At 42.4% G+C, this 144,179-nt stretch overlaps 1 protein-coding gene across 1 annotated transcript; it reads right to left on the bottom strand.

The window, feature by feature from the left end:
- Positions 1 to 5,328: 5,328 nt before the first annotated feature.
- Positions 5,329 to 105,364, bottom strand: LOC115357388 (spermatogenesis-associated protein 16-like). Its single transcript, XM_030048785.1, has 9 exons — positions 105,298 to 105,364; positions 104,263 to 104,306; positions 59,027 to 59,174; positions 53,080 to 53,229; positions 50,200 to 50,339; positions 37,115 to 37,282; positions 27,759 to 27,842; positions 7,689 to 7,766; positions 5,329 to 5,536 (listed from the first exon to the last, which is right to left on the bottom strand). The coding sequence occupies exons 1-9, from the start codon at positions 105,362 to 105,364 to the stop codon at positions 5,369 to 5,371; spliced, it is 1,047 nt and encodes a 348-aa protein (XP_029904645.1). The 3' UTR covers positions 5,329 to 5,368.
- Between the last annotated feature and the right edge of the window lie 38,815 nt (positions 105,365 to 144,179).

Genomic DNA, 144,179 nt, shown 5'->3' on the forward strand with positions numbered 1-144,179 from the left:
GCCAAATAACAATAATAATAATAATAATAAAACTTTATTTGTATAGCACCAACAAAAGATGCAAATAAAACAATAAAAGACAACACAGTGTGGAATAAAATAGGAGCTAGTTAAAGGCTAGAGTGGAAAGGTGGGTCTTTAACCCTGCCATTCATATCATATATGATACACGTTTTCAATTCCATTTTTTGTTTTCAGTTTAATCAATACTTGACCAAAATACTGTTGTATACCTTTGAACACTTCCACTGTTCATCCTGGACCATACCATTGGCACTTCAAGTACATATCATATATCATACACCAGAAAGGTCGTGTAATAACATATTTTTTGAATTTTTATATATATATATATTTTGTTATAGGACTAAATAAAGGGTTCAATTTCAAAAAAATGGAATTTTCTGCCAAATCTTTCATAGTTCAGGCTTTATAGGGTTAATCTTCTTTTAAAGATGTCTAGTGAGCTGGCTTCTCTGATGTCTAAAGGTAGTGTGTTCCAAAGTTTAGGGGCGTAAGTAACAAAGGCGGCATCACCGATTTTCTTTCGACTGTTGTTGGGAACCAATAAACCAGCAGCAGACGATCGCAGTGCTCTTTGGGGTGCAGAGCCAATAAGGGAGTTGGCAATGTAGCTCGGTCCCAGCCCATGAAGTGCTTTGTATACAAGTAGGAGAACCTTAAAGTCAACTCGAAATGTTACAGGGAGCCAGTGTAGGGCAGCTAAGACCGGACTAATATGCGCATTTAAATGGTCAAACGGTCATTTAAATGAGGTGAAGGGGCACGAGGGAGAGAGGCGGCTGCCGAGGAAGGAGGCAAACAGAGAACGCCGGCAGAACAGGTCAATAGTGCCGGCGTGTGATTGGCTCTCCCGGGGGAAACGCCGCTTGCTGGGAAGCCAATGGCCGTCTGCTCGGTCGATCGCTCTGCAGCAGGCATGCAGTGACTGACAGACTGTGTGTTTATGTGTGTGTGTGTGTGTGTGCGTGTTTGAATGACAGCGGAGGCTTTCTTCCCACTGTTTACTCACACACTCTCACCCCAGAGATGCATCGATCCCGCGAAATGCTAAAGCACGCCGACACGCGTGCACACGGACGCAAGTGGGGCGGCTGTCGCACATCCAAGAATCGCTTTCGGCTGACTCAGGGAGAAGGAGGCTGCTGGATGTTTGCTTTATCTGCGTCCCGTGTCCCCTGAGGCTTTTTTTTTTTTTTTCTTCGTCCGTGGGAAACAGGCGGCGTTTGAGTCTTCGGTTCGGGGAGACTAATTCTCTTTCTTGTGGCGCTCTTGAACACCTCAGATAACCCTCGGCGTCCTCCACCTGGCAGAGGACACCCCGTCTTCTTTGTCCGGTATCGATGAACAATGTTTGGAAGCCGAGGTTACATTACATAAGACACACACACAAAAAAAAAAAGGCTTTGCACTGCATATTCATTGATTTGTAGATTTATTCAGCACGGGTCGACTAAGCAGGGGATGGCGAGTCCTGTGCTTTGCCGAGTGTGTGCGCAAAGGAGAGTGTTAACACAGAGGACAGATGGAGTGAGAGGCAGGAGAGGAGAGGTGACGATGAAAATGTGTCTGATCTCACATCAGCTCGGTTTGGACTTCGAAGAATCACCTCCTCTGTCGGCCTAGATATAAACCGACTGAGCAGAAACGAGCTTAGCGGTGTAGCTCCGTGCTCGAGCAAGCTTTAGTGCATGTAAGACCAAATAAATTAAAATAAATAAATGAATAAAATACATACTTTCATGAGACGAGTGAGAGATGAGATGAGGTTTTACAGATGCTTTGACAGGTTGCCAACTGCCTATGAAGACTGTATGTACAGTGTTTGAAAAACGTTTTCAGACACCCCATGCATTTGTGAAATATTGCATTAAGAATCACTCTTAGGTCTTCAAGTGCAATTTCTTTTAGTGCAGTCACAGCCCAAATACTAAACAAATCCTAAAAAAGCCATTAAAAACTTCAAATTGATTGGTTCCATAAAAATACATAAGAAATTTGGAGTATTGGGTCATTTTGGTACCAGTGATGAAGGTTGTTCTTTTTATTAAAAGACACAATTTTTGTTGCCGAGCTTTGTGTCTATATAAAGCCAGCACATTTTAAAGTTCTTCAGACACAAAAACGGCTAAAACAAGGAACCTAACGCAGGAAACACGCCTGAAGATAAAGATTAAACTGTCAAGAGTTTAGTTTTGTTAGTTTTTCTTGTAAAAAATAAACAAACAAAAAAAAAATAATTTGTATTTGTTTGTATCTGTCTAATGCAGCCACACCTTTTGAAACACAAAAAAAGATTTTTCCACAAATATTTCATGATAATATTTGAGATGGTGAGACTGTGTAAAATTTTAAGGGTGTCCGAAAAGTCTAATGCACATCTACAAGCTGATCATCCCTTACTTAGCCTAATGCTGGCTAACATGTAATTAAGAGGGCTTACTATGCTACATTTGATCCCCCAGGTAAAGCCTCAATCAAACAACATAAAGTTGTAAAAACACATTTTCCTCATCAGGAAACCAGGAAACTTGAATCTTCTACCACTTGGCCGATTTTTAATTGTGGAGAAATGTGCCATGTGAAGTCGTCTCCCATTGAGTCTTCCAACAGACGCAGTGACGTCCGATCGATTCGCTGGTTTATACGGTGTCATGTCTCACCCAGCACCTTAAATGATGTTTTCTTGGTTTCATTTTGATTTTTCTGCACGTCCTGTTTTATTGTCTAACTCTCCTCTCATTTCAGATCACTTCCTGTCACGTTTCCCTCCTGTGTGATTGCCTGCCCCGCCCTCATGTGTTACACCTGTGCCTTGTTGTCTTCCCTCTCCTTGTGTATTTAGTCGGTGTGTTCCCTGCTCTCTGTGCCAGTTCGTTGTAGCCCTTTGTGTCTTCCTTCCTTTGTATTTGCCCTGTTTTTTTTTTCTGATTCTTCTTCTGGTTTTCTGGGCGCCGATTTTTGCCCAGCCCTTCTGGATATTCAGCTTGGATTCCGACTGCTTTTGTGTTTTTTTGACCCTGTTTTCGGAATAAAGGACTTGTGAATTGACTTCTGGCTCAAGATTGTGCTTTTGGGTCCTATTCTGACTCCCAGCCTTGACATACGGGACGCTATCGCAGGCATTTCAGACGTGGCGGTTCATCAGAGACCCGATGAAAACCGTCCGGTCGCGGACATGGAGATGCTGGCTCTCGTGGGCCGGTATAAAACGCCAAGAACACATTTAGTGGAAGACAGGGGGCTTTATGAAGACAGTGATGCTGTTTTCGGAGCGGCAGGCCCTCTAAATCAAGGAATAGCTCCACACCCCCCAGTGCGCTCGTATTTGGACCACACAGACCGTCAGTATGATAAGACTTTGCCCCTCTGGGATCCACATGGGAATATTTTTTGGTAATGGATTCTTACAGCTGTCTGAAGTGTCTAAGGGTAGATAACAGTGGTGAAAGAGAAACCTGTGATAAGAATAGTGCCTCATATACATCGCCTAATTGGGATGATTTCTTGTGAATTAAATTACAGTAAAAAAAAAAAAAAAAAATTAAAGTGTTCCTTAATTTTCTTGGGGAAAATCCCTGGACCTCCCTCGAGGAGGAGCCACCGCTCCTACACTCCTATTGTGGCTCTTTCATTATAACGGCTACTGGAGCGACACAGCAGCATATAAGCATGGTGCGTGTGTGTGTGTGTGTGTGTGTGTTGACTGAGCAAGTTCAAACAATTCCCTATGCATCCACCGAAGGCAAAAACAAACATCCACACACGTTGCATGCATACACACTATAACTGAATCCGAGTTTTTCCTCAAGAGATGGCAGCACCGAGAAAGAGGCAAACAAGTAAACAAGTAGCAGAGGGGTGAGACAGGGAGAGAGAGAGACAGAGAGAGAGAGAGAGAGAGAGGGGCGCTTAAATCAGAGAGAGAAAACCAAGGCTGTGGCAAGTCCATTTGTATGTGCCAGACAAGAGTAATGGTGCCGAGGAGAGAGAGATGAGGAAGGGGGAGCGAGGGAGGAGTGTGAGTGGACAAAAGGCGAGGGTGGCGAGGAAAAGGCTGAGCTGAAAGGAGAGGTGTTTTAAGAGCAGCGGAGGACTGACAGAGTTTTGACTTAAGAGCACTAGAGGAGCACGAGTCACAGTAAAATGAGAGGACTGGCGGAAAAGAAACGCGAGGACAAAGTACGTTTCTTTGTAAAGACCGCGAGGCCGGCGGCGACGGCGGCGGCGGCGGCGAAGCCAAGTGCTGCTTTTTACCGCCTTTGGAGACATTTTTCAAGCCTCAGGTTTACTTTGCGGTTTCACAAGAATGTCACAGTACACTTTGAAGAGCAATTTAAAAAGAGTTCAAACTACTGTACAGTTGTCCCTCGCTATAACGCGGTTCACCTTTTGCAGCCTCGCAGTTTCGCAGATTTTTTTTTAGTGCAATTTTGCATGCTTCTTTTTTTTTTTTTTTTTTTTTTTTTTTTACAGCGCATTGTGTTCTGTGTCCCGATTGGCTAAGGGACTGTAGACCATTGTCAATCAATCTCCTCCGTGCCGTGTCTCCTGTACAGTACAGAATGCGTTCAATCTATAATACTGGACTTATTTTTCTACGAAGGTTTGAACTTTGAGAGTTTAAACAAGAGAGAAAAGTGAGAAAATGTTAACGCCTGTCTGAGAAAAGTGTATAAAGTGTGTAGTGAGGGGTTTTACAGCCTTAAAACATCTATAATAATTGTAATAAATAAAGCTGACTACTTCGCGGATTGCGGGTTATTTTTAGAACGTAACTCCCGCGATAAACAAGGGACCACTGTACAAAATAAATAAATAAATAAATAAATAAATAAAAAACAGCCTCTCTGACAGCAGGTGCCTCTTTGCACACAGTGGGGCGGCACCAAAAGAAGATCTGATATGCATCGTCAGCGTGTGTTTTAGTAAAGACACTGTAACAGATTTGCCAAAAGTCTTATTAGTTACTATCAAAAATCTGATATAAAATTAACTTATCATGGAAATCTGCTTGCATTGAATTAATTGGCGGTTGCTGTTGATCAGTTTCTGTTTCTTAGCTGCGTCTTCTTAAAAGTTGGAAAATGCATGAGCTTGGGTTACAGGAAATGAAAGATAACTTTCCTCTGTCCCAGTCTGCAAAATATCAAGAGCACCTGATGCCTCCCCATCTGCTGTATTATCTATCTGGACAATCTGTCGTTACACGGTTATGTAATCACAACAGCAATCACACACAATGCTAAAGACATTTAATGGTTCAGCATCATTTCAAGTCAAAGCTGATCGTCTCTTCTTTCATAAAACATTCATGTTCTGAATATCTGGCGCTCCTCCTCTTCACTCACTCTGCGAGCGAACGTGATGCTGGCGGGGTTCGCGATGAGGCTGCTCTCCGATTGGCTGATAAAATGAGGCTCTCACTGGCCTTGCCTGGAAGTATCTGCATGGGCGAGGAAGCGTTCTCGTCAGCTGGCGGGGAGGCAAACACCAACGCCTTCTTGATTTTGTCCTACAGGCAGAAAAATGGGTCGACACCATGTAGCAAAAAACACAAAACGTAAATAATGTACGTTAATGACTGATAATGCAGTGACTTATTCAAAATGTAATAAAATGTCCCTTCAAATGGGTCAAAAATGAAAACAACCTGTTCGTGCAATAGATAGATAGATACTTTATTCATCCCGAAGGAAATTCACAGTTTTCAACAGTATCCACAGATTACAAGATTAAATAAATAAAAAATAAAGAGTAAAAGATGACACCAGAGATCTAAGTACCCAATGTGCAAAAAACCTTGTGCATAGATGTATACAATGTGCATAGATGTGAGCAATGTGCAAATTTACAGTATAAACAGATGATAAATAGCAGCAAGCTATATATACACTATAAACAAGGAATATGTAAAAAATAGAAAGAAATATGAAATATGAACAATTTAAACAGCAGAGGAAAAATAACCTAAACTAAAAAATAATGTCTCTCCAGATAATGCCTGCAGATGCTACATGATGTGGGGTGTAACTTTTTTCTTTTTAACATTATAGCATCATTCCGAAGATCTTACTGCACTGTCTGACAGTTTATTACTGGCAGATGTAGGAATACCAAGCATGTTTCATGTGCTAGAGCTTTTATGGTTTGTGTGGCCCGGTTAGAACAATACGCCATTTGACCTCAGGCGGAACCAAACAGCCGCAAAGACTGAAAGTGAAGATATGACTCCTGTTCCAACAGAGCGGGTGTGTGGTTTGTTAAGGGTGTGAATACCATCTGAACCAAAATCTTACCAAGATTATTTGTCTTATTTCAAGTCAAAAATGTCTTATTCCTAGTCAAAATATCTCATTACACTTAAAATAAGACCTTATCACCTCAGAAGTAACTTGTTTTTAGGCAATTGTCTCTTGTTTCAAGTGAAAATTTGCTTGAAACAAGTGCAAATTTGCTTGTTTCATTGGCAAAATTTGTTTCTTGTTTCTAGCTAATTGTCTATGAACAATTTACTTCTGAGGTGATCATGTCTTATTTTAAGTGTAATGAGATATTTTGACTAGAAATAAGACATTTTTGACTTGAAATAAGACAAATAATCTTGGTAAGATTTTGCGTTTTTGCAGTGTACAAAAAAAAAAAAAAAAAAAAAGGTTCATGGGTAAAAGGAGATGAATGTCAAAACTGATCGCCAGCGGCTGCTCGGAAAAACCAAACGTAAAATGAACTGAGCACAATCCTGAGCCTCATATCCTTTTTCTTCAAGTGTTGTTAGATAAAACCCAGAGAGGGCGAGTCACAGCAGAGAGAGCGGACGAGTCGTGCGTGGCTCGGGTTACAAGGGGGCCAGAATCTGATTTGTTTGAATCAGATCTCCGACTTGGCAGGACGACCGCTCGCTACAACTGTTCACTAAATCCGAGCCCGTGCGGCTCCAGTTTACAAGCCCTGCTCCTCTTGTAACCGGGGCGGCGTGAGCGGCCCAATTACTGCCGTTTTTTTATTGCGAGGCGCTCCGTTATTTAGCGGCGGTCAGCTGCTCCGCGGCATCAGACAAGGCAGTGAGGGACAAAACATCCGACATGACGACACGAGCTAAAACGGAGTCTGCACAATGGCATAAAACATCTCCTTGGTCTGCTGCATCCTCATACATATTCATGGCAGGGTGGGGGGGGAGGCGTTTGGGTCGACACGGACCTCTCAGTTTTTCTGTCAAGTCAATCGTCAGACCAAAAAAAAAAAAAAACGCTGATCATAAATATGCATCGAGTGGATGGGGGGAAATGATAAATATTCATCGGTGTCTTTAAATATCATGCACTTAAGACGCACACAGCCGTGCACCTCCATCCAGCTCCAAACACAACCACAAAGGTTTCCGAAGCCCCACTCGCTGCCTTCTGAGCTGCATTTGTGTTACTGAGTGCTTACTGCAGCATCAATGTTTAGCGCATTAAAATTAATAGTGAAATAGTAACGTCGCTTGTCTGTAAATACACAAGATGAGCATCATCGAGTGTATCTGATGTTACTCGGCGCCTCGTATTCATTTCTGTCTTTGACCATATGCAGCAGAGGATGTTCACACCATAAAACACACACACACACACACACACACACACAAAAAAATCCTTGTGCCAACCCGTTCTTCATTTAATTACCTTGTTTTTGTTTCTCAAAGTTTTCCTTCCCAAGTACTTCTTCTCTGTGGTGTAGATCAGATCCTCCCACCAGCCCACCTGGACACACACACACACACACACATACACACACACAGACTTAGTGGCCTTTTTTTTTTACACAAATCATGGTAGAAGCTCACATGACCAACAGATTTTTGGTCATTTTGTGACCAGAGGTGCTGACACTGTGCTGGCATAGCTGGAAAGGAGGTTGGATTAGGAGGATTACATCATCAGCAGATGTAGGAGGGGCTTGTGTCAGTCACGGCCAATCAAATCAGCTCTTAACGCGGCGGCTGTGGCAGACTGGCTTTAGGACCAGACGTCTCCTCCCGAGAGGACGCGGACGTCCCAGTGGAATGCAGCGCTGTGATGTGTGAACGCACAAATTCCCAAAACACGAGGGCAGACGATGTCCCCTTTTAGCTGGAACTCAGGCCCCTGGAGGTCCCGAAAGGCCCGTCGCCACGATGTCTGTGCACAACGTACATCAGGGCGAGGCGGTTTTATTGACAACAACGCACGCTTCATACACAGAGGCAGATTCAAGGCGCTGTGCAGACGAGTTAAGACAACACTAGAGATTTAAAAGACTCAAAACGACACAATCGAAAAGAGCAAAATAAAGGAGATAAAACTCTATATAGAGGAAAAAATCAGTAAAATGAAAATAAACAAACAAACAAAAAAAATAATAATAATACAATAATAAGAAGTTTAAAGAGTTTGAGTTTTAAAGCCATTTAGTTGAAAGACTATATAAAACAAGGTCTTGGTTAAAATACCTCCACCAAGGGCACTCGGGTGGATTCCATCATTTCTGTGAAAAAAATGCACGATTGCAAAAGAGATTAAAATTGTGGATAAAAAGTGCATTGTGCATCAGGCACTTCTGCTGAAATGCTCGATCCTTCGATTAAAAGGAGGAATGTCGTTTCAAGATTTCAGACCTCTGCTCGGAGACGTCGCTGCGGCCAACGTGGATTATAATAAAGCGCGCGGAGCTGGAGCTTTTTCCCCATAAGATCAGCCGCCGTAGCTCCAGGAAAACGACACATGGCTGGACTTTTCTCATGCCTGGGTCCCCTGTGGCAGGTGTGGTCAGACTGGGAGCTGATGATGAGATCTGAGGTGATGGCGGGCGGAGGCGAGGGCACTTTGAACAGGTTTATGCTGAAAGACAACGACTCACATCATAACCATATATGCAGTTAAAACCTATATTTAGTACAAGAAAATGCAGTTTTAATCACTTATTTTATCACTTATTATCACTTATTATTAAGAATGTCATATATTCTTTCTATTTTATCTTTATTTTTATTTTATTTTATTTTATTCTTTATTATTATTATCGTTATTATTATTATTATTATTATTTTTTTTATTTTTTACTTGCACAGTGCTGGAGTTGTTGCAATTACATTTCACTGCTGCTGTACCTGTACATTCATGCATGTGACGAATAAATCTTGAATCTTGAATCTTATTTTGATTATTCAGAGTTTAGTGGAAATCAGAGTTCACGCTGAACAGTAACTCCTTTCCTGTCCCACCGCAGTTTCTGTACTGCAGTTTCAAATGGGCGTTACTTTTGGGAAACCTGTTCGATGCAAGGACACAGGAGACGATGCATTCAGTTGCTGCAGTTGTCGGTCGGCGAGTGGAGATTTGTGGGCACGTCTGGACCCGAGGCGGCTCAGCAAAGTAAAGTGCAGAGAGAACTTTTGGGTGTCCTGGAGATGTTTCATGGAGCCGTGTGACCTACTTCACCGGCGTGTCCCCGGGACGCCACCATCTGCGCTCGTGTCCTCCTGATGATTTGTCCCTGCATCCACTCGGAGTTTGTGTGGCCTGAGAAGTTACAGCCGAGCCGTTTGGTGAGCGCAAAAATCACACCGAGCAGAAGCAGCTTGTGCACCTCTTTAGCGAGACAGTTTCTTCTGCACTAAAGTCCAGCTCAACGACGACATTTTGCAGCATTTCAGGAGTCAAATTAAAATAAAAGCCATGTCTGATGATGTTTACCAGCTCGGTTTTATTCTATGGATGTGGAGAAAAACGACTTCCGCCAGTTGAAACGGCTGGAGAAGAGTGTAAATAATGAACAAACATGCTGCTGTGGATCCTTCAGAGGGTTTTTTTTCCAGCTGTGGTTTGCTGCACGGACCCGGTGAAACGCTCGTTCTCGCCGCGGGGAAGGAGTCGACGGGGCAAACCTGCAGGATTTTTCACGCTTGTAGTGAATACCAATATGTGCGTGCTCACATTTTGTAAGTGTATCTACTGATAGCAGAATGTGTATCACAGAGAAAGACTGTTTGTAGTGCACTCACTGCAAAAACTCAAAATCTTACCAAGTTTATTTGTCTTATTTCAAGTCAAAAATGTCTTATTACTAGTCAAAATATCTCATTACACTTAAAATAAGACATGATCACCTCAGAAGTAACTTGTTTTTAGACAGTTGTCTCTTGTTTCAAGTGAAAATTTGCTTGTTTCATTGGCAAAATTTGTTTCTTGTTTCTAGCTAATTTTCACTTGTTTCAAGTGAATTTTCGTCTAAAAACAATTTAGTTCTGAGGCGATCATGTCTTATTTTAAGTGTAATGAGATATTTTGACTAGAAATAAGACGTTTTTGACTTGAAATAAGACAAATAATCTTGGTAAGATTTTGCGTTTTTGCAGTGCTGCCCAATGTGAATACGCTCCACGCCGGTGTGTAAATGCGTAAATTGAATCTGCTCTTCCCTTCCTCAGGACCAACCTTTCTACAAAGTTCCATGTAAATCCGGCCTGAAGTTTCTGAGGCACTTTGCTTAGACAGACAGACAGACAGACAGACAGACAGACGCGGCCTCCACATAACCTCCATCACCTCCTAGGCAGAGGTAACAAAAGCCCTGCAAGCTCCTGCCCTTCATTTTTACAAAGAACCACTTTACTATCAAAGCCAAGGGTTATTCTGAGACACGGGGTCAATCGTTCACCTTTTATTCAAAATTGCACATCGGCCGGGCGCTCCGTCGCTTCCTGTTCTTGCAGCGGCGCTTGTGTAATTGTAATTGTAATTGCCTCTGCGGTTAAAGACTCCGATTAAGCTCCATACTGCATAACTCAACCTGGTTGCTTTCGAGATAAATGCACCCCATCTGGCTTTGCCCCCCGTTTACGGCTCCACCGCCTTACCGGGTCGGCTTCCACCGCGAGTTAAATATGGCTTCGTGCGGCGGGCTAATGGACGCCAAAGCCGGTGTCACCGCCGGGGCAGGAAATACCTCCCGGGCTGCAAAATTTATGGGCTAAATGGGCTGAACCCCTTTACTTTGCAGGGTTATATTTTCATTCCAAAGTTGTCTAGAAGCAACCAGATTGACTGTTTTTTTTTCTTTTTTCTTTTTTTTTACGCTTCCAAATTTACCCGTACATTTTGCAGTGTGCACTTACAGTAACAGCACAAAGCAGGTCTGAGAGCAGAGCACATCTCCCACTGCTGGTTGTAAACTAGCAGGGGGAGTAATACAGTTTGGACAGGAGGCACCGGGTTATGGATTGGCTGTTTGTGAGCCAAAAAAACACCCCATTTCTCTCGCTCATTCTCCTTTTTTTTTTTTTTTTTCTCACCTCCACCTCTGTCTCTCTCTCTCTCTCTCTCTCTCTCTCTTTCTCACTTCACTCTTAACAGCTGCATTTTAAGCCCTACTTTTTTACCTTCCCTCCATTCCCATTTCCCTTTTTTCTTCCTTTTTAAGCGTCCACAGGGGGTGTTATTGCCGTTACCTTTGGCTGCAGCGCCTCCTTCATTCATTTCAGTTGAAGAAAGAGAAAGAGAGAGAGTGAGAGAGAGAAAGAGAGAGAGAGAAAGAGAGAGAAGAGGCAGTTCTAGAAAGGGCACGAAATGGGAACCAAATCTGAACATGAACGAGGGATGAAAGAATGAATTTAGAGCAGGCCTATGTGGAACAAAGAGAGACGGAAGTGCAGACGCACACTCGCTCATGCACGCACACACACACACACGCACACACACACACACACACACACACACACAGCACACACAGTACAATGAGTGGCACCTGTCAAGCTGCCAGTCATATCTGTAGGCTGTAATCGCCGTGGGCACAGAGACAAATGCTGAGAGTTATGGGATTTCGAGGGGGGGGTGAGGCGGCGTGGGTTGGGGGGTTCAAGCCCGGCATCATTTTTTCCCCGTCTTGTGTGCCCAGCGAAACTCACGTGCATTTGAAGTCTGTCTGCGCAAGACGAGACAACAAAAACGGCTGAGCGGCCTCCGTTCACCGCACGAAATCCCACTTTTGAACGTGATTCCCCCAAATGCCGCCTCACAGTTACAGCGAGCAGCGAAGCTACGCGGCAAAATCCTGCAGCGCTCGTCCTGAATATAGATCCAGAGCGGAGGACTTTTCGTCATGGGGGCCGCTGTGTGCAGTATTGATGCAGGAACGGCGCAGCATCCGGGGGACATACACACACCCCACAGCGTCTTGCAGCCTCGGGGTCCTACTCATAATCACCAAAAGAGGTGAATAAAATGGGTCACAACTGAGAGTGCAAGCTTTTTCAAGGATGCAGGACTGGATGTTTTCAGCTGTGGAGCCTTCATCAGTCGGTTCAGTCTGTCCGAAATGGTAGGTTTGGTAGGTTTAGCATAAGTGACCAATGAAAAAAAGTCCCCTTGAACATACTAGGGCACATGGGAGTACTAGTGCCTGTACAGGTGAATGAAGAACACATCATCATCATCATCACCTTGTTACAACAGGAGCTGGTTTAGCAGTAGTTACAGCAAAGATAGGAGAAATATATAGTTTGAAAGCATCTTAGACTAATTCCTGAGCTGAATGTGACGCTGTGCCAAAGAGAATTCAACCACTTGACATCACACGCGTGACACGTGATATTATATCTCATAGCTCTCAATGCACAGATAATAGGCTTGCGGGGTGTTCAGGAATGCGTTTGACTTGAAGTACAAACAAAACAACACGTCAGCGAAGAGCAGCAGGACTGAAGGAAGGCCTTTCACAATCCAACATTAGTCACTTCACCGACTCGTGGTTGAACCTCCACTTCCCTATGAATACACACAGCCCACGTAGGCCCACTCAGGACACGGTGTTACCAAACACTGTAGACAAACATTACAACCCCGGCTGGAGCTCTGAGAGGAATACACCAAGTTTCCCAGAAGCCCCTGCCACACGCCCTGCACGGTGGAGTTCTCAAATTCTGCCCGAACCCGACCCTACCCGAAAATGTCGGGTAGAGTCGGGCCTAAAATGTATGTGAATTGGTCGGGTAGGGTCGGACTTCGGGTTCTGGTTCTGTGTTTTCCTGTCGCCGTTGAAGGACGAAATATAAATGACGCAGGCATGAAGCAGAAGGAGAGAGAGAGAGAGAGAGAAACGGGGATAACAGTTTAGTGCTAAATTAAACCGTTTTGTGCAGAACTACAGTCACTTTACTAACTTAGCATGTTTTATGAACAACTGAACATGTGAAGCTGCCTTTCGCCAACTATTAGGCGACTATCAACAAACATTTTGATGTCGCCGAGAGGTTAAGACGAGGGAATTTTACCTGCTTGACTCGCTGGCGGGCTGTCAATAAAGCGATGATCCGATGCTGCATTTCATACCTTTATTGTTAAAAACTGTGAACCAAACAGCATTTAAAATCATTGGCAATGCAGTCAGCAAAATGTGAGCCTCCCCCGCTCACTCCCTCTCTCCAGCTCATTCAAAAAAAAACGCTCTCAAACCAGCTGATTTCACTACTGAGGTGAGTCGGTGACGCCCACACCACGTGACATGGGCCCCCCATTCATGAAGTGACTATCAATAATAAACCTGGCACCAACACCAACTATTATGTCCGTTCTCTCACTGCTACTCGAATTTGTGCCACCGGCGCTGCTAAATAATGGCGAATTTGGCGATCTTTTTTTTTTTTTTTCTTCCTCTCCTTTGTTTTTTTTTCGGGCTTTATCGGGCTGTCGGGCCTAAAGTTCGGCTAATTAGTAGGGTAGGGTAGGGCCTCGGGCTGGCCCAGTAGGGCCCGGTTAGGGTAGGGTCTTAATTTTCAGGCCCGATGAGAACTCTACTGCACGAGGGTCGCCTTTGAATGAGAGCAGGGGTCGATATTCCTGAAAAAAGGACCGCCAGTTTCCCATCTCAAGGCCTGCTGGAGTAACGTTTCAGGGAAAATGCTGGTGAGGTTTTGTTGTGAATGAAAGCAGCAGGGCGTGTGAAGCGTGCCTCTGGTCCTCCACGCTGCAACCTTAACGCCGACTTTCAGCGCCTATTTTTGAAGAAACTTCTAATGCGCAAGAAAACATCCCTCCACCCTCCATCACTTTGCTTCAGCTCCTCATGTGTCTTTTAACTCGTTTTACCAGCTGGTTCATCCGTCTTCCAAATTCTTCAGCTCAGACGCTGATTTGACCCGGTGCTTCTCAAGTCACTTTCAACTTCATTCATTCTCCTAATTATGGTGCATTTTCATCTTCCGCTCATATTTCATATTGCATATTTTCAGCTATTCTCCAATCCAACATCCCTTTCCTTACTGTAAATAATCAAACTGTATTTTGTAGGCTTTAGGCTTCAGGTGCATCTCTTGCTGTTGCGTAACCTTACAGTGGTTTAGAAATAAAGCGAGCGCAATCCACGTCACTTGTCCCAGCGGCTCATGATCCTTGTAAATTCGTCACTTAACCAGAAAGATCCGCCTCCCTCGCTTCTGTAAAATTAATGAGCACAATAATAATTACAGTAATATCCCCAATTCCCAACAACTTTTCTTGCCTGGCCAGCAAGAAAAGTAGTATCTCATGGTTAGGCTAAATAAAAACTAAATAATTTAGTCTAAGAGGGAATAATAATACTTAACCATTATTCTCCCTCTTTAGTAAAGCAAAAATGTGAGTCTAATTTCCCTCATATTCCACATAACGAAGAGTAAAATTGTGATTTAAAAGTGAAATTAAAATTTTAAAAGACATTTTTGAATGCCGAATAATTCGAGATGCAAACTTGATATGTGATCAGTTTATAGGATGCATTTTAAGTAGCCGACAGACTTGTTGCGATGCGTTTAAATGCGATGCAGTGCAGGTCCACAGTAGAGATGGGATTTATGGCTCTTTAAAGGGAGCCGGATCTTGAGGATCCATTCTTTTCAAAGAGCCGTTCAAAAGACTGGCTCATTTTTATAATTATTTATTTTTAACCCATTAAGACCTAAACATTAAACATGAGACTAACAGGGTGGTATCAGACTGTACTGGATGCTAAGAAGGTGTGGGTTAATATTTCGATCAGAATCATTCAAACTTTGACATCCCATATATATTCTATTGGTGGGATATCTGAGTTTGAATTATCCTGAAATTATCCTGAATTATCCTGAAATGATGATAATTTCATTAGGCAATGGTCTGTGTGGCGTCCTCAAAAAAAAAAAAAAAAAAAAAAAAAAAAAAAATTGCCAGTTTTCTAGACTACCATATTGACCCGCATAAAAGACGACCCTGATTTTAAGATGACCTCTCTTTTTCAAGACCCTTTTTTGGAAAAAAGGGTCTACTTTTTATAGGGACAAAATCTTGTTTGAATAAAAAAGCCACTGGCTGGCATCAGGAGAGCCGGCCACGGCACCGGCCGGCTCGTGGGAGGGCAGTAGGAGTAGTAACATGGAAGGGCACAAGCCAGTAATTTCGCCTAGGGTGGCAACATAGGCAGAACCTCCACTGCTGGCCAAACAAGTCACACACATGACTCCTTCTTCTTTCTTTTTGTTCACAACATTCAAAAATGACCAAATACATTGAAATTAATAGATACAGAGTGAATTAAAGCAAAAAACAAAGAAATTAGGAACTGGCTCGTTCACTTCAAAGAGCCGTTCAAAAGAATCGACTCGTTCGCGAACGACCCATCACTAGTCCACAGCGAGAAGGTTTGACTTTTGCTTCTATGAATGCTACGGTTCTGCTATTAGTTGCAAGAAGAAATCCTGAAAGATTTCCTACATCCAGTAACGAGAGCGAGAGAGAGAAAACGTCATTAACATCTCGTTTGTTTTCTTTTGGAGTAACAAGAGATGAGCGACACCTGCGGCCGCCAGCGAGCTGGAAGGTCAAGTCTTCGGTCTGAGGCCTTCGCAAACCGCGCGCTCGGAGGGCGGCGGCCCCTGGACCGCAGATCCGTCGAGTGTGATGGAGATCCACCGGGGACACCTGGGGGATTTCGGCGTCTGTATTTGTCTCACTCAGGTAAGCTGACCTGCGGGAAAAACTAGTATAATCTTGGTGTGCTACTCTAACATCTACACACACACACCCACACACACACACACACACCTCCACGTTAAATACCTGACTCTGCAATTCTGCTCCAGCTTAAGCTTCAGCCAGAATCCTAAAAGTGTGTCTCTCATTTTAAAAGCCTTAAGTCCTTAGATGAACTAACACTTTTTTTTAGGCTTTTTTTTTCTCCTTGTGAGGACATCTGGTTAGTGAGTTTGACACACACACACACACACACACACACACACACACACCCTGAGCCGTACTCTAAATAGCCTGGTGACCTTTCCCACATTGTCTGTGTTGTTAAAACAGGCCCCGGCAATCAATAAACACTACGGGGCTCATTTATCAAGCAAGATATGAACAAATTTGGTCTGATAATGCCGGGAAAGGGGTTTACACAAGTGGTGTGGCATTATCGAACGTTCTGGATACGAGATTTGCATGAACAATGCATCTGAGGGCTCCATTAGCTTTGTTTCCATCCAAATGTCAAGCAAATTACCAGCAAACGTTTTGGAATTGAAAACAAAAAAAAAAAACTAACAAACACACACAAAGAGGTGCTGTTTCCATCGCCTTAAATCAATGAGCCCGCTCCATCGCCGCGTTTACATGCACGTTCATTATCGGGTTATGTGCTTTCTCAAATTGCATTAAAATGAGAAAGTCGGTTCCCATAACCTGGGTAAGGGCTGAGGAGAAATCTGGTCAACACGAGATTTGATTTCTGCTGAAGTTATTCGACGAGTGTGCCATGTAAACCCTTACCTGTACATCTGAAAAATGCCTAATAACTTTATGTCAGTGACCACGTTTACATGCATACCATATTCCTGTATTATTCGGAATATCCTCAATATTCCTGTTGCGCCGGAGTCATGTAAATACCCACCGAACTAAACTGATTAAGGTCATATTCGGGTTGGAGAATATTCCGAATAAGTCCCCTGGCATATGCCTGTTTTAACCAGAATATTGTGCCATGTAAACACCTTCATCGGAAAATGCCCCGTACTGGAATATTCAGTTACGTCTGCGCATGCTCGATTCGCAAGGAATCCTGGGGCGTCTTTGTTGCTATGGTTACTGCAAGCGGGGAGAACGACCTGGCGAACGGCAGCAAGAGCCAGGAGACTGCAGTCTGCCTTCAGCTAATGCTGCCCCCTGCAGGTTGAGTGTTGCATTACATAAGAGTGTGGAATAAGCCGAAACACGGGAATATGCCAAGTAACATGTAAGTGGAATATTCCAGTTGCTGCAGCACATATAAACACCTTATTGGGAATATTGCCTTAACCAGAATATTGAGCCTAATCGGAAAACCTCTGATGAAAATACAAGGAAATTAATTGGTTCTTGATTTTTTGCATCAGCCGGTAATATTTCATGCTGTCTATCTCACCTTTTAAAAGCAAAAAAAAACAAACTTGTTTTAAGGCTGTAAAACCCCTCACTACACACTTTATACACTTTTCTCAGACAGGCATTAACATTTTCTCTCTTGTTTAAACACTCTCAAAGTTCAACCATCGTAGAAGTCCAGTAAAAAAAAAAGCAAAATTGCACAAAAAAAAAATCTGCGAAACTGCGAGGCCGTGAAAGGTGAACTACGTTATAGCGAGGGACCACTGTATTTCACATTTGCTCTCACTTTAACTGTTCGCCTGCTGCCTGAGATGTACGAGCGCTGAGTTACAACACGCCGATCCGATTCTCCTCAGATCTCAAAAGCTCCCTGTAAACGGAGTGACTTTTTTTTCTTTCTTTCGCCCGATGTCGCTGCTTTTCGCGCATAAATATACAAATGACCTGCAAACCAATCAATACAGCGAGAGGCCTGTCGACTCGCACAATTTAATTTGTGCCGCTTTCACCGTGTTTTTTTTTATTTTTTTTTATAAATTTTAATAAATGTCACCTTAACTTGTATTAACATTTTTTTTTTTTTTTTTTAAGGCAGGACAAGGCCAAACTGCTAAGTGACTAGTTTGTTGCGAAACAGACAGCGGAGGGCATGAGCAAAAGAAAAAGAGAGAGAGGAAGAGGAAGAGGGAAAGAGAGAGAGGGAGAGAGAGAGAGAGAGGAAGGAGAACCAGGACAAATCAGAGGAAGGCAAAAGGAGGAAAGTGAGATGCGAGGGAGCAGAGAGAGGGAGAAAAAGAAAAAGAGAGACAGGAAGGGGAAAGATAATGGCGAATGGGGGAAGGAAAAAGAGGGCGAGGGAGAGAGAGAGAGGGAGATGGGCGGAGAGGAGAGATGATGTCTGGAAATAGACCCGGCAGAGACAAAATAAAAAAGCACCGCCATCAGTACTGCAGCAGAGCGGCACAGTCCGAAAATTCCCTTATAGATATTTTATGGAGCGGAAAAAATTCGATGCCGCCTCACTGTTTTGGCTGGAACTGAGATGGAAAAAGGGCAAAAGGGAGAGAGAGAGAGAGAGAGAGAGAGAGAGAGAGAGAGCAGCGCAGAAAGGTGAAGTGGAGTGCAGTTATTTTTATGTAATGGAGTTTTAACGAGGGGGCAGCAGAAATCAGGTAATGGCTCAGTCAACTCGGAAAATAAAATATAAAACCTGATATACAACCGCTGCTGTGTCAAAACATAACAGCTTCAGCTTTTAGACTTTTGAGAACTTGTTTTTTTTCTCCTCAGCTGAATTTTTTTTTTTTTGCTTGTTTTTTTTACATGGCCCCTTCTGCGCCGAGTAAATGTGACGACCCTGGAGCCGATAAAGCCCGTTCAAAAATCGGTGAAAAGTTGACTTGTTGAGCTCCTGAATGTGCAGACAAACCCTCAAGGCAACACCATTATTCCTATTCTATTTCTAATTCTGGCAGAATCTAGGAAAATTAAGTTAAATGGCAAATTATGAATCGTCACGTGTTGCACTCATGAGCTGGTGCTCATGGCGATACGGCCGACCGGCAGCAACAGAAAAATCTACGTTGAGTTAAAAAAAAAAAAAATTCCACTGAGATCCAAGACGGCTCCAAAAGTGTGATAAGACATTTAAAAAGAGTATATGAGCTCGGGGGCTGAAAACACACTGGACACACACTTTTTTTTTTTCTTTTTTTTCTTTTTTTAACTGAGAATCACAATTACAAACACAGTCACATCAGCGACACCTCCACCAGCCTGTACAGAGCCTAAACCAACAAATAAATGAATAAATATGCAAATAAATGAATTAATAAATGCACAAATGAAGTAACACCTAAATAAATAAATGAACAAAATAACATAAAATAAATTAAAAATGAATAAATAATGAGTAACTAACCAAACAAATAAATAAATGAAACAATAAAAATGACTGGCCAAATTGAATAAAGGTCTTTTGGACATACACTGGCAGAGTCCTGGATGTCTCTTTTTCTCTCTTTATGGAAGTTTAAAGATGGTTGTTTTTTTTCACTCGTCTTTTCTTGCAGATGTGTGTGTGTTTGTGGTCGAATATGAATCTGGCCCGGCGGCGTCGCCCTCGTCTGCGACGTGGAAACGGGCTCGAGAGCGGCCGGCTAATCAAGCCGTTAAGACGAGGCGCTACAACATAAACAGACAGACAGACAGGCGGGAAGACAATGCAGAGGGATGCTGCCAGACTGTCTCTGTGTGTGTGTGTGTGTGTGTGTGTGTGTGTGTGTGAGTGTGTGTGTGTGCCAGGCCAGCAGCTGATGGTGTGATTAATACAGGCCATCAGTAACAGCAGCAGTCTCGCTCCGTTGAGCAGCAGAGAGACTTGCCCGGCGATGCACTGTTCGCCCAACACACACACACACACACACACGCTCACACACACACCTGTCCCATTCATCATCTGAGTTGCAGGAGACCTGGGAGCTGTAAGTATTCTCCCTTTCTTTCTACCTCCTTTCTCACAACACTCCTCTCTCTCTCTCTCACTTCTTTCCTCTCCACTACGTCGCCGCCGCCGCAAAATCCATCAACTCAACTCCACCTCCATTTAACTCTCTCCCTGCTCTCTCCCTAAATCACTTAACTGTACGGGGGGGAGGAGGGAAAAAAAAAAAGCCTCTCAATCTTTTCCTCTCGCTTTATCTGCCCTTCGCCTTCACACCCCGGACCGACCCGTCTCGACTCCAAAACACGGGGCGAGTTCCTTGAAAGAAATCTGAGCGAACATCCCAGTGAATGGATTAAGAGTGCGCACCATTACAATGAGCTGAGGGAATATGACGATGGCAGAGTCACCGAAACCCTCCAGACCTCCTGATGGACATATCGAGGCTGATGCATGGTTCTCGAAACGCTGACATGTCGAGTTTAATTGCAAAGTGCTGGCGGTGACCTGAGGTTCGGGGATGTTTCTCGCTCTGAGCGTATTTGTAAAGCTCCTCCTGCAGCCCCGTGTTGTCTTCAGTCAGCTGGACATCAATCGGAGACGGGATGGGGAAAGCAGAAAGCGGCCGAGCGGACCAATCACCGACCTCGTGGTCTTGTGTGTCCTTACGTTTTTTTTAGTAGCTTCTTTAGTAGATTATTTTTTGGGAATTTCTGTTAGAGAGACAGGAAAAGACGGAGCAGAGAGCGGGGGCGACGTGCAGCAAAGGGTCGGGGCCGCATTCGAATCCAGGCTGCATGCAGCTTAGCGTCGCTATTACATGGCACACATTCTGCATGGTGAGCCCCCCCCGCTGAGGCATTTAAACACAGAAATATACATGACCTGAGAGGAGGCCTAACACCACCTTCACCTTTTCTGTCAGTAAAACTGCTGGGGGAAGAATTCACGGCATGAAACTGTGTTGACTTGTCTTCAGAGTCTTTCTTCGGATATACCGTATTTCACCAATTAATCGCCCGGCCACAAATAAAGTTGATTTTGCGTATTAAACGCCTGGGCGATTAATTGGGGAAATACGGTAGTCCCCTGGAGATATTCAGCAGAACTGATACATGAGTTAAATATCAACAAGAAGTCAAGAAAACATCCATAAGCCATAAATTACATTAAGGTGTCCAGCAGCAATGTCAACCAGGCCGACATGTTTGTTAAAATTCAGCAAACACATACCGCAGGATGTCAACAGATATCGCAATATGTTGAAGTACAGATTATGTTTGTTCATATTTACAGGACAAACAATTCAGACGAGTTTGAATTTGCAGCTGACTGCCAAGGAACGTGATCTAGACGAGATGGTGCATGGTGCCTTCACGGAAACGGGACGTCAGAGTATGATCTGTAAAATTTCGCCGGCGCTGCGTTCAGGAAATTATGAATTTTGAAAGCATCGATTTCACCCAAGTTTACGCCATGAGCGCCATGTTATCGCTGTGGTCAGAAACTTACATGAGGAAATATTCCGCAGTCAGACTTCACGTGAAAGCAGCTGACCGTCTTGCATCCACAAACACACACGTACACACACACTGTTTCTGTTGCCACTGGTGGGGGAAAAAACAAAGGTGCATCATAATTAACGCTAAGGAAAATAAAATACTTTTTTAACCGCGTGCCTCATGGGGAATAAAGGCTCCAGAAATTGTACCCTCTTTTGTCGTCAAGGAGCTGCTAAGCAACTTTCAAAAACTACGCCAGACACGATTTGACAACCTCCGGCTCAAATTCTCATCCTCTTCACGCAGCGTAATTCGAATCTCTGTTTGCATGTTCAAATACCTCATGTATGATGTTCTGTAAATACGTTTCTGGGTATAAACTAGAGACAAATTTGGTCGTCTTTGCTGTGATGTTTCTTCTCTTCTTTGTCTTTCCAGCCTTGGTGTTTATCGCAGCTGATAAACCACTTCCTTCTCTGTTTATTCGAAATAAACTGAAAAAGAAACCACAAAATGCACACCAGAGGATTCAGTTCAGTGCTGATTCAGCCACGCCAACACCACGAGCGCCTGTCGATCACGATGATAATGGTGTTAGAAACAGCAACGTAGAGGCTTTCATCTACTGCTAATAAGACGATCATTACTGTGTCAGATACATGGCAAAATAGGCATTTACATGAAAATGTTATTGGTTAACTGCTTCAGGATGAACAAATTATTACCGAGGAGCGGGCTTTGGATCACGTTATGTGCATTCATCTGTCAAATGTGATGACAAACGAGGAATCAGACACATTTGGGCTGATTTGAACACAACAAACTATATCCTGGTGTTTAAATTATGACACAACTTTGGCTGACAAGTGTCATTATTTTATTCTCAAATGCACATTATCAGAGAGCACCGCCCCAGCTGGACGAATCTCGAGGGAAGGACGGGTTTTGGCGCCGTGCTCTGGTGTTTAAAATATGGCATTGATTGTCTTGATGGAGGCGCTGCGACTAAAGGTCAAAATTTCAAACTGCGAAAGGTCACGACTGCGACGAGCGCCGGTCCCGTCCTGATGAAACTTTGAAAAACGATGCATCGTGTTAAAGACTGTTGGCTGGCCCCGGGGGGAAGCCCAGGTCACTTCTGGGACATGTTTACCCGTTCAGGTTAAAGACGATCCCTTGTGGTCTTGAGTTCTGGTGACGCAAATCGCAATGTCACTGAAGTTTTTCCAGTTTTTCAACAGTTGTCAGCAGCTTTTGGCAATTTTTCAAGGCAAGCAAAACCTCATCGCTGTCTCTCATCTCATAAAAGTTGATTCTTTCGCTATAGATGCACTAAAGCTCATCCATAAGTGAATAATGTAATGACAAACATGCAGTGTTGGAATGTAATAGGTTACAGGTTAGTAGTTACCCTGTTAAAAATGTGATAACTAATGAGACTATTTTAATTACTTCATCAAAGTAATGTAACTTAGTACATTTGATTGGACAGTGAAGCTGAAGTGTGAAAAAAGATCTCATGACCTCACATGACCTCTCATGACCCTTATGGAAAGAAAATATATTTACCAATATATTACATGAAATATATTACAATATATTACATTTAATATATGGAATTACAATAAATTTATATGTTATGTATTTGAAAATGTCTTAGCAATGCATGGAATAATATATTGGTGAAACATATATAATGCAATATATTTATATATATTGCATAATTATATTTTAATATATGGAATAATACATAAGTAATTGTGCATTTCAGATATTGCAATATATTGGAAAATATAAAGACTCGTTCCCATATATGGAAATGTATTATCTAATATATCACATGATTTTTTCCAATATACTGCAATATATTTTTGCTTCACACTGAAATGAAAGTGCATTCCACTAATCCTCAGTTTATGGACATCACATCTGGTCATTACGCCGCACTTTATATAAATTGGCTGTTACTTATACTGTTTACTTCATAAGTTACACTGTTACACCGTTAATTCCATGTTACCTCAACTGGTGGCGAGTAAATGTTGTCTGTGTTACGTCCCGCATTGTCTTTTGGTTTTTGCACCATATGTTGTATATTGTTACTTTGTTGTTGTATACTGCCATTTCGTCTGCACCTTGGACCGCATGAAACACAATATCAGTCACCTTTAAGCTTATGTTTATAGGAGATTACAATAAAGTTGGATTGAGTTTGTAATTTAAGTACATGTGACTGGTCACTCCAACACTGAAGCATGTTGGAAATTAGCAAAAAAGCAACTTTTACTTGCTTTCAGTGTTTTGTGCTGTTTTGTTTTTCAGGGAGCTAAAGCGTCTCCTCCACTGACTTCCACTCAAACAGCGTCACGTTGGGTCTGCTTGTAACCGGCGGCTTCAGGCGCTGTGTGTTTCACTCCAAAGTGCACAGGCTTCCCTCATAGAGCGACTCTGGTTGTGGCACTCAAACACATTTCTGGCGCTTTCCACCTGAGACTTTCTTTCCACAACAGCAATAAAAACGACAAAATGAGCTGTGGCCTCTCGCCGGCTCAGGTAAGGCGAGTAACCCGCGCCCGCTCGGCTAAGACCCCTGTTCAGTTAGGAGATGATGGAAAGTGTCCAATTATGGTCAGTTACACATTTAAAGCGAGAAAAGCGCCTCTCGGCCCTCTTGACCGGGAGATGTTTCACCTTGCAGGGCTGATTTGACACCCTTCACTGCCGCTGGGAACATTGGGATGCTTTGCTGCGCTTCCCGCTTTGGCTCCCGCAGCAAAGCTCTGTGGACGCCGCGGACAGGGCGATGCTCGGAATAAATGAACACGAATTCGGACGGCGCTCTGAATTAAATCGAGAGCCCGGGTCGGCGCCGGCGTGTGCTCTGACAGTCAAGAAGGGGGCCAATTTGCAAAGGCGCCCTCAGTCATACAGACGCTCGAGCGCGTGCTCAGAACTTCTCTTCGGGATCGGTGCGAGTTTCTGCCAAGTTTCTGCCGTCGGCCGACACACCTCGCCTGGCTGGGGTGTCGGACAGGCGGGACATCTGGTTAGTGGGTTTAAAACACACGCACACACATGCACAGTTATGTCAATACCCCTAATCCCAACCATAACGACTACACACCTAACCCTAATCCCTAACCTAAACCACGGACGCCAAAAAGCTGCTTTTTCCAAATGGAGACACGCCTTTTGTCCCCCAGTCAGACAAGCCATCCCCAATTACCGGGTCTTAAGTCTGGTGTCCCTGAGGGTTGTCCACACACACACACACACACACACACTCACACACACACTCTCTACACTAAGGAGTGGTATGATAGAAAATGCCAAAACCGCTGTCAGATAATAAAATTAGCAATTAAATTAGTCTCTCTCATTGTTTCCTTCTGTATTGTCTCATTTGACAGACTGTTAATCTGTGTGCGTGTGTGTGTGTGTGTGTGTGTGTGTGTGTTGGCATTTCCTTTATCTCACACCTACCCCGTTACCACAGACTCATTGTCCTTTTCTGACCGCTCCTTGCCTTCTTTCTCAATATCGCCAACTATCCATCTCCCTCCTGCACCATCAGCACCCCCCCGCCTCCAACCCCCCCACCCGTCTTTCACTCTGCGTTTCCCATGATGCCACTGGTAACAAATCTCTTCATTTTCAAAGGAAGGGGGGAAAAAATGGAAAAGTTTCAATATTAAAAACTGATGTGCTGCAGTTGCCTCTGTCAGGTTTGCATGCAGAGTCAACAATAAACAGCCGACACGGCCACCTCCGGGCCCACGGACCAATCAAATGCCAGCGTTTAAAAAAAAAAAAAAAAAAAAAATCACCTTGTGAAGGAGACACCATAGCCAACTCCTTCAGGACATGAAGTCCCATCTAACAAACTAGAAAATTATAGCACATTAAAAAATATAGTGGAAATCTTCTGGAATTAAATTCCTCATTTATTCCAAATAAAAGCTCCCAAAGGCCCTTTCTTTGTTTTCTGAGGGAATTTAAATCACCCTCCCCCCGGGCCGATGACCTTCCTGATGCCAGCGACATAAAAGGCAGACAGGATTAGACGTTTTTTTTTTTTTTATTATTTTTGACAATAAATGTAATCCTGTAACCTTTTTCTGACAATTGTTTTTTTAATGAACTTTTTTTTTTTTTTTAAATGAAAACTTGAGCTGCAGGTTTGCGAGAGATTTCTTTCCTCCTGTACATTATCATCCTAAAACAGAAAAAAAAAAAAACAGGAAAAATAAACAGGTGATTCTGTTGCTGCCATTAAAGTGAAGAAGGTGCCGTTCACCTGCTCAGGCTGAATTTTCAAGATTAAAGTGGTAAATTTACAAGAAAAAACTTGGATATTCTCTGAGATTAAAGCCATAAAAAAATCTCACAAATTTTTAAGAAAAAAAAAAAGAAAAATTCTGAGATTTTTAAGTCATACGTTTGTGAGAAAAGAAAACACATTTTCTAATACTTAACTTTCTTATGCTCTTATAAGAACCACACATGGCGTCATTTTGCAAGATTATCCAGTCTACAGCAAATAAATCCGTCCTAATTTGGATGATTTAGTCATTCTTCAAGTTTACATTTACTCATTGCAGCTTCACTAACATGACAAGATCGTCTTGATTTTCTCCGTTCATATCATAAAGCTAAATTTCCATGAAAGCTTTTCGGCATATTGTAACCCAAACTGCTCGTCCTCCGGGCTTCAGCCAATCACAGGGCGTTTCAGAGAGAGGGCGTTCCAATTGGCTTCCTCTCTTCTCTACCAGCATCCCATATGAGTGTTTTATTTTCAAAAAATCATAGATTAGGATTAACTAACAGACACACATGCGCACACACACACACACACACACACACACACACTTGTTCATAGCACTTGTGGTAAAAACCTTCAGCATCTGCATTCATTTCCAAGTTTAGATAGATAGATAGATAGATAGATAGATAGATAGATTTTTATTGTCATTGCACAATCATATACATATAATAATGCAACGAAATTAGGGCTCAGTCCTTTCGGTGCAGGGGAGAATAGAAAGCATCGTGCATCTTCCTAGTTGAATAGCCAACCATAGCCATAGTTTATCCTAACGTCATGGCCTGGTGAGCTCCACAGGTTTATGACTGTCGCTGTCCTGGTTGTAACACGACACCTCTGGCTTCTGTTCTGTTTGTCGGTGGGGTCTGGGGTCAAGGGCGTCCCGGATGTGGACGTCCCGGATGTAGATAATCTCAATCTCTGTGTAATTTGGATGAGTGGGTGGGGCATTTGCCTGAATCCAGACGCAGGGACCCGGTCAACCTGGTGGACAAGTTCCCCTCGTCCGCCTTGCAACACTGACACCGCTGACTCCTCTGCCCTCTCCACATCCTGCAGCCTTTCCTTTATTATTCTCTCTCATCAATTTAAGTCGTCCTGCCTGCGTTTGTCGTGCGCCTCCCGTCTTTTGTCACGCCTCGTCGGGCCGGGGCGCTGACAGACAGAGCGGATTTCAACGCCTCGGCTGCTCGTTCCTCTCTAACCTCCAGCAGTGGAGTGTGGAGTGTATGTGTGTGTGTGTGTGTGTGTGTGTGTTCTGTGATGAGACAAGGACTTGACCCCGGCGGCGTAGACGGCATCAGCCGTGGTGACGCACCGCTCGCTCACTGCTCGTGCAGTCGGGTCGGGGTGTGACACACAGCTGTGCATATGCTCGTCAGGTGGGCGGGGCTTAAAACAGAGAGGGGGAGGGAGGGCTGCAGGGGGGAATATATAAATTCTACCAATTTTTTTCCCCCTGTTCCCGAAAAGTGCCTACCCCAGCTTTAATACTTTGGTTTTTTTTTGGCCGCTGCTCAGACTAAGGAAGACGTTTGAAGGCATCACGTTGGCTTGTGCTCACTTCCCATGAGACTTTGTAATTATTTGTGACACTCTACAGGCTATATGGTGAATTAATTAATTTTTAAAAAAAAAAAATGGAAATGAAAAATGATCATTAGCGTGAGTTTTTCAGAAAGTATTTCTTATTCTCAGTTTTTTTTTGTTGTTTTTTGTTTGTATTATTTAGTCAGAGGGGATGTTATTAAACGCACGCTGGTAGTACTTACCACACAAGAGTTTGCCGCAGTCTAATTAAACCATAACTATGCAAATGAGGATAATGTGAAGTGTTTGACTTCATCATCTTCTTAATCATCTTCTTCATCAGGAGCTGAGACAATCAATTTTCGGAGGGTGAGAACCGGTCCGGAATGCAATAAAGCCCCGGAGTGCGTTTAAGGCAGGCGGCGGGGTGACGGCGTTTCAGCAGCGCATCTCAGGCTGGACCCTGAAACACACCTCATCACACACTTTCAATCTTCATCTCTCTCTCTCTTTCTTTCTCTCTCTCTCTCTCTCTCTCTCTCTACCTTTAGCACTTTATTCCAGACACGTTCAGCGTCGCTCCTCCTTCCTCCCAGTTCATCCATGATGTCTGTCAGTAGAGCCTGCAGCTGTAGGAGGGGGGTCACACACACACACACACACACACACACAGACACACGCACGCACACGTTCAATCACAAAAACACCCGTGCAAAGACGGATAGACAGTTGTGCTTTCATGCATGCCGCTGTTTTTCATTTAGACACACCAGACAGACACACACATTTCCCCTTTTGCACACTGCAATTTGCCTGTCTGTAACTCCCCGAAAATTCACACACGCACACACACATACACGCACGCACGCACGCGCACAAACACACACACACTTCACACGCTTTTATAGCTAATTAAAAATCCATTTGTTGGACGTTAATTTTCATAGCCTGGTGAGCTGCACACAATGTGTGGTGGGCGGTCGCCAAGCAGAACGCTCTGCCACTCAGACGGCAACAGAGCTGACTCACTGAGAGCCGTGTGTGTGTGTGTGTGTGTGTGTGACACAGAGAGAGAGAGAGAGGGACAGAGAGAGATATCACTTTGAAATCCATAGGCCTATCCTGTAAGCATACTTTTTTTTTTTTTTTTGAAAATGTATTACTCCCTGTGGGGAAATTCTCTCTTCCTTCTCCTCTTTCTGAGAGGGCAGAGGTCAGAGGTCAGGGCTGGTCAGGGTTCAGCGTCTTGTGTGAGGACAGTCGCCAGAATAAAATGTTGTGATTTTCTGCAAACCAACAAAATACGTTGAAAAAGTCAAAACCAAACCCGAGACAATGTGCTGGAGCCTGCGACTGTTCACACAAACGCTCGCTGCTGTCAGCTGCTTGGCCTCTAAAACTACTTGGTTTAGGTCAGGAAAAGGTCCTGGCTAACATTACGAAATGTTAACAAATATCTACCTAACATTAGCTAGCTAACGCACTTACAAAAACGAACAAAAAACTGAAAACTAAGAGCTAAAAACAAATCCCGCTGTTGCTCGGCAGGGGACTCGAACCCCGGCCTGCAGAAACAACATCCTGTGGATCGGCCTGTCACTGAGTGGTTTTGGCATTTTTACCCAATAAAAGACGTTTCCAACAATGTTTCGAGTCCATTCCCTCATGAAAAGTGACCGTTTTGGCTCCAGATGTGCACATCAGTTTCTCGACTGTCAAGTTCAAGTTCAAGTTCAAGATTTATTCGTCACATGCATAAATGTACAGGTACAGCAGCAGTAAAATGTAATTGCAACAACTCCGGCACTGTGCAAGTAAAAATAGATAGAATAAAATAGTTTAAAAAAATAAAAAATATAATAAAATAAAAATAAAATAAAGATAAAATAGAAAATATATATAACATTCCTATATTCAGCAGCCTTGATAGACCAGGATGCAATGCAGCTAGACGCTGTGTTTTGAGGACGGTGTGTAGCTGAAACTACAGAGCAGGCCTGTTCAACTGGCGGCCCACGGACCGGATCGGGGCCCTTTTTATTCTTTCTGTGGCCCGCCAGACGCTGCCTGCAAATCAGGTTCAGATGTCAGAACAGAGAACAGGAAGCAGAGACTGTGTCCTGCCGTTATCGATGAAACGGTCATTACATGCACGTGACTGGTTTATTCCATGTAGTAATATAGTTATTAACACTATCCTCAGTCATTTATAGCCATTAATTAACAGAATATTGTGTGTGACCCCAGTTACCCCTGTGATTTTCATTTTTCATTTCATTTTTTTTTTTAATATTTTGCTGTTGAGGTTGAGTAGTCCTGCGGTAGAGGACGGCCTTAAATAACCTGCCTCACCTCAGGTTGACAGCAAAATAAATCATTTTCTTGATCCTGCCTTGTTTCAACAGATTTACACTTGTTCCTAGAAAAAGTCTGGAAACTGATTATTAAATTATTTAATCCCACTGGCAGACTTTCTTTCACTTGATTTCAGAAAAAAACAACCAAAATTTTAGGACTGAATGAGACCAAATTAGTTGTAACGGAGGCTTGTGATGTCTTCCTTCAAGGTTATCACAAGATAGGTTTAGGGAAAATGAATACACACAAACCAAAGAAATTTCAACATTGAAATTACTGACATATAACAAGATTCCATGTTATTTGACAGTATCATTTCCTTTTGACCTTAACCCTAATCCTAACCTAAGCCCAGTCCTCAATTTAACCTTAACTATAAATCCTAAATTGGTTCCTTATAGCAGTGAGAGCCTGCCGGAGGGTTTTCCTCATCTTTAAATCTTTGTGAGATTTTTTCCCTCATGACCACAGAAATTCAAGAAACACACACACACACACACACACACACACACACACACACACAATACTCAGGGGAGTATACCTGCTGTCTCGTACTGTATCTTTCCGCGGTGGAAACGATGCTTTTCATTTCTGCCGGCGATAGTTTGGCTTTACAGTCGAGCTGGACGCTGCGAGCCCTGAATTATTAAACCTCCTGAGAGAGAAGAGAAATTGGACGTGTTTATGGGATATTTCGACTGGTGTTTGGGGCACGCGTGGATGCTACATTAGCTATGAACCGGGCGAGTCAATGTGCAGTATTTATTTATGGCGTTCCCCAAGACACACCGTGCATGTAAAGCTCTGGACCTTTTTCAAGAAGCTCCGGCGCAGAGCCGTCTTTCCTGGTTTAGGATTATTTTTCTGGGAGGAGATGTGATTAATTAAGGAATAATGCAATATTTACGAGGATGAAGGATAAAAAAAATGAGCTCCAATTGCTTTTCTGAGACTGTGTCTGCATACCTGAGGACGCTTCTACCAAAAAACTAATTTGTCCTGGTCAAGAAGAGACAGTTAGCCTCAGATATCGTATGCAAGCACTTGAACAGACATGAAAACAAAGCAGCACAAAACAGAATCTGATGCAGCTGCTACTGGAGAAATGAATGATTTAGGTGATGTGATCATTTTTAACTGAATTGCACCGTGCTCGTCACCCTCCGCCCACTGAAAGGACAAATATAAGTTTCATACAACGTGCCTCAAACTACAGAAGTCAACATCGTTATTATTACTGATTATTGTTATTTTTAAATTTGGGATTATGAATTAGCGTGTGCACAGGCTGGTGTCAGCTCAGCGGGTCACAGTTTAAAACATGCAGATGAGCACCACTCTCCGATGTACCTGCACATGATATTGCACGTAATATTTTCCAGATATGAAGCAGGATCAGCCAAATATTGTTGACGTACAACAAGCCACTAATTTAAAAAAAAAAAAAGAAAAGGATGAATTCAGAATCCAAAGCAACAAAACTGTCGGGAACAAAAAGGAAAAATGAGAGAGCGCCACAACAAACGTACAAGGAGGTTTCTCTTTCATTTGTCCAAGGTACTCTTCATTGAAATAAATAAATAAATAAATAAAACTTTTATGGGCTTGTCTAAAGACATGTGCATCACTCAAAAGAAAGATAACAAATAATACAATAATAATAATAAAATAATAATAACAATATAAGTTTTCCGCTGTCCTTGAAGAGTCAGTATCACACAAAAACACAAAAACAAGATTTAAGAGTGATATATATATATATTTTTTTTGCAATGTTGGCAAAAATGCCCCAAAATATTCTTTAAAAAAAAAAAAAAAAAACTATCCACACTTCAACATTGTTCATAGAAAGAAAAAAAAAAGTCTTTCTTATATGCTGTTGTTGTTTATTCTTTCTGGGTGGGATGGGTTGGGTTGGGTTCGGCAGTAGATATATATCACTGTTTTGTCATAAATTTCAACTTTGTAAAATATAACTACCGTAAGGAACTGCAATGAATTTGCAATGAAAAAGTATTTAAAAAAAACAAGAACAACATTGTTCATAAAGTTTCGATGAACACCATCTCCTTCCAAAACTGTACACCGCATCACTCAACACTTAAAAACAACAACAACAACAACAACAACCGTTACAAGATGTGGGGATGCCCCGTGGTCAGGCATGTTTGGCAACAGAGGCGTAAATTAACTTCTAAACGGCCGGGCTCGCCGTCGCCGTGCCCTCCGCGGCTAATGCCATTAAATGATAACTCCTCGGAGAGCCTCATCGTGACTCGGGGAAAACTTTGGCTGGCGGGAAACAAGATGCTGGCTATTAGATGGAAACCTCGGCGCACTCCCTCTCCTTGCACCAGTGGAGTGTGTCATTAATAGACATCCTATCCATGGAGCCACCCGCTGCCGGGATGAATGAGGCCGGCCGGGACGCGCCCGAGGCCTGGAAGGCACCACTCGAAGCGGCGAGGAGTCCACTTACATGAAAATTAACTTCCTGCACTATCTCGGGAGCCGTGGAGAAAAGAGTGGGATGGGAAGTGGCCGCCGCAGGCTGGGAGGAGGGGTGGAGGGGGGGAGGTGGTGAGGGGGGTCTGGATGTGTGGAGAGGGAGAGGGAGAGGATGTAGGCAGAGGGCTGGGATGGAAACTGAATGGAGGAGGAGTGTGGGAGGAAAACAAGACGGGGAGGGAGCTTTAACCTTTAGGTGGGTGGGGGGAGTACGAGGTGAGCAATGTGCGGTAACAGCAGCAGGGTTTCCATCCAAATATATCGAAATTTTTGAGCGAATTTTGTCAAAATGCGCAAAAGAAAATGCGAATTTAGGCCTGATTCCATTAATTTTGTTTTGCGATTATTGAGAGGAGAGTGCGCCGTGAGATGATGTCATAAGATAGCGTCTGTGTGTCGACTGAACAACAACAAACACTCAGCTGACACTCAACAGCTGATCAGGGACAGATTCCTGCTGAACTTGTCGGCTCTTGGGAGTAGTCTGCTTACTATTTTGGCAGCGCTAACCTTGTACTGAACCATCCTAAATAAGGAATAAGAGACTAATAATAAAAATATTAATAATAACTAATAATAAGACTGTAGCGTAGAAGTGTGACGTGGTATCCGGTCCAGTCATCGTTTATTCGCAAAACCTGTTTCCACAGCAAAAAGTCGCATTTCCTTTTATCGATACGCTGAGAAATCCACCCCCTCCAAGCGTAAAAACTTTTTTACGAATTTTCGTCTGTTTTTCGAATTTCTGGTGTTTCCATCCAAGTTTTTTTTTTTTTTTTTTTTTCCGCAATTTCTGAAAATGCGAATAAAAATAGGTGGATGGAAACCCTGATTCAACTGAATGGACGTTATCAGTTGTAATCCCCCTCAGAGGTTTGGGTTAGTAGGTCCCTACTGCGCCCTCTAGTGGTTCAGAAACATTTATCGTCTGTTCCTATTGTTAATCTGTCTTAACCAATCAGATGGGACCCTGGAGCCGGACAGGTGGTTGGACGGGTGGATGGGTAAATCACACGGACCTTTGCTCCAGAGACGCTGGATCGACCCCGACTCGAGCAAGAACCCTGTTCATTTTAGGCTGAATTTCCTAACCTGAGCCATCACCGTTTCTTAACCGTAACCACGACGACAAACTCGTTTCCGAACCTCAACAGAGACCCTTTCCGAAGCTTCACCAAGCAGCTAACGAAAGCTAAACTAATGAGAGCTAACGGGAGCGACTGATCATAGGAATAGATGATAAGAGCTTCTGACCCACTAGAGGGCGCAGTAGGGACCTTCTAACCCAAACCGGTGTGATAACATTCGAATGCACCAGGTCTCCACCAACTATTAGATCCAGTGAAATGTTAAAACTGCAACAATCCAAAAAAAAAAAAAAAAAAAAAAAAAAAAAAAAAAAAAAAGCACATCAAAATGCATTCATTTCAAACCCCATGTGTGAGCAGCAGGATGCAGCAGTGCAGAGTTGTGCGGTTTGCGGTTCCACCATGTTGAATTAGTTATTCTTGGGAATAAAGAAAAAAAAAAGGTATTCAGCAAAAGAAAAAGAGATAATGCAATTCATGGGAAATACTGCGATATTAAAACAGACTGTTTCAAGTTTGAATGTTAAGTTTCAATATTTTTTTTCCATGTCAGTCAGGGTGATTGAGAGGACATTGTTTCAGCGAGGGACAAAAGAGTTCAGCTTTCATTTAAACATCAGAACATGCCAGAAAATCAAATAATCAGACACATTTCTAAATCCAAATATTACAGAGGCTGTTAGTGGTACAGTTTTCTGGTTACACGCGCATAAATGGGATAAAACGCAGTAAAAAGAGACAGACCTTTTTGGCCTTTAAAGGGTTTCTATTATGGGCAATACATTTTTCATTTATTTATCCGTTTACGTGATTAAAGAGGTTGACTGAATAGAAGGACTTCATTAAAATGTTATTATTTTAAATGCTTTTAAGTCATTTCATTTTCAGAAATTTTTTCAATTTATGCAGCGAGGTGCTCCAAAGTCCGTTCAGATCGTCCGCTCCACAGCGAGAGAACGGAGCTGCACGTATGAAATAATAATGAACACGAGGTCCCGCAGATCGCTCGGCGTCGGCCCTTCAGATGCCACGCTGACTGAACCCGAGAGCTTAGTGTGTGAGTGTGTCGGGGTCCAGAACACTTAAATATCACTTACATTAAATTATTACTCATCAGGTGTTGGTGACAACTTTAAATTAGCGTTTTTTTAACATAATCTTGAGTCATTTGCGCGCATAAATGATGTTTTATTAATTGCTTGTTTCATCAGCGGCAGCGCTCATTACTTTATCTGCTACATCCAGATACTGGGGAAAATTAATAACTAAAGTATGGCAAGGGATGAATATGCTAAACTTACTTATTACAGCGGGCGGCAGGTTTTTGCAGTGCAGTGCCGTTTACCTTGGAGTTTTGTGGGGAACTATTTCCTGCCGAAGAACACCGGCAATCTGTGCCTGTCTGTCGCCGAAAAGTACGGATTTCCCCACGAGAGGTGAGTGGAAAAACTTGTATTTTGGGTGAACTGCTCCTTTACAAGGCCATTTAATTGAGCTTATCTTGGTTTTGGAGTCCAGGGGCCGGATTCTCCAAAGGTTCTTAAGATTAAATTTCCTCTTAAGTTCCACTTTTCTTCTTAAGTTTGGGTTTAAGAAGAATCTTAAGATATTTTCGAATTCACAAACAAAATATCTTAAGAATCCAAACAAAAGATCTTAAGAATGTTCTCAACTTTATTCTTAAGATTTTTCTTAAGAATAAATGGGATTCTTGAAATAAATTATCTTACTATTTTTCTTAAATAGTATCGTAACTTTAAGACAGGTAAAGGTCGTCTTACGTAACCACATGCTGTGTGAAGGTAAGCTATTTTTCAAACATCTTTGATTAATTTAGAGCCAAATTTGATTATATAACATAGATTAATGTAGTAATACCTTAATAATTTTACATTGTATATGTTAACATAGTGATAATCGTTATCTAAACTGTAATTCAGCCTAATATCTAAGCCAGTATTTAGACACATAGGCCATTGTTTCTGAGTCTATATGAGGACATTTTGTTTAGCCACCAGTCACCATTCATGTGTCAATTATATTTAGATTCCATTAACTAATAGGTTAGTAATATCGTCGCTGTCCAATACAAAGTATGTATCTCAATTTTTGAGAAAATACTTTTATAACATCAAATCAAAGTTGAGACTATAATGGATATTGTTTTGTTGTATTTTAGATGGAACTGCTGTGGGTTGCAGCTAGAGGCTGTTTGTTTACATAAAGGTAGATAGTTGAGAAGTTCGTAAGTGGAAAAAATTAAGGAGTTCTTAAGATAATGTGCAGTTCTTAAGAAAATAATGGGGAATAGCACTTGAGAACATTCTTATGAACTTCTCATTTTTTCCTCTTACGAAACGTCTTAAGATTATTAGTAAGAACTTTTTGGAGAATCTGGCCCCAGGATCAGCTCAGATCAAGTAAGCAGAGTGAGAAATGGGAATTTAAGGGAATTTAAGGCGGTCAAAGTAAAGGCGTGTAAACCGGGGCTTCTAGCTGGCGGTCATCATCAGGAGCTGAACCAGAAATACGAGCAAAAATCAAATTATAAGTAAACAGTGAAACATGCAATTATTTATGTCCGTCCCTCCCTTTAAATTAGCCTGCCGCCGCATAGATTACAGTTATGTAGCAGAATATGTGGCTATAGTATAGGCTCCACTAGAGTCCTGCTGACCACACTACTACAATCACACACCTACCCACACACACACACACACACACACACACACACATTCCTCTTGTTTCTCCCTCTCTCTTTCTCCTCTTACACATGCACACTCCTACTCATCCCTCACTTTCGTCTTACTCTCTCCTCGCTTCACACACACACACACAAACACAAACACACCGTCCTACTCATTACTCCCTCTTTCTCACAAACACACAAACAGAAAGAGGGCCAGCCTCTGCTGCTCTCTCTCTCTCTCTCCCTCTCTCTCTCTCTCTCTTTTCTCTCTCTCTCTCGGCTCATAAATATTCAGGTCCAGGCTCTGCTTATTGCTGTGCATAATTCAAGACTTTATTAAAACAAGCTAGCCTAGTTCTTTTTACTGTGTAGCTACTGTGCTGCCAAAAGTGTTCCTTGATAACACTACACCCCTGGTGCCGCGGGGCATCCTGACACACACACACACACACACACACACACACACACACACACACACAGTCGTGTTTCCGTCACTTCAGAGGACATTACATTGACTTACATTCATTTCCTGAAGACTTGCCCTAACCTTAACCCGAACCACTACCTGCCTAACACTAACCTTAACCTTAACCTTAACCTTAACCGAACTCTAAAGTCACCTTACCTTTAAATCAAATCTTCACCGTAAAATTAACGATTTTCTCTAATGGGACTTGTTTTTTGTCCCCACAACAGGACATTAGTAAAATTTGGCACACACACACTTTTTTCTATCTATGTGTGAGCCTTTTTCCATTGACTACACTCATTCCCTAATCCTTAACTTCACACTACGTTACATAATCAGATGCAGAGGTAACTAAAAGGTCAAATTAAATAAAGTAAAAAGAAGCCTGACCTTCAGTCGCTGATTAAAATAAGGAAAACAATGACAAATGTGAGCAAAAAAAAAAAAAAACACCTCTCTTTTCTGGAAAGCATTGATTTATACTTTATACTTTCCCCCTCATAACTCCCTGTCCTCATAATTTATAGTTCTCAGTTTGACGGCACTAACTGTAATGTATGAATTTACCTCAGAGTTTCACTTTGTCAGCCTAAAATGTTTTTTTTTTTTTCTCTTTAACAGCTCACCAATGCGTCCAGCACAAACACAGGAATCGGCTACATGCTAACCAGGTCAGCACATAGCCCATTTTGTCTATTTACAACCAGGACATGGAATACAAAGTACAAATATGAAGTGATTAAAAAACACACAGCAGCTTCCCACATGAAACGCGGTCTATGTGCTCACCGGTACGCCTGCTCGCTGTGCGCCGCCCTCCTGCAGGTAGGGGGCGGTGGCGAGCCGGGCCTGGCAGCGCTGCAGGACGGCGCCGTACTCTCTGTGGAGGCCGGCTTTCGCCAGCAGGCTGCTGTACTGGAGCCGCTCGATCAGCCCTGAGCCCACACACACACCTGCCTGGGGACACACACACAGCACAACACACACAGGTTAGAGTTTGTGTGTGCAAAGGGAATGATGACAGTGTGTGCTGGCGTATGAGCACACACACACACACACACACACAAACACCAATGGCCAATGTGATTGCTTGCAAAACATTTCCCATTTCTAGTATCTCATAAGTTGCAGTAAGTGATTTGAATCAGAAATAAAGTAAGAAATAAATATAAAATGCAAGAAATATTTATGCACATCACATCTGTTTACATTGTACATTTTGTGGTGCAAAGTAAAGCAAAGACGTTTTTAAATTCTCAAAAAGCAGCGACAAAAAAGATGCCTGTTTTGTTTTTTTTTTTGTTTTGTTTTGTTTTGTTTTTTCAGCTGAAACCACAAAAACATCTTGCACAGAAAGTGTCTCTGAGATGAAAACAATCATCTGTAAATTAGTGTGCGGCGTCGTCTGCAAACTGTCTGGCAACACTCGGTCAGAGTTCATGACAAACATCGCTGGATTCGGTGGATGTGCATCGTAAGTCTCGAGACACCACCTGTACACCAATACGCTCCCTGTGTACTCTTTATATAAGATGATTTTTTGGCATTTTTCCTTTTTTTTTGACAGTCACAGTAGAGAGAGAGAAAGAAAAGGCAGTGGAGAGAGAGAGGGGATGGGCGCCTCCACATGTATATTCCTTCATCAGGATCTACGAGAACAACGCCTCGATCACATCCCGGGATCCTCATCAGGCTGACAAAGATCTCAAGCCAGGATCGAAAAGTCCTTCTCACGGATCCTGATAAAAGAGTGCGTGTCGAACATATCGGCGTGCAGACTCTCTCAGGGCTTGATTTCCGCCTCAGTCCAACACCCACTGAGGCGGGGGCGGTCTCACCTCCGGAGGCGAGACCGTTTGATCCAGCCTGCCAGGCGATTCATAAACACAAAAAGAGCAACTCAAAAACGCTCTAGACCTCAATCACTTTTTCTCAGAGATAAAAGAAAACAACATAAAATAGTAGAGTAACACGTCTTTGGAGGGAGGTGGGCAGCGACTCGCGGCACATCCGACAGTTTTCTTATCATTAATGATGAACTATTAATAAAATTACAGAGGTGATTTTTAACCCTATAAAACCTGAACTATGAAAGAATTGGCAGAAAATTCCAATTTTTTTGAAAAAAAATTGAACCCTTTACTTAGTCCTATAACAAAATATATATACAGTGGTCCCTCGTTAATCGTGGGAGTTATGTTCTAAAAATAACCCACAATAGGCGAAATCCGCGGAGAAATCAGCTTTATTTTTTACAATTATTATAGATGTTTTAAGGCTGTAAAACCCCTCACTACACACTTTATACACTTTTCTCAGACAGGCATTAACATTTTCTCACTTTTCTCTCTTGTTTAAACTCTTTGTCTTAAAGTTCAAACCTTCGTAGAAAAATAAGTCCAGTAAAAAAAAAAAAAAAGCATGTAAAATTGCACTAAAAAAACTGCGAGGCCGCGAAAGGTGAACCGCGTTATAGCGAGGGACAACTGTATATATATAAAAATAATTTTAAAAATATGTTATTACATGACCTTTCTGGTGTATGATATATGATATGTACTTGAAGTGCCAATGGTATGGTCCAGGGTGAACAGTGGAAGTGTTCAAAGGTATACAACAGTATTTTGGTATTGATTAAACTGAAAACGAAAAACAGAGTTGAAAATGTGCATCATATATGATACAAATGGCTTTATAGGGTTAATCCAATAACTTTGTGTGCACCCCTGCGCTGAGGCTCTTTCGGTGCGTGTATCTCAGATCCCAAAGCACAAAGTGAGGAAAGTGTGTGTCTTCCTCCGAGGAAGCAACAGTTTCCCCGGGCGGGAGCTGATGATGAATCGCACCCGCTCGCGCACCGTCTGTCGTCAGCCTGACAGCGAGGCGCGTCGAGCTGGCTCGTTTTTTAACGACACCGATAATTACTGCAAACACACACACTTGATGCCCGCGACGCCAGCCGGCAGCAGCTAGCCAGTGTGTTTGGCAAAGCGGCTAGCTGACAGCCCCTCATCAGGTCTGATTAATGTATTGGCAAGATGGATGAACTGAGGGATTTATCAGCCTCATCAGTTTCCACTCAGGGTTTTTGTTGCCTTTTCATGGCACAAAAAAAAAAAAAAAAATATATATGTCGGTCACTTCTATCATTTAGTCATGAGGCTCTGTCATGGATTCAATAAAAACAAAGTCTGAAGTGTAACAGGATTTGGAGAGTTAAAAATCATCATGACAACTTGATTCAGAATCAGATACAGTGGTGGAAAAAAGTTTTCGGACATCCTTAAAATTTTACACAATCTCAAATATTATCATGAAATATTTGTGGAAAAATATTTTTTGTGTTTCAAAAGGTGTGGCTGCATTAGACAGATACAAACAAATACAAATTATATATATTTTTTGTTTATTGTTTACAAGAAAAAGTAACAAAACTAAATTCTTGACAGTTTAATCTTTATCTTCAGGCGTGTTTCCTGCGTTAGGTTCCTTGTTTTAGCCATTTTTGTGTCTGAAGAACTTTCAAATGTACTGGCTTTATGTAGACACCAAGCTTGGCAACAAAAATTGTGTCTTTTAATTTGAAAAGAACGACCTTCATCACTGGTACCAAAATGACCCAATACTCAAAATTTCTTCTGTATTTTTATGGAACCAATCAATTTGAAGTGTTTAATGGCTTTTTTAGGATTTGTTTAGTATTTCGGCTGTGACTGTACTAAAAGAAATTGCACCTGAAGACCTAAGAGTGATTCTTAATGCAATATTTCACAAATGCATGGGGTGTCCGAAAACTTTTTTCCACCACTGTATATACAATTTTGGTTGTTATTTTCAGTGCTTTCGCCGCCGCCCATTAACACCATTCATTTTGCACAGTAATCAGTGAATTACTGCTGTAATGATGTTTGGCCTCATGCCTACGGCCGAATCACCGATATGCTGATATTCAGTATAACAGCACTTTTTTTTTTTTTTTTTTTTTTAACTTAGAAGTTACTTTAGGGGAAGTTTAAGACAAAAAAACTCAGTAGAAGGTGTTAATCAATGTTTTTAAGTTGCGTAGCAGTTCAGCTAAATTAAAATGATTCGTTTATTGCTTTGTTGTCAGTTTTTTTTGGTTTTTTTTTTCCCCTCATCACAGCCTCGCTGTTTATCGCAGGCCGCTTTCAGAGTGCGGCCATTAGGAACAAAAGGCGCCACGCTCTCACTGAGACTAATTTCTTCCACGGCAGAATTGGACTGATATCCAGCTCCGGTTCTCACACGCGTCCGCCCCCCCGCGGCGCCATTCACGGGGCGCTAATGGTGTCAGTGCTGTTTGTTTTGCTACCAAAGCTGTGAGGCATTTTGTTCGGCTTAGCGGGCCGGCGATCAGGAGCGCGGCGCAAAACGGCCTAAAAGACATATAATCAGCAAACTTAACAGTGGGAGATGACAGACGTATCAAAGAGGTGGAAAAGCGTCGCGCAGCAGGGCCCTGGCAGATGGGGATGTGTGTGTGTGTGTGTGTGTGTGTGTGTGTCGGGGGGTGGCGGGACGACGACACAGCAAACAAGTGAGACAAAACACAGATGAGAGAGAGGCACCGTGTGCATCATCAGCGCTCTGATCACTGGGCTTTCATCTGGCGGAAGTGTGTGTGTGTGTGTGTGTGCGTGTGTGTGTGTGTGTGTTGTGTCATTAGTTTACCATGCACGTACACCAAAACATTTTTTTTTTTCATCGTGTGTGAGTGTGTGCTGAATTTGTAGCGAGCGTGCCAGTGGGTGTTTTTTGTACATACATGCAAGTGTGTGTGTGAATGTGTTAATTAATTAAAATAGTTACCAAAGTTTATGTGTCAGGTACTTTATGTTTCTTTGTTGACGACCTAAACCCCACTTATACATCCAGTATTCCTATTACGCCACTATGGAAAAATATGCAAATCACCATAAAATCTCACTGCTGGACCTAAAATTGGAAAGAAATATTAATTTTTGGTGTTTTAATGGCTTCATACACTCCTGATCAAAATCTTAAGACCAGTTGAGAAATTGCAAGAATTCACATTTTGCACTGTTGGATCTTAAGAAGGTTCTCAGTAGAGCTTCAAAATGCAAAAAGAAGAAATGGGAGTGATACAAAAAAAAATTTTGAGTAAGCAATTTATTGCAAACAACCATTAAACTGAAACAGGCTGTTCATCAGCTGATCAAAAGTTTAAGACCACTGCCTTTAAAAGCCCAAATCTTGGCAAAAATGTGGATTCAGTGTCATTTTCTGTCAGGTATACTCAATTTTTTTTTTTTTTTTTTTGTCTCACTCCCATTTCTTCTTTTTGCATTTTGAAGCTCTACTTAGAACCTTCTTAAGATCCAACAGTGCAAAATGTAAATTCTTGCAATTTCTCAACTGGTCTTAAGATTTTGAGTATATTATTTCTAAGTACAGATTTTTGTTATTTAGAACCAATGCGTTACAAAGTGTGTCCAGGACATTGAAAACATATCATCATGTGAATTTCATGTTTACCCGGTAGTGCCCATTACATTGGGAAAACTCATTAAATATGAAGCAAAAAAAAAAAAAAAAAAAGATGTTAATCATTAATTTAGACACGTTAAACATTTGCTGGGGTCAAATTGACCCCAAACATAATAGGAGGGTTAAGATAAGAATTTTCCTCCTACCTGGTTGGACTGTTTTCATGGCAGCAGTCACTTAGTCAGTGCAAATGTCACTTGCTTTTTGTTTTTCTTTGTTCACTGTGCTACACGGCCCCCCCTCGTATGGGAGTGTCCTCTCACTGAACCCTGCTTGTCCATTATTGTTTCATGTAAGCTCTGAAGACGGTCTCAGACTAAAAGCTTGGTACAGTGAACTTTGCACCGACTAAGTGTGCAGATTTCTACTTCAGTCTTCTCATCTTCCAGCACCTCAAACAATTATTTGAGCCGGGTGGAGCGGTAGCACCCCTGCACTAGTAGTCAAAGTCGTAAAATGAACCGATCAAACATGCATTTTTTCCTTAAAGTTCGCCTAATCCACTTCAGAGTTACTGAAAACATTACTCTCCGTATTGTGCGACAGTGTCAGGCCCGCACCAAACTTATACGGAGTGAAATATTCCAGCCCGAGCCGCCGTGGTTTTTACGGCTGCAGGATTACATCAATCATAAAACATCTCAGTGTCTCGCGCGTCATTTTACACACGTGTCCCTGTGGTTCAGCAGCACGTGTTTGGCATCACCGGAAACCTTGGGACCTCCGCTGGAATTTAAAATAAAGCTCCGTGGGGTTTGAACAAAGCTCGGCAGCGGGCCAAGGACAAAGCCACCCAGGGGTGCGGCGGAGCTGAAGAGGTTAAGAAAGTGCTGCCAACAGCAGTTTGAGGGCTGATGGGAAAACGACAAACCGAACCAAAGTAAGCAAAGCAAAACAGAATACAGAGTTTTGTGTCAAATTTTCACAGTGCGGTAATTACTCAGATGATCATTTTTTACAAAAGCAGTTGACGTTGCAGTTTTTTTTTCCCCGGAAAAGTTGAATATTTTTCAGCTGCTGTGTGCTCTCTGGCCGAGGCACATTCTGACCATCTTTGCAACTTTCTGAGTGTCATTTTTTTTTTTTTTTTTTTTCACTTTGAGTGTGAAGCTTAACTGTGCCAACAAAGACAGAGTCACAGGGGAAAGTGAAGCTCCAGAAACTTCTTCTCTCACGTGTCCGGTGAAGAAAAACGACTCAAGGGTCTTTACAACCCTAACCCCCGGTTATCTTCCTCCTGTGTTGTGGACTTTACGCTCTGCAGACAGTGGGGCCTGATAGAGAATCGCAGTCTGCCAGGCCCCAGGCTCAGCACACACACACACACACACACACACACACACACACACACACATAAAAGAAGGGCCCAGAAATCACGGGAGGAAAAACTGTCATTCTTGCTCTCCCTTTTCTTTCTGTTCTTTTTTTTTTTTTTTTTTGCAGGGCAGCCTCCTCCCCCCCTCCCTCCCAGACTGATGTTTAGCTGGTGGAGGTCACCACACGCACACGCATGTAACAAGACACACACACACACACACACATGCATGCATACACACAAACTCCCCGAGGTCCGTGTGCTCCAGTTCCCAAACTGCTATTCTTCGGGGAGAGAGAGAGAGAGAGAGAAAAGAAAGGAAAGAAGGATGGAGGATGGATGGACGAATGAATGAGCTGGGATAGATGAAAAAAGTTAGCTGGGTGCAAGCGTGGCCTTCAGTTACGCCTCATGACACTTTGTTCTCCCCCCCCCCTCGCTATGGATACACAGATCAACCAGAAAAGCATACTTCATCACTATGTACCGTCTCCAGCGGCCGCCTGGAGGCATATGTACATGCACGCACACACACACACACACACACACACCCTGACTCTCACGGTCTCTCAATTTAACACTCCAAACATGGAAGCAAAGCCCATGCTTAAACTGTGGAAACACGATTCAACTCCTTTGATCCCTGGAAAAAAATAAAAATAAATAAATAAAATGAAATGCTGTGATATTTTCGGTGCAGCTACATTGGAGTTTAGCTGAAAAACTACACGTGTCAACATCAGGTTTTCATGTCGTTATCTCACAATCAAAGAGCAAGAGCTTCTATCTGCCGCCGCGATTGTGCACCCACATTCAAGAATCATACAAGGAGAAATCCGGGGAGGAGGAGGAGGCAGAGGTTTGATTTGCCGCTGATATGGATTTGATTTTATTCCATATTGGATCAGTTACAGCGCCCGTTTTGCATCTTACGTATAGCTTTTGTTAAACCATCGTTTTCATGGTTTATGAATCCATCTGGGATTCATTCATTCAAAACATGTAATTTGGTCAGCTCTGTTTCTGTAGGCTCGTCTTTGGCAAAAATAAAATTTAGTGAAAAAAGGAATATTCCGGCAGTTGGGGGCAAAATCCCCTTTTTCTGACTTCTGCAGACTGAGACGAGACGTTCGATACCACTTTCACCTCTGTACGTCCAGTGGTCGTGCTCCAGTGGTGAGCATTTCGTGTTAGCTTAGCATAAAGACTTGAAGTCAATGGGAGTCGTTAGCATGGCCCTGTCAAAGAGGAAAAAATAAACTTTACAGCAACTTTGAAGCTGTCTTATTGACAGTGTGTCATGTCTGTTTGAAATGCACATCTTGGAATTAAAAAAAAAAAAAAAAAAAAAAACATTTCAGGAGGAGTTAATTTGTACCGGATCGACCTGTCAGAGACGGAAGGATAAATGAATACGGAGGCTGCAGTTCCAACATCGAACTTCTGAAACGCCTCTAATTTTTTTTTTTTTTTTTTTTTAAATCCCAACAAGTGTATTTCAAAGCCACATGACACACTGTGTAAATAAGACAGCTTCGGAGTTGCTGTGAGGTTTATTTTTTCACTTTGCCGGAGCCACGCTAACGACTCCCATAGAATTCAAGTCTTTATGCTAAGTTAACATGACATGCTACCCACTGGAACAGAACCACTGGACGTACAGAGGTGGAAAATGGCATCGCATATCTTCGTTTTAGGTTTATGGTATTGTGTTGCCCAAAACATTGGAGTATTCCTTTAAGAGTAGCAGAGACACCAGTTTCTCCAGCGGCAGCCTCAGGAGACCAGAATGCAATGCGGCCACAAGGTGTGTTGCATTTTGCATACGGGGCACAAGTCTCACATCTGCTGCAAACCATTTGTTCCCAACTTCTGACTGAAATGCACAGAAACCCACCAGGCAGGGCTTCACCACCAGTGAGGGGAAACAGAGAATGAGGAACCGACTGCTTTTCTCAGCTTTGCTCATAAAAATAATCCCCAGCATCTGCGCAGTGTGTCAAACTGGCGTGCTGCCACGTTGATCTGATGTCATGTGTGTTTGTGTTGGCAGATTTGAGACCGGATGCGTGCTCGAATTTCTGATTTGAGTGGCTGCTCCGCTGCACATTTCTAAGTGGGAAGTCACTTTTTTTTCCGGAGTTCCAAGCACAATGGTATGCGGCATTTTTTTTTTCCTGCGGCGGCCGTGACAGCTCGCAACATCACTGTCGCTCTCTCGGCGTAAGAACACAGAGTGTCACTGAGGCAAAGCACCGCCCATGGAAAGCAAAACAAAAGGCAGCCTCTTTGTTCATTACGGCGGGTGAAGGCCAGCCTCCGGGGAGCAGAAAGTGGCGATGCTGGTGTGTGCGGCGACACGTGCACGGAGCAACACACTCTCAGACCAAGCCTCGGTATCTGACTGTAAAGACTGCAGTACCAGAAGTGTAATCCTTGCAAAGAAAAAGTTCAGGTTTTTGTTTATTCTCAGGGAGTTGGTAAATTTCCCATTTTTGTGCAGAGAGGCAATTTTGAGAAAACCTGTTGAAAGCAATGAATGCTGGTACACAGTAAAACAAAATTAGAACATGCATGCTGCAAGACTGCAGGACTACAAGTTTAATTCTTGCAGAGAAAAAGTTCAGGTTTTTGTTTATTCTCGGGGAGTTGGTAAACTCGCCATTTTTATGCAGAGAGACAATTTTTAGGTTGTTTGAAGCAATGAATGAACGGTAAGATGTCACACACTGAAGTCACAGTTCTGTATTTATTGCAGACCATGTTTCAAATAAAAATAAAAAAAAAACAAATAAAAAAACAAATACAAATTTCTACAGCAGTTTGTGAGCAAAGGACATGTCTGACTGGGCTTTGTGGGTGCACGTGGGGTGGGGGGGCGGCGGTGTGGACGTAATTCTGAACTAAAGACCAACACTGTATAAGCTAATAAAAGTTAATATGTCTCACAATGATTAGAAACCAATCAGCACTTGCAAAGAAATGTCACGGATTTAAGTTTATGTGTGTGTTAAAAATACGTTTTAAAAATCCAGCTAAAGTCAGATGTATTTTTAATCGTGTCTTATCAAGCCCAAAAAGTGCCTGTCATCATGTTGTGACATGATTCCAGTGTTTTTCATATGAGCCTGATGTTATCAAATGCTGACACCATTGTTTTTAATGCCAAAGTAAGAGCCAGTAAAGAAACAGAGAGGGTGGTGGTGTTCTTGGTACCAATTTTAAGAAGTTTTTCTGAACCAATCTGGCCTGATTTGGACAGCAGCGGCTTGAAAATATTGTTATCTACAAAAGAAGGGCCCTGCAGAAAAAGTTTGGGCACCACTGGTGTAATCCATGTCCGACATCTCTCCTCTCCTTGCGTTTTTGGCTTCGGAAACGGGAAATATACGACACCAGCCTGTCAACTTGCAGAGTATCCTCTGTCGCAGGTTCCATCTGCTCAGCGTTTCCGTATTTTCCTTGTTGTGAAAGCTTGCCGGGCCTCCCTTGCCTAGTTACGGTTACTAACGTGGGATTGGACAGTTGCCGTTCTAGGGAGGGGCTTAGTGAAGGTTGATTGCATGTTTGAGAAAGTAAAACCACAGCTCATGACCGATACCGAGCCGACTTTTCACACACAACGCACAGCTGAATGCAACACGCTCGAGGCTGTGGGGGTTGTCATAGGACATTCTGGAAAGTGTAGAGGATGAGATTCAAATACAAAACAAACAAACAAAAAAAATTCATGCAACAGCTGTGGTGAGAGAAAAAGAAAAGACTGAAATGAGGCCAGGAGAATGACTGTCGCAAATGTGACAAAAAACAGAAACAAAAACATGCACACAAATGTTCCATTCACTTCATTTACACTCCTGATCAAAATTTTAAGACCAGTTGAGAAATTGCAAGAATTTACATTTTGCACTGTTGGATCTTAAGAAGGTTCTCAGTAGAGCTTCAAAATGCAAAAAGAAGAAATGGGAGTGAGACAAAAAAAAAAAAAAAAAATGAGTAAGCAACTTATTGCAAACAACCATTAAACTGAAATAGGCTGTTCATCAGCTGATCAAAAGTTTAAGACCACAGCCTTTAAAAGCCCAAATCTTCGCAAAAATGTGGATTCAGTGTCATTTTCTGTCAGGTATCCACACTGTCATGACCTCCTGATGGCAAAGGCAAAAAAGCTTTCTCTCTTTGGACGCGGTCAGAGCCTATTTCAGTTTAATGGTTGTTTGCAATAAATTGCTTACTCAATTTTTTTTTTTGTATCACTCCCATTTCTTCTTTTTGCATTTTGAAGCTCTACTTAGAACCTTCTTAAGATCCAACAGTGCAAAATCTAAATTCTTGCAATTTCTCAACTGGTCTTATGATTTTGATCAGGAGTGTATGATCCTTTTTTTTTTTTTTTCAAACGGCGGGGATATCTTTTCTCTGGTTTCTTTCAAGTGCAATAACCGCGGCGCATGAGAGGAAAACTAATTTCCACTTATTTCCACCAGTGTCCCCTCGTCTGCAGGAAATCCGAGTAGTTTTGCCCGTTGAGTCTTTTCCTTCTATTTCACTCAAAAGGTCACCGGCACCGAGTCCTGCGAGGCAGAGGCGTACCGTCCACACACTCCATTACATTATAGAGAAATTTCAAAAAAGAAAGAAAAAGAAAAATACACACAAACATCTGGATTAGTGAAATTCTGTCCGTTTCAAACAACTGCAGTGTGAATATTTTCCTCTGGTCTCCTTTTTAGGTGCACTTTGAGGAATAGTCGATTCTGGATGGAAACATGCAAATCCTCAGTTATAGCTGGACAAAACAGAAGAAATTAAGTGCATGCGTGTGTGTGTGTGTGTGTGCGTGCGTGCGCGTGTGTTGACTGTTTTGCTAAGAGGGCTTTCAGTGGCCCTATTTTCCTTCATTTTCCTGCAAATGGGAGCAGTGGTCATTATATGCCTCCGCCACCACTGCGCTACGCCTCCTCATTTCACCTCATTTCCTCTCACACTCCTCTTCCTCCTCCTCTTTTTTTAACGCTTGTCTCGTTCCATGGGAGCCAAAGTATGGTGCTTTCCCTATACGGCTCGGTTTATAATTGCAAAAGCGTGTCACGATGACTCTTTGGCGATCTTTGACTCGACTTTTCAGTTATTATGTAAAGAAGCACAGTCCCATTATTATAATTATTATTATTATTGGGTTTTTTTTAGGGCTGAGATGGTATTTATCAACCAAAATATCACACACTCTAAATGCTTTAACACACACTGGGGCTGTGACACACGAGAAAGAAAAATCCATCAAAACCGCTCACGCTGCAGACTTTGCAATATAGAGGCGAGGTTGTTTCATAATCGTGCATAATGAACATGAATTTAATATACTACTCAGCTCTATTATGCCTCCCTCCAATAAACTGACGGACATAATCATGCACAATATCCTGGGTATTTCTGCAGCCACAATAACAGCCAGTGGATGTTGGAGAAATGATATTTCAGGCGGAAGCCATTTTGCAAGCATATATAGTGAGAAAAGAAGTAAATATGAGTCTGAGGATATGGAAATACGAGGGCGATGCGTGATATGTCTGCTGTCAGCCAGGAGGTAAAGACAATTAATGAACCGACAGATGGAGCGCACGCCGTTTTGGAGGAGACTTTCCTTCATTTGCAATGCTGATGACACACACATATACTTATAGGCTTAGTTATTTAAGCAGCGAGCGAATGTCCCTAAACTTTATTCAGATCACAAATGGAAGGAAACCAACTCGAACGAGTCGCTCGGCTGAGACTGAATGTGAAGCGGCGGTGAAGAGGAGGGCTTTGACAGCAGCGTGTTGCCGCCACACTCGTACACACTCTTCTGGGTTTTGTTTTGTTTTGTTTTGTTTTTTTAATCTGGTACCTCGTGTCGCTCTGCTGGGAAAACCAACCGTTTTAACTGGCTCCCCCCCCCCCCCCCCCCCCCCCCCCCCCCAGTTGACTCTTCTTTTCGATTCACGCTCGACAAGAGTCACTTGAATCACAAGGGTTCATTTGATTCACGGATTCAGCAGCGGCTTGGTTTTTGAGCGCCCCCCGGTGGCTCATGTGACACTGCGGTGGCCCGGGCTCCATCCCAGCCTGAGCCATTTGCTGCACGTCATCCGAATATGACAATATCCCAAATTTGATATGGGTCATGTAAACAAGATGTTTGGTTTGGATAATCCAGACTGGGCCTTTTCCTGAACGTGGCATTTTCAGGATGTTACTCGGGTTTTAGCAGCATTCTTTGGTCATGCATTAGATTACATTAGATTAGATTAGATTAGATTCAACTTTATTGTCATTGCACAAAGCACAAGTACTAAGACAACGAAATGCAATTTAGCATCTAACCAGAAGTGCAAAAAAACAAAGTGCGGTGCAGCAAATATAGATATATGTATATAAATATTTTCTATGTATATAAAATGGTCCAGTATTTACAGTGGCGGAGTATGAACAGTAAAAATAGTACATAGTGCATACAGCACATCCAGAATATGTGTCTCATTTAGATAGATAGATAGATAGATATACTTTATTTATCCCGAAGGAAATTCACAGTTTTCAGCAGTATCCACAGATTACAAGATTAAATAAATAAATAAAAATAAAGAATAAAGAATTAGGGTTTTTAACACAGTTTGTTGCCTGTTTATGGTCGACTTGCCAAACAGTTTCAGGTTGGGCAAAAGAAAAGCCCACTTTGGTCAGACGGAGAAACACACCCACCTTTAAATGTCGTAAAACCCTTGGATATCAACCGATTTATGAATATGTGCAAATATGGCAACGCTGACCTTTTCCATAAAGAGACTGAATGTATGAATGAAAGAAAGAAAGAGGCTTTGTTTGCACAGTCGAACAAGTCGGAGTGCTCACGGCTGCAGGTAAACAGGAAATATTAGTGGAATGTTCATCCTCGTCAGCCATGAAAACACACATATACTGCATATATGTGCACGTGTGTGTGTGTGTGTGTGTGTGTGTGTGTGTGTGTCTATATTCTTCTACTCACATCGATCCGGGTGGCCTGCATCAGGTCCAGGACGGGCAGGATCCTGTTCTTGTACACGTCGCACAATTTACAATTCACCGCCTCATCCTCCCATCTGCGCTCAGGATTCAACGGCATCCGCGGTCCAATCACATCCAAACCTTTAAAAAAAAAACAAAAAACAAAACAAAACAAAAAAAAAACACACACACACAGACACACACAAGTCTGAGTACAGCTACTCTGGTCACTGCGCTTACTTTTTTCTCTCTTTTTTTTTTTTTTTTTTGACATTTTGAGTGTTTACTCCTGCTTTCACTCGGCAACATTTTTGTCCATGTCTGTCATTTTTTTAGCTGAGAGAAGAAAAGTCGTGCTGGAGTTTATTTGCCGCGCCGCTTTGTTTAGATAAAGCCTGTGTGTCTGTCTATGGTTTTAGAACAGTCATAAAAGCTTAATGACCTGAGTGTGAGAGCAAAGCTCTTCCATCCCTTGTTTTTAATGAGCTAATCTCTCACTTAATTAAAATTCAGCTGGAGAAACAGTAGCCCACCGCTAATTGAGTAAAATATTCCAGCGTTCGCTTCATGCCTCCGATATATTTGGGGATCATTGAGATTCCACTGGTGACACCGAGAAGGTTTGCCAAGATCATAATGAACTCCGACAGTTTCGCCATCGCTAACCCTTGTACGCCGCGGGCCATGTAAGAGACTGATGATTTATAATACTATAGTCGCCTCAATTGAATCTCCAAGCCACTGGGCATATACTTTTAATAATTGCCACAAAGCCATGACTGAAACACACACGCGCTCATACACTGGTGGTGTTGCATTAACGTGAACAGCTGAGAATTTAGCCGATGCTCCTGTTGTGTACTGACGTCTGGGTTTGTCGAGCTGATGGTTTTATCTTTTATTAAAGATCATTTATCAGGCAGTCAGCGCTCAGTTTTCCTAATTTATCTAACGGGGACAAGTGGCGTAAACATAAAATGAATAGGATGTTATGCTTCAAGGTCCTGTTGCTTTGGGGCCTGTTTGACCCCAGGCTGTTTTAGCTGTAATATCAACATCTTACACACATTTGCTTTAGTTGTTTTGGACACTGAGGAGCTATAACATGTCATTAATAATCTTCAAAAACTTCCCTCCGCTTCAGGGCCCTAAACAAACACACCCACACCTGCAGCAGAGTGAGGACTGCTGATAGTTCATGTGACATTTGGGAGGAAAAATATGAACCATGATGTATAAGACGGGTGAGTGGGGGAGGTTTATTTAACCCTCCTATTATGTTTGGGGTCAATTTGACCCCAGCCAATGTTTAACATCTCTAAATAAATGATTAATATGATTTTTTTTTTTTTTGCTTCATATTTAATGAGTTTTCCTAATGTAATGGGTACTACTGGGTAAAGATGAAATTCACATGATGATATGTTTTCAATGTCCTGTACACACTTTGTAACGCATCGGTTATAAATAACAAAAATCGTTACTTAGAAATAATATAAAGCCATTAAAACACCAAAAATTATTATTTCTTTCCAATTTTAGGTCAATCAGTGAGATTTATGGTGATTTTCATATTTTTCCACAGTCGCGTAATAGGAATACTATACTATACTAATTATACTGGATGTATGGGGGGTTATGTTTTATTTAAAGGGCTATTTAGGTTGTTAACAAAGAAACATAAAGTACTTGACACATAAACTTTGATAACAATTTCGGTTAAAATAATTTTGTGGAAGTTTAAACTGTAGGGGTCAAATTGACCCCAAACATAAAGATGTTCAAAAATGTGAACATAACAGGAGGGTTAACGTGCTATGTAATTAAGGTAGTTGACACATAAGACACATAAAGTAACTGACACATAAACTGGGGTAACCAGTTGTATTACAATCATTTTCTAGAAGTTTACATTATTGGGATCAAATGGATCCCAACTGATAAAAAATTGTTAGTAAATTTGAAGCTAACAGGGTTAAATCTTCAATTATGATTTATGAATTACTTCTGTTTGGATGGCGTAAAGAAGTGCCGCTTTTCCACACGGAAATCAAGAAAATGCTGGGTGAAACACACCGAACCAAGAGTGGAAGTAATTAATGACACTGATTCTAGTGTAAATTTTTTGGAATTTTTTATCAGTAATTTTACTTTCAAAATGTTAAAAAATGAACTAAATAATAAGGCCTGCTAACCACAGGTGAATGTGGCTCTTGAGCTACAGTGGTGGAAAAAAGTTTTCGGACACCCCATGCATTTGTGAAATATTGCATTAACAAATCCCTCTTAGGTCTTCAAGTGCAATTTCTTTTAGTACAGTCACAGCCAAAATACTAAACAAATCCTAAAAAAGCCATTAAACACTTAAAATTGATTGGTTCCATAAAAATACATAAGAAATTTTGATTATTGGGTCATTTTGGTACCAGTGATGAAGGTGGTTCTTTTTATTAAAAGACACAATTTTTTTGCCAAGCTTCATGTTTATATAAAGCCAGCACATCTGAAAGTTCTTCAGACACAAAAATGGCTAAAACAAGGAACCTAACGCAGGAAACACGCCTGAAGATAAAGATTAAACTGTCAAGAGTTTAGTTTTGTTAGTTTTTCTTGTAAACAATAAACAAAAAAATATAATTTATATTTGTTTGTATCTGTCTAATGCAGCCACACCTTTTGAAACACAAAAAAAAGATTTTTCCACAAATATTTCATGATAATATTTGAGCTTGTGTAAAATTTTAAGGGTGTCCGAAAACTTTTTTCCACCACTGTATTTTACTCAAGTAGAAGTTCCAATATGTTACCTAAGTCAAAGCAATTTCTCTCTCACACTCACACATATACACTCAGACACACTCACACACTCACACACACACACCTGTGAGAGAGGGCCAGGCCCTGGCGTGGAGGTTCTGGAGGAAGCGTCCAGCCTCCGCTCTCCTGAAGCCCAGGGTGAGCAGGTAGAGCTGGGGGGGAGCAGCTGACAGCCAGTCGGTGGTCGGGGGGAGGATGTGGCCTCCTGTGGGCTCTGAAAGGAAAGGGGGGGGGGGGGGGGATGGGGGGGGTAACAGCGAGGAAGAGGAGGAAGAGGACGCATCAGAGGGTGATCAGTGTTGGGTGAGATGTATCCGAATAAACAACAAAATAATAAACAGCGAGAGGCAGGACCGGGCGATAAATCGATAACAATAATTATCACAAAATAATTTTCCTCGATAGAAATGTATCAGCTAGATAGAAATAAACCACACACAGCCCTTGTGAGAGCTGAAGGGCTTTTTTAAGTGATTTTTTTTTTTCCCGTGTGCAGTGATTTTTACACACAAATGACATTTTCATAAGATAAGATAAGATAAGATAAGATAAGATATTCCTTTATTAGTCCCACGGTGGGGAAAATTCACGCATTACAGCAGCAAAGTGGATAGCAAGATATGAAGCATAATTTACATTCTAAACAGTATAAAGAGATAATAAATAGCAAAAAGCAATATAAACATTATAAAAAAAAAGGAATATAGAAAAACAAAATAGAAATATGAACAATTTAAACAACAGAAGAAAATAACCTAAACCTGGGGAACAACCCGCTCCGACGGAGGTTCAGGGTTGGTGTGAAACCATGAGTTTCAAGTTGTCCAACAAAACCGAAGCATTTCCGAGCGGCACAGAAGCGGCGGCACACACGAGCGCACGCTGTCACATGCAGATGGGTCCAGACGTGTGTTAATACGCCGCTGATGAAGACGTTGGAGCACATATGCGTCGGTAATCATGTGTAAACACCGTAACACCCGAGAGGCTGTTTACGTACAATCACGGGTATGGCGGCGCCGCTGATAGTGGCTTCCTCTGAGGTGTTATTACGATAATATGTGATAAGCATGAAGAACATCCGCGCGAGCACGAGCAGTGTCTCCGGGGCTCGTGGTGTTCGGTTTGCTCATCTTCATGTCACACACACACACACACACACATTCTCGAGCATTTTCATATCAAAGGCTCACAAACGGGAACGCATTAGGCCCTTTAACCTCACTTTGATTAGATTTGCTCAAAGGGATGATGTTCGCCGTGTTATTTTGCCGTGTAGCCGACGCCGAACATGGGGAGATTAGTCGGAGTGCACTCATTAATCTGCGTCCTCTACCGGTGAATTCAGCCGCGGTGACATTAAAATAGTCCTCATTTCGCCGGTGGACCGCTGAGCCTCCCTCGGGGACCGTGAGGTGGTCCCTTTAAGGCTGGCACATGCTACAGGATTCTTCAAACCTTCACAGATTTAGAGACCACACACTTGATGATAACAAAAGACAGATCGCACAAGATCTTTCTCTTCTGATCTTATAGTGTGTGGTGTGCACCACAGAGCACACCACACAACCGATTCTTCAGCAGAGCATCAGGTTCTTCACGCTCAATACTCCAAATCTCGCGGGTAGGGAATTGAACCCTTGGTCTCACGCACGGCAGGCGGAGACACTATCCGCTCTGTCATCGAGAATTACATGCAATGTCTACGGTTTGGCCTCATTTTCTATTCATGTTGATAAAAAACTGCAAAGTCCGATCGGTTTGAAAATTGACAAGCCGCTTTTTCTCCACAAGACGCACATTTTTCATATAGGATAATAAAATAATAATAATAATAATAACAAAAAATAAAGGTAAAAAAAAGGGACAAAAAGATGTTTAATATTTGCAACTAGAAATCCTGTAGTCTAGTGTGTGGAAATCCTGTAGTGTGCGGAAAGCCGAGGCGTTGTAACGGGGGAAACAATACATATATATATGTATGTATGTATGTATATATATTGTTTCCCCCGTTACAACGGCGTTACCTTTTCTGACAATAAAATGCGCATTTTATTGTCAGACGCATCAGAGGGTGATCAGTGTTGGGTGAGATGTATTCGAATACACAACAAAACAATAAACGAGAGGCAGGACCGGGCGATAAATCGATAACAATAGTCATTACTGATAAAAATAACGCCGTTTATTTACACACTGTGCTTGCTCGGCTCCTCTCGGAGCGCCCCACACACTACAGGATTTCTAGTCGCAAATATTAAACATGTTCATTATTTACGATCTCTCCTTCCGAGGCCTTCCGAGCGGATCGGACCAAACAAAATCCCTCTTAACACACCCCACACCACAGGAACATCAGACCCAATGACGTTTGCAAACATCAGACAATCGGGCCTTTGCTGGCTTTGATCGGAAGGGGCAGATCGGGACAAAAATCGGCCCGATTATCCTGTAGTATCCCGATGACGGTAAAACTGATGACCAGAAAACGCACCATGCACCCTGATCATCTGTCTGAAATGAGGCTCCGTTTGCTTGATCTGTGAGAAGCTCACGTTGGGTAGATGAGAGATTTTGCTTCAGCAGCAGCAGCAGCAGCAGCAGCAGCGGTGTCGGCGGCTCAGAAATGGAGGGCCCTCCAGAGGAGCCAGATAACGGAAGGAATCTAATCGGTGATAAATGTGACCTCCGGAGAGACGGAGAGTTCAAGTTCAGGTCTGCAGGACAGCGCGAATGAGAGGGAGGAGGAAAACGGAGCAGCTAATGAAAGAAAATAAGCTCGCCGGGTGAAAGAGGAGAGGAGAGAGGAGATCGACGGAAGGAAAACGGCAAGAGCGAGTGCTGCTTGTTTGAGTCCAGGTTGGTTCTGAGGAGGAGGAGGAGGAGGAGGAGGAGGAGGAGGAGGGAAGGATGCTTTGCCACCTCACCTATCACTTCATTAGTTCAGGGCTCAGCGGAGACTTTTCGGCTGCAATATCAATATCAACATCACTTCAGTGTTTTCTGACCAATCATAATTGCCAGATTCTAATAAGGTGGGACTTAAAGCACATCAGCACCATGGAGAGTGGCAGCTCCAGTTAAGTTGTGGATCTACTTTTTACCAGACGGAGGAATACGCTGCGTCCGTTGTCGCTTTTTCAAAGAATTTCACCTTTCCGGGTTGCAGCGGAAAGTTTTTGAAAGCTTATTTGCATGAAAATAGTCAATTTTAAAGTCTGAATGAACTGAGCTCCGTTTCTTCTACCTCCTGGAAAACGCTGTATCTTTAATGCTGACCTCCTGTTGCACCAGCAGGCATGAATACAAATTTCAGCCGATAAAGTCTTCAAAAATGTTTGATCAGTGCCTCCCGTCCCATAAAATAAAACTGTTTCTCTCCCCGGCCGAAATCCTGTTGGCTCGCTCTGTTGAATAATCATGCCACCGTGTGATTATCCCACCCCGACACCCTCTTATGACAGGGAAGACATAAAAGCGGTAAGATGCCATTTCATGTTGTCTTTGAAGACGCCTCGACATATCAGATGATCCCGCCCCCCTTCACAGAGACTCTCCACGAGCCCATCATGACTCGAGCCCCGCTCTCACACCACCACTCCTCTCTATTCCTAGCTTTTCAGCTCGGCTCATCTCATGCCCTTCCTATCTCTCCTCCTCCTCCTCCTTCTCTCCTCTGATCAGATGTTTGGGGCCTCGGGCCAGGTTTGTTAACTTGGCTCTCTGAGATATTTCCTTTCCGCCTCTCTCGTCTTTCCTCAGCTGAATTTCCTCCTCTCCTGAGTCACCGATTGGCCAGAAAACCAACTGGCAAACTGACAACCGGACTGATGAGCAAACTGATGGGTAAAATAATTGACTCATTGGCTGGCGAGCGAGCAGACCGGTCAGCTGACTGGAGAACAGGCTTACAAAACTGGCGTGAAACAGCCTTCATGAACTGCCATGCCCACATTTTTGAATGGGGAGGGTGAATTAGATCGAAATCTGCGTGAGACGCCTGATTGGCCGCTCGACTAATTCTTTGATGATGGCTTCACAGCGTGTGGTGACTGTGAACTGTACCACGGCTTTCGGGGGAGCTCTTGTTGTGTTTTTGTGTAACTTGAAATGCGAATCAGGACGTTCTTTTGACGTTCTGAGTTTAGCAGCTTCGCACAAACACAGAGCTCTGATGTTCGGTCGCGCCGGGGCGTGAAACTTGAGAAAGGCAGCTGCCTCCGAGTTCTCAGTGGACGAAAAACGAACTAAACTAAAAATATTGTCAATTAACCCTATAAAGCCATTTGTATCATATATCATTCGTTTTCAGTTTAATCGATACTTGACCAAAATACTGTTGTATACCTTTGAACACTTCCCCTGTTCACCCTGGACCATACCATTGACACTTCAAGTACATATCATATATCATACACCAGAAAGGTCGTGTAATAACATATTTTTTGATTTTTTTTTTTTACATATATATTTTGTTATAGGACTAAATAAAGGGTTCAATTGGAAAAAAAAATTCTGCCAATTCTTTCATAGTTCAGGCTTTATAGGGTTAATATCTTAGAGACCCCCCCTCCCAAAATTTCTCAAATCATGTTTTCAGGGGGGCTCATGTCTTATGAAGTGGGCTGAGCCGCCTCTGGCTCCCCTGTAGTTGCAATTTGCACGGATAGCAGTAAACAAACATGGCAGCTGCTGGTCAGAGTTGTGATGTTACCGACAGCAAGCGAAGTCTGGCAGTTTCGTCTCATCTTGAGAAATGTACCGCCACTGATAAGTTAAAGGCAAACAGTTAGCCAGTCTGAAAGCATTTCAGTATTGTTGCAGTGGCCAGATCCCAATGAACTACAGTGTGAGTCAGGGGGTATGGACACCAAGCTCGGTATGAGAAGATCTCACCTGAAACTTTAGCGCCGAAGATGTCCCCAAATTCAAAGAAACTCCGATTTGACGTATTACTAACCTCGCACAGCGGAAACGGAAAGGCTCGGCCAATCAGCATGCTCGGAAAAACTACAGGCGTGGTGTCATTTTGATGGCGACAGGGAGAACCGCGACAGTGGCTGCTCTTGAGGGAGTTCGTGTTGTGGCACGGTGTCGATGCTCAGTGACAGGCTCGCTCGCTTTCATCACCACAGTTTGTTTCCATCTGGTGCTTTTATGCTACGTCATAGGGGTCATTTGTCTGACGTCGCTCATGAGAGGTGACAGTCCAATCATCTGCTGTGTATTTTTGTAAACGTCCATTGTTGCCACCCCTTTTCCAAACCCTGCAGTGCCCATGAAGTGAACAATGCAAATGAAATCATCTGGAGTATGGCTGTGTGAGGCTAGATTATTCCTTATAGAAAAACAAAATTGAGTGGATTACTTTGCCAGCAATCTGTCTTGATTTATAGTCCAGTAATTTTAGGCCAAAATTGGGGTCAACCTAGGACAAATTGCAAGAGAAGCAAACTCAACTGATTTTGTATCCTCAGTTTGTCCTGGGGGAGGGAAAAAAAGTCCCAAAAAATCACATTGGTGGAAAGTTTTGAAAATCACCTATTTATGACCATATAATACCAAAAAACACTGTTTTTAAAACACAGGTGAAAGGAGTTCAAAATTTTACTTTCAGATATCACTATGAAAATTCACAAGTTGATTACACACACAAAGACAAGAAAAAAAGTCAACTACAAGTTCTTTGAATTATTCTGTTTACACATGCATATCACACATTATCTGATTTGATATGCGCTAATAAGGAATATAAGGAATAAATGCCAGAACAGATATTTAAACAGTGAAATGGTTACTATATATACAGTAACCTTTTAATTCACTGTTATATAGTAACCTTTTAATTCAAGGTTACTATATATATATATATATGTATATAGTAACCTTTTAATTCACTGTTTAAATGTCTCTTATACAAATCAGTTGAGTTTTTTTCTCTTGCAATTTGTCCTAGGTTTTTTCATAAAATGACTGGACTATTACTACATAATGAGATGCTGTTTCTGAACCTGTGTATATGAAGGCGGTGAAGGCAGGGTGCTGCTTCCTGAAGGCGTCCTCGGCGCGGCTGACGTCCTCGGCGGTGGGATCTCCAGAGTGAGGCGTGAACATCACAGAGACCTGCTCCTCCGCGGTGAGCGCCTCCTCCAGCATGGCCTGCAGCACGGAGAGCGCAGAGAGAGGGTGAAACTCGCGCGCGTGTTCTCGTGTCTCTGCCCTTATGAGGACCAACTGTTCCTCACAAGGATGGAAAAAAAAAACATATTTAAAAAAATCAGTGCTCAGATGGTCACATGGAGATTAGCATATAATCGCAAATGTACTTAGGGAAATAAAAAAAATCTTCCAGACTCACTGGAAAGGAAAGTGCAGCTCGGCTCTGTATGGGGTGTTCGCCTCATGAATAGATCGCCTTATTTGAAATTAATTGCGCCTGCCAAGCACTTAGCAACATCCTTTCTCTGCCACGTTCAGGATGGCTGTGTGAGCGGGAGACGGATATAAATATATTAAGAAATACATTAATGTTAGAATAAATTAAGAGTGAGGTTTCGGGGTCAGGGGCTGTGTTAGGTTAGGGTTAAGTTTTGAGGCTCGAGGGTCCGCAGGTTTTTTCCAACCGGTTTAACCAATCACTACAGCGGCTGAGCTCGCTGATTAGCACATCTTTAATCAGACGTGAGGAACTAATCAGCGAAATCAGCCGTCATGGAGTGGGACTGCGGAGAAAACCTGCAGAGGCTCGGATCGCAACGGGACCAGGGAGTGAATGAGGCCGATGGGAGGTTAGTCATACAAATATTTGTGTGTGTGTGTGTGTGTGTGTGTGTGTGTGTGTGTGTGGCCTTGATTCTGCAAATGAGCTAGAGAGAGCGGAGAAAGTCAAGGGGAACCTTTAAGAGGAGAGGGAGAGGCAGCGAATATCGATCTGCGTCTCAACCTGTCTGTCGAGACGGCTCGTGGCTGATTTTTATGTTTCTTTTTTTTTTTTTTTTTTTTTTTACATTTTTTGTGTGTTTTTCTCTGTTTGCATCTCACAGTGCCATCACTCAGTGACCTCACCTAAACCTTACACGTTATCCGCTATGCAGTGGGCGCTGTTGTTGCCATGGTTACGGCAAACACTCACATCAGGCGCATTGTCGAGCTGTAGACAGTCTTTTAAGTCTTTTATCAGATCTTTTTTTTTTTTTTTTTTTAATCTGACGCATTTTAATCTTAAATTAAATGTTTTTTAATCAATGATACGGTGTTGAACGTGCAAGCCACTCGCCTGGGCTCAAGAGCGCTGCGGTCCGTCAAACTCTTTCTCCCGACTTCGATAATCGGCCATAAAAAGTCATGTGGCTGCGCAAAGTCTGAAAGTCTGACTGGCTGATTAGTTCAGTAATTTTAGACCAAAATTGGGGTGAACCTAGGACAAACTGCAAGAGACGCAAACTCAACTGATTTTGGATCCTCAGTTTGTCCTGAGTGAAGGGGAAAAAAGTCCCAAGGAATCCCATTGGTGGAAAGTTTTGAAAATCACCTATATATGACCACATATTACCAAAAAACAAAAAAAAAACTTTTTAAAACACAGGTGAAAGGGGTTAAAAATTTTACTTTCAGATATCACTATAAAAATTCACAAGTTGATTACACACACAAAGACAAGAAAAAAAGTCAATTACAAGTTCTTTGAATTATTCTGTTTACACATGCATATCACACATTATCTCATTTGATATGCGCTAATAAGGAATATAAGGAATAAATGCCAGAACAGATATTTAATTTAACCTTTTAATTCACTGTTATATAGTAACCTTTTAATTCAAGGTTACTATATACACTCCTGATCAAAATTTTAAGACCAGTTGAGAAATTGCAAGAATTTACATTTTGCACTGTTGGATCTTAAGAAGGTTCTAAGCAGAGCTTCAAAATGCAAAAAGAAGAAATGGGAGTGAGACCAAAAAAAAAAAAAAAAAAAAAAAAAAAAAAAAATTGAGTAAGCAATTTATTGCAAACAACCATTAAACTGAAATAGGCTGTTCATCAGCTGATCAAAAGATTAAGACCACTGCCTTTAAAAGCCCAAATCTTGGCAAAAATGTGGATTCAGTGTCATTTTCTGTCAGGTATCCACACTGTCATGACCTCCTGATGGCAAAGGCAAAAAAAAAATGTAAATTCGTGCAATTTTTCAACTGGTCTTAAAATTTTGATCAGGAGTGTATATAGTGACCTTTTAATTCACTGTTATATAGTAAGCTTTTAATTCAAGGTTACTATATATATAGTAACCTTTTAATTCACTGTTTAAATATCTGTTCTGGCATTTATTCCAATTAGCGCATATCAAATCGTCTCACAGTATTTCTGGGTCTTTCGGACGTGCAAAAAACTCAAACAGTGATCTCCCCTCGGCACTCTGGGCTTGGACATATGTTGCTGCGTACGGTACGAGGCCCGGTGCGCTTGGCAGAGGACGAAGAAAATCTCATGTTCAACAGGCCTGCGGTCGCCTGTAGCACACTGGGTGGAGGGATGAGAGGGACTGGAGTGTTCTGTGGTTGTACAAATTAGGTAATGGTTGTACTCCCGTTCGGTGTGGGAGGAAATATGGGAGGACAAATCAATCTGCCTACACACTAAGTACACACACACACACACACACTCGCAAATGCACGCCTCCTTTGCTCAGTGTGGAAACCATCACCTAGCCTGAGCATCAAGCTTTCAGTGGCCAAATCAAATGGAGGTGGAGGGAGTTAAACGCAGACGTACAGGAACGGCGGAAGGCACTGCAAACACACGGGTCGATGCAAATGATATTTCGAGGAGGAGGGAGAGAGAGCGCGCCGGCACGTCAAGGAGATAAATCTTCATGACGGACAGAGGGGGAGCATGAGAAAATAAAGTATTAAGAAAAGGAAAACTAAACGGTCCCCTCATGTTGAAGCGGTGGCCTCGTCTCCGGTGAAGAAAGAGGAGTGATGTTTAAGTACAAGATGATTCATGCTTTACGCGGCGCACACGGTGCTCAGAGGGAAGACAGAGGTTGGAAAAAAAAGAAAAAAAAAACGAGGAGAAAGAGGGGATGAAGAGATTTCTGCAGCAGGGGGAGTTTTTTTTTTTGTCATTTTAAAGGGCCCTTCAGTTTGAATGTGTGAAACGTGCCTCCTGATGCTGCACACACACGCTAACACACACACATGCTGCGTCTTGAAACTTGCATGGGATGCAGGTGGAGATGGAGAGGGTGAAGGAGGGAGGGAGTGGAAACCAGAAGCCTCTTGTGCTGCGTACTAAAAAACCTCTCCTTGCACTTATCTCGCATCAAGCGAATGCAAATGGCCAAGCTTGGACGGCGAAAACACAGACACACACACACACACGCACACAGAGAGAGAGAGAGGGCGTCGTTCCAGGTGGAGGCGTTCAGGAGAGCCTTCATGTTGTCCTAGGAGTTGAAACCCCTTCCCTCCTCTGTCCTTAGACAAAGAAGAAGAAGAAGAGAAAGAGGCTAAACAGGAGGAAGGAAACCAAACGCAGAAAAGGCGAAAAAAAAAAAAAAAAAAGCGGCTGAACTTGAGGGAGCGACTTCTGTCACCAAGGATTTCCTTTGACTTTCCCCTCGCTCCTCTTTCTCTTTTCATGACAGGTGAGCCACTGAGGTGCTGCCAACAAGGCTGGCTTTACTCCCGCACTAAAAAAGAGGCACATCTAAAAACAAATTCTCATTTAAAAAAAAAAAACTGCAACTTTTTGCCTGTGCTGTGTAGTGAAGAACGCAGGCAGCCGAGGTTCGCACCAAGGTTTCTGTGGCAAAGTTATGAAACTACAAAGTGCTGCTACAAAGATACATAAAAAGATGGTGTAATATCGGTTTATACTTTACTTGAAGCGTACTGTCAGGCTTCAATTAGTGCCTCACAATCAGCTGTTAAAGGTGCAATGTGTACAAAAACTAAATATCAATATATCTGTGAAATTACTGTTATTGTGACGTCTTGGTAATGAGAACAAGATTTGACCTAAATAGTAAATACTCAACCTAGTGATGGTAACATCCGACTGTGTCTGTGTAATTTCACTTTTTCTGAAGTTTATTTTCGCTGAAATAATATGTTTCGCTATATACATCCATTAAAAAATTACAGATTGTGTAGGTTGAGAAACTACTGGCCAAGCAGACAAATCAGTAAAGAAGAGAGCAGAAAAATGGCTCTACTTTATTTTGTAATCATTTTGTAATTTCTGTTTTTTTTTTTCCCATTAAAAATGACCATTAACATGTATGGGGAAGCTCACTCACTCACAATCACTTTGCCCTTTTGTATAAAGTAACTGAGTAACTTGAACTGCGCTAAGCAATTTCTGACCACTAGAGGGCGCTGAAAGCTAAAACTCAACAACAGAGAGTTTTCACTAACATGATATCCCTTGGATTTTAGTGTCTGACTGTCCATAAATAAAATCTATCTAAATCTAATCTATCAATTTGAAAATGTGGTGAAACTGCAGACTTTCTGCTACAAGGTGAGCTGCTTCGAATGGACTTTTTCCTCTGTTGCAGTGCTGATTGCAGCGAATTCTGCAGAATGTGACATTTCTGAGACGCTTTGAATAAAGTTAAAGCGGCGATGGAGTGAAGAGGAGGCAGAGGACGAGCTTATTCAGGCCAGTAAAGACATTTTGAAAGCAAAAACCGGTAAATAATAACCAGCTGGCTGCAAATTGTATGTTGGCAAGAAGACACTTGGTGATGGTTCACATTACATTTTACTTTCAAGCAAAAATTAAGCAAGGTACTTTCAGTAGGATGCTTTAGTACTCTTTCCATCCTGCCTTTTGCTCACACAGTATTTAGTTAGTTATTATAGGTGGTAGCAGGGCCGCCGCTCCCTACACACAGACTACGCATAACGCGTAGGGCCCCGAGTACCTGCAGGGGGCCCTAAAAATTAAGGTTGATGAAAAAAAAATGTCATGATAATTATAACATTATTACATAAAAAAATTATAAATTCGTTTTGAACAGGCCCACTGTTTTCTTTTTTAATTGTGTACCCTACTCAATTTGAGCAAATTAAATGTTTTACCTAAAAGAGCCCCCCCCCCTCCCCGTTTAGCTTAGGGCCTCCAAACGCTTAGCTGCGGCTCTGGGTGGTAGTGCCGTTCGATATTAACACCAAATTTCCTCCCAAAAACCTTGTTTCCCCCCCTAACAAGGGGGGGAAACAAGGTACACTGGAGGTCATTTTTCTGCTGGCCTTTCCAAACTAGTCCTTTCATTATCTGCCACGGCCGCAACTTCTGAAATCTTTGGGTGCATTTGCTCTGGAAGAACAGCGCCCTCTTGTGTTTCCCTCAGGGGCCTGTAGAAGCCGCTGAATCTATTCACATTTCAACATAAATCATTTTTACATGGCAACCAACAATTAACGACTTATATGCTCTGAGAAGAATAGAGTTTGGTGCACCTGTAGTGTGTTGAGTGTGTTTTCAAGGCTTTATAATGCAAGCAACTCCAGTCAAGTGTTGCCTGATGTCTGAAGTGTCATCAACAGAGTAGGTAACCCTAATCCCAGTTTTCTCAGTGTGTAACGTCCGGCCGGGGACATCTCCAGACAAACTGGGTTCATTACATTTCAACACAACCCACAGTGGAGCTCTCAATGAACAGGACAGAGTGAATTTTGGCTTTTTGAATTCATCAGGGTGCTTGTGGCCAACATGTTACGCTAGGCAGAGCCGAGCACAGCACCTCCACGTTTAAAATGACCAAAAACAAAAAATCAAAGTCTCCAACAGGGAAAAGTTCCAGACGGTTTAATTAATTGGGTTTAATTGAATCCTTTCCCTTTTTAGTGGAGTGTTTGTGGCACCTTCCATCTCTGCATGAGGGCGCTGCTGGTGTTTGCACCGACCTTTTCCTGGTTTCAAGTGAATCGCCAGCATTCAGTGAGGCTGTGCTTTTCATGCTGTTTGCTTAATTCAGCTGTAGCCCACTTCACTGAAGACAAAGTACTCAAAAGATCCTTCAGGTTTCTGCAGATCCTTCAGGTTTGGAGGAGAGCGGTCACTCCCATTCAAATCAATGTCCTAGGGTCACTGAGTCGAGATGCCTGTGAATGCGCCGTCCTTCAAGCTGCCACTAGGGGGTGTTTTGTTTTTAAGTTGCTGCCGTCTTTCTAAAGAAGGTGAGATAAGACGTTTTGACATCTTTGCACAGGCGAGTAGACGTGGTTATAACTGGTTACCTTTACAGTTGAGTTCATTTCATTTTCAGCGGTCATCTTTGGCCGTTTCAGATCAACAAGCAATTTTATTTCCCCTCCAAAGTTTGGTTAAGCTGTTGTAACATTTAAGAAGTTATATTCAGTAATGGCAACCATACACTGGAAGACTTTGAGAATACTTTTAAAAAGACTAACACCCTCTCACTTCTGAACTGAATAACTGAATACTGAATATGTCTTTATTGTCATTATACAAGTACAACTAAAATGAGACACAAACCTTAAAGTGCGAGAAAAATAGCAATTCTTCAAGTGCAAGAAAAAAGTATGCATCTAAACGCTATGAAATAAAAAAATTACCAATGTGACAATGTGTCATAATGTGTCATTTTTAGTGACAGGCTATGAGATTTTGCAAAGACTGGGATTCTGCAGTGCCGCTGGAAACTCGCCTGCGACATTGAAATCATTTAAAAAGTCGTTTGGTGTAAGGCCAGCGTGAATGACACGCCGAATCTGAACCCATATTCAGCAAGTAACGAACAATGGCTCTTTGCTGATTGATTTACACTTCTCAACATTTTTCTTAAAATTCGGCATTAAATAACACACACAATTCCTTCACGATAATATACTTGCAAAGGATAACGCTGCTTTGTCGGTCTTTCACATCCAACTCTTTCTTTTGCATTTGCGTTAACCCAGAAGCTACACTTCGTCTTGCTTAGCGGATGGAGAGAGACCAAAATAATAGACACCATAACAGAGTAACAGTCACGGTGCACAAAAAAAATATAAATAGTATTATATTTCTTTTTGTTTGCAGAGTACATAGTCGTTAGAGTAGGTTTCCTCAACCTTTATAGTTTTAATAAGCAGGAATTTCAGTCATTTTCTATTTATTTGTGGTTAAAATCCAACGACCAACCAATTTAAGCCGCACTCACTTTTTTTTTCTTCCCAACTCCGAATCCGAATTATTTTGCCCGAAAACAAATACAAATACAAATACTTGTGTTGTCACCATAGCAACTGACCATACCAACCAAAACCTCCACCAGGCGATTTTACTGATTAGTTCCTTCTCTCTGCGTGAAGGTGAGATAATCGGTGAAATCACCTGGTGGTGGTTTTGGTTGGACCCTCTGCTCTTCACGGCGCATGTCACGGCTCTAGTTAATGAGCCATGAGTAAAGATGAGCTAAGAGAGTCTGCTCTGTCAACATCATAACATTTAGAAGGTCAGATAGACTTTAGACTGTATTACCCGCGCTGCAATTTCTCAAACAGAGCTTTACTTTTCTTCCTCATTTGATGCACCTTTTATTGGCTGGCTGGAGAGACGGAGAAAAGCCTTTCCTGACATGAAAATCCAAGTCAATAAGACGCAGCGGCGGCACTGAAGGGACTGAAGTCGGCGAGGGGCTCAAGCTGCATGCGCTCGCCGGGACGAGTCAGCTGGCCAGCTCACCGGTTAATGCGGCTACAACACACTCCTGTCTGATACGTGCTGGTTAGAGCAGGGATAATTACGCATAAAAAGACATTTAGCACAACCGAGGGGTTTGTTTGCAGCTTCAGTCTTACTCCAGGAATTTGAGATTTTGCAACTGTAATAAAAAAAAAAAAAAAAAAAAATTAAAGGTTTTTTCCCCGCTTTATATGGCCACGTCATGACGTTTTCTCACATTACGTTGCCAAATCAAATCCCACGACGGCAGATTGTGTCTACCTTGATCCTCTGCACCAAACAACTCAGCCGTGAGTTCGAGGAAGGAGACGGCAGAGGATTCACACCACAGCCAGATGTTTTATTCACTGCACAGGTGAAAGAATTAGAGTCACTTCTCTCGCAGAATTTGGGACAGGTAAGCCCCGAGATTTTCCTGCATTTCTCTCTAAAAGTAGACTGGTAAGTACAAAGTAAGTTGGGTTAATGTGCAAGAGGCATTGACCAGCAGGGAAGTGTAGTGGGTCAGAATGAAAGGCAGTTTTATAATGCTTGAGATGTTGATTCTGATGAAGAGGCTAATTTTAATAATAAAAAAAAAAAATAGAAAAATGACATAAAGATTAAATGTTAAGTCATAAATTAAATTTTAAGGCTAATGACTTTACAGTCCAAGAGGTACCATCTTAACAAAGACATTCACTCTCATGTTAGGTGTCAAAATTTTGTTTTACCTCAAACACGGTAAATAAATCTCATAATTTTTGCTGCATTTTTTTTCTTGGTTTCCAGAATTTTCTTGAATCAAGTGTTTTTTTTTTTTTTTTTAATATATTAATGGGTTGATCCACGTTATTCTGCCTTGTTTCAACAGATTTAAACTTGTTTCTAGAGCAGGTCCATGTTAAAGTTTTAAGGAAACGCACACACACAAACACACACTCTGCCTCTTTTGCCCATGTTGCGTTGGCCTCCACCCCCCCCCCCCCCCCCCCCCCACACACACACACACACACTCACTCACTCACACACACACACACACACCAGCTTTCACCCTGCCCTCGTGGGTTCATTATAAACGCTTTAGCAGGTCAAAACGCTGCTGATTGATAGGCTGGTAAAGACCCCACTCGGCAACTCCTTCAACCAATAATCACTCACACGGTGAGGGAGGGGCGGAGGCGGGGCAGGGACCGGGGAACACACATACACACACACACACACTCGCACGTATCCGCTGAGCGCCCATCTGTCCTACTCACCTGCCAATAGAGTTTGAGCTGCGTGCTGATGTGGCGCTCGGTGCCTCCCGCCAGACAATACAGCCAGTCAGCAGTCAACACACTCCTGATGACAGCGATGGAAGGAGAGGAGTGTGTGTGTGTGTGTGTTGGTGTTGGTGTTGGAGGGGTGGGGAGAAGAAATTAAGAAAGGGAAAGAGAGCGGAAACAAAGTGTCAGGCAAATCTCAATCAACACACAAAAGATCGTAAAATAACTTGTCAAAATGTCCTGAATGAGTTGAAAGCGTTAATACTGTAACATATATTATCCTGATAAAGTAACACATTATAATATTAACCAGCAATTTTGGACCCCAGGAGGACTTGATCAATACTGAAAACCCCTCTACAGCGCCTCTTCTCCTACATAGTTTATAACAAATCGCAGAAACAAGGTGATTTGTCATGAGAAAAATACAGACAAAATACAGGCGAGAAAAATACCACGTTAAAATACCACCATCGTGCCCTCATTGTCACAAAATTATAACAAGCAAGAGGCAAGAGGCTTGGGCTGAGTCGAGCTGAAGGATGGTCTCTCTCTCTCTCTCTCTCTCTTTAAGGGCCATTTTACACCAAAGATTCACAAGGCGAGGCGAGTTGAACCTCATCTGTTTGCGGCTGAATCTGTGTGTTGATTGGTGTTTCTAACGACCCGCTTTTCAGGTCATTTGTAGCTGGATACTCTGAGTTATCTTCTGTAAAACATGCCGTTTATTGCGTCAACTCCGGAAAATGAGAGCCCAGTCTTCTAAAAATGACGTTCTCATGCAATTAAACTGCACTCTGTAACATATCACAAGAATAATCCCTTAGCTTAAAGGCTGCACTGTGAGGTGGGTTAGGGTTAGGGTTAGGGTGGTGAATGGATTAAACCACTGACTTTCACCGAGACGACCCGAGGTGGCTTTCATACCAAAATCTAACCTTTCTCTCACCTTAACCAGCTACTTTTGGTGGCTCAAGTACAAACAGGGTTGGAAATTGAACGCTCTCTTCCTTGACATTCCCAATGGAGGACAGTTTATTTCTTAAAAGCATTAATTTCTCATCGCAGGACGGATAGTCCAAGGTCCGACTTCCCATGAAAGCAGCTTAGCTCACGGTCTCTGTTGCATCGGTGTGGAAGTGAGCAAAGCAAGAGATTGCGGTCATTTTTTTGAATGGGCAGTCTCAACACATGCCCAGTGTTTCACCAGGGGAATGACTTGTGACAACGCTGCGCTGAGAAACTCTGTGCAACACGATTTAAAACCGGCCACTCGACAAGCCGAGTCGCAGGCGACGCCATCAGCCGGCCTGATTTGAGCCAACATGTGGGAGTTCAAGCCGCTGCCACTTTTTTTTCTTGTAACATTTCTGAAGCGGTTTTATCTCTTTGGTGTAAAACTGGCCTCGAGCGCTGGACCATCCTGTCACCGGCTGTCATAACCGTGTTCATGTGAACGGACGTCTCACACGCTGAGACATGATGAGAGAGAGAGAGAGAGACACCGGATCCGCTCATGATTTCCGTCAGCCTCTGTGCCTGGACATCGACACGAGTGCTGCCATGTCTCTGGTCTTTGACCGCCTACGCATCCGGTGCCTCGCTCTCTCTGCTTTCTTGTCCGTGTCCGTGTTACTGCTGTTTGTCCTGGCACCTAGAGCACACGCACACACACACACACACACACACACACACACACTCTCTTTGAACGCCACGTCTGACAGTTTGAATATCGAGAGCAAGAACTGACAAAGCAGCATTGTAAAAGGTGGCGAGTAGAATATCTTGCATCTTAATCAAATCTTTGGACATCTTGGACCATTCTCGGCTGTCCGGACCGCCCACTAAACTCCAAGTTCAACCTTCTTCCAGTGTTGTTTTTTTTTTTTTTTTTTTTTTTTTTACTCTTTTAATTTGTGTAATATGAATTATCCTGTTTAATTGTTGCTGTATATTTTTACTTCTGGCTGCAAAAAGAACCTCCCTTTCTGCGACGGTAAGGGCACTGATCCTTGTTGTGTAGGACTTGTCCCTGCCATTGTGTGACTACTGAATTTTGATTTCATTTCATTTGAAAAGTTTGTTGGGGAAGAGTTATATCAAACGCACGTGAAAGCATGCCTGGTTTATACTTCCTGTGTGGCTTCATGCACACAAACTCCTCATGAACACAAAGGTGTCATCAGCATATCGCAGTGACGACGGCGAATTTTGCTGTAAATGCTGTTTGTATGTCTTTGTCGCATGATAGTATTTCTTGATTTCCCCTCATAGTCTTTCGTCAGTATGCTCCAATTTGGAAATACCACACAGGTAGGCGTGGGCCGTAGATGGACCAACATCTATGTCCACGTTGTTTCAAAATTCATCTACTCAACTCAACTCAACTCAGCTTTATTTATATAGCACTTTAAAACAACCACAGCTGAAACAAAGTGCTGTACACAAATGATAATAAAACAACAAAACAGTAAAAACAGTAAAAAAGAACAAAAACAATCAGACAAATTAAAACAGAGCAACGTCTGATGCTGGAGTTTAAAATCAATGTGCATAAATGATCATAAAACAACAAAACAGTAAAAGCAATAAAACAGTAAAAAGGATATGAGTAATATGGGTTTTAAGACTGGTTTTAAAAACGGACATTGAAGAGGCTTGTCTAATGTGCACAGGTAAGTCGTTCCAGAGTTTGGGGGCAGCAACAGAAAAAGCTCGATCCCCTCTGAGCGTTCGCTTTGACCTCGGTACCTCCAGGAGCAGCTGATCAGCTGACCTGAGGCACCGGGCAGGAGCGCGAGGTTTAACCCTGGAGTTACCCTTCAAAAAGGTTACATCCATGACCCTTCAAGTGGACAAAAATGTCAATTTTCTAGAAAGTGACCACCAAAAGGTCACAGGGGGGTGATTTTTGGCAAGAGGGGGTAATTATGGGTTAAATTTGAAAATCCCAACTTTCAGCATGAAAATCCATTATTTGACCCTGTAATTCATTTTTGTCACATCCATGACCCTTGGTGGACAAAAATGTCCACCTGTCATTTATCCATTTGTTATTGTTGCTATTTGTACTTATTATCCTCAAAATCTTTGAAGTGACTCATATGGAGTTACACTAAGTCACTTTTGACATGGATTTCAAGATTTTAACCCCTTCCAGGCCACTGGAAGGGGTTTAGAAGGTGGTCACTTTCTAGAAAATGGACATTTTTGTCCACTTGAAGGGTCATGGATGTGATAAAAATGCATTACAGGGTCAAATAATGGATTTTCATGCTGAAAGTTGGGATTTTCAAATTTAACCCAAAATTACCCCCTCTTGCCAAAAATCACCCCCCTGTGACCTTTTGGTGGTCACTTTCTAGAAAATGGACATTTTTGTCCACGAAGGGTCATGGATAGGTTAAAAATGCATTACAGGGTCAAAAAATTGATTTTTGTGCTGAAAGTTGAGATTTTGAAATTTCACCCAGAATGACACCCCCTCACCAAAAATCAACTCTGGTGAGGATGGTGATTGTCTGTGAGGGAGTTCTGAATTTTGAAAATGGACAAAAATGCCCAGGGGTCATACGAGGTTTAAGTAGCTCAGAGAGGTAGGGCGGGGCGAGGCCATTTAAAGACTTAAAAACAAATAAAAGAATCTCAAAATGAACCTTTAATGAATGTTTCTTAAATGCACAACCTCATTCGTGATTCTCAAAGCCACAACTCAGTCGCCCTGCTGACCACGTGAGGCATCAGCTAAGCTATAGTCCTCAAAGAGAGCACTGTCCTGTAAGTCTGCCGTAAAAACATTTTGGTGCCTGGAAAGTCGGGTCGAAGGGCTTCACACAGAAGCCAGAAGATCGAGTTTTACAAAAGAGGAGGATGGAATAAGGACCGATGGGAGGCAGGATTTCACTGCTGCAACAACGCGGGAAAGAGTTCCTCATGAAGGAAACCGAAGCCAGATCTGGAGTCAGTATCAAACTTGACTGAAGTGAGAGGAGAAAGAGAAAGTGAGGGCGAGAGACAGAGACAAGAGACAGAGACACAGCAAGAGAGAGAGAGAGAGAGAGACGGAGACAGACCCAGTTTCTCCTTGTCTCTCTGTTCTCCGCCATGTCATGCTGGATATCTGTCAGGGCGGGAGGGGGGGGAGGGCACAGCCTTGGCTTCCTGCCAGTCAAAATGCTTTAGCGTCCATGCTGTCATTGTGTGCATGTGTGTAATAATTTCATGCATGTGTGTGTGTGTGTGTGTGTGTGTGGCGAGTTCGCCCCTCCTGTGTGTTTGTGTTTCAGAGTGCCTGTATACATATTTATGTGCGTCAGGATGTAGGTGGGTGGGCGGGTTGGGGTGTGCGCTCTGTGTGCCTGTATGTATATGCATTTGTGTGTGTGTGTGTGTGTGTGTGTGTGTGTGTGTGTGTGGCCCTGGAGCTGTGGAGGAGGCAGCGGAGACATGGATCTCCCATGACACGGCGAAACATTAAAAGCAACATTCTGTCACTCTGCGTGAATGTAAAGCATGTCGCAGCGGCGGGGGGTCTTACACAGGCATGACTGGTGTGTGTGCGTGCGCATGTGTGTTCGCCTGTGTGTGTGTGTGTGTGTGTGCATGTTGGCGACAGCTCCCAACAGTGGGCGACGCGAGCACGCCCCGTAATTTTGCATGTCACATGTGAGCGGGTGCGAACGGCGCGCCTGTTGAAGTGACAGCGGCTCTCCAAGGTCAGACGCTGTTTGTCTTGCTAAGAGCCGCTGCAGGCCACGCTGACTGGCCCGGCTTGTCTCCCATCACACACGGCTGGTGGCTCGGGGCGGGGCGGGCCAATGGGTGTCAAGGGTGGCCCTGACACCCCTGGGATGGAGGATGGAGAGAGAGAGGGAGAGAGAGAAACAGGAGCGGAAAGAGAAAAAGGCGAGCCGTGCGATGCTCCGCTGCTCCATTTTAAATCAAGGACTCTGACTTGATAGGTAGATAGATAGATATACTTAATTGATCCCAACCAGGGAAATTCTTGTGTTACAGCAGCAACAGTAGAAACATATAATAAAGTTAAATAAAATAGAATAAAGACTAAATATTTACTATAAAGACTAAAAACTAGAAATATACAATAAGGGCTAACCTAAGAAAATGAGATATGAGATGTGAAATATACAGATGGAATTGAAGTATATACATGATCAGAATCAGAATCAGAATCAGAATCAGAATCGCTTTTATTGTCATTTTCCCCATGTACCTACATACATCAGGAGCCTGAAATGTCGTTTCTCCTCAATCACTTGCAGTGCAAGACAAAAAAAAAAAAAAAAAAAAAAAAAAAAAACGAGGACATAACTTAGACAACCATTTAAAAAGAGCCCCACTGTGACATGCAGTTCATATCTATATACAGTGTATCTATATATCCACATACATCCATACATCCATATATATCCATATATATGTATATATACACACGCACACATACATACACACACACATACATATATATACACATACACATACACACACATATACATATATATACACATACACATACACACACATATGCATATATACATGATGGTATAGATAAGGAGAGTTAGTATGAAACCCCGAAACCAAGAACCAAGTGGCAGAACCCGACGCCCGGTACTGGGATTCAGGAACTAACCGACTTGATTCAGCCTCTTAAGGAATCACCACTTCCCCTCCAGTCTGAAAAACAGTGTGAATGTATATTAACCTAGGATGTAATATATAGATAATAAATAAACAGTTAAGGTGCTTTTGTTGGGATGCTGTTCAGCACAAGGCGTAGCCAACGTGAAAACAAAACAAAAAACCTTAAAAAGCAGAAACGACGACGCTGCCTCGTGTTAACACAATAAAAGCACGCCACACGTTAAAATCCTAAAATCAGCTTTGTCGCTCGTGCAGAAAGTGCAGCCAGAGGTTTCGGTGAACACACCTCCGCTGTTTTCAATGCAGAAATTATAATTTCAAGGCCATCGTGACAAAGTTATATTACTTGAAGGAAATAAATGCAGTAATTTGGGAACCTGGTAAGACTGGTTTCTGACTCTGAGACTGGTTGTAGATTCTGAAAAAAAAAAAAAAAAAAAAAAAAAAAATCTTGTCTCATGAGTTGTTAAAGCAGTTATTCCCAGCAAATAAAAAAAAACTCCCACACAGTCTTCTTCACTTGCAATAAAAAGAAATGTTTTTTTTTTTTTCAACAATGTTTTGGACTCATGACCTTAAATGAGGCAATCTGACCAAACATTCGTTCAATAAAGACATTTTCTGAATTGCAAGAGAAGCAGACGGCGTCTGGGAGTTCCTTTATTCGTTACCGCCGGCCCTTTGGTTTCCTCCTCCGCGCCTGCCCACCTACACTCAGATGGGCAAAAGCAATTACACCCCTCATTTTCCATCCATTCATTAAAGCTACAATAGGGAACTTTTACCTTTAAGGCAGGGAGTGTTGCTCGACTGGCCGAACTGTGACATGATGACATGAGTTGAAGTCTGTGGGCTTTAATGTGGCTTTTGGATTGGCTGCGTTGGCTGTCAGTCACTTTTGGAGTCTCATATCGTCACCACCGCCTGTGCACCAGATTTTGCTTTCAGCATCATTTTCAAAAACAGACGCCTCAGCTTTCGATTTCGATTTGGTGTCAGAGCAAGTCTGCAAAACAACAACATTACCGCGGTGAGGCCACCGCGACCCGCCTCGCGCTCGACATCGATCTGCCCGTCTCTCTGGTTCCTCCTCCCTCCTGCTGTTTGAAATAAACAGAGAGGGTCAGCCGGGCGGGGCGGCCCTCTGCCCCCTCAGCGGGTCACGAGCCCACTCCCCTCTCCTCACTCCCGTGCTTCCAGTGGAGTGGAGTGGAAAAGAAAACACTGCTATTCTGTGTGTTTGAACGCTTCCTCTCCACCGTATGTTTAGTTTAACTCGCTCTTTTTTTTGCTTTTCTGTTCTTTTTCTCTGTTCTTGTTGATGTCGTGACTTCCCTCGCCTCGGCAGTCCTCACCCTGCTCACCACACCCACAGGAAATTGCAACATCTGAAGGAAACATCACTGAAAAAGATGGTATATAATACTGCATTTACTATTTATTTACTTGTATTTTAATTCTGTACCCAGGCTGAGTAACAGCGAGTCTGTCCTGACAACCGAACAGTCAGATCAGCACTCAATGCCAGGAGCAACTCCCGGGACAGTCCAGGATAAATGTGTGTATGTCATGCTAAAGAAAAAATGATAAGTGTTGTTATGTCCTGTCTCGTGATTTCCTGTTTTATTTTGAAATTTTACTTCCCTGTCGTTTCTGGTTGCCCTTCCTCTTGTGTGTTCACCTGGTCTGATGGTCTTCCCCGCCCTAATTGTTTCCACCTGTTCCCCATTACCTTACGTGTGTGTGTGTGTGTGTGTGTGTGTGTGTGTGTATAGTCAGCGTTTTCCCTTGTCCTGTGCCAGTTGGTCTTGTGCCGTCTAGCCAGGAGAGCCACGCCATTCACGTCTAGATTTTCACAGTTTGTTCTTGCCTTTTGCCTTGTTATAGTGTTTCTCATGTGTTACTTGCCTTTGTTCAGCTCCTCCTCGCTTTAGAGTGATTTCAGTCGATACGTTTTGCACGGATTCTTGGTTGTTACTTTTTATTGTTATTCCTCCTCGCTGAGTGATTTTTGGTTGAGTTATTATCCTCCTTGAGAGTGAGTTTTGTGTTGCTACTTTTGCATCATTTGTTTGACTGACATCATTTGACTGTTTTTTTATTCTGATTTTTTTGTCTGTCGTCGTGCTTTTGGGTTCACGATTTTTGCTCGGCCTTGTCGGTGTAATATAACAGTTAAAGTGGTTGACTGGGCTGGATGTGCGTCCACCCTTCGTCTGGAAAATGCAAAAGCGTTTGCTCACTGGCTCTTGCTTGCACATACTTCCATACGTGGCTTTTGCCATTTGCTCTTTCCAAAAGTTTATTGTTAATTTGCATCTTTTGTAGTTTTTCTGCGCTCTCTTCCTCTTTTCCTCCTGTGTTGGCAGAGTGTGTGCATGTACTTCCGATTCTGTATAAAAACCAGTCATGTTAGGTTTGGCATTGACTTTGGTATCGGCGGTACTGGTTCACGTGGCGTCCCCACCCAGCGTGCACCGGGGCAGAAAGCGGCGAAAACATCTTGGACAGCTCGTCAGGCCTCGCATTTTTCCATAAGACTTAAAGCAGCTTTTTATATTCAGCTGACTGATTGCGGCAACATGTAATTGCACCGTGCTGCATATTTTCTTTCGCCGGATTTTATGAATACATGTTTTTTTTTTTTTTTTTCCTCAGGTTCACCTTGGGATAGATGTTTCAACCTCAATGAGATGACTTCATTAAATAACGCATAAATGAATAAAAACAGGAGAGCCGGGACGGGGGAGAGATGCGAGCCTGTCAGTCCGTCTGTCTGTTTCTTGTTTGCCCGTGTGTTCGCTCGCCTGCCTGCTGCTTCCTGCGTGTTGTTTCCCTGACAGCTAATTTCCCTGTCTGTACGTTTCTGGCCGGCCTGTCTATCTGTCTCCCCGTGCCACGTTGCGCAAGGTGTCCAAAAAGCCTGTAATCATAAGGAAATCATTCATTCCTTCGCTGATTGCACTCAACAGGACCACCGCCAGCCCGCACACACACACACACACACACGTCTGTAAATGGATTACCACGCTCCTCTGTATCTGGGCGCAGCACGTCCACGTCGGCCGCTGCAGGCCTGTGCCCGGCCTGCGGCTTCCAGAGTCGACTCAGACGGCACTGCGGTACAGCAAAGCGACGACCCCCCCCAAGCGCCCCCCCAGTGGGTGGCATTAGCTTTGGCTTGGTGCTGTGGGAGTGCCTTGACTTTGCACACTTTCATGTGACAGGTTTTCATGTTGATTAAAGACGGAGCGGCTGACAAGAGTGGCAATGCCCAATGAAAACGTGAAGAGTCTCAAGTCCACTGCTGGAGTCCAATGGATGATGCAACTCATCGACTCTCGGGAGGGGGGCGGGGGGGCAAGCAGGTACTACCAAAGCGTAGAGCACTAAAAAAGCACCACGTTTGATCGACTGGCTATCTGACTAATCTTATTCGGAGTGATGGGAAGACAGGAATCACTCATTTACACTGCGAAAAGTCAAAATCTTACCAAGATTATTTGTCTTATTTCATGTCAAAAATGTCTTATTACTAGGCAAAATTTGTTTCTTGTTTCTAGCTAATTTTCACTTATTTCAAGTGAATTTTCACTTTTTCCACTGGCAAATTTTGCCAATGAAACAAGCAAATTTTCTAAAAACAATTTACTTCTGAGGTGATCATGTCTTATTTTAAGTGTAATGAGATATTTTGACTAGAAATAAGACATTTTTGACTTGAAATAAGACAAATAATCTTGGTAAGATTTTGCGTTTTTGCAGTGTAGTTTTTCAGGAAAACAAAATCCATCCAAGAAACGTGGACAGGATGCTAATGATGACATTGTTCAATCTCTTCTTCTTTCTTCTTTTATTTTATTTAACAGGGACAATGCAAAAAAAACAATGTATGAAGTTATAAAACATGAAACCGTTGCGTTGTATAAGGGGTTTATAGCCGAGGCTAGTTTGCGACCCCAGTCCCTGGTTGGGCCTTTCTAGACAAGTATCTACAATATGTAGTTAAAAATAATCAATTAGCCTACACCAAGGCATGCATGAAGCTCTAATCTGCAATCTGGACCTGCAGCACTCACAAAAGGAAGGTGTTCTCTGTGATGTCTAGAAATGTAAAAAAAAAAGTTTCTGCCAAGCTATCTGGTTCAAAAAAAAAAAAAAAAAAAAAGAAATACAACCACACTTACAGTAGATTGAGAACACAACACAGGACAGCAAATTTAAATGAAGACCATTTAGACTTAATTGACAAAAAAGCTCTTTGGCCCGACAACGGCATGAAATGTGACGGTCGAAACTCCATTTTGAGTCTCCTAATTTATGGACCAACTTCCTGACAAAAAAAAAAAAAAAAAAAAAAAAAAAAACAGTTTAAAATATAGCAGTAACAAACAGTGGTAGGAACAAAATCATGAGTTAACTAAAACTTGTCAGTTGAAAAATGCAAGGTTACAGCTGTAGATTAAATCTGAGGCACGCAAGAGGGAAATGAAGTTAAAAAGCCTTTAATATCTCACGGCTTTTTAGTTGAAAACATGCCTTTGTGTTTCAGCCAGTGAGGACTGAAATGCGTGGGCATGTTTTTAATGAAATAGCCAAACTAAATAAAGGAGCGGCTCCGCAATTCTTATCTAAAACTAGTTTTTTCATTTAAAGGTAAAGGCTCATCATGATCGGAGCAAAACGACGGTGCTGAAAGTCGCCCTGGACACGTTTCAGCTCGCGGGCGTCCAACTCGCTCCTCCTGTCCTGTGACACCGGCCTCCTCGTCATCCTCGTCCTTCAGAGCGTCATCAATCACTCCATCCCGCTCCCCTGGCCCGTGGCCGCCTCTACGTGCTAATGATGCTTTCTGCAGCCCCTGCGTAATCTGCAATATTTGCGGCGCAGATGGTGCAACTGCAGGGCCTGTGTATTTATAGGGTTTTTGGGGGGGGTGGGCATCCACAGTGTTGGCAGCTTTTGAATTTCTCATCATTTCGAGGATCCCCTCCATGCAGAAGGTCCATTTCTGGAGTCCTCACAAGTTAAAAACACTCGCCGTCTTCTTTACACAAGTTTAGCGTCAGGGATTATAACCTGGGATTTCACCAAATCTCACTCGAAAAGTTATTGTTGTTATTGTGTGTCTTTATAATCTGTGGTTGAGGGATCACATGTACAACATCACTTCCTCAGCAAGTCTCTCCTTAACTTTCGATGCACGTGTGTGTGTGTGTGTGTGTGTGTGTATTGTCTCCTCACAGTGCCCCCTCTCCTTGGGGTGTGTGTGGTGTCCACGTGTCCTCCACAGGGTTTCCGCATGGGGGGGAGGCGGCCGTCGCACAGCTCTACCGTCTCTGCCACGGGACATATGTTTAGATTTTTGTGACTGACGCTGCTCTCTCTGGGTTTAAATCGTTCCTCTCTCTCCAAAACACATGGTCTCTTTGCAAATCAAACAGAGCCTGAGTCCCCCGCCGTGTCCCATGATGCCCCATGCCCTCGCTCTGTTACATCACACGGTGCCGTTTAGTTTCACTCCTACGCTGACAAGGCTCGGCTATTCACTGCCACAACATCTCTCTAACTCTAACCCTAACCCTCTGATCATGATAAAATTGTGAATAATAATAATAAAAAAAAAAACTCAAACTCAAGTGTAACTTAAAGGGTGACACATAAGAAAAGAATCCTCTGTGGCACAATAACATCTGGCCTGCAAGATGACTTTTGGTTTTCTAATAAAACTGGCCTGGCTCCATGCTGCCTACAACACAGATACTACAGACCCCGACAGCGCTGTCAGCACCACTAAACGCCTACATGCAACGGACGCCAGTGCTGGACAGAGAGGAGGAGCGGTGAGAACTAGAGGAGGATGAGGAGGAAGAGGAAGGGGAGGAAGAAGACGTGGAGGTGAAGAAGTCAGATGAAGTCTTATGTCACGTCCAGGACTACAAACAAGGTGAGACTTTGCCTCATTTTCTTTCTGTCCTTTTTCTTTAACACAAATGTTTTTGGTTTATATTTATCTATATCTCTATATATCTATCTTTCTCTCTCTCTCTTTATATATATATGTGTGTGTGTGTGTGTGTGTGTGTATACATATACATATATATAAAATATACGTAACACTTTACAATAAGAGTACAACACTTAACGTTAGTTAACGTTAGTTAATGCCGTAATGGTTAATTAACTGTTAGTTAATGATTATTATGGCATTTACTAATGTTAATAATATCTACAACATATAATTTAATATATAAATTAATACATATAACAATAACATATAAATTAATACCTTAGCATGAACAGCATTAGTACATGATTCTTAGACAGATTAGTTAACGGTTAGTTAACTGTTACTTAATGTTTATTACCTGTTAATTAATGTTTATTACGGCATTAACTAATGTTAATTGTTGCACTCTTAGTGTAAAGTGTTACCAAAAATATCTATAGGCCTCGTTTGACCTTAAAATCAGTTGTGATTTTTTTTTAATATGGTCCCCCTTCTTAACTGAGTTTGACATCCCTGAGTTTCCGCTACATTTTGGGCTTTCTGGCGTCCCGTCCACACTGTCAAGTGAATTTTACACAGTTTGGAAAAGTCAAATAATAAAATGCAGTCTATGTCCAGTTGAATCATCTGGGCTGAAAGTGAATAAATCAGCTTCCTGATTGGAAAAAAAAAAGCCTTTTCATGAATTGATTAGCATTTGAAAAGGTAAATGAGTCTCACAAAATGTAGTTAGGAAGTTAGGAAGAGCTGCTCTCTGTTACTCTGTCCCACATACTTGAAATATGCTTCAAAAAACAAAACAAAAACAAACAAACAAACAAAAAAAACACCTTTAAGATGACCTTGTAAATACCGCTGAGACAATTCCAAGGTTCAATTGCAAATGTTATTGATTGTGATGGTTATTGTTTTTAATCTTTTGTTTTCAGTATTTTATTTATTTGTCTCATTGTCAGTTCCTGCGCTCTAACATTGTAGCATTGTTCCCTTTACTTAAAGTTAAGTTTAGGCAGTAAAAAACAGCTTTGACCGAGGTGAGGTCAAAGCAACAACAATTTGGTTAAGATTAGGGAAAGATCAAATACAAAAGAAAATGCAAAACGAAAATACAAAATACAAAAGAAACTCATTAATTATCCAACTTGAAAGGACCACTCAAAATACGCCTATTCTCAAAAATGCTTTTAAGCACCACTAATTATTTTTAACTCCACATCTTGATAGACTTTTCTTGCCACTTTCTGTTGTCATATTATAATAATTTTGTGTTTTTTCCCCGTTTAGTGTCTTAACATAAGTTGAAAACCTATCTATGAACATGAATTTATTCTGACTGTGATGAAGTTCATGATGTCATGTGAACTGCACGCTAAGAGTTCTCCTGCCTTGTACTTTTACCGGTGCACATTGATGGACACCTTTCAGAGGGCTGGCATTTATTACTGTACTCCCATGCAGTTCTCCACCCCGGTATAAAAGCCATAATATTGTTTAAAGCGCCTACAGGCCGCGGCCGCATTTCTATCACACCCGTAATCACAGAAAACACCGTCGAACGTGCGACTGCCGCCATCTGACGCTCTGTTGACAGTCTCCAGCGCTGCATATTTACTCGCCCACTGTGGCATTACATTTGAAAATATGAAGTTACACAAATTACAGGATGCAATGCATTTTTTCCCCCCCGCGGTCTGGGAGGCCGCTGTGCACTGTAAAGCTAGACGTGGCACAGAGGTGAAAGAGAGAGAGACAAGCAACAGCACTGGTGATAGTTGCAGAGGCAGATTGGCCCCTTGCGTGCACGGGAAAGACGGCAGTAATCAGAATTAGAGCAAAAACTTTCCATCTGAGGCCGAACGCAAAGAAAAATGAATGATCTATTTCATCTGTGAACCAGATCACACACAAAAAGCCTGCAGAGAAAAAATAAGCCAGAGTCTGCAACAGTCTTTACAGTGTACATGCACCTGTGTGTGTGTGTGTGTGTGTGTGTGTGTGTGTGTGTGTGTGTGCGTGTGCGTGCAGCAGCAGCCACACTAACCGGTGATCAATGAACTCCAATGGGAGCTGTGACCGACGCGGAGTGGAAAACAGTGCAATAAATAGCTCTCCCTCCAGAGACGTCCGCGGATCCAGTTGATAGACACGTCCCAAGTCAATAGATGATGTATCGCACCACACTGGGGACGACGCAAGAGTCCCGGCAAACTAAGCAATCGGTTGATAGACACGGGCCCCGGCTCTGTCGACAACACGGGACGGCGCCTTGGGAACCAAGCGGAGAGCGATGGTGTGGTTATCCCACCTCAAGAGAAATGGAGACTCGACTACCACCCCCCCCCACTCAGTTGATAGACTGGACCCAAATCAATAGACAGTGCATTACCGAGCCGGGAATCTCACAGCAGAGACTGTCCCGTTTGAAAAATACGTCCCGACTCGATATGTAATCAGTGAACCTCACACAGGCCGTTACCCTTGATACACAGTGAATACGACGACAACCACAGCCACTCGTTTTTTCCTTTCGCGATCCATCAAAAGTCTTTCTTGAGATCCGCGCAGAGCCAGCGGCCCAGATAACCTTCGTTACCTACATTACCAGGCTCCGATCGCTGCAGACGGGGGGTGGTGGGGGGGTGGAGTGCCTCTCGTGGCTACCTGCTCGCCGTTGTGTGCTAATTTAGCCACTGGCAACCTTGAAACGTGACAGCACTGATACTGATACAACCGATACTTTTTTTATGCTTTCACTCCTGATGCTTGTACACCGTGTAGTAAGTGGGATAATACACTCCCGGAGGGTCTGCCACTGAAAAATAATGACCTTTGCAGAGTATTTCAAACACCTTTTTTGTGTCATTTTAAGTATTTATGATCAGGTACTATGAGGCTGTTTCTTCCTGGTGCAAGGCTACCACTGTATGCCTACGTGTGCTGCAGAGGCCAGCTGCCGGATCTACTTTCCAATTCAATTTCTTTAAAAAAAAAAAAATGTTTGCAACGAGTTGTTGTTTTCATTATTTGTATCAGCATAATCTGCTCTGTTGGTGTTCCTTTACGCACTAAGTGTTATTTTGGGGGCTGTTTTGCCGCGCAGTGGAAAATGAACAGAGATACAAATACGGTATTGTAGATTAGCGGCCCGGGGGAACAAGGTGCAGCTAATGAGGAGACTTCGGCAGCATGCGGACTCACCGCCAGGTAACTGTACAAGCCGACACTCGGCAAAGTTCAATTCTGCTTTAATTTTGCAGTTCATGATAAATTCATGTAACTAAACGTCTTCGGATAAGGTAAGATAAGGCACAATATACTTTATTAATCCTGGGGGGAAATTCAAGTGTCACTTGGGCTCCATCCGGCACAAGTCACACATGACAATAGTCTAAAATAATAAAGAGAAAAGAGAAAGGTTGCATCTAATAAGCATATCCACATATAATAAGATGCAGACGGTGATAGAGAAGTTATTATCCACGGTGCAATGATGCATACAAATGTTACATACAGCGCACAGCATATGGCCTAATGAAGTGTGGTATAACACCAAGCAACAATAAGAGTGAAACACTGTTATTACTATACCATGTGACTGTTTAGTGCAGCTCTTTGCCAGTTATCTGTGAGGAGTGAGGAAGAGGAGGATATTTACTGTCCATTGTGCAATGATTATATGAGAGAGGGAGACGCCTGGGGTATCAATCATCAGTCAGACCCCATGTTGCTGCAGAGAGGGGAGGAGTTGTAAAGTTTGATGGCCGCTGCGAGAAACAACCTCCTGCGCCTCTTAGCGGAGCATTTGGAGATCAGCCCGCCGCTGAGGGTTCCACTCTTCGGTTTAACAAGCCCGTCGTGGAGGGGAGACGCTGTTAAGGCTGCTCACCAGCCTGTTGAGCTCTGACCCACCTCCCAACCAGCTTGTTTAATCTGTTAAATCCTCAGCCTTCAGAGCAACACTAACCCTCAGCCTCAGCACACCACCGCATAGAAAACGGCATTAGACACTAGAGCTGTGTTGAAAAGATCGATCCTCCGATTTTGAATCGATCTTCATCTAAATTCCCATGGATCGATCTGTGCGCCGAAAGATCGATCTTTTAATATATATATAAATGCTGTTTTTGTGTGGAATATGAACGTATGTCTAGGGAAAATTACATGGAGGGAAGCAAATCTGGGTGGCACAACCGCTCCAGTGGTTTCACCTGCACCTGCACCACCAAGAAAAAACATTACAACACCTGCACCGGCACCGCACGAGTCCAAAACGCAGAGAAACTCTCCAGGGGCCGGATTCTCCAAAGGTTCTTAAGATTAAATTTCTTCTTAAGTTCCACTTTTTTTCTTAAGTTTGGGTTTAAGAAGAATCTTAAGATATTTTCGAATTCACAAACAAAATATCTTAAGAATCCAAACAAAAGATCTTAAGAATGTTCTCAACTTTATTCTTAAGATTTTTCTTAAGAATAAATGGGATTCTTGAAAGAAATTATCTTACTATTTTTCTTAAATAGTATCGTAACTTTAAGACAGGTAAAGGTTGTCTTACGTAACCACATGCTGTGTGAAGATAAGCTATTTTTCAAACATCTTTGATTAATTTAGAGCCGAATTTGATTATATAACATAGATTAATGTAGTAGGCTAATACCTTAATAATTTTACATTGTATATGTTAACATAGTGATAATTGTTATCGAAACTGTAATTCAGCCTAATATCTAAACCAGTATTTAGACACATGTAGGCTATTGTTTCTGAGTCTATATGAGGACATTTTGTCAAGTGTCAGTTATATTTAGATTCCATTAACTAATAGGTTAGTAATATCGTCGCTGTCCAATACAAAGTATGTATCTCAATTTTTGAGAAAACACTTTTTTAACATCAAATCAAGTTGAGACTACAATGGATATTGTTTTGTTGTATTTTAGATGGAACTGCTGTGGGTTGCAGCTAGAGGCTGTTTGTTTACATAAAGGTAGATAGTTGAGAAGTTCGTAAGTGGAAAAAATTAAGGAGTTCTTAAGATAATGTGCAGTTCTTAAGAAAATAATGGGGAATAGCACTTGAGAACATTCTTATGAACTTCTCATTTTTCCTCTTAAGAAACGTCTTAAGATTATTAGTAAGAACTTTTTGGAGAATCCGGCCCCAGGCTACCGCAGCGCACTGACATAGATTGCGTACAAAGTGAAGAGTTCCCACTCTGTGCTATTTTCACTGGCTAACAGCAGCACACTGGCTTAGCTTGTCTATTCAGAAAGAGGTATCACTTCGGCTTATTTTTCAAACCATGTTATCACATGCATACTACAGCTCATTCATTGGTAGCTGAATTGTTAGCTCTGTTTGATAAGTAATTTACATTTTTAAAACAAATAATAATTTAACATATTGTTAAATTATTTGACTCACGCTTACTGGTAAACATCTACTCCTGCAAGATAATTTATTATGTTCTACAACTCATAAACATACACTAACACAACATACCAAGTCTGGGCAACAAAAGGTGGTCCTAGCCTTTTTTACCAGTCTTACAGCCATTTTAATTATCAATACCTATATTAATCTGTTGTCAAATGACACAATATAATAATAGTATTAATGTCTTGCATAACTAGACAGGCATGTAACTCAGTAACAGCTCAAAATGCTTTTTAATAAAACTAACCAAATCAATATCGGATCGAATCGGATCGGCAATATCAGATCGAATCGAACCGAATCGAATCGAATCGGATCGAATCGTGATAATCGATTCTGAATCTTGTGAATCGGAATCGAATTGATTCTTGAAATCTGAAACGATACCCAGCACTATTAGACACCACTGACGGATAGAAGAACTGTAGCATCTGAAGGTGGCATGAGCCTGTACCTGAGGAGGTGTGCAGGGTGAACAGGAAGGAAGGAACAGGAAGCTCAACCCCGTCTCTGACAAACTGATCCCAAGTCTCATGTAGTGCCGCCTACCGGTCAGGTAGCCCAATACCCAGGTGACGAGCGGGGCGTCCACCTGCATGCACCTGAGCTTATCTCCCAGTGGTGAGGGTGTGCGGTAATTAACGCTTAATGTAGAACACATACCGTACAATTTCAATTTAAGCTGATTGTTTTTTCCCCATGTGTTTGCTCAGTGTTCTGTTGACGTCCTTGTCAGCAGTGTGTTTTACAAACCTGCCCGGAAAATGCAACGCACATCCTGGATTTTTTTTTTTTTTTTTTTTTAATCCAAAATCGCAACAGGACATCAAAATGAGCGACATTGAGTGAAGTGAATCAAGCGAGGGAGTGCTGGATAGCGACTCTGCAGGAGGGAGTGAGTGAGAGAGAGAGAGAGAGAGAGAGAGAGAGAGAGAGAGAGAGAGAGACACAACAGCAGAGGTCAAGCGAGCTAGACAGTGAACGAAGAGAGAGAGAGAGTGGAAGTAGCCAGGAAAGACTGCAAAGGTTAGGATTCACCGCAGCCACAAGAGGTTCTTCATCATACAGGCATAATGATGCACACACACAAAAATAGGCTGAGAGACCCAGTGGTTTGTGAGATTACACATACACACACATACGCACACACACATGCACACACACATACACGTGGGACCGAACACATTATCTCCTCCAGGCTGCCCCCTGGCAGAGAGAACTATATTGAAACTGAAGATACAGTAGATCAGGAAGGAAGAATCCTCCGAGCCATAATTTTCCTTTGGTTCATTAAAAGATAATAAGTCACTACCTCTTGCAATATCACCAAGCTGGTTAATATTGGTTTGCTGCCGTCTCAGAGACATTACAGGTTTGCCACCTGCCTTGATTAAGGGGATGCACCATGGGGGACAGCAGGGAGAAGACGTACCATCTATTTCCTCTTGCAGATTTCTAATGTCTTTTGCAATTCTGCACTAGAATAAAATTAATGGGTTCTCCAGATTTGGAGGCAACTCAGGACAATACCATAAAGCTGTTGGTGAGGTAACTTTCTTTCTTCTTCTTTTTATGGCTCTTTCTTACCAACTACCCTCATTCAAAGCACCACTGCAGAGGAAAAGATCCTGTAGAGGACCGATGGAAACCAAACGTGGTTCTGTGTACCAGGAGAGATGTTTCAAAACTGGCACTAACACGGTAATGAGCAGTGTCATATTTACAGTTGACGTGTCCTTTGAAAGAGTAATGCGATGGCGCATCTTGATGTTCATATGATAGTTTATCTGCGATACATGATCAGCTTTCCAGCTTGCTGCCACACACAAACACATCTTCCCCGTTCATTGACTTTAAGTTGCATTGACCCTTGGGAGCTGGAAGCATCAAACTCTGTGCGCTCTATTTTGTGTGATATCTGTGGCTGGAAAAACGCTAATAATCTCACGAGGGAAATCCCAGATCCAGATCAAAATCTCACAAATTGGTCATTTGCCTGAGGCTTTTCTGTCCACCGCATTTCATGGAAATCAGCTGATAAGTTCTTGAGATTTCTTGCCGGCAGAGCGACAGACAAACTAACCAACACGGGAGAAAAACACAACATCCGCGGCCGAGGTAATTATGCAAGAGCCTCCAGCAAGTCCGGCAAGACGGTGATTAAGACCCGATGCGGCTCCGAACATGATGTCTTCATGTGGAAAAACCTCGAAACACATCATGCGTCTGCCGCCGCCGCCGCTGCAAAAATAATGTTATCTACAACAAATCAGAAAATGAGCCTGTGGGGCGTCTCGTTTCTTTGCTCTGTTCTGTCTCCGCACAGTGTCGGCATTGAAATGCAAAACACATCGATGTTGTTTCCTATTCATACGTGGCGAGGCAGAGTGCAGCCCTCCCCTGCAACCTCCATTACAGATTACTGTATCTGGTGTGCCCGCGACGTATGCACTGGTAACTGATCATTAAGTCGTTTTATGCCTACTGGATTCCAGATTGTTTCTTGTGATACGGTCCAATTTGAAATAAACTGTTCATATGAATCTTGAAGCTGCACAAAGAATCAGTGGTATGGATCTTATCAGCTCAGATCACAAAAATGGGCTGCAACAGATAAGAGTGTCCCATTTCCACTAATTGACAGTTAATGGCAAAGTGAGAAAATAAAGCAAAATTATAGCTCTTTTGCCGTTCTCGCTCTTTCAGCAGACGGTGCGAGTTGATCAAAATGAGCATCAACATGCAAGCAGATATTATTTAGGTGCCGTCATATTTTTTTTTTTTGCAAATTAGTAATCAGGCAGCCACCGAGGAGGCAGGTAGCGAGTTCAGAGAGACTTGAATTCAGTTCAAGAATCTGTCAGTTTCATGCATAATTTCATTTAAAAACATCCTTCAACTTGGCTCAACAGGTTTTATGTGGTTTAATCGTCGCTCTTCACCTCAGTGTGCATATTAAAAACAAAACTACATTAATTCTGGTACATTTTTTTTTTTTTTTTTTTTTTGACCAGTTAGTCTCATATCTCAGTCTTTTTCCACCAAAAAAGACTTCCAAGACAGTAGGCAAGAGGTGAATGTAAAAGTCAAGTTGTTTGGCAGATTATACAGTACACTATGTTAGTAAAAAATCTATATATTATATAGGTATATCTTTTGCCAACACAGCAGAAACAATGAATTAAATGCATCGAAATACACTGAAATAAAATTAGCAAACATATAAAGTAATATCATATTTACAAGACACTTATTATTTTTGTTAGTTGGAATGCGAACTACATAGAAGATAGAAACACAAGCCAGAGGGAAAACATCCAGAAATGCTAATGCTAGATCGCCTCCAAGCTGACAAAACGCTGCACAGTTTGGCAGCTTGTTTGCGAAAGTGAGCCAAGTCTGTGAGCTTCAGCTTTTTCTGATTTTAGCCAAAAACAAAAAAAAAAAAAAAAAAAAAAAAGTTGACGTCACTGAGTTACAAATGCAATTACAAACATACAGTAAAAAAAAAAAATCCTAGTGTGGAAAATTAACAGGTTGGGTTATTTATTCAGACATATGAGGTCGGGCTCCTTCCTAAAGTTACACACAAAAACATTTTGGTGAAAATTAGTTAACGTTGCCGTTGTACGTTGTACCATTTTCAGTGTCCACACGGCAAAAAGATGACGGTGTTCCAACCTGCTGAGCAAAAGTCCAAAAGCAGCTCTTTCAGCGATCTAAAATGTGCGTTTGTGTGGACAGAAGGCCAAAACAGGAAGGAAAAGTTGCTTTTAAAAAAAATGAAAGCGTGGCTGTGGCCTCACCTGTGTCTCTGACGGCAGACATCCCCGCTCCAGCTGCGTCGTGAGCTGCTCACTTGACTTCACTGACAATCGCTCTGATTTTTACTGGTCACATGACGCTGAAGGAGAGCAGAAATATCTCCTTTTGCACCTCGAAGTTAAATATTTTATTTAGCTATGGCAGGTTGCTGCTCAATACAAAGTGTAAACACTGAAAATCCGAAATCTCAGCAAATAAATAAGGCTTAACAAGATCAGTGAATGCGATGCCTGTTCCCAGTGCAATAAACATTTTAAAATGCATCCCACTCTGAGGGCCCGCGTCCGACAAGCACCTCCATTTCACTTAACAGCAGCCACTTGGGGAGGCACTTGTCTTAGCCCACGCTGCTGCCACGCCGCGCATCGCAAACCCCTCTGAAGCACTGCGCTCTCATGCTCGAGTTGAAGTGTTTTCTTCGAGTTTGGAGGCCCGGCGCTCTGAGCACCCGCTCGGCCCTCAGAGCTGTCATCGGCGTGTCCTTTCCATTGTAAACAAGGAGAAAAGATAAGGCAGCACTGTAAAGAGAGATCCCCAGTGGACACACACAGCGCCTCGCAGCTGATGCAAACAGCTCGCATCTTCTGCCTCCCCAAATTGGCTTGGACCGCCGGCGCTGAGGTAAGCGTCCGATTCTCATTATGTGGGATGGAAATCGCCCAATTTCAACTGGCGTCTGATCAATCAGAGCTTATTGCTGTGGCTTGACCTTAGATCAAAATATCCTCAGCTGGTTTGGTCTCAGAAACAACAAGCACACAAAGCAAAAAAAAAAAAAACCTTTTGTCTAACCTCTGTCATGTGGCGGTGATGCGGACGCACGGGCACAAACACAACACACTGATGCAGAAATGCATTTGCACAAATATGCAGACACGTATGACACACACACACACACACACACACACACACACACACACTCGGGAAGGGCTATAAAGAGAGTGAGGCTGCCAATAATGCAGATTGACCACTTAATCCCCACCGGTCTGTCTGTCACCCAGCAACAGAGGTGGCCAGAGATCAATACACCTATTACCTGATAGAAAGAGAGAGAGCCAGAGAGAGAGAGAAAGAGAGAGAGAGAGAGAGAGAGAGAGAGGGAGAGAGAGATGCCCAAGGCCGACATGGTGTATCTCATATCAAGATAATAACCCTGGTGGCCCTCTGACAGCTGTCCGGACAGAAAATATAACGCGGGATATGAGAGAGAGATGGAGAGACAGGCAGAGAGAGAGAGAGAGAGAGAGAGAGACAGAGGGATGGGAGTGGGAGAGCACCACTGCGGCGAGAAAAGACAGCTACACGGGCTGAAACATGACACACAGCTTTGATATACACAAAGGGCTCAGGCCGATATACGGAGCGCCGCGGCCCTTATTGAAAAATGCATATTGGCCAGTCAGCACGGTCCACCTCTGACATGATGGAGACCGCGGCCAGTCAATAAGATTTTATTATTACTATTTTCATATCAGAGCGCTCCGGCCGGAGAAATGGTCACGCGGCCGTGTGTGTGTGTGGACTGCGGCTCTGATCGGTGTCAGAGCATCAGAGGCTGGACATCCCAGCCGGCACAAACGTCGTGCACCTTTTAACTTTTCAAACTTTTCACCCCCAAAATAAATAAATAAGAATAAATAAATAAAAAATAAATCAATTAACACCTCAAAAGCTTGGCGTAATATTCGGTGGTCACAAATACGAGGGCGGCTCGATTCTGAAGAACCTCCCCTGTTCCAAACTCGTGATTTAATGGATTTTATTCCACGGCTTAAGAGGTCTCGGGATTTAAAAGCTGCAGTGAAATTGACCTCCTCTGTCTTAGGGAGCTGCTAACCCACCTAATACATTTCATTAGTCTGGCTTTCAGAGGAGTATTTTAGTGTCCCACGATGGTCTAATTGCTGTTTCCGAGGCTGCCCACCATGGCACAAATAAAACTGTGGGGGAAGCAGCACAATAAAACATGAATAAATGCATTATCTTTCAGTTCTTTCCGGATGAAAATTTAAAGTTATTGCGTTTGGAAATAAAACGTCAGCAATGACGGAGCTTCATTAGACTTTTACCTTTGTACTTCTAAGACTTATGTTCAAAATAAATTCAGATGTAGGTATTTCAGATGAGGACCAGGCCGAGGGAGTGTTTAGGCCTGCAGGAGAAGAGGTGGACAGCAGGAGGCAGGAAGATCATCAGAGCGAAACAAAAGGCATCGTCTGACCAGGGATGGCATTTATTTATTTAGTTTAAAACATAATCCATCCATAATTCACTGTCACATGTTAGATGACAGTTTAATTCAATGTCTACTCTTTCATTCATTCATTTCTTTGTCCATTGCCATCATAACAGGTTCTCACCTGTGCATCCTGAGATCCACACTGATCCCATAACCAATGCAAGACTGGACTCCTGTTTCGTGCCTTTTTCCCAGCACATCAACTGGAGTGTCTTGGAAAATCTGTCAGCATTCACAAATCATCACTAGAGTCTGCACCGCCTGCCTTAGCTAGCCGCAAACCTGAATCTTGTGGACCAAAAAAAAAAAAAAAATTTCCAATGTAAGCAACAGCACCACGGCGAGAGATCGGTTCACTGAGGTGGGCACAAAAAAAAACAAAAAACAAAGGTGTCACCGACCTGGACGTGACAGAATAAAATAAAGAAGAGTGACATCCCTTGGAAAGTTCGGCCCCTCTCTGGCAGAGTGAAACAAAGCCGCCTTCGCCCAGAAAAAACAAGGAAAGCTCTGCATCAACGAGAAAATTATTCCTGTCACAGGAGGCTGTCCAATCAGGCCGAGACGCCCCGGGAAAGCCGAATCCCACCGGACCGAGGGTGTTTGTCCTTGCTGCTCCAGATGGCCTAAAGTTGGACTTTGAAGTGTTCCAAGTAAAGAATACCTCCACTGACAAAGGAACGGGGCACCGGGGCAGCAGCAGCTCCATACGTGGCTGAAGCTGCTCCCGGGGGACCTGTGCTTCACATCAATGAACCGTATGGATCCTTTGCTGAAAGAGGGCCCCCCCCCAGGCACTGGAGCCATAATGATGAACAGCCAAAGCCATGCAGGCAGACTGCAAAATAAAGGAAGGGAGGCAGAGACGATGGTGGTCAGATGATGGGTTCCCGAGCTGTAACCAGTCGGTCGCTGATGGAGCCTGAACAGGGTTGCCAGGTCTGTGAGACAAAAGGAGCCAAACAGCAACTCAAAACCAGCCCAAAACCCGCCCAACCTGGTATAAAAAGGTCCCAAAAATCAGCCCAATACCAGAACTCAAAATATGCCCATAAAAATCCATATATGTTGCTTTTAAAGTCCAGCAGCATTGCTATAATTGCAAAATGCACTATAATATCTATAAAATAACACCATAAACATTAAAGGCAATTCCCCGAAACAGTTCTTTCACCTATTTAATTTACAGTATATCAGAACTTAAACTATAATATGGGATACCTTACTTCAGCTGACAGGCACTGGGCGCGAGTGGTGCTGATGATGTGATTGGTCATGTGCTGAGTGGCCTCACACAGCATTGGCATATTATTTGTCTGTGGAGCAGGTGACATATGTGGATAGTTTATATGCTGATCTGGCCCGGAGTCAGTTTGACAGGATTTGGGTATAAACATTGGTCATTCAAAATATGAATCTTTATTCATGACTGCCCAAGCCCAACCCGCGGACAAAATTTATTACCCGCGGCAACACTTAAAAAGTAGCCCAATTTGGCGGAAAAAAACGCGGACTTGGCAACCCTGAGCCTGAAGCCGAGCGCCGAAGACGGTCCGACCGAGAGAAAGCACGCGTCCAGGTGTGAAGACCTGCACGGCAACAACATGGACGTTTTTTACAAGACGTAAAACAGTGGTCCACTTCTCGCTGTTGCCGTCACAAACTCCTGGATCCGGTACAGGTTTTACAGCAAAGTGTATCCAAAAAACACGCTCAGCAATACCTGGAATCAGCCACCAACAGATTCCTCCTCATGCAGAGCCACACACGGACCATAGGTAACTGATTGCAAACACACAGAAAGGTACAAGAGTAAGGGCTGCAACTGCAAGACGCACACGAGGATCCCTATATACATGACATTACTCTGCATTAGCAAAAAATACTCTCTGAAATACCCTCACTCAAATCAACACGCAAAGAGAGGCAAGTTCGAACATGTTATATTATTATTATTATTATAGTAGAAATTCAACTGATGAATGTGTGGAATAAATAAACACCAAGTTTTCATTTTAACACAAGTTCACCAGCTCTCTGTTCTTAAAAATCTAAAGTGTAAGATGCTTAAAAAAAAAAAAAAAAATCATGAACATGTGCTGTATGAAGTAACAGAGTAAACAGAGAGACACTTTCCCCCAATAATCCCTATCTCTGATGGTTGTCTTTTAAGTTGCGTAACATGAACCAACTTAAGAAAAACACAGAGGCTGCTGGTAGAAATAATTTTCATGTTAAAATAAATAAATAAAATGAAAACATGCCTATAGTGTGTGCGATTGGGGGTTAAATGAGCTGATTTTCCTTTAGTAAATCAGGTGAAAGCAGCTGTTCATAGCAATTAGAATAAAACCCTCCTTCATTTTTGCCCTCTGTGGCTGGCACAACTTAAAATACTAAGACACTAAACGTTTGTACCATGGTGTCCACTTTCACTCAAATCAAAATGTGCACTTTTGATTAATCAGAATTTACTTTTCACACTGACGGTGCCATTAGCGCCACCGCAAACCTTTAGTAAATCAGGACGTTTGTCTTCAGTTCTCAGGACGACATGTGCCGAAAATGAAAGCTGAAATCACGTTCACGTAAGTTGATATTTAACTTCGGTTTGCACGTCGAAGCCTCAAGTGCACCATCAGACTTGCGTGCAGAACCTGTCGAATCATCACGGGCTTGTAATTCAGCTTTAGCCCGTTTATTATGACGCACACAATTTTTTTTCTCCTTTATGTGGGCCTAAAGAGGAGAGTAAACTCTGTTCTTTAGATGAAAACAGGAGGGTCGGCCGAGTTCAGGTGGGCCAGATCCCTCCACCACATCGCTGCCCACAACAGGGCGAACGGCCAAAGTCTATGGGAAAAGCAGAGCGGGCAGGGAAAGCAGGCGGACGGGGCGAGAGGAGCCCATTGTGTGTGATGTTATCGTCATAAAGGGCCATTTTAAAAATAAATAAATAAAAATAAAAAAATAAAAATTTAACAAACACCATACAGGCGGGCAGGCAGGCAGGGGGGGATTGAAGGCATTGTGGCCAGCAAATCTGCATTCATTGTTGTTTCACTGTTGTCAGCACTCTGCATGTACATTTACACACACACACACACACACACACACACACACACACACACACACACACCAGGGGTCTGAGTCTTGGCAATAAATAAATAAACAAAATGTTTGCATAATGGAAGGCATGATGAAGAGAGAGACGGGGTGAGGAAACAGGAGTGGAAGGATAAAACCTCTCTCTCTCTCTCTCTCTCTCTCTCTCTCTCTCTCCTCCTCCTCCTCCTCATCATGGACCAAACCCCAAACTAAGGGAGGAGGTGAGATAAGAGAAGCTGGTAGGAGGAGAGAAGGAGCACGAGAGGACAGGAGGACGAGCAGAGAGAGACGACGGAGATGAAATGAACGGGAGAAGAGAGAGAGAGATAGAGAGAGAGGCTACGGTCCAGGCGTTAGCAGCGGCGGCTAGGCTAACCTTTTACAATGCAAAATGCCCCCGCCAGCTTCCTCACTGTGTCTGCTTTAGTGACTGACTTTAATACACTTCACTCCCAAAGGAAAGACGGTGCTGGAGTCAAGACAAACCTCTCTGGACAGCGGCAACTGACTAAAGTTTTGTTTAAAGAAAAAAAAAAAAAAAAAAAAAAGATTTGAACACAAATTACCCTGCTGCCACCTTCAGTGTTTCCATCGCTCATCTGCACAGCAGTAAACTTTGCTCACTGAAATATGAATCTGGATCTAAATTATTATAATGTTAAAAACTTCCTCAGTTAATAGTCCCTCCCTGGTCATTGGAAACCTGTGATTTGCTACTTGAGCTTGGTCTCCTGTGTTTGTGCCACAGTGTCAGCTATTAGCCTGCTAATCTGTCTCACTGTTGGCGGCGACGGCTCGGCAGCAGTTTGAGATAATCTGTCGCCGCTCTGAAGCCGTCGCACCTCCTGGTGTGAACGCAGGAGCTAAAACACGAAGAGCAAGAGGAGGAGGAGGAGAGGAAGACGAGGAGAGACGGGATGGGCAGCACGGTTATTAAAAGGTTACTAAACCCAGAAGTTCGCTGAAAGTGAGATCACTGAAATAAAAATAAAAACTAGACTTTCTTAAAAAAAAAAAAAAAAAAAAAAAAACTAACAATATTCTGTACTTACAAAACTTACTAAAATAACATAAAAATATACAGAAAATATCTTTAGTGGTTTTTTTGGGGGGCAAATTTGATCAAATTTGTCAAGCATGAGGAGGAGTTGGTACTCATATTTATTGAGACTGGAGTGTCCACATGACTATGAGTCATATTGTAGTACATATTCTGAACTTCTTAAATCTTTACACTGCCAAATATGTGATTTAAAAAAAGAAAAAAAAAACTAATATTGAAACTAATAAAACGTGAACTAAAAAGAAAACTGCAGCAAGCAAACCTGCTCTGGAAACTAACCGAAGCTAAACTGAATTGAAAATAAAAATTAAAGAAGAAATCAAAATAAAAACTAACTCCGATGCGGAGGAAGGGGAGGGGCAAAGCCTCTGAGTTTGGAAATCCTGACCGACTTTGGTGAGGAGGTGAGGAGAATCTCCCCAGATGAGCAGTCGGGGGGGTGTTGGACTGGATTTGTAATCCCCTCACGTCAGCAGATAATCTGGGCCGAACATCGGCGCCGACCGACGTGCCGGATTAGATTTCTCCTCCGACTGTCGGGAGAGGGGAGTCGGGGACAAATCGGCACGAAACCCCCGCAGTCTGAGCGCAGCGTCGGAGGAAGAGGGAATAAAAATAAAAGTGGGGGGTCAAAAGAGGATATCGGCACACACACACACACACACACACACTCGGTGCATAATAATGTAGACACGAGGGAGCTTCTTTATGATCACAGACGACGACAGAGACACAAACGGGGATTCACCGTCTGACAGGACTTAGAGTGAAACAGCACATCACCACTAAGCCACCCAGCAGGTTTCAAATTACCCCTCTTATTGTCTTATTATTATTATTATTCATTCATTTATTTATTTATTTTTATCTCCAGTGAATCAACCGTAGGAGCCTTTGTACGTCAAAAGCTCTTTTCCAGCAGACAGGCCGGATAGGGTTCTCGCTGCGTTCGGCTTCCTCCAGCTTGATTAGACCGGGTTATGAAATATGAGGTCAATATCAACCGCTCTATTAAAAAATCTGAGATCAGCCATTCATCAATCTAAAATGGATATGATGCAGTTTCATTATAGTCCCGTGCTGTAATTGCTCCATATTAAAGCAGTTCCCTATGGGCTGCCTATGACATTTTAGTTTTATGTAAAGTTTTATGTAAACGGCCTAGCGTTTTTTTTTTTTTTTTTCCATACGTCAGGTTGCAAAAAGAAAACGGCAACGCTCTCCCTCTCCTCTTCTCTTCAAATTGCCTCCTCACTGTGTTTCCTTTACGCCATGTAATTGAAATCGCCGTTACATGAACATTTGAGCAGTTTATGATGCTTTCCTCTGCGCTAATGTGCTCCTTGTCCGTCAAAACCAAAGGACAGATATGATTTCTTTTTTTTGTTCTCGGCAGATACGGCGGGAAACCAATTTCCTGCTAAAAGTCTGGATAGAAAAACGGAGCCTGTGCCACATTATTTTGTAATAGCTACCGGGCGTGGAAACGCATAAGAGCACTAATGTTTGTGTTTTTACTCAACTCTGAGTCCGCAATTTGTGGATATTATTCATGCATCTGGGCTAGCTAACAAGAGACAGGACATTCTGTTAAATACAGGGTTGCCAAGTCCGCATTTTTTCTGCCAAATTGGGCTACTTTTTAAGTGTTGCCGTGGGTAACAAATTTTGTCCGCAGGTTGGGCTTGGGCAGACATGAATAAAATTTCATATTTTGAATGACCAATGTTTATACCCAAATCCTGTCAAACTGACTCCGGGCCAGATCAGCATATAAACTATCCACATATGTCACATGCTCCGCAGACAAATAATATGCCAATGCTGTGAGAGGCCACTCAGCACATGACCAATCACATCATCAACACCACTCGCGCCCAGTGCCTGTCAGCTGAAGTAAGGTATCCCATATTATATTTTAAGTTCTGATATACTGTAAATTAAATAGGTGAAAGAACTGTTTCGGGAAATTGCCTTTAATGTTTATGGTGTTATTTTATAGATATTATAGTGCATTTTGAAATTATAGCAATGCTGTTGGACGTTAAAAGCAACATATATGGATTTTTATGGGCATATTTTCAGTTCTAATATTGGGCTGATTTTTGGGCGCTTTTTATACCAGGTTGGGCAAGTCCACGAGCCAGACCACAGATCACAACCGAAAAGGTGGACAATTTTTAGTTGCTTTTTTCTTCTTCCTATATATGTCAACATTATTTACTGGCATGATAGCCTTCACAGACTGGCAGCTTAGTGATGGTTATCATGCACTGAATATATGGACCCCTATAGCAGAAACCAGAGGATTTCGTATAGTACATGTTTGGTATTATGAGGCTTGTTGACTTCTTGTGAACTACTCAGGCTGCCTAAATCAATCCAATATATTCCCAAGATATAAGAAAACTGAAACAATGGTATTATTGGTTGCCCAGATCATATTTGTGGCTGTTACAACCTTCTTTATTGAAATTTTGCACAGACGGAAATCAGAATTTAATTTTTCTCCTGTGTATCTATTCATATTAGAGAAACTACATAATGTTAGCATTCTTTTTAGGCGCCAGATTTGAAATCCCACAAGTGACTCCCACTCTCTCAAAAAAAAAAAAAAAAGTCGCCACCTGGATTTAACTAAGCAAATAGGTAAGAGCCTTATATTGGATAACACTGTGTGTGTGTGTGTGTGTGTGTGTGTGTGTGTGTGTGTGTGTGTGTGTGTGTGTGTGTGTGCATGCGTGTGTGTGTATGGATAATTACTGCATGGGCGATTATCTTTCAGCCGGCAACAAGTTGTTTAACTCCAACTGATGCAAGAAAACCGGATTCCTTGAAGGCAAATCTGCAACGTCATCCTGGTTTATCTGCTCTGCTTCCGTGTGACGGAGGGATGAGCGAGAGACGGATGGAGATGGAGGAGGAGAGATGGAGGTGCTGCTGACGGAGAGGTTTGGACGGACGGGAGGACGGACGGATGGAGAGAGAGAGAGAGGCAGAGCCCTGTCAGCACCGTTTGACCTGAGGAGAATGGGCAGAAGGACGCAAGGACGGGGAGATAGAAGGAGAGATGGCAGGGCAAAGTGGGACACACACACACACACACACTTTTCTTCTATCGGGTCATCTTTCCGTTTTGTCAGCCCCCGTCACCTCTACCTTCCACATTTCCTCTTTCAGTGCCTTTCACTCGTTTGTTTCTCCTTCTCTTTTCCCTTTCCTGCACCTCCACATTCTCCTGCTCTCCATCTGCCCTGCTTCCTTTCCTTTCCTTTCCTCACTACATGGATGTATAGATGGATGGATAGATAGATAGATAGATAGATAGATAGATAGATAGATAGATAGATAGATAGATAGAGAAGAGGTTCCTATATTTCTGTCTAAATAGCAGACTATGAATGTAATTGGCCCCTTGGAAATTTAAACAAACTAAACAGGATTTGGAGGTTGCAGAAAACAACAGAAACCAATTAGAAATAAGCCAGAGTGTATGATGGTGTGTGTTTGTGCTTGTGTGTGCGTGTGTGTGTGTGTGTGTGTGTGTGTGTATTTATAGGCCAAACAGAGGGAATGCAGAGAGAACAGAACTATGAATAAGCAAATCCTGCAAATCCTGCTCTCCTGTTCACTCGAGCCTTCAAGCTGTGATGAGCTGCCGACTTCGAACGACGAGAGAGACGAGACCGCGTTTCCCATGAACCTCGCTGCTGCCCGTCGCAAACGGGAGAGCTTCTCTTTCCAGGAGCCCGAGCCACGACAGGAGCCGATCACGGGCTTCGACAACAGCTGATGAGCATCCGGAGCAGGTGAGCCGCTGACCGGCTGAAGCGAGGCAGCAGGAAACATGATGAGGCTGTTATCGGGAATAAACGTGTCACCTGGTTCTGACCTCTGGCTGTAGTTTGGGCGGCGCGTGTGCAGCTCCCAGCCAATCACAATGCACGGTGCCAGATCGATAGCATGACATCCAGATATCTTAGGACGGCGACGGCATTGAACTTTGACCTCGAGGTTTTGACTCCCACTCTCTCAACGATCTCTTCACACACTAAAAACTGCTGGGTTAAAAAAATAACCCAACTTTAACCCAACCCCTGGGTCAAAAAGGGTCCAACTACTTGCTGTGTTATTTTGACTCAAGAAACTGGGTTATGCATTTTGACCCATAATCTGGGTTAAATAAATAACCCAGTTTTTCTTTTAACATGAACCAGGATTGTAGTCAATATAACCCAACTTATAGGTCATATTCATTTTCACACAGTATTCTTACTAATTAAGCACTTCCACATTTATTTGATTTTACTGCACGTTTCCACACAGTGTTACAGACGCTAACACACATAACGCTATTCAATTCTGAATAGGCAATCACACGCAAGTGCGGTATCATCGGCAAATTCAATTTTATGTCCGCAGGTGGAGCCAAGCCCTGACTACAACCCAAGCCCGAAGACACACATCACTCACGGTTTTACACTGTTAAATTACCAAGTTCTAAATTATTCAATAAATAGACAATAAATAGTCTGTATAAAATGTGCAAATATGCAATGTGCAAATATTGCGACTAAAGTGCCAAGTGCCATTATTAAAGTGTATAATTAAGTTGTCTGTTTCAAGTGCATTTTCTACCCACCATGTTGTGTATTATAAATATTTACAAAGCAAAGCTATCAGTCACTAGTAATGAAGTGCTCTTCGTTACACAAACTGTTTGTAAAGTATTCAATCAATCAATCAATAAGCAGTCAATCAATCAAACCCAAGTCTCTGACCCAACAATGGGTTACTCTCAGAAAAAAATAACCCAGAAATATTACCCAACTCGAAAAACCCACAAACTGGTTCAAAATAAAATCCTTATAACCCAAGAAATGGTTATGGCTCTGGAAAAATAACCCAGAAATGTAACCCAACACAAGTAACGCAGGAATTGGGTTAAAGAAATAACCCAAGTGTTTTTAGAGTGCATGAATACCGCTGGATCTTCATCTTCATGCCCTTCTTCTGCCTGTGTGAGGCTCCTCTTAGTCCCGTCATCATCTGGGTCTCATACTCAGCCTCTTTCTATTCACTCATGGGCACATGGACCACCGAATAGTGCGGCGAATCCGCTCCACTCAGCAGGACTGTGCTGGACTGCAGGGGAGCTTTGATGGCCACCGGCTCATAACCAGAACCAGGAGGGCCCGTCCCGTCAGGAACACTGTGCCATATTTCACAATCTAACCATGAAAAATAGTTTTTTTTTCAGTGAATCTCTTGGTTACACAAATTCTGTTTGCGTGCAGCAGCCATTTCAAGGCGGTCTTGTTGATCGTATGGGTCAGCTCTGAGTTAACAGAGCACGAAGGTCCTGTCCCGTGACACTAATGGAAATTGTGTTGTATTTCATAATCTAACTGAAGAATTAAAAAAAAACCCAGCAAATTTATTTGTTACAGTAATATTGTAGCACTGAATTTCAGATTTACCGGCATGCGCACACACACCTCCACCTTCAGCAGAGGAGTGTGAAAACACCTCTTGCGACAAACTTTGCACAGATACAAGTCAATAAAGTCATGCTCAGACTCTTTAGAGGACATAAACATAAGAAAAACACATTTATGAGTGGAGGGGGACTTAAATAATAAAAAAAAGCTGACTAAATAAACAAAATAAACAAAAACAGAGGCTATGGGGCCCTATGTTAGGCTTATAGTGGCCCGATGATGGTGGCTAAAAAAAAGACAAAGTAAAGAAAACAACAATAACACAAACAGCTGACGGCACGCCCCCTCCTGCACGTGAGCAGCTGTCACCCAGTTACTTTTCAGCCCGTTTAAACACACACTCCTTTTCGAGGACGTGTGTAAACGTGGTCTGTTAAAAAGGGACGGCTCGCCGCTCGAGAAACATTACTCGTCAAATTAACTTTCAACGCCGACATCGCGAATAATTGCATCGCACGCATCTGCATTAGGCTCGTCGTATATGAACGCGTGGACGTACGCATGTGAACAAAGGGATAATTGCAGCGTGAATGTGGCAGTGTAATGTTCATAATGTGTGTGTGAACACGCGGCTGCCGGCCTCGCTGTGGTTCACGTCTCATGCAGGTTAATCTGTCGCCATGAACCTTTGATGCTCTGTCATATTGACTCTCCCTGTTGCCATGAATAAAGCAGCTGACATAAAGCCTGAGCTCATCACTAATGCAGGGGGAACAAATGATGATCCTTGTAGCGGTAAGTGCTGCTCACTGCCATGTTTTTTTTTTTTTTTTTTTGCCTTGCTTTGCTTTGCTGACGTTGAAATGTGCCAGCGAGGCAGCGGGAATCCGAGTTTGACAAACCGTGAAGACCGAGAGTGAAAGGAGGCGGATGTTTCCCTGCCCCGCTGACCCGCCCGACGCCGAGGTGAGCCAGGCGACGCAGTTCACTCTTTTCTCATTACCGGCGCACTGAGCTCGCCGGCTGATCCTGGACCAGTTGTAACATTTACATACGGCGGTTATTTGAGTTAGATCTTCTATGTATTTTCTTTTTTTCAGACATATAAGGTTTATTTATTTACCTGACATGTTTCGGCGTTTGACTTCCGCCTTCATCAGAGTGTCACTGATGAAGAAAAAAAAAGTGTCAATGATGAAAAAAAAAAGTGTCACTGATGAAGAAGAAAAAAAAAAAAAAAAAAAAAACAGCTGATAAAGATGCGTCACACCAACACCCAGTGACACTCTGATGAAGTCAAACGCCGAAACATGTCAGGTAAATAAATAAACCTTATATGTCTGAAAAAAAGAAAATACATAGAAGATCTAAGTAAGAGAAGACATAATGAACTCAATCAAACAATTACGGTTATTTTGCGTTGTTATTTCTTTTGTTTATTCACATTATTTTTTCTTACTATGGGTAAAAATGCACAAATGATCATATGATAACACGTTGTTTATGTGTATATGGGTATATGGTTTATAAAAAAAAATATATATATATAAATTGGATAAATCATATGGAAGTCAGCTGATACAGTAGTTACCGAGTAGTGGAGAAGGGGTAGAATTTAAATAAGCATATGCTTCTTTCTACTCCTTTCTGGACATGTTTTGTTGTTTCAACTATTCTGTATTGTTTTTTTGCATTGTGTTTTTTTTTTTTCACGTGTTCAAAATAAAGCCTTCATTCATTCATTCATCTTTACCCAAAGCGCGCACTGCCGTATCGTTTTCACCCCTTTTCCTCCAGCCGTTGGTTTCCATTCGTTCCGCTACGATATGAAAATGAACTTTCAGAGACTTCACATCGTCGTCATAAAGACCTCCACTTTAGTTTTCCTAAAAGCAGCAGCACTGTTGTGTTCAAATAAATAGTCCCGTTCGCTTTCTCAGCCAATTATCAATTGTGTGGTTTATGAGTGGATGAACTAACCGCAGAAGCAGAACACTACAGAGCGGCTGTTTCAACCAAAAATTCACATTTGAAAACCAAGGGAAATTGATTACATGATATGAAATCTTTAGTAACCCCGCATGATTTGCAAACTGGTGTGTTGCAGTGTAAAATGTGGGGAAATCAGTGGTATGGCCCTTTAAGAGGGGAATTCTCTGCATGTAAACGTGGCCAGCGTCTGCCACTGTGAGCAGTTTATTAAACAGGTGAAGAGGATTAAGGTCATCCAATGCACACACACACACACACACACACACACACACACACACACACACATCTTACTTGGCAGCAGAGCAGGGGTCCCCCAGCATCCTATAGGCTGCAGCCTGACGTACATGATTCTGGAAGTGGCTCGGGTTCAGCTGGATACTCCTGGCACACACACACACACACACACACAAATTACTATTCTTGGAAATGCACACTACTAACACCAGTAAGGGAATGTAAAGAGCAACATTTAGGAATTATTTAATGCATACAAGAGTCTGCAAAACGCCGGAATAACACACTGCAAAAAAAAAAAAATCTCCATCTTAATAAATCACTTAGTATCATATTCAGGGTTAAAAATCATTTAAACCAGAGTGCTGAGATACCGCCAATTGATCAACTTTTCTTGACTCAAGTGTCACTGTCTTGATCCCAGTCGGCCGTTCTGCCGTATTCTGCCGTGTTTCAACAGATTTATTGAAACACATATTTAATACAATAAAGAACCAAGTGGAACCTTTTAACCTGGTAAAAGAGCCGCAGGCAAAAAGAAAAGCTAAATACTGAAGTCGAGTTTTCTCCTGATCGTCTGGCGGGTTCACGCTCCTGCGCTGCAAAAACTCCTGATCTAAAGAAAACCTGCAGTCGCATATCCAGCAATAAAGCTTTTTGATCTTGTTTTGAGAATAATACACTAGGCAGGAGCAGATTGGGTAAGATTATTGGGATTATTTTAAGAATCCTTGTCGTTTTTTTCTTACTTAGTCAATCTTAAAGTGAATTATTTTACATGCACATCAGGCTAAATGACTGTCAGAGACACGGTTTGAGGCCACGTAGCTTATTCAAGGTCACATGGGCTACTTTGAAAAATAAATAAATAAATAAATAAATAAATAAAAGACGGAGGCAGTAGAATCTGAGCGGATGAGGTTGATGATTTTTTTCACTCTGCTGGAAGACGACTGTCAGCTTTGTCTCTCCACTTCCTGCCCCTCCCCACCTCTCACCTCTCTCTCTCTCTTCACCCCTGCTGCATCACACCAGTGCACTGTGTGTGTGTGTGTGTGTGTGTGTGTGTGTACATTCCCTTGTGCTACAATGAGGAACTTCTTGGAAGCGAGGACAGTTTGTTGGACTCAGTGACTTTATGTTTGAGGATATAGATATATAGATGGATATAGATATATAGATAAATGTTTTGCTGCTCTTCATCTGTCACTGATTGATTCATACCATCCACTTCACTGACATTTAGAAGCACTCAGGTGCCAGAACAGACAGAGAAAAGAGCGCCACCTGCAGGAACTCGAGCTCAGAGTTGACAGAAAACCTCCTCATCTCTGGAGGGGGCGAGGACGAAACACTGAGAAGAGTCAAGGCAACGGGAAACTGACAAAATGAGTTCTCAGACTGACCACGAGACTAATTTTAGAGATTTGTTAAGACGCAGATTATTTTTTTGCGCTGGGCACTTGAGGTTGAAGTCCGAATTTTTACAAAGGCTGCTGGAAAAGAGGCATTTTGTATATGACAAGGTTTATGTGAGCAGGGGCTTCACAAACACACATGGTCCCTTACTCGACATCGCCAGGCTCGCACACACACACATACACACACACACATACTCACACAGGCACTGAGGCAGTAAGGTCGTCCGGTTGGTAGACACGTTTGTGGCGGGAGGCATTTTTCAGTTTATCATGTTTTTTTTTTTTTTTTTTTTTTTGGGGAATGAGAGAGAAACTTACACACATTCTCACATGGATGTAGACGTGTGCATCATACACACCCTTTCTGTCAAGATGTAGCTTGGTAGTGTTCAGCTATAGAAGAGCTAAACAGAAAAAAAAAAAAAAAGTAAAACCTCCAAGAAAATGCCTGGTGGGTTGGTCATTTTGAACACCCGGGCCGGGCTTGAAAAATAAATAAAAAATAAAAAATAAATAACAGATAAAACAAATAATAAAATAATAAAATATAAAAAGTAGAATAATCAAAATAATCAAAAATCAAATAAAATGAAATTAAAGTAAATAGAAATATTAAATAAATAAATAAAAAACAAACAAATACATAAATAAAATAATTTACAGCCCTTATTTTGATATTAATAATAATATTCGGAACAATAAACGCATATTCTTTGACCATCAGTTTGTTGAGGGTCAGCTCTGACGGCTGGGAAACATCAGCGCTCGGTGATTTTAGCTCATTTAGACCGCGACTGTCGGATGTTGGCCACAACTTGGAAATTAGAGCGAAAAGCAGTTGTGGAGATAAAGTGAACACTGACATTATAAAGTCGAGGGTGTGTCCCGCTGTGTGGCGTACCTGTGACTGTCACTGCCGTTCGATCGGCCTGTGGGCGACTGTGGGCGTCACCCGACCGGCCCTTCATCTCGAGAGGCCCTCGCGGCTTTTTTGACGTGTTTTACACCAAACGTCCCGCATCTCGCCCCAGCTGTGTGTTCTGTAAACTTTCCCCGCTTCAACTCGTTTAGCGGCGCTCGCTTTACACCTTGCATGTGGCTCTCTAATTCAATCTGGCACCTGGAGTCGCAAAATTTATTTTATTTGACAATGAAATAGAAGCGCAACGTGTTATGCCTCCTGGGTTTAGGAGGCCTACCAATCAACTTTAAGAATATTTCAAGTCTCTGCGTGTGCGTGTGTGTCTGCGTCTCTCCCTATGAGTGTGTGTGTGTGTGTGTGTGTGAGCCAAAACTCCGGTTTACTCTCATCTCGGGGACGTTCCGCATGGCTGCAATACAGTATCCCCATGTGACCCAAAAAGGAAAGAAAAAAAAAAAAGAGAGAGAGAGAGAGAGAGAGAGAGAGAGAGAGGAAGCCTTCAAAAGCAAACAGCCTTCTCATATTCAAATTCTCCTCTGCATTTATTTTTCATGTAAATATAGCCTCGCATGAAACCCAGATCAAATGCAGTGGCTAGATCAAGAGCCACATCAAAAACAATTCAGATATACTGCCGGGCTCTTCTTAATCATTTTGGAGGGTCTCAGGCATTTTCTAGAGTACGGGCCCTCTTATAAAGGCACACACACACACACACACACACACACACACACACACACAGAGTATGAAAACTCAGCTTAACTGGGATGACATATAAACAGGGATTTTCAAATCTCATTTCCGCATAACAGGTCTGTGTGTGTGTGTGTGTGTGTGTGCGTCTAGACGTGTTTGCTATGTATATGTGTGTGTGTGCAAGTGCTGGCGTATTTGTGTGTGTGTGTGTGTGTGTGTGTGTGTTTAACTTCTCAGTCACATACACACAATATTTCACTCTTCCAGCAGAAAGCGGCGGGCTCTGAAAATAACCGTTTCCCAAAGACAACAAACTGGGTGCTGCCGCGCCACGCCGGCTTCTGACGGAGCGAGGGAGGCGACGGGATGGGACGAGGAAAAAAAAAACAGAAGAAATACGAGGAGGAGGACGAGGAGGAGGAGGAGGAGGGGAGCGCAGCCTTGTAAAAAGCAGTGACAATGAAAGCAAGGCAAGCGTGCGCAACAACCTGCAGACATCAGACAGACAGACGGATGAAACCGGGCCGAGGAAGCCGTGAAAGAAAGGAAACAACTCCGATAAATCCGGCTGCAACAAAACATCCCTAACAACCGCGCCTCCTCAAAGACGGCCGACGCTGATGTCCCGCTTTTTCTGCCTCTTCACCCCCTCCCTCCTCCTCCTCCTCCCTCTGTCGCTGGAGAAATTAAAAGATCTCAAATATGACGGGGAACGCCGCTCACTTCACTGTAAACGTTTGTGTTTATCGCTCCCGTGGTTCAGTCGCGGTGAACGTGTCTGAAAAACCATGCAGGGCCCCGGCGTGTCCAACCTCATGTCATACGTTCCCTCAATACATCTGTTTCTACTTTACTTTGTTCGGTCAAGACCTCGATCACATGGTGTGGAGGACAAACCGGACATGCGACAGGAACAAACGGTAAATACAAAATACAACAAATGTCACTTAAACAGAGGAAGGACGTTCTTCCAAAAGGGCCCTAATTTATAAATAATGATTTTCCAAGCACTGTTTCAGATTTTATTTACTGAACATGTGCAGAGTATGCATTTTTGTCGACGCATAATGTAAAGGACATGGACATTTTGATATATAAAATATTGAACATACACAAATTGAAACTGGCGCCTTTTATGTTGCTGGTCGGCTGGACTGTATATATATGGTTATTATGTCAAAAACATAATAACCATATATATACACATTACACCCATTGGAGCAGACACAGGACAGGACAGGTTGGTGTTCACAAAAACAACTTACACACACAGTGTTAGCTAAACAAATGCGCTTGCATGTTCGTTTTTTGCATGGACTCTTTTTGCAGGTGAGCCACAGAAACGTCAGGCAGGAAAACGGAGAGGAGGCCCGGGACATTTTCACTCTGCTGGCCGGCCGGTCGAGGGTCGAGACGGGGAAAGTCAAGCCCGCCCAGCCCTGCGGGAACGTGCCACTGCAGAAAATGCAGCTACTAAATAACACTAAATAAGAAAATCCCTGTTTTTAGCCAGGTTTCCCATCTTGTTAATATTTATTTTTTTAATTTTAATTTTTATGTGGTATCTGTGGAAGCAGCTTGAACAAATTGCAGATATAATTTAATGAACACAACCTGTCAGATTATGCATTTCTGTTAGTTTACCAGCGTATTCTTTTTATGCTGAGGGAACGCAGGATTGAGAGAAGATAGGGCTGTTTTACTGTATTTATTTATTTATTTATTTTTATTACACTGAGGGAGCACAGGGCGTAGTTGGGAAATTAGAACAGACCTCACATAGAGATTATAGTATTTTACGAACACCCAGGGAAGTATGTGACCCCGTGATTCAATCAAAATGTCGATAGATAAATATCAAATCCACGAGTGCCAAGTTTATACACGTGTGTTTGTGGAGAGCAGTCATTCTTAGTTTTTGCAGAGTTTTTCCGCAGAGAAGCAGATTTGTCCCTCTAATTCCTGGCATGTGCTGTTTTTGAGTTTGAAGTGTATTTACAAAGACTTTTTTTTCATCTATAAGTATCTTTACAGTCTGAAGCTGTGAGCTATGAGACGACACATGATTAATTAAGACGCACAGCTGTTCATTCCCCCATTAGTTTAAATTGGCTCTTTAGTATCGACTGCGACGCTGTTTGTTTGGACGTGATGTGATCAAACCGGATCTGGAGGCATGTCGTTCCTCCTCGTGGGCCAAGTCGCCATCTGACACGCCGTCATCTGGCGAGCGAACCACCGGGGTCTTCATCTGCGGCGCTGGAATCACACTTTGGTGACGGAGAACGAAAATGAGCAAAGAATGCAGACTGAGACCTGAACATGTTGTAGTGAATAGGATGCACAGATATGTTTTGAATTCCCCAATGAAAAATCACCGTCATTTTGCTTGAAAGGCAGCACGGGGGGCCTGTTGTGACACTGAAAATTCAAATTTTAGATTTTACGCAGATATTCAGTGTCCTTGAATTTGACCATTTTCATGCATAAAAATAAAATAAAAGAAAATAATATAACTTTCCAAGAGCATTGTATTATTGGCTAGGTAGTAGAACCTCTGAAGCAGCTTTTAGATCCTCATGTGGCTCTCTGGTGGAGCCCACTTTGATAAAAAGCAACCCTGACTGCACTTTGAAAGTCACAACCAGAGCAGAACATGCCAACAGAACATAAACAGTAAAACAATACAACTACTTAAACTATAACAGGCTAATGAGGCGGAAATGTTAATAACATGTCTGCTTATCCTGGTCGACAGATTCTTTGGAGTATTTGTTTTGACTGGATCTTGGATGCTAAAAAAGCAGTTTTAAAAATGAATATTTTATGTCAAACTTCTGTCATAACTGACCATGTAATAAGCACGTGCAGCAAGCCAGTCATTGTTGCAAAATCATTCTTTCTGCCCATGTAAAGACTAACAGGTCTTTCAGTCAGCTGAGAGCTCTGACCTTCCAGTTCATAACCATTTTCTGTTTCGCAGCAAGACAACCCAGAGTACACAGGACATATAGGAACATGAACATGGGAATAAACAAAATAAAAAAATAAACAAACAAACAAACAAAAAAAATACAAAACTATTTATAGATCCAGATGCTTATGATAATATTGTGAGTTTTTCTCTCGCAAATTTGTGACTTTACAATCTCACAATGTTTGACTTTTTATCTCAAATGCTTGTGTATTCTCGTAAATTTACCACTTTAATCTCAGAATATCCAAGTTTTTTCTCTCAAAATATTACTCCTCTCTTCCTCCTCCAGCTCCTGAATTGTTTTTTTGTTTTTTGTTTTTTTCTATAATGGCACTAATACGCCACCATATCAATGTCCAGTTTGTAAAATAAAAGTTGCTCATGCATTCGTTCAACAACACTGCACCATTTTTTCATACTCTCATCAGCTGGTGCAGGCACACACTCCCAGTACAGGCAGGACTGACAGCACGTGTGTGTGTGTGTGTGGGAGGTGGCTCACACCGGTCAGGTGGGTGGGGGCCCCCTGAAGAAGTTTGCCCGGGCCCCGGGGAGACGGCAGGCAGCGGCCCTGAACTAATGATGCAGAGATGAAATAATGCAAACCAGACAGAGAGAGCGTGGACTGCGGGAGAGGAAAAAGCGAAACGAGAGAGAGGCTGTAATCTGTTTTGGGCTTTCAGCGTCCGTGTTAACCGTGTGCAAGCCATCCATTTGCACATGCACAACAACACACACACACACACACACACACAAACCTGATACTTTCTCCCTCTGCTTCTCGACCGGCGCTAGAGGGAAACGGGGCAGGAAACATCATTCAATATTGTTTGGATAAAATATATTTCCTACGAGGCGGATTCAGACGGTATCGGATTCCACCGGAGGTGCGAACACGTTGAACATTATGGAAATATGAGCCGGCAATAATAGCCTTCCTTTTTCAACAAATCATCATAAAGCCTCGAGGCTATTACATAAACCTGCAACAAAAGCTCCTCACTCTCCGCGGACAAAATGCTCTCTGTGGCTACATGGAGTCAATTCTGCCGGAGTCTCCGCTGCCCTGCTAAAGGGCACCGCGGCAATTGACGGCAAGTGGCAACAACATTATCTACCCGGCAGTGAGAGGTGGAAAGTCACTAAGTACAGACTGAAGTACCGCTGGTGTCAGACGGTGCTTTACTTGAGTATTTCCACTTAGCCAGACTTAATAAATTTACTGCAGCACATTTCAGAGGGAAATACTGCGAGATGCTCTGCAGGAGAAGCTTTTCCGTGCAAAACATCATCAGACGTGATGCATCGTCAGAGTGAAAACTAGCCAACAGGATGTGGAGCGGCTAGAGCTACGACATTAAAATACGTCTTACAGCTTAATGCATCAATAATTTAACCCCCTGAAAGGAGCCATTCTTCACAGTGACTGCTTGAATTTTTCACGCCTAACTATATTTTACAGCTAATATGTCTACACTTTTAAAACTTCCACTGGAGGAGTTTTACTTTTGGGCAAGGGTTTTTGATTTTTTAGCTCTGTGTTAGCCCTTTTCACACATTCCACGCACTTTTAAAAGTTACCACAGTGCAGTTTGCGACCAGTGGTGGCGCTATAATGCACGCTATGGAAATCAATTAGGCTTTGCAAATGTCTTTCAAGGTCGGGAATGCATTCAATGTGTTTGACTCGGCCTCAGAGACACAAACAGTGTGATCACGTGAGAAATTTTGGATTTAAACAAAACCCAAAGAAAACTGCACTGGACAACTTTAAGTGGTAATCTGTGAAATCAGAGTTTTCATTGGTGCTTCTTCACTGCATTTCCCAGAGATTTTTTTTTTTAATTATTATAATTAGTACAGATTAAATGTTAAATGTTCTTTTCAGAACAATAAACAACAATATACCTGCACAATCCAATCCAATGCAGCTGTTGTGCCATAAAGTTTCCTTTCCTGCTGCCTATAATGCTCAGCTTTTCTTGTTGTCACAGTAATAGAGGAGTTCATTCACTTCTATGTTTGGCGTTGAGCTCATAGTTAGAGCTGCTGTTGGACTGGACTGCATTTTATTGACAGCTGTTTCCAATATTCTGTCCCCCGTCATTGTATATCAATAGGGAGGACAAAAAATTAGAAACACCTCTCAGCATAATGCAGTCCAGCACAAGACCTCTGTAAATTACAACCTCAATAATAAATACAGGATTAAATTCACACACTCTCTGAACATTATAAACTTGTTAAAAAGTAGAATTAATGGCAGAGCTGTTGCACTGAACTGCATTAGACTGTACAGGTGGACCTAATAAGGTGAACACTGAGTGCATGTAGATATAATGTAATATAGATACATTCAAGGCAGTGGAGCATGGAACAAACATGTGGCAAAACATTACATCCACCCCAGAAACAAAAAGCAACAAGACACCAAATATAACAAAACACCATAAAAAATAAATAAATAAATAAAACAGTGTGAACAGCAGTGAATATTTCCAATTAAACATTAACCAAAGTCCAAAAAGTGGGAAACAAAGAATGTAGGAAATTAAATATTCAGGGTTGGGATGCCGACAGTGTGCGGGTTCTCCTTCCAACCAAACACGACACCAGGCGATTTCACTTATTAGCACACCTTCAACCAGAGAGGAGGATCTAATTAGTGAAATCAGCCAGTGTGGCGTTTGGCTGCAGAGGAGACCCGCCGACTCCCGGCCCTCCACGGTTTGACACCCCTGGTTTGGGAACATGAAGTCCAACCGTGTTCAGGCGCATACAACAAAAACCCTCCGCCGCACTGCACGGCAGCCCTGGGTACGACTGATGCTGGAAGAAAAATGAGCATTTTACTAAAAAAAGAAAAGAAAAGAAAAGAAAAAAAAAGTTTCTAGTCTCATACTTTTTAACCCTAAGATCTATTTCAAATAACCTTCATGGATGCACTTTTTTTTTTTTTTTTTTTGTCTTGTATCTGTAAGTCTCTAAGCTTCCCTTCTGGAGGAGACATGAGAAAACTGCCTGCCCACCTATGGAAAGGAACGCACACACACACACACACACACACACACACACGTAGACACACACACTCATACACACATACACAATGGCTGCAAGTGTTCAAGATATCGGCTCTTCTCAGTAGCGCCAAAGGTGTCAGGAGTCAGAGGAAGTGGGAATGAGTGGCGCGAGAGAGTGGAGGAGGAGGAGAGGAAAAGAAGAAGAAGCCAGGAGGAGGATGATGAGGGCAGAAAGAAAGAGGGAGCGGGAGGACGAGGGGGTAAAGAAAGAGGTTGGAAAGGTGGAGGGGAGAGAAGAGGAGGAGGAGGAAGAGGAGACGAGGCGAAAGGAGAGGCAGAGGAGGTGTAGAGAGAGCGAGGCGAACACGGCCGGAGAGCGAAAAAAAAAAAAAAAACAGGAGGGAGAGAACAGAGGGAGATGTGGGAGGAAACAACAGATGAAAAAAAAAAGAATGAGGAGAAAACTTGAACTCATGTCTGGCGCTGCTAATGCTGTGGGCGGCCGGCTGGTGGACAAGGTCAAGCCAACAATCTGACTAACCAGACACACACACACACACACACACACACACACACACACTCTCACACACACACACAGCAGACGGCCAGAGAGTCTTTGAAATCATCAAAACTCCAAATTCAGTCCACGACAAACGTCTGAATATATTCTGGCCGGCCGGTTTAATTTTTAATTTTATTATTTTAACCTCGGTCACCCTCATTTATGCAGACAAAGTCCACCGAGGCCCTGATGTCTTTTTCCCGGCGTCACCATGCTTCACGTTGTCTGGCCGCACGTCCACATATCCCCCACCGGGAGCTGCCCAGCGCCACCACAGCCTGCTAGTGGTGCCTTGCTCAAGAGCGCCGTGGCGGTCGCTGTAGAACAGGAAAGCACATCCATCGCTCTGGTGTTTTGAAATTCCCTTTTTAAAATCTTCCCTAGACGTTTGTGCTTTGCCGTTGCCTTCTGGATTATTTATCGTAATGCGGTCTGAAATAAATACTGATTGGATCTGACTCTGAAAATTTCATTCTAATTTTAACGATGTGAAAACTACGCGTCCTGTTAGAGCCATTTTATTGTGCTGACTGCAAATTACATCCCCGCAATTTTCTAATTTATCGAGGTGATGTGAATCTTTTCTTTTGACGTACGAATTGATGTCAAATTAATATTCTGAGCAGTTATTTGGGATGAGTTGTGATTAATCAGATGATGACCGGCTGTGATAGGGAGAACAGGTGAGGCAGGGTCTCGTTTTTTAAAATTTTTCTTCAGCAAACACGTAGGAAGAATGGGAAAGGGATGCCGGCACAGTCTCTGACCTCATGTTAGATGTGGAAATGTTTTGTTCATTTTTTTTTTTTTTTTTTTTTTTTTTTTTTAAGTGAGAATAAATCAGAGCAGCGGAGATCTGTTAAGGTGGCTCAAACAACACGTCCAATACACCGTCAGCGTTCCAGTAGGGGCGTGTGGAGGCACCGCTATTTGTATTTGTATTTGTATTTTTTGGGGGGCAAAATAATTCAGATTTGGATTCAGGAAAAGTGGGTGTGGCTCAAACTGGAAGTTATATAGTTATTTATTTATTTATTTATTTTAATCATTTGATTTTAATCACAAAGAAATATAAAATGAACTGAAACTTGTCATGTGGGCCCTCGCTTACTCGTGGACAACACTGGCTTTACCAGGCCCAGATGAGAACAAAGTGAAATATATTGTTTGATATTATGCAATCGTCCTCTGGCAGGAAAAAAAAAAAAAAAAAAAAAAACCTCCATTCGTCATTTCTACAGCAGCTTACTACGACATATAGTTACATTTTCAAGTCAAGGGACCTCTAGTGGCCCCTTTAATAATAACAACACCGCCCAGGTCATTTGTTCCAACCCTCTAATATGACCTAAAGCAGGGGTTCTCAAACTTTTCTACTCCAAGGCCCACCTATTAGTATTTTCAACAGGGTGGGGCCCAACACCCGCTTATTTTATATAATCTGTATATTCCATTCTAATTAGGTTATTATCTGAGTGCTTCAAATTGATGATGTTGTAAAGCTCAAGCAAGATAGGATATTATTTTTATGATCCGTCTGTTATGCCTAGTTTGTGTTTAAAACATTGAATTTCAATCATACATTTTATCAATATTGTTCTCTACAAAAAATCACTTCTTGCTGGAAAATTAGCTTCAACTTGAAACATTTTTGTGGCCCACCGGATGGTGCTTTGTGGCCCACCAATGGGCCCCGGCCCAGTGGTTGAGAAACACTGACCTAAAGGACCATTTCCTAAGTGGTTGTACGGGTTGGAGGACTCGTTGTATATTATAAATGGAGATCCTGCTCATTTTGATGGGGCCAAACACGGCGAATCTTTTACCTCACTGAGAGCCTTCGGACTTTCTCAGTGTCTGTCGCTTGGAGAGCTCATTTAGTTCGGCACAGAGCCCTCGGCTGATCACGAGCGCTGCGAAACCTCACCGCTGTCACTCATCAGCGCTCAGCTCCAAAAAATCAAACGCTGGAAGCCGAGCAGAAAAGCAGACACGTCCACATGACCCCGTCCACGAGAAGACAGACACACAGAAACACACAGGTCTCCCTTACAGAGCGCCTCCGACTTTGCACAGTGTGTGTTTTGTGAACATGGACTACACACAAATCTGAAAAATATTAAATTATTTGGAACATTTAATGAACCCAGATTTATGCCACACTTTATTTGGACTGTACAATGTCACTTTAATTCAACTTCAAGTTTCACACACACACACACACACACACACACACACACACTTTTCTTTCTCTCCCTCTCCAAAACCATTTATTACTTGGTTACCTTCTCCATTTGTTTCCCCATAAAGTGTAATGGTATTGAATATTATTATGATGAATACTAATATTACACTGACTGCTATACTACTATTATTGTTATTAATATTATTATTAGCTCTACACTATTATTGTTACCACTATCAGTATTATTATTGTTCCTTTTTTCTTATTTCTACCTTCCTCCACTGGATCCTGTTTCTCAGTATCACACAGCAATGCAATGTCTTTATGTCTTTATGTCTGTAAATAGGAACAATGTCTGTCGGTGTTAATAAATAAAAAAAAAAAAAAACAGTGCTCCCCACCCCACCAAATCAGAGTATCAACTTTTCATCAGTCGAGGTGGGTGTTGATATCAAGTTAACCCTATAAAGCCATTTGTATCATATATGATACACGTTTTCAATTCCGTTTTTCGTTTTCAGTTTAATCAATACTTGACCAAAATACTGTTGTATACCTTTGAACACTTCCCCTGTTCACCCTGGACCATACCATTGGCACTTCAAGTACATATCATACACTGCAAAAACTCAAAATCTTACCAAGAATATTTGTCTTAGTCAAAATATCTCGTTACACTTAAAATAAGACATGATCACCTCAGAAGTAACTTGTTTTTAGACAATTTTCACTTGTTTCAAGTGAATTTTCACCTTTTCCACTGGCAAATTTTGCCAATGAAACAAGCAAATTTTCAAGTGAAAATTCACTTGAAACAAGTGAAAATTGTCTAAAAACAAGTTACTTCTGAGGTGATCATGTCTTATTTTAAGTGTAATGAGATATTTTGACTAGAAATAAGACAAATATTCTTGGTAAGATTTTGAGTTTTTGCAGTGAATATTATACACCAGAAAGGTCATGTAATAACATATTTTTTGAATTTTTTATATATATATTTTGTTATAGGACTAAATAAAGGGTTCAGATCCAAAAAATTGGAATTTTCTGCCAATTCTTTCATAGTTCAGGCTTTATAGGGTTATTTCTGGACAGTAAAAGTAAAGTTTGGCCCAGATTTGTCCTCGCATCACATAAGTCTCAGCTGACGAGTTTCCAAACAGCGCTGATCTTGAGTTATGGTTAATCCTCCCAGCGTAGCCCGGCTTATTTTCTCTTCGGACTTTCGTTCTGAGAGCTAAACCAGCGTCACTGCGTCGGCTCTCTCGCTCGGAGAGAGAGGAGCGCGTTACTCATTCGCTCTCCCAGCCCACATTTCCCCCCGGCTGCTCGGCTGCACATCTGAACCGCCGACCTTTCCGTCGCCGGCCCACTCCTCTGACCTTGGCGACTTTATAGCATTTAAGTCTGCGGCCCCTTATGAAAATATTAATCGGTGACATTTTTATAAACATATACAGTGTGTTTGTTTTGCTGCTCCCTGCCATCGATTAGCCGCCTGAGACTTTTGCATTTGCTGCGCTGAAACAAGCTCTCTCTCCTCGGCTGCACAGACGGCCATGATTTGAAAGTTTCCTGCCGGTCTGGAGCGGCAACGGGACGAGAGGAGGAGCCGGGAAGTCAGCCCGAGCCGCCGTAGTATCAAAGTATCGAAGGAAATCAGTTCACATCGGCGCTGATAACACAGATATTAACTGCTTTTTTAATTATTAGTCTCCCAGGCACCAGTTAATCTCGGTGTTACTTAAATTAATGCACTTTATTACTTTAACGCTCTTTGCTGTCACACCAGTAAAGCAGGTTTGAACCGTCTTGAACTGAAATTAATTGAATGGATGACGGGGCAGGGGAGGGTGTGTGCACGTGTGTGTGTGTGTGTGTGTGTGTTCATGTCTGTGTAAGAGAGCGAGAGAGCATGAGAAAGAGAGAGAGTGTGTGTGTGAGAGAGAGAGCACTCCATGACATTAAACTTGAGAAAAGTTAAATCTTTGCGCACAAACACACGTGTGCACACACACACACACACACACACATACACACACTAAGATTACATTAAAAAAAACTACCCTATAGTTAAAAAAAAAAAAAATGAAGAAGCACAGAAGCCTTTTTCCCAAAATGACATTGTTTCCAGATTTTGAAACTGAGTCCGTTGTTGTAGCAGCCATGTGTGTGTGTGTGTGTGTGTGAGTCCTCTGACCTGTGTGCGTGGCTGAGGGCGACTTCGGGCCTCTTCATCTTCAGGTAGCAGACAGCCAGCCTGGCCTGGATGTAGCTGAGGACGCGGTCGATGTCCTCGACGTCCCCGCTCAGCGCTTCGTCCAACACGCAGCCCTTAGAGCAGAGCTGGACACGAGGGGACAGGACGACAGACACACTTTACTTCTCACACACACACAGTTTGATCGAGACACCGTCATCAACACCTCGACGCTGTGATCGCTACAAACAGCATGTAGCTTTCTTTATACTAGATATGCACCCGAACCTGAATACGATATTCGGCAGTGCACAAATAATGCTTTGATCCCGAATAGTTTTTCTGTCCGAAGGGAGCTTTTTTCTTTAAAAAAAAAAAAAAAAAAAAAAAAAAATTGGATGCATGTTTTGAGCGTGATTTTGAGCCAATTACAAGAGATTAAAACAAAACGTAACAAAAAACACATTGGTTCCAATCACATCCATCTGAGACGCTGCCACAGCGACTCGTTTCACTTGGCAAGGCAAGGCAACTTTATTTGTATAGCACAATTCAACACAAGGTAATCTGTATATTTCATTTTTCATATTTATTATTACCATCGGTATATCTCACATTTCAACATCTCACATTCTTAGGTTAGTTTATTGTATATACTTAGCCCTTATTGTCTTTAGTGTATATATTTAGTATATTGAGTCTCTATTGTATATACTTTTTAATTTTAATTTTATTTTATGTTTTTTTTTTTTATTGATGATGCTGCTGTAACATGGCAATTTCCCAGTTTGGGATCCATAAAGTATGCCTATTTATCTATCTATCTATCTATCTATCTATCTATCTATCTAATTCAAAGAGCTTTACAGAGACATTAAAAGCAACAAGACACAATTTAAAACAATAAAAACAGTCAATAAAAAAGGGAAATAGAAATTGAGAATGATAGCGATAATAAAATACAGTAACATAAAATAACAACAGGCTCAGTACATTTCCTGAGCTATAGGCCAAGGGTCCAGGCCGTGATGGCCTATATCACGCCTGCGACTCTTTGCCACCAAAAAGTGAACTTGGACAAAATTTGAGTTTAAACTAGCAGAATTCGATCCGTTCAGTCCGATTACATTTGGAAAGTCTAGAAGAGCCGCACGATTAAATTATTTTATTCCCGTTGTACTTAGCCGAGAGCTAAACTGGAAGTTAGCCGGCTGGCTTGGTGGAAATCTCTAGTGCGCCCATTTCCAGTTTCTTCCCGAATCCGGTTTCTTCCCCAAGTTTTTTTTTAAAAGCCCGAATCCGAACCCGAATACAAACAGTGCAATGGTTGTACAGCCCTACTTTATACATAACTACCGTTTTTTTAAATCTTTTCACTCTTGGATTTGTGACCTTTCCTCGGGCACTCCTTGTCAAGCCGGACTGAGGTTGTGTTGAGGGGATACACTGACAGCACTTGTCTAGTTCAAAAAGGAAAAGTTGTCGCAAAAATTCAGCGTTAGACAGACGGACAGACATTGACCTGTTCGAGCCACTCCATGTAAATCATTTGGCTTGATCTGTCATCGGCGAGTGGACCGCGATGACGTAATGCGGCCAAAAAGAGGCTGTCGCTTGAAAACCTCTCATTCGTTTATCCCAGTTCAGTCCAGGATTGACTCGCGGCACAAAGACGGGCCCACAGAGCAGGAAAAAAAAAGGACGTCTCGCTCTGCTCGGCTGTGAGCGAACGTTCACGCAGACGAGTCCAGATGCCGTCCGGACCTCCATCACCTGCCAGGTGTGCAGCGGCAACTGCTGATGTCACGGTGAGGATAACGAGGCAGGCGGGAGCAGCAGATCCACGCTGGAAAAACAAAACTGCTCACTGTAGATCCAAACGTTGAAGGTCCCTGGCAAAGCTAACCGCCGACAATGAGTTTTTGCTTCCTAAGGTGTGTTCTCAATGCGGCACGATTCCATACAAAGTCAATGCAAAGATGTGAGGAAATATAAATTTGCAGCAGGCGATGCGAACGGTGCGAATTTCCATGTTGCAAATGACACAAACACACGAAATTCGCATCACTTGCATACTCGCTTCAGTGGAAATTTTTCCACTTGAGCAGACACACACACACCGACACACACTGCTAGTGGCTCAGACGTGATGATGTGATGAAGGAGAGAGATTATTTTTGTATGAGTCAATACATTGTTTTTTTTTTTTTTTTTTTTTTTTTTTTGCTTTTTTTTGCACAACCCTGCTCATTCTGCCTTTAAATATGAGCTGGACAAAGTTTTTTTTTTTTTTTTTTTTTTTTTTAAATGTCATGCATAGCTTTGCCACCACAGTTGGAGACACTTTCTTTGTCTTTTTGTTTCTTTTTTCTTTTTCTTTTTTTTTCTTTTCTTTTTTTTTTTTGCCCCATACAAATACACCCAGTAATGTTTATCTTCCAAGGGGTAGCGGGGCAGCGGCAGGTCGCAGTCGTCCCGTCAGTAAAGGTGTCCAGGATGATTTCATGATTCTGAAATTTGTGATGAAGACCCACAAAAACCCTGAGAGCCGATGCGCCGAAGGAAACCGTACGTATGTGTGTGTGCGTGCGTGTGGTGGTGTGTATGTGTGTGTAGCCTGTTACGACGGTGACTCCGATGCACGCCTCGCACTGACAGTTGAACAACGAGAGCGGGTTTGGATTTCCTCGCCAGCTCAATATTCAAAGTTATTTGAAAGCCTCAAGGCCCCTCGCACCAGCAGACACCTACACTCACATGTCACACCACCACCACCACCAAAAAAAAAAAAACCTAATTCAATAAAATCCAACTGCCTCAAGAGACAAATAGAGAGAAGCGAGATGAAAGTGGGGTGTGTTTGTGTATGTGTGTGTGTGTGTGTGAGAGAGAGAGAGAGAGAGAGAGAGAGACATTTGCATTGTAGCAGCACTGGGAGAGTTAAATTTAACAAAGCAGATGGTAAAAATTGCTTAACACCCATTTTCCTAACACCCATTTTTCCCTTAAATCTCGAGTTAACAAGGGAGTTGCATGTACAAAACTGCGCTACAAAGGAGCAGCCCGCCGCCATTAACTCGGCCTCAAATGACTTTTGCTGCGTAAAGGATGGAGGCATCTGTGTGTGTGTGTGTGTGTGTGTGTGTGTGTTACTCCGATATATTTAAATGTGTGACGGGGAGCCTGAATATGCAGCGCACCAGTACACCCTGATACATGTGGGAAAGGAAATGGATTTGAAATTAAATGTTTTATCGTGATGCTTTGGCAATTTTTTCCTCTCCGCTTTCCCACCAATACGGAGACTGCAAAAAAATCAAGAGGAAAGGTGCTAAAAGAGAGAGAGAGAGAGAGGGAGAGAGGGAGAGAGAGATGACTGAAACAGACATAACACAGACAGTGTCAGGCGCCTAACAATAGCGTGGCCTCAATATACTTTCCTTCACCCCATTAATGGAGCAGAAACAATGGCTAAGTTTTAGCTTTGGGTGACAGCGCCGAACGAGAACAAAGAGCGGGGGCTTCAACAAGATAAGCAGTGTTATATCCGCTTAATAAAACATTCCCTTTCAGCCCTCGACATGAAGGCTGCCGCTATCATCTGCAGCAGTTTCTCTCGCTTTTTTTTCTTTTTTTCCTTCGGAGCCTTAAAGGCGGCGCGGCCATCGCAGCGTCTGAGTCACGGCAGAATTTTGGAAAACTTTAATGACAGTCGAACCGCAACAAAATGCCGTGAACCTGAAACACGACAGGCGCTGCATTCCCGCCCCCAAAATCAGTGTAAAATGACCAGTGTTGGGACCAATTACTCACAAAACTAATAAGTTACAATTACTAATTACTTCTGTAAAAAAGTAATTTTGATTACTACTCAATTACTGCTGCAGAAGAGTAATTCAATTAGTGGGGAAAGTAATTTTATGTAATTTTTTCTTTTCTTAAATCCTCTTATTAATGCACATATTTTTGCGTTGCTGTTGCAGTGTGGATATCGCTGTCAAATTTCATCTATCATAAGCTGGGTTTCCATCCAAATATATCGAAATTTTTGAGCGAATTTTGTCAAAATGCGCAAAAGAAAATGCGAATTTATGCCTGTTTCCATTAGTTTTGTTTTGCGATTATTGAGAGGAGAGTGCGCCGTGAGATGACATCATAAGATAGCGTCTGTGTGTCGACTGAACAACAACAAACACAGCTGACATTCAACAGCTGATCAGGGACAGATTCCTGCTGAACTTGTCGGCTCTTGGGAGAAGTCTGGTTACTATTTTGGCAGCGCTAACTTTGTACCCAACCATCCTAAATAAGGAATAAGAGACTAATAAAATATTAATAATAACTATTAATAAGACTGTAGCGTAGAGGTGTGACGTGGTATCCGGTCTAGTCATCCTTTATTCGCAAAATCTGTTTCCACAGCAAAAAGTCGCATTTTCTTTTATCGATACGCTGAGAAATCCACCCCCTCCAAGCGTAAAAACTTTTTTGCGAATTTTCGGCCGTTTTTCGAATTTCTGGCGTTTCCATCCAAGTTTTTTTTTCGCAATTTCTGAAAATGCGAATAAATATAGGTGGATGGAAACCCAGCTATTGTCAGTGTTGGGCACGTTACTTTGAAAAAGTAATTCATTACAGTTTAAAGTAACGATGCCAGCTTGTCCGGGTGGGGAATTGAACCCCTGATCATCTGTATGGCAGGCGGAGAGACTATCCGCTCTGCCGTCAGGAAACACATGTGTTCTTTGTAATTTGTGCTGAGTCATTCTCCATGCATGTTGATAAGTTACGAAAAACTGCAAAGTCCGACCGGTTTGAAAATTGACACACCGCTTTTTCTCCACAAGACGCACATTTTTTTGAATAGGATAATAATAATGATAATAATAATAATAATAATAAGTATTAGTAGTAAGTAACAGCTAGTAACGGCGCATTTTATTGTCAGTAACGGTAACGGCGTTGTAACGGGGGAAACAGTAATTTCTTTGATTACTCGTTACTGATAAAAGTAACGCCGTTTCCTTGTAATGCCGTTACTCCCATCACTGAAAATGAACAGTAATAATTTGTGTATTTCTGTATTTCCATAGAGTTTAGTCAGGCTGTGCAAGGAAACTCAGCATTCCTCACATCCGCAGGCAAACCAGCAAACGATTCTTGGGTTGAGGAGACGTTTATGCGACTTTTCAGTTTGTGGAGAAGGTTTGGCTTCACGCTCAGCAGCCGGATTTTTAACGATTCATTTTAATGGATGAGCTGGAATGATCAGTCTGAACGTGGGAAGACCCGCTTGATGAACACTTTGCATTTGGGAGGAGGATTTTTTTGACTAGGATTTGTCGATTGCGGTTTGTAAACACAACATTCAAAGTTGGCCCCTCCTATTGGACGTGCTACTGTCGATCTGGCAACGCGCTGCGCTGGGATTGGCTGGGAGCGACACACCTCCTGCTCAAAGGCCGACATCCAGGAGAGTCCCGAGCTCAGGAAAACGGAAAAAAAAGCTACGCAGCCGGGGAAAGAGGGGCCTAATATTCCAAGAAGAAAACTTGGATATTCTCTAAGATTGCGGTGAGGAATTTATGAGAAAATTAGTTTTTTTTAGATTATTGGCTTCAGTCAGAAGGAAATCCTGGTGATTTGAGCCCAGAATCACAATATTCTCATCCAGGCTGATCTAAAGAGCTCAGCGTGACACACAGCATCACTCATTTGGACAAAACTGACATTCTTGTGTTGCACGATAACCAATCAGTGTCGAGAGAAATGAAGAACAAAACAGAGATTTGTGTGTAAGGGGCATTTCCAGGGCTGACTGGCATGGTGAAAAAAAATATCTAGAGATTTTGACCAGCACGGCTCACACACTGACAAATATCTTTTCATTTTCAGTTTACTGACACAATTACAGTGGTCCCTCGTTTATCGCGGGAGTTACGTTCTAAAAATAACCCGCAATAGGCGAAATCCGCGAAGTAGTCAGCTTTATTTTTTACAATTATTCTAGATGTTTTAAGGCTGTAAAACCCCTCACTACACACTTTATACACTTTTCTCAGACAGGCATTAACATTTTCTCACTTTTCTCTCTTGTTTAAACTCTCAAAGTTCAAACCTTCGTAGAAAAATAAGTCCAGTATTATAGAATGAACGCATTCTGTACTGTACAGGAGACACGGCACGGAGGAGATTGATTGACAATGGTCTACAGTCCCTTAGCCAATCAGGATGAAGAACACAATGCGCTGTAAAAAAAAAAAAAAAAAAAAAAAAAAAAAAAAGAAAGAAAGAAAGAAAAAGAAAAAAGGAAAAAAAGCATGCAAAATTGCACTAAATTGTTTTGGGGGTGAGTTACCACCTCATTTAGTTATTACAGCCCTGTAAATGCCTGTGGCTCTTGTACACTTGAAGTTTTCGGTCCGCTCCGACTGTCCCGAAACCGCCAGACTGTGAATCCTGGCGGGAACCGGGGCCGCGTTTCAGCCAAACCTGCGACCGGGCTCGGTTTGCGTGCAGACGTACGGGACGCGCCCGGCCACTGGCGGCACACTGCACAGGTCTGCTCCTGCTCGGGCCATAAGCCAAATCCTCCGGGGTGCAATCATATTTTGCAGCCATATGTTCTCGGCTGTTTCAGTTTTCAAGTATGGAGCATAAAACAGCAGATATGGCACAACAATCATTTCCTCGGCGCCGGGTTAAAGGGGAGTGGAGAGCGAGGGGAGGAGAGGGCAGCAAACAATAAATTGTTACTTCTTTTTTTTTTTTTTTTTTATTTCCAGGGCTCGGGGCGAATGAATAAAAAGTCACCAAAATAAATAAATCAAAAATAATAGTAGCTTTACAGATTTTCAGAGGTTGTGCGTGTATGTGTGTGTGTGTGTGTGTGTGTGTGTGTGTGTACCTGCAGGGCGCTGTTGAGACGGCTGGCAGCCACGGTGTATTTCTTCTTGCCGTAGTAGAAGTCGGCCTCCCGTAAGGATACAAACAGCCATTTGTCAATTTGAGGCAGAAAGCCCAGATTAGGTTCACAGCGACGACGCCCTATTTCAGCGGCCTGACACCCCAACAGGTCGGACAGAGAGCTGTCGGAGGAGGAGAAGGAGAAGGAGAAGGATGGTGGGAGACAGGAGCAAGGGGAGGAGGAGGAGGAGGGTGAGGACTTGCTGAAGGCAGGCAGCATCTCCTCGTCAAAGGCCAGCTTGTCCTCCACCTCCTTGAGGCGACTCCCGGGACTCTCCTCCCTCACCCCCACCTCCCTCCTTCCATCACCACTTCCTCGGGTACTGCTCTTCCCCTTCCTCTTCCCCCTCCGCTCTCCTCCTCTCCTCTTGGTGGGCGTGTCGGCTGAAGCCTGGCAGATGTCCGGCGTCTGATCTGTGATCTTCTTGCTGTATCTCCTTCTCCGGCTCTGATTGGACGAGCCGGCGGCGGCGTCGCTCGGGGCCATGATGGAGCTGAGGAGGCGGAGAGACGCAACGCGGACTCAGACGAGCTGACAGCATCATAAATCACCGGATTGCCAACAGGACTTCAACAGGGGCCCTCAAAGTCCCGGTGTATTTTGAACACGCTTCTTAATTTGCACTCGCACGCAAATTTGCATCCCAGACAAAACCGTCTGGATTAGTTTTTAAATTTAACAGCTGTTCTCCGAATAGTTTTTAAAGTTTTCTTCACCTCTCCGTGAGGGTCAAGCTGTGATTTTTAGATCAACTGGACACACCTTCTCAGTCAATGATTTTTCTTTAGTTTTTTTATTATTTTCTACATTGCACTGTGGATTAATACTGAAGACGTCAAAAATATGAAAGAACACATATGGGATTATGTAGAAAACAAAAGTGTTAAACAAACCAGAATATGTTTGCATGCTAAAAATAAAGAAAAACTTTCGACTGGTACTGTAAGTTAAAGATAAACTAACGCTTTGCCCAGTGCCCACACTTTTTCACTTTTTTTTGGAATGATTTGAATGTGTTGCTGTCTCATAGTTGGGACATGTGTGTCTGTCGACTGATGACCACATTTATGTCAGAAAAATGATTCAGCCGGCAGCGTCTGGCACCTGTGGAGTCTGTACGGTTGCAGGTGCGTCATTTATCGTCTTAAGGCTGGCACACACTACAGGATTCTTCAAACCTTCACAGATTTGGAGACCATACACTTGATGATAACAAAAGACAGATCGCACAAGATCTGTCTCTTCTGATCTTATAGTGTGTGGTGTGCACCACGGAGCACACCACACACTAACCGATTCCTCAGCAGAGCATCAGGTTCTTCACGCTCAATATTCCAAATCTCGCGTAGTCAAACGTGACTTCAGTGTAAACAAAGATGGTGGACAAACAGCGGCGCCACAATCCACAAAAAAGGTACAGAAATGAAAATTATTGAAACCCTAATGCCACTGTGTGTCATCTAGCCAATGACAGGCAGAATATTAAGAATCACTTCATTGCCATGGTTAACAACAAAGTGTCCTCTTGTCCAGGTAGGGAATTGAACCCTTGGTCTAATGCATGGCAGGTAGAGACACTATCCGCTCTGCCATCGGGAATTATATACTGTTCCTACTAATTCCTATAGTCCGATCGGTTTGAAAATTGACAAGCCACTTTTTCTCCACAAGACACACATTTTTCATATAGGATAATAAAATAATAATAATGATAACAAAAAATAAAGGTAAAAAAAAGGGACGAAAAGATGTTTAATATTTGTGACTAGAAATCCTGTAGTGTGCGGAAAGCCTTCCGAGCAGCCTGCTCGGTTGAAGCCCGCATAGCCTAGTAACGGTGCATTTTATTGTCAGAAAAGGCAACGGCTTTGTAACGGGGGAAACAATATATTTATAAATATTTTTGATTACTCATTACTGATAAAAAATAACGCCATTTATTTATAACGCCGTTATTCCCATCACTGGACATTACACACTGTTCATTATTTACATTCTCTCCTTCCGAGGCCTTCCGAGCGGATCGGACTGAACAAACTCACTCTTAACACACCCCACACCACAGGAGAATCAGACCCGATGACGTTTGCAAACATCAGACAATCGGGCCTTTGCTGGCTTTGATCAGAAGGGGGAGATCGGGACAAAAATCGGCCCGATTATCCTGTAGTGTGTACCAGGCATTACATTTTCATTGGCTGCAAAGTTCTGCTGTTGCCGTGGAAAAGGAAAAGGAAAGCTGTGAGACTGTGAGTGAGATTCTTTTGTTTTGTTTCGGTTTTTTGGTCTAAGACTATAGAGATATGAGTGATTCATTGGCTGTAAAATAATGTCGGATTAGCCCATCAACCAACTCATTTTTGGAAGTGCGCCACCACATGGTAGCATAAGGTAGTCAGCAGGGAAGCAGTCAAAAAAAATTCAAGTTCAACCAACTGTTGCCTACTTGTTTTTTTTTTTTTATCTACTTTTTGAAAAGATTATCAAATGATCCTACAGTTACTACAACAGATAGCTACTGCTCAGCTCGATATGCAGATATACAGATAAATATATTCTCCTCACAAATAAAGCATCTCCCTTCACTCTCCCTGAAGCGGCTTTAACAGCAAAGTCATTGTTCCTGCTGAGATTAAAACATGAACGCTCCCTGCACTCGAGCGACTGTTTTTCGACACATTCATCTGTTCATTTAGATCTTAACAAAAGGAAAGCGTGCACACTCACCTCTGCTTTGTCTTGTTTGTGGTAAAACTGATTAAAAACTGATTGTGTACTTTCATATTTGTAAGTAAACATTCCAAATTCCTCTTGTTCCTTCCCTTGCTGCATTCAGGTGATCATTGTTATTTCCGCTTTCACAGTCCAGGAGGCATTTTTCATCTTTCGATTTCAGATAATCGTCCCTCAAACCTTTGGTATTTGGACAATAAAGTGATAAAAAAAAAAAAGAAGAAGAAAAAACTACCATACCCTTGTAATATGACTGAGTTTACAAATTATTTGAAATCCCTGAAATATAAGAAAAAGTGGAACAAATTAAACTTTAAAAATCTTTGAAGCTCTATTTTAAATGAAATTATATAACCAGGCTTCATTGCATAGACATTTGCTATAATTTCAGAGTGCTTTTTTTTTTTTTTTATGTCACAATGTGTCACTAAATCACACCTACACTTGTACCTTTGCTATTTTCTGCCACAGCTGCATGTGTACTTGTTCCCATCTTGAAAGGTGATGATAACAGTTGATTAAAAATTGCATTTTCAACACTATGTAATGTACAGTATGTGTCACAATAAATTCAGGGAAATTAATCCACCACACATGTTGTACCTTTGCTACACTAAATTTATCACATACATGCATTGTAGAAAATAATAAACTGTTGGATGAGAAGGTTTATCCAAACTTTTGATTGGTACTGCACGTGACAGAGAATGTCACCATTTTTATTTCCTCTTGAGAAATTAAGTAAATGCCTGCCTTGGATAATAATCTCCTCACCCCAGATTCATTTATTTCTCAGATATACTGAAGTGTCGAATATACTTCAGAAGAGTTTGCCAAGCTCCCAAGACCCTAAAGCCGTTTGCAGTGTCTTGCAGCATCTTTGGAGCGGACGCCGTGTAAACCTGGCCGAGTCCTGTGATCAGGCGTTTACAAGCGCATAAATCAAATGTTTGTGAGGAGAGAGCCATCAAAGCAGTGATAGTCTGACGCCTAAATGCATGAATGTACACAGACGCGCCGGCTATCGAGGATAACAGCTTCAAATTCATGTGTCTGTGCCACTCTGCTGTTTTAGTGTGCGAGCTGCGGTGTGCTCCACTAATCCTTAATGGCCTAACAGTCTCTGTAACAGCCACAGAGTGGAGATGCCCAGGTGGGACGGTAGCAGCTGCCTATTTATACAGGACAGACCATAATGAGGCCCACGCAGGCAACCACGGCGACGGTACACCTCGACAACAGCTTGGCGACAGATGTTGAGCACGCTCTCCGAGGGCAGGCCCGGCCAGCAGGAGGGGAGGGGTGGAGGGAGGACTGATGGATGATGAAGAGCGAGGTAACACAAAGCAAAAAAAAAAACAAAACAAAAAAAAAAAACAAAACCAAAAAGCCAGACTGCCTTTCAGTCGGATGGGATGGATAAAGATGATGGAGGGATGAACGGATGAATAAATGAAAGGATCAATCAATAATCAAGACAAAGACTGGAGAGAAGCACACCAAGCCCTTATGGATAAACAGATAACTGGACAAGGAGCGACTTTCATCAGGCTGAATCTTCACCATGAGATGTTGGGCTGGTTTTACACAGCTAACTGCAGGCTGCAAATGAAACCTTCAGACCAGCATTACACATTAAATTTATTCACACAGTTTAGTTGCTGCAGTTAACTTATAAGAAATGTGTGAACCTTAATTTAATCTAGTTGAAACATTGTTTTTTCGCAACAAGTTTCATGCAACAACCAGTTTTATTCCACAGCTATCATCCACAGCTATCAAGTAATTATGTAAGAATATTTGCCGTCTGTGTTTACAAAAGCTACTTAAGCAATATTTCATGCTAAGTGTTTATTTATTTATGTATTTATGCAATAAAATAATTATTTTTAAGAGCGTTAGCTGGGGGAAGTCCACCTCGATGGCAGGAGGCCAATATCCAGCACCAATAACACTACGTAACAGCTTAGGGGAAGTGAAGTAATTTTCCAGATTGGGTGAACTATCCCTTTAAGCCTGTTTAGGATGTGTGGATAACTTGATGGAAGCAAAAACTGATGGCCAAAGCGCCCTCTATCTGCCGCATTACCACCATCAGCAATCTGCTCCTGCATGCTACCCACTGTGTAAAAATGCAAAACACTATGAAGTATGTAACATTTAATAAACATAATATCAGTATTTGTCATCTACAAAACAGGGTATTTTGGTATGAAAACACATCTTTATAATTAAACAACATAGTCATCATCAGAAATAAATAGGATTTGTAACAAAGCAAACTGTTTGAAAATCAGTCACGAATTGAGGGAGTTGTTTATTCCACAGAGGGGCAGGCATAATAATAACATGTCAATCATATCATTTTTAAACTTCTTTCTTTGCAGCATGACTACTTACTAGAAGTGGGCAAGCCACTACAAAATCAAGTAGAGCTCACTTCACACATAAACACACACACACACACACACACACACACACACACACACACACACACACACACACACATACACATCAGTCACATCATGTCAGTGTGTGTCTGAAATTAAAAACATTGTTTTCCATCAATAATTAACACAAGTGTCATTTTTGGGCCACCCACATCACGCTTCAAATACATACATGTACAATGCATTTTAAAGCTGTCCCACACTCTTCAGTATGGTGTATATTTGCTGAAACATTTGTAAAGTTCCTGAAAGTTCATGCCAGCATTAAAGGCCCCATGGCATGAAAAATGCAATTTTGGTTGTTTTTTGGTGATAGGGAAGGTCTCGGGGGGCACATAAATACTGTCCCAATGCATTAAACCTGTGATAAATGGAGAAATGCACACCGCCTGTTCTTTGAAACTCTCCCTTTAAGATGAGCGGACAGCACTTCCTCCTTTTTGTGATGTCACACATAAGGCGACTCCACCCACTTAGACTAGCCGGCCCGCCTCCGTTCCCCAGGTAACAAGGTAACAAGTTAGCGACATGTCGAAGAAACGTTGCTGCGCCGATGCAAGGAGACTCATGTTTCGTTGCACACTCTTCCAAAAGAAACACACGTTAGAGACCGGTGGCTGATGTTCATTTTTTCCCGGGTCCCGCAGGATTTTAGTCCAAATTTGCTCATCTGTTCGGCTCATTTCAGCGCCGACTGTTTAATCAACCTGACACAATATAATACCGGTTTCGCAAAGAAGGTATGAGTCGGGCTTAAACATGTACGGTTAGGGTTAGGGTTACCATATCTACTTACTACTTAGCCTTTGTATTCCTTTCGGAACATAGGCCTCTTCTGTCCTGGGCCATCTTCTCCAGCTGGGCCCACGTCAGTCCCTTCTTCTTCACTTCATGCTCTGTGCTCCTTCTCCAGGTGTTTTTTGGCCTTCCCCTGCCTCTTTTGCCCTGTGGGTTCCATGTCAAAGCCTGTTTGGTTATTGCTGCTTTGTTTCTTCTGAGTGTGTGACCAATCTACCTCCATTTTCTCCTCATCAGCTGGTCCTCTACGGTTTCTTGTTTGGTGCAATCCCACAGGTCAGCGTTATTGATTGTATTTGGCCAGAAGATCCCGAGGATGCGTCTTAGGCAGCGGTTGATGAAACTTTGCAGTTTATTGGTGATGTCATTGGTGGTCCTCCAGGTTTCTGATCCATAGAGCAGTATGGTCTTCACATTGGAGTTAAAGATCCTCATCTTGGTATTGAGTGAGATATAGATAGATTTGGTTTTCCAGATTTTATTTAACATGTTGAAAGTTGTTCTTGCTTTACCTATTCTAGCCTTTACATCCTCTTCTGTCCCACCGTCCACAGAGATTACACTTCCCAGGTATGTGAATTTGTTGACCTCTTCCAGAGTCTGGTCCCTGATGGTTATGGGGTTCATGCTTTTATTGTTAATCCACATGAGTTTTGTCTTTGATCCATTTATTTTGAGTCCAAGTCCAGCTGCGGTTGATTCTAGCAGTTGAGATTTGTCCTGGGGCCCGTCCTGGGGCCCGACCATATGTGACTCAGAAAACAGTCAGCCAATCAGTGGAGAGATGCTGATTCTCTCTTCTGATTGGCTAAACGAACCGTGCTGCCAGAGCTCCGGGATAAAGGCAAGAGAGAGGAGCTGGGAAACTATATTTAGCAGACCACAGGTACTCAAAACCACAAATACATCTTGCTACGGAGATCAACAGTTAAAATAAAACCCTGGAAAAGTGGAGAGCATGGGGCCTTTAATGTAGTTCTTCAACTTTGTGTCGGCCTGTCTCTCACCTCTAACAGCATGATGGTGGAGCTTCACCACATCGAGCAACAGAAAGGTCGAGGCAGTGGCAAAACAAATTATCAGGCTCTTTATCTAAAAATATTAGAACGTCAGCCAAGGGACAATTTATATAACGCAAAAGTCTCCCAGCAGCTATTTCAATCAGCCTCAGTGGCTAATGGAACCAGAATTTCACCAGGCAATTAAATACATACAAGCCTGGTGATGACAGCTATTTTTCTTTCTTTCTTTTTTTCCTTTTCTTAAAAATAATGCTGAGCATAAAAAAATAAATGGGAACCTTAAAAACCGGCCAGTCAAACTGACAAATTAAGAGGCATGGGGGCCGGATTGATGAACGTGTTGGTGTGGAGAACTTTCATGGAGACGACGATCCATCACCCAATTCTCTGAAAATAGTTTGTGAGGATGAAATTAGACCCTTAGCATTTCTTTGTAAGACTTCTCAGATGGCTGAAGGATTGTCTTAAAGTTAAGAGAAAAATATCAAGAGCAAAATGCCAAGATTCAGTTCATTTTATGCTTTTCTGTCCATTGAGAAACTTAAAAATATAAGAACTGTGAATATAACTTTTTCCTATTTTTTCGCCATAGAGGCAAACATTGACATTGACATTGACATTGACGTCCAAACATCTCGACTGTCTTCAGCGCTGCCCTGTGATTGGTGGACAAGGCTGCGACAAAGAAGAAGCTGATTGGCTGAACTGCAGTGTCCAATCTTTCTCTCACCCTTCCCGCTCGTCCCTCCGTCTATCCCCCATTTCACTTTGATCACCGTGTCAGTATCGTTTCTTCCTAAATGCATGTGAGGTGTCAATAGATTACTTGCTGAAATAAAACGTTACACTCTTGGTAAAGTGTTTTTTTTTTTTTTTTTCCGCCCTCCATTGGCGGCGATGGTTGGAGGACACCGGCTAATGTTGAGCCTAAAAGCCGGCTGTTGAGTGTGACTCATCTTCTAGTGCCTTTTGGTGCTGATATATGCTCCCCTGAGTGGCAGTTACTCGGAAATAGCAATATTTGTCTTTGAGTGTGTGTGTGTGTGTGTGTGTGTGTGTGTGTGTGTGTGTTTAGAGGCTGTGTGCATTTTGTGGGTGAGATATTGTGTTTGTGTGTGCATGTCTGCTGTCTTCCTTAGCCTATTGATTGACAGCCTTTTCCCAGACAATAATACGCCCACACAATGAGAGAGTAAGAGACAGAAAGAGAGAGGGAGACACACAGACAGACAGACACACAGACAGACAGAATAGAGATATGGAGACACAGGCAAAGAAACAGATAAAGTCACACACAGAGAGAGACTGTTGCCATGCAGAGCTGTCAAATGTAAAAATTCCCTGACTTTCCATGACTAAAATGATTTTTTTTTTCCATGACATGAAGTGTTTCTCCTCGACCATAAACTGAAACACACTTGAGATTCAGAGGTCTTATAAAAGGTGCACTATGCAAAATTGTTCAAAAGTCATCTTAAAGTAAAGCTGTTCAGAAAAATGCCACACTTGTGTCCTTAGCAGAATCATGGGATGATTCAGAAGCTCCCATTTCCGGGTGTGCAGTTGTAGTGAAACATCTTCTGGTGCAAAGCTAGGCCACATCATCGGTGATGTTACCTGAGGTCATTGGGTGTTTCGGACACCCTCGCTCAGGCAACCCAGCCGAGGTTGATCAGACCTCAGCTTGTGCCGTAGCAGTGCTCGACCACAGATCTGCCCTCTTCATCCAGAGCCACCTAGAGGCTTTCTCTGCCGCCTCTGTGCTGTTGTAGATGGCTCCTCCTCCTCTCCCCTGTGATGCCGAGTGCAGTGCAAGCTCTGCAGAGAGACTGTCCTGCCAAACCTCTGCACCCAGCCTCCACAGGCACGCACCTTCCCTTCCGGCCTTTTCTGTGGCCGTCGTTGACAAGACTGTCGTATTTCCCCGTCTTCCGCTCAAAGGCCTCCTCCATGCGCTCTTCCCATGGCACAGTGAGCTCCAGCACGGAGCTTGCCTTTGTTGCCCCTGACACCAGGACGATGTCAGGTCTGAGGGCGGTCTTAGCGACACGCTGTGGGAACTTGAGTTGACTGCCCGAATCCACTGACAGCTGCCAGTCCTGTGCAGTGATGAGAATCCCTGATGTTGCTCCAGATGTTGTTCTTGGCTTCTCCCCTGCTCTGATGAAGCTGATGGCTTGCTTCATGGGTTTTGACCTCCGACAGCTGGTGATGGCACTACAGATGCTCTCTGCGATGGTCTTGAGCACCTGGTCGTGTCACCACCGGTATCGGCCTTCCCCCAGAGCTTTTGGGCAGCAACTCAATATATGCTCAAGTGTCCCCTTTTTCTGGCAGAGGGGGGAATGCTTGTGTATCGGCCAAGCCCCAGCAGAGAAGGTTGGATGGGCTGGGAAGGACATTGTAGACAGCCTGGACTGTGAACTTGATACGGTGTGGTTCTCCCGCCAGAGGTTAGCCCACGTGATCTTCCTCTCCACAACTTGCTCCCATCTTGTCCAGGCGCCTTGCCATGGCATAGCCGTGACTCTGCCTGTTCCACTGCAGCCTCTGCTCTCCACTTCCTGCCGGTCTTGACTACTACTCCTGCCCCGGAGGCTTTGGGGTCTGTTGACTCACGCAGTTGCTGTGCCTCCCTTGCACAACGAAGACTGCAAAGTCAAACGCAGAAGCAGATTTGAAGCAGCGGAAGCACAAATGTTGTCATTAGACTAGTTATTAGTCAACAAGTGAGGGTTTTTCCACTGGTTTAAGAAAAAAACATGGCCAAAAAATCCAGAAGCCTGCTTTTCACAACTTGATTGTACGCCTTGGTATTGTTCCTGTTGAACAATGTGGACCCATGGGCAACAGATGAGGCCAGACACTGGAAATGTAATTTTCTTGTCTTTATGTTTATGAAAAAGAAGAAACAAAAATACACTTGGCAAAATATACAACGTGAGGCCAACAGAGCTCGCTGAAAAAACATAAACTAGGTTGCACTGACAGGAAAACAGGTGATTGGGCGGAAATGAGTGGAAAAACTAACCATTCGAAGACTGACGAAATAACAGAAACACGTAAGAAAACAGCGAGGCTAAAGGCCCTTTCTGAGCTGAAGACGAGGGGGAAAGTCTGAGGACAGATCCAGCAGAAGAAAAATTTATTAGAAGCAAAACCCGTCAATAAGTGATAGTCCATGTTTTTTGTTTCTGGCTGATTTGCAGCAGCCGAAGCTGCAAGCACCTTGGACAGCGATCGGTGGTGCGTTCAGGGTCCCTTGAGCAGCATCTGTAGCTCTCCCGATGCAATGGTGTTCATGAGCACTTCATGCTGGGAAACTGCAACAAACAATAAAACCTGACAGCGCTTGAACTGAGCATGAACACGTGAAATGATGGTGGAGTCGATGTTCTCATCAGTCTATACTCACTGATAAATCACGCGCTTTTTCCATGTTTTCTTTCAGCGATCTTGCACAGTGCCACTTAAAGTGAACATAATTGAAACAACAAAAATTTAATATTCACTTTAATGAATAAATAGCTACTAATATTTTACATTGGGGCTGAAGAAACTGCATGATATTCCATGACCTTCTTACAGAAATCTCCAAAAATTTCTGAAATTTCCTGACCTTTACTGTCTGAAAGGCTACATCTTTCAGACAGTAATGGCTTTCAGGGAGTCCAGGTTTTTAAACGTAGCCGACAATAAAAGGTGCAGTCGATGTGTTTCCATCATGTGGGCTGAAATAACCCATTTCTGAAAGTAACTAGAATTGGGTCAGATGTTGTTCGGGATCAGCTGATGTTGGCCACATTTCCTGATTTCTCCTTAACAACCAAATGCAAGTAATGGCGATACAGTCAGTACACACACCTGTAAATGTAGGAGCGATAACAGGCACGAGGTTTTCTGTGGACAGATAATTTAGAGAAAACAGCTCAATAAGTTCAAATCTATTTGAGAAATGAAAATGGATCATTTGTCTGGCGAATCATTCCAGGCCTGTGTCATTATTTACTCAACAAATTTGTTTTTTTTTTAAAAAAGTTTCAAACAAATGGGATGACTTTTACTTTGGAAGTATTAAGGACGCTTCAATTCAGATTTTCTGATTCCATACTTACAGTACTTCTAGCCCAGCTTCTAATAAAGAAAGTTTGAGAGTGTGTTTGTGTGCAGGGATGTGTGTGTGTGTGTGTGTGTGTGTGTGTGCTTGTGAGAGTAGCTGACTAAAAGCTGTATTTAGCCACACAGACAGCAGGAAACCCAGAAAGACAAGAGACTAAGGACAGAGTGAAAGAGAGTGAAGGCAAGAGTGACTGGACGAGGAGAGAGGGAGAGGGAGAGAGAGAGAGAGAGAGAGAGAGAGGCAGTGCCAGGGCCGTGGATGTGGAATCACTCACGCAGCTCTTTCCCAGCGCTCGGCCATTGTTTCCTCTGTTGCATATAAATAGCTGTTTATATTTGTTTCATAGACTCTGCTTGCCTCTTGTCTTTAGCCGCAGGGTGGGTGGCCAGCGCTCGCCTCGGCTCAACTCTGAATGAAGGGGATGTTCTCTGTGTGTGTGTGTGTGTGTGTGTGTGTGTGTGTGTGTGTGTGTGTGTGTGTGTGTGTGTGTGTGTGTGTGTGTATGTGTGTACTCTGGCATCTCACATGTGAAAGCCCATTTTAATTTTTGACCTTTGCCGTCAGGTCAATCCCCGTTTCTTTATTGGGCGAATTTAGCATGTTAGTACTTAAAGTGATAGTTGGGATTCGTCCCCATAATTGTATTTGCTGCTCCTTGAGAGAGGAAAACACACACCAAGTTTGGTTCATGAACTCCTTCCCGGTCATGAGGGCTTTTCCAGGCGTGTTTCTGCTCCAAAGTGAATGAAGCAGACGTAACAACATGATTTCTATCAGCGACACAAAGCTGAAAAATTGTTTTGAAGGATGCATAACACTTTTTATTGCTCTTTCCAGTCCACAGGCTTGTGGATCCAGTTCTATTCAAGTTTGTAAACTATGATTTGAAGAAACAATTGGATTCAGCAAGTTTAGCCAAAATTTAATATATATTAACTAAACTTGTGCAATAATGCAAGACAATGATTTTTCTTCTGAATAAAATATTACTGGCAAAAACTTTCCATATTCAATTCACAGTACTGCTGCACCAACACACATCACTCTCTTTTTCCATTTTGAATCAATCAGGGATATTTTAACATGGTGATTTGTCTGCATTAGAAACACTGTTATTAGGCACTTCAGAGGAAAAGAGAGAGAAACAGATGGAGAGAGATAAAGAGAGAGAGAATGAGTTGTCATTATGAACACAGTGCTGTTGTTCCAGTTCAGCAGTACATTGGACGTTTCTTGAAAAGCAACACTTTGGAGAGCTGGGAGCCTTTTTATTTCCACTCTGTCTCTCCTCTCCTGTCGCTCCATCAGCATTAACGAGAGGCGTGGATCCACGTGTGATCCTGAAGCCGCCGAGCGAGAGGACGAGAGGTGAGACAGACGCAGAAAGAGAAGGGAGGGTGAGGACGTACACTTTCACAGGGCGCGGCGCTCCCCATCAAGAGCACTTCAGCCAATTTGTTAAAACGCGCTGCCGTGATTACTCACATGGCTGATCTTTGTGCGGTGACAATGCACATTCAGTCTCAGCGCCGTTTTACATCGACGCTGGCCTCTTTGTTCTTGATTGTTGCTTCGCGACAAGCCTGGTCTGTGTTGCTGTCACATTTATGGCGTCAATTACCAGCTTTGCCTGAAGAGGTTCAGCAGCCACAATGGTATGAAATGCTCTGTCACAGCGATGTAAAGACATTAGTGCAATTATTGTTAACAAATGGGAGCATCCCGGACTGCGGTAAAGTGTGCTGTAACTGGATTCTTGTCTCACTTGTCTGCTTGTGGGTTCGTCTGGCCGTGCGGCACCATGCGGTGCTGTAGCTAATCTCTGAGATTACACCTAGAGCATCTGGGTTTGATAAATCTGGTTTGCAGCGAAACAGCTTTGGGCCCCGTTTCCCGAAAAACTCTTAAGGCAGTGATGACCGTAGAATCTATCACATGAAGCTTCTTAAACTTACAAGGCGTTTCCCAAAACCATTTTAAATAAAGAGGATTTTGAAAATGGTCTTAGATCTACGATTAGACTTGACCACCTGTAGATGGCTAAGGGTATCTTAAAAAAAAAAAAAAAAAAAAACCCAAAGGCATCGCCGGCAGGTACGTTTTAGGGTGATTTCTGTTGTGATGTTGTCAGGTCAGCCATCCCGGGCCCTGGCTCAAGGGAGGGCCCAAAATGAGGGGGTGGTGGGGGGGCACGGTGGCTCTGGGTGTCACCCTGCACTCCCAGCCGACTCCATGTGATTACTAGAAGAATATTAAAATGTTTATTTAATTTGTGTAGTGTTTTATGTGAGGGTTAATCGACTCGTAGGTCTGCATTAAACTGTTTCGAGGCATGACGTGGAGGCAAAGAAGGGTTATCTTCTGCTCATATCGTGGTCATTTATCAACAACATAACAGGAAAGAGGAGGAAAACATATTAAAAAATCCATTGGTGCGGTTGTTAATAACAAATAAGCTTTAGGTAAGCTACGGTCTTTAATGTTGCTATGGTTACAAGCTGGGTAACAGGTGAATTTTGAACTTGATACACTTGCCGACCAATCAGAAACATAAGATAAATGGTAACACTTTACAATAAGAGTATAACAATTAATGTTAGTTAATGCCATAATGGTTAATTAACTCTTAGTTAATGATTATTATGGCAGTTACTAATGTTAATAATTTCTACAATAACCCTTAAATAACATATAAATTAATACCTCAGCATGAACAGCATTAGTACATGATTCTTAGACACATTAGTTAACGGTTAGTTAACTGTTACTTAATGTTCATTACCTGTTACTTCATGTTTATTACAGCATTAACTAACGTTAACTGTTGTACTCTTATTGTAAAGTGTTACCAGATAAATATATTAACCCTTTCAGAACCACAGACAGAGCAACACTGAGATGATTGGTGCTTGCTCCTGCTACACGCCACTTTGGAAAAGAAATGTCAAAATTTAAGAACATTTGAAGTCAAGCAGGACAGGTGCGTCCCGACAAGCCGACTGACATGTTTGACATTTCTCAACAGCGGAGCTTGTTGAGGATCTGCAGCCGTGGCAAATGTGCCCGATTTAAAGGTGTACCCACTGCCTTATCAGTTGAAAAATATTGCACTGAATAGCACTGAATAATACTTCTAAATCGGTTTGACGTGGCTGATCTTGTGCAGTGACAAAGCTTTTCCAGTTGCGTCCGACTGTCGCTGCATCTCTTAATTCACACAAAGCGGAAATGTCAGTTTGACGGTGTGAATTAAAAGCTCTACCTTTACAGTTTCTCACACACGTCTGATTTGTCGCTTCAGCTCGATGGCGTCTGTTCATCTCAACTTGGCACAAAAGATGTTTAAAAGGAGTACAGTGAGGATGAGGATGAAGGTGTGTGTGTGTGTGTGTGTGTGTGTGTGTGTGAAGTCTTGTTTACAATCTGCCGTACAATTATTCTTTCAAAGTGTGAGTTTTTATAAATATTTGATGGATTCAAACCCTCGTGTTCGTGTGTGTGTGTGTCTCTGCATGCGCCTAATATGTCTTGTGTGCGTGTTTTTAGGCCTCGGCTGCGTGAGTGATATGTGAGAAGAAAGAGAAATATCAATCTTTGATTACTGACACTGTTCGAGCGCGTTCGCCGCCTTCATCTCAGCAGTCGCACACATGCAACTGCTGAGACGAACTTACATCGTCGTGGCGTTTCATCTCACTTTCGTGCCTTTCCTCTCTCTCTCTCTCTCTCTCTCCCTCTCTCTCTCTCTCCATGCTGATCAAACACAACCAAAATATTCATAGTTAACTAAATGAATAAATAAATGAAGCCGGGATAAATTGAACACACATCTTCAAATGCTATTTTGTGGGGACTTTATTTTTATTTCTGCTAATGGATAGTTTTCTCCAAATTATGGTTTTCAGATTTCCCCAAAAGAAATGTCTAACAATAAGTCATCAACAATAAATAAAAACAGAAGTTCGGTGCTATTTCAGTACAGGTAACACGTCACCTTAAAAAATTACAGTGAAAATACTGTACACAAATACGGCAGTGGCACCCCTCTATGGACAGGAAAACAAAACATAGTAACCACAATGCCACAGCGTAATTTCTACACAGTATATAGTAAACCAAATTTAGCAGCAATTTCAGTTCACAAAGTCTGCTTTACACATTTTACAAATACAACACTGCTAACAAAAATATTCAACAGAAATAATTATCCAGTTATTTCTTACCTAATCCAGACAGCAAACGGTCCTCTGTATGCTAGGTTTCTGATCCACGAACATCGGCAATCCTATCCTCTTATAAGTGCATAAAACAACATTAAACCACTATCAGACATTATTGTGCAAAATAAACTTAAAACAACATAAGATGCTTAATAAATGTTCTCACCGTCCGAACCAGAGGCTGTCCACAGTGGAAAAGAGCGCGATGTGCTGTTTACTTCCTGTACTTTCCCAGAATTCACTTCTCTCAGCAGGCATGCGGCACAGCGCAACGGTAAACATACTTCTGCTAACAAAAGTCAGAATTACAGTTACAGCTGTCCCTCACTATAACGCGGTTCACCTTTCGCAGCCTCGCAGTTTCGCGGATTTTTTTTAGTGCAATTTTGCATGCTTTTTTATTTTTTTACTGGACTTCTTTTTCTACGAAGGTTTGAACTTTGAGAGTGTTTAAACAAGAGAGAAAAGTGAGAAAATGTTAATGCCTGTCTGAGAAAAGTGTATAAAGTGTGTAGTGAGGGGTTTTACAGCCTTAAAACATCTATAATAATTGTAAAAAATAAAGCTGACTACTTCGCGGATTTCGCCTATTGCGGGTTATTTTTAGAACGTAACTCCCGCGATTAACGAGGGACCACTGTATATCGCCACAATTGAGAATTTAAACCATAGATAATATTATTTTACCACCTGGTCACATAAACAAAACTTAAAACGTTATTTTTTTTTTCTTTTTTGTGAGAGATGTTTGTGTACATTAAAGTGAAACTAAACCCGATTTTATTTTATTTACATAGCACATTTCATGCAATCATATGCAATGCAGTGTGCTTTACATTTAACCAACATAGAATATTAAAAAGAAAAAAAAAAAAACAATATAATACCTAAAAACAGTAAAATGAGTTTAAAAAAAAAAGTGAAAGAAAAGGCAAAGTTCAATTAAAATGGAAAAAAGTAATAATAATCCAATCCAATTCAACTGTTGTGCCATAAAGTTTCCTTCTCTGCTGCCTATAATGCTCAGGTTTTCTTTGTGTCACAGTAACAGAGGTGTTCATTCACTTCTATGTTTGGCATTGAGCTCATAGTTAGAGCTGCTGTTGGACTGGACTGCATTTTACTGAGGTGTTTCCAATATTCTGTCCCCTTCATTGTATATCAATAGGGAAGCTAAAAAATTAGAAACACCTCTCAATATAATGTAGTCCAGTACAAGACCTCTGCAAACTACAACCTCAATAACATAGAATTAAACTGACACATTCTCCACAATGTCAACATAAACCAAACATTCTAAACTTTCAAAAATGTGGAATTCATGGCAGAGCTGTTGCACTGAACTGCATTAGACTGTACAGGAGGCCCTGATAAAGTGGACACTGATTGTATATGTGTGTGTGTGTGTGTTTATCTGTTGGATTTTGACATCAAGAAAAGCCTATGGATCAAAACTCGTCTTTCATTTTGGACAAAAGCACAGAATTTGCAAGAAGCTCCAGCATAAACAAATCTCCCGACTCTCGCGGTAAAGAAAGAAAATATTCCTGGCGCTCTTGCAAGCACAACGTTGTGAAGCAATGTGATATAGCAGGAATGTCAAGAAAAATAATCTTCAAAAATAACTTTTTTTTTTTTTTTTTTTTCCCTTTCTCTTTTCCCCCGCAGTGGCACAGCAGATAAAATACCATCTTTAAAGCAGGCAGACAGGCATCCATCTCTGGTCGTAACAACTGACTAAATCTTGATAGTGACAAAGGGAATTTAATAGTACTGAGTGGGTGTTTTCTCTGCCCAAATGAAAGGAATATTGTATGAAACACCGGCAGCTGGCAAACCCACGCTGCAGTATAGCCGCACTGACCCGCCGTTCTATGTAATTGCATTTAAATCGACTGCTGTTTGCATTTACATGTAGCCGTGTTTATCTGTGTAAAGCAGGCTTAGACAGGTGAGCGTCTTCTGCTTGCCCTCCCGTTTCATTTGCATGCGTGTTTGTGTTGTGTTTTTTTTGCTTTATTTATCCGGGGAAAGTCGACCGAGGCTCCAGCTGTTTTTCCACAACACCCTGCTTTACATTCATACAGCTCGGTGCAGTCACACTCTGTCAAATCAACGTCGGAGCGTGGTCGGAGCGGCGGCCATTTTTATGTGCGTCGCTGCCAATGCAAAGAGCAGGGGCTGTTGCACCAACATCTGTATTGCAGCTGGCTCTGTGAGGGAAACCTGCTGTTGTTTTATATCATTTCCTTGACTTGAAGTGGACTGTGTTTGGATATCGCTGGTATACCCCTCTATCACTATTCTCCTTGTGTCTGTTGTTATGGATGGTTCTGTGTTCTTCAATGTAAAATGTTTTTTTTTTTTTTTTGTTTTGCCATTTTACAGGGATGAACTCGGACTAAAAAGCAGACCCGGCCCTCGCCTGTCATGTCATGATGCCTTAATCTGAGCTCATGATGTTAACCAGCATCTCACAATACCATGGATGTCGAGGGCCCAATCTGGATTAACAAATAATAGAATGAGTATTAAAAAAACAAAAAAACAAACAAACAAACAAAAAAAAAAAAAACAGGAGACAGGAGTTTATGTAGCCAGTTGTCCTACAGCACCTTATATCATCTATCCCATGCATCCTTTCTTAGTATTACTTTAATTGTTACTTATTACAAATGCTGAATAATATAATAGCAGTTTTGGTTCAGATGATCTATCTGGACGCATCATTAGAAATTACACTTGGTTTTATAGATTATTACTTAATTGTTACTTAATTTACAGTTTGTTTCTCTCATGTAATTATTGTTTTATTTTTTTTTAACTTCAATGCTACTGCTACTACTGCTACTACTACTACTGCTACTACTACTGCTACTACTGCTACTACTACTACTGCTACTACTACTGCTACTACTGCTACTACTACTGCTACTACTGCTACTACTACTGCTACTAATACTACAACAACTACTACTGCTGCTACTACTACTACTGCTACTACTACTGCTATTACTGCTACTACAACTACTGCTACTACTACTACTACTGCTACTACTACTACTACTGCTACTACTACTACTGCTACTACTACTGCTACTACTACTACTACAACTACTACTACTACTGCTACTACTACTGCTACTACTACTACTGCTACTACTACTGCTACTACTACTACAACCACTGCTTCTACTACTACTGCTACTACTACTACTACTGCTACTACAACTACTGCGACTACTACTACTGCTGCTACTACTACTACTGCTACTACTACTACTGCTACTACTACTGCTACTACTACTACTACTGCTGCTACTACTACTACTACAACTACTACTGCTACTACTACTGCTACTACTACTGCTACTACTGCAAACTACTACTGCTACTAGTACTACTACTGCTGCAAATTTCCTGTATTTCCTTTATGTCAATTTGTGACATTTTGATGCATCACTCTCCAGGGACTGAGGCCCTTTCTCTCTTACCTTTTCAGCCGCACACCTTTCTCTTGGTTTTCTTGGATTTTTATTCGTATCGTTTCACTCGTGCACTGTCTGGTGGACTTGAAAATTTGTCAGTTGGGGTCAATTTGACCCAAGTAATTTAAACCTCCAGAAAATTATTATAATATAAATTGCCACCCAAGTTCATGTGTCAGGTGTGTCAGAAGATTATAAATGCCATGTTATAGTTCCTCAGTGTCTTCCAAAGCAACTAAAGCAAAATGTTGATATTTTTTTATAAGTTTTACAGCTAAAACTGCCTGGGGTCAAACAGGGCCCTGAGAAACACTGATGCGTACAAAATGTATGAAAATAAATCATTGTGTTAATTTTATGTTTACCCACTTGCCCTCATTATATTAGTCATCATTAAATATGAAGCAAAAAAAAAATCAAAAAATCATTTATTTAGGGACATTAAACATCGAATGGGGTCACAAAGATAATAGGAGGTATAAATGATAAATAAATAAATAGAAAAATGAACAATTAATGCTGATTACTAGTTTAAGTAATCAGCCCCAGCACAGCACGAGGTGGTGTGACGCAGCTTCTGGTTTTTATTCTGCTCAGTGGCCGTTCTACTCCATTCAGGTTCTGTGGTTCCACCTCTGCAGTCTCTCCCGGTGCTTGGCTGTGGAGAAACGTCCAGAATCAAGACGCATCATTCAGCCTGTCAGCTCACATCTGTCCTGGCCTGATTTAGCTTGGAGCTACGCCCTGTTCTTGTTGTTTTTTCTTTTTTTTTCCCACTCTAAGCAGAGCATTAGGAGACGTGATCATTCGCTTCCTTTTTCTTCTGAGCTTTTTCGTCTCATTTTCCCAGGTGCTACAAATTAAAGGGGGGGAATTTTGCTTAATTTCACTCAGTTTAGGGAAATGATTCCTAAATCCCCTCTGCCTGGACTTAATTTGACCACACAAAAGCCACAGCTAATTCTCAGGGGTATTGAGGGGCATTCGCCTTTGAATGGGCTGCTCCCAGTGTAAATGGGTGGAAGTGTATGAATGTGACACGGGGCACTGCGGGAATCAAACCGGATAAATGGAGGCTTAAAAAATTATTAGCGAAATCTACCTGTGCTTATCTGTGGACTTTTTACAATGCTCTCTGTACAGATTCGTTTCCAAACTGAAAAATTGCACCGCTGTCGTCCTCACAGGCATAATAACAAACTGTCAGCAACTAGAAAACAACTACCTCTCTGCTACGGAGGTGCATCGGCCTTTCAAACAAGAAAAAAAGAGAAAATTCATAAACGGGGTGAGCCTGATGCAGCAGTCTAATATTTTGACACAGGCAAAAAAGCGTAGGTATGGGTACACGCAGAATACACCTCACTTTGTAAACTGTCTCACAAAACGCATTATGCAAATTAAGTTATTATCGTGACTTTTG

This window comes from Myripristis murdjan, chromosome 4 (genome assembly GCF_902150065.1).
Source record: "Myripristis murdjan chromosome 4, fMyrMur1.1, whole genome shotgun sequence".
NCBI lineage: Eukaryota > Metazoa > Chordata > Actinopteri > Holocentriformes > Holocentridae > Myripristis > Myripristis murdjan.

Coding starts and splice junctions, on each gene's coding strand:
- LOC115357388 (XM_030048785.1), bottom strand. CDS start 105,364: ATGAAGGGCCGGTCGGGTGACGCCCACAGTCGCCCACAGGCCGATCGA. Junction 59,175..104,262: donor CTGAGCTCGAGTTCCTGCAG/GTGGCGCTCTTT, acceptor TCCGTGCTGCAG/GCCATGCTGGAGGAGGCGCT. Junction 53,230..59,026: donor CACCGCCTTCATATACACAG/GTTCAGAAACAG, acceptor CTTTCCTTTCAG/AGCCCACAGGAGGCCACATC.